At 40.4% G+C, this 140,203-nt stretch overlaps 1 protein-coding gene and 1 long non-coding RNA gene across 2 annotated transcripts; one reads left to right on the forward strand and one right to left on the reverse strand.

The window, feature by feature from the left end:
- Nucleotides 1-28,362: 28,362 nt before the first annotated feature.
- On the reverse strand, nt 28,363-54,123 carry LOC136883575 (putative serine protease K12H4.7). Its single transcript, XM_067155967.2, has 8 exons — nt 53,880-54,123; nt 45,440-45,621; nt 42,292-42,527; nt 39,805-39,940; nt 34,635-34,903; nt 32,726-32,858; nt 31,281-31,450; nt 28,363-30,593 (listed from the first exon to the last, which is right to left on the reverse strand). The coding sequence occupies exons 1-8, from the start codon at nt 54,084-54,086 to the stop codon at nt 30,487-30,489; spliced, it is 1,440 nt and encodes a 479-aa protein (XP_067012068.2). The 5' UTR covers nt 54,087-54,123; the 3' UTR covers nt 28,363-30,486.
- Nucleotides 54,124-56,404: 2,281 nt separating this feature from the next.
- On the forward strand, nt 56,405-108,487 carry LOC136883326 (uncharacterized). Its single transcript, XR_010861239.2, has 6 exons — nt 56,405-56,595; nt 76,519-76,643; nt 89,196-89,456; nt 90,116-90,247; nt 107,170-107,310; nt 108,044-108,487. It is a non-coding gene; the product is annotated as an uncharacterized lncRNA (long non-coding RNA).
- The last annotated feature ends 31,716 nt before the right edge of the window (nt 108,488-140,203 follow it).

Consider the following 140,203-nt stretch of genomic DNA (forward strand, 5'->3'; position numbering starts at 1 on the left):
TTCCTTCCCATTCCTAGGCCTTTCCTATCCCATCGTCGCCACAATACCTATCTGTGTCGGTACGACGTAAAACAACTTGCAAAAAAAATTGCAGGACAGCCCGAAAACAGTCCGTTAATTATTATATCTCCCTTATTAATCCTCGTATCGAAATGATGCACATGAGAAAAAAGTTCTAGAAATTGATTTCCATTAAGTCAGGTACATTTCCATTAAGTTTGGTTGTGAATATTTTGTGGGAGCGCAAAATCACGGTTTCGGTTTCGCATAAACCCCCAGTCAGTTTAGGTGTTCAGAAATAATATTGGCCTTAAAGCCTAACCAAGGACAGGTGGATTCGAAATATGAAGTTTGATAGAAATATTTCCAGTACGACGATTGAGTTTCACTGAACATATTTTGACAAAAGAGGGCTATTTGGCTATCCTCAAAAACAATTTGCGACAATCTGCGGAACAACTTGGTATACAGCATACTTTCAAATTCTACCAAGATAAGGACCCCAAGCACAAGTCGTAACTTGTCAGGCAGTGGTTGCTGTACAGACTGCCCGAAGGTTTTGGAGATTCCACCACAATCACCCGACCTGAACCCCATCGAGAATGTCAGGTTTTACATGTAGGCTCTTTCTGTCAGGTTTTACATGTAGGCTCTTTCTTCTTTCTGCCTATGTGGTTTTTCCCTGACCCTTCAATACCATACACCAATACCATATACCTAACACAATCTCGCCTGGTAACGTGTCCGACATGGAAACAGGCAGATACTCCTTGTATCACTTCCCACTCTACCCAGCTATCTCTTTTCTACTTAGAAATTAATAGCATGTCGGAGGCCATGTAGATTGAGTCGATGGTCACGACGGGGGAGCGGGCTACGGGGGCCCCCCGTAAAAAAAAAAAAAAAAAACCCATCGAGAATGTGTGGAGTCAAATGAAGGCAGCTCTGCAATTCCGGCCGACAAGTTCCTTCACAGACTTGAAGAGGAGATTGCTACTAGAATGGGCGGCATTAAGCCCTGATTATATCAAAAAAGTTATCGCCAGTATGCCGAATCGACTGTAAGAGGTCATAAAACATCAAGTTGGACCTACAAAGTACTGAATGTGTAACAGGGTTGTGAATTATGCGAGTTTATATTGCTTTTTTGTACAGTGGCCGAATATTTTTGAGGCGTCACGGGAATTGCTGCTTTTATTTAAATGTACGACAGATGGCGTACTAATGACTGCCAGAAGAGTTTGACTTACATCACAATGTGTCTATAACGTTGTATTATGTTTTCCTACATGTTTAGTTGTATTATACATTATCACTGTAGTGTACCGTAAAAATAATTATCCAATAAAAGTGTGTCAAAAATTAGACTGACCGAATATTTATGGGAGTAACTGTACTTAGTTTTCAAGTTATAAGATATCAGACAAACAAACAGACACCAAAGGTAGAAAAATGTGTATATGGTTATTATTACACCTGAAACGGATAACTGAACGAAAATTTCGGCAAAACAGTCAATATACAGACAAACGGTCGTTACGGTTTTATTTATATAGATTACTAGCATGGTACCCGTGCTTCGCTACGGTATTATACTGAAATTTATAATTGCTTATTGTTTTAGATATATAATCCGCCGAAATTCGCGATCTGACACGTTTTCAGCGAGAATCCACCAAAATTCCCGATCTGACTCGTTTTCTATTAGATTACGGCACGTTTCCTCCCATTTTTCAATCCTCCTTTCCAGCAATCGATTTCGTACTTCCCGGGCTAGGCTCAGGTATTCTTCCCGGTCAGTTGGGTCCGTAAATATTTGACATACCGTATATTCCTATAATCATTTTTAATCTGGATAAAATCCTTCAGGAGATCCGGCGTGGTGTCTTATTGGGAGCCTTGGCTGCACTGAACCCGCGGCCGGCTGCATTCTTAGTCATTACCCGTCCAGGAGCCGTTTCCAGCGCGGTCCGCACATTTGACGACGGTCCGGAACATTATTATTATTATTATTATTATTATTATTATTATTACTATTATGTGTTGCTGGGATGAATGATGAGACAGGGAAAACCGGAGTATCCGGAGAAAAACCTGTTCCGCCTCCGTTTTGTCCAGCACGAATGTCACATGGAGTGACCGGGATTTGAACCACGGAACCCAGCTGTGAGAGGCCGGCGCGCTGCCGCCTGAGCAACGGAGGATCCTTATAAGTACATTAAGAACAGTAAAATCAATTGGCCTCACCTCCTTTTACACCCCACCGCCGTTAGTTTTTACTGCCACCCCCCCCCCCCCAAAAAAAATTAAAAGAAGGCGTGTTTCTTTATGTTTAAGGGAGATTACAAACACCAATGTTCACGTCTATTACCTTCAGTTTTGAGATATAAGTATCCCCATAAATATAATTTACTTTTGTCACTTCATTTCAAACTACTCCCCCCCCCCCACCTAAGTGAATTTTCCCGCAAAAAATACTTGTTTCTTTAATAGTGAAGGATCTTCTAAATACCAATTATCACGACTCTAACTTCTTCAGTTTTTGATTTATGTGTCCTCATGAAAGGAATTCAACTCCTTTACACTCCCGCCCCCCAAGATGCCTTCCGCCCCAAAACGCGTTTTTCTTTGTTTTTAAAGGAGATCCAAATACGAATTTTCACGTCTGTAACAACTTTAGTTTTTATTAGATGTATATATTCTCATACAATTAAAGTCAATTAATTTTTCAATTCTTTCACCCCCCTCCCCCCGCTTCATTGGATTTTCCGAGAATACGTGTTTCTTTACTTTTAAAGCAGATTGCAAATATCAAATTTCACGTCTGTAACATCTTCATTTTTAAGATATCAGTAGCCTAATTAAAAGGATTCAACACCATTTTCAGTCACTTTCACCCCCCCCCCCTCCACCCAAGTGGTATTTCCGAAAATTAAAAATACACGTTTCTTTATGTTTAATAGAGATAAAAATACCATTTTTCACTTCTGTAACATGTTAAGTTTTTTAGATATACTGTAAAAATTCTCATTTTAAAATTTCACCCCTTTTGGGTTCCCCTTAAGTGGAGTTTCCAAAAACAAATCACCTATGTTTCTTTACATTTACAGGAGATTCCAAACACCCACTTTTTACGTCTGTAACATTTTACGTTCCCAAGATAATCTTTCAAAAGGAGATCCAAATACGAATTTTCACGTCTGTAACAACTTTAGTTTTTATTAGATGTATATATTCTCATACAATTAAAGTCAATTAATTTTTCAATTCTTTCACCCCCCTCCCCCCGCTTCATTGGATTTTCCGAGAATACGTGTTTCTTTACTTTTAAAGCAGATTGCAAATATCAAATTTCACGTCTGTAACATCTTCATTTTTAAGATATCAGTAGCCTAATTAAAAGGATTCAACACCATTTTCAGTCACTTTCACCCCCCCCCCTCCACCCAAGTGGTATTTCCGAAAATTAAAAATACACGTTTCTTTATGTTTAATAGAGATAAAAATACCATTTTTCACTTCTGTAACATGTTAAGTTTTTTAGATATACTGTAAAAATTCTCATTTTAAAATTTCACCCCTTTTGGGTTCCCCTTAAGTGGAGTTTCCAAAAACAAATCACCTATGTTTCTTTACATTTACAGGAGATTCCAAACACCCACTTTTTACGTCTGTAACATTTTACGTTCCCAAGATAATCTTTCAAAAAATTCACCCCAATTTGTCACTTCTGTTTAACCGCCATTAATAGGATTTTCCAAAAACTAAAAAAATACGTGTTTCTTTATTTTTAAAGGAGATCCCATATACAAATTTTCAGTTCTGTAATATCTTCCGTTTCTGAGATATATGTATCCTCATTAAAGGAATTCAACCCATTTTTTACCCTTTTACACCCCTCCTATTGGGATTTACAGGAAACAAAAAAATACGTGTTCCTTTATTCTTAGAGGAGATTCTAACTACCAATTTTTACATCTGTAAATTTTAAAGTTTTAAGATGTAGACACATTCATTTTAAAAAATTCACCCCCCTTTTCACCCCTCAATATTTGGATTTTCCAAAAACGAAAACATACGTGTTTCTTTACATTTAAAGTAGATCCCAAATACCAATTTTCAGGTCTGTAATATCTTCGGGTTCTGAAATATAAGTAGCCTCATTAAAGGCATTCAACCCATTATTCACCCTTTTACACCCTTCCTATTGGGATTTTCCGAAAACAAAAGAATACGTGTTTCTTTATTTTTAAAGGAGATTCTAAATACCAATTTTTACATCTATAAACTGTAACAGTTTTGAGATATAGATACACTCATTTTAAAAAATCATCCCCTTTTCACCCACCCACCCCCCCCCCATTAATTGGATTTTCCAAAAACAAAAAAATACGTGTTTCTTTATTTTTAAAGGAGATCCCAAACACCAATTTTCAGGTCTGTAATATCTTCAGTTTCTGAAATATATGTAGCCTCATCAAAGGCTTTCGACCCCTTTTTCACCCCTTTTCACCCCTCCTATTGCGATTATCCGAAAACAAAAAAATACGTGTTTCTTTATGTTTAATGAAGATTCTAAATACCAATTTTTACATCTGCAAACTTTAAAAGTTTGGAGATATAGATTCACTCGTTTTAAAAATTCGCCCCATTTTCACCCTCCCATTAATTGGATTTTTCAAAAACAAAAAAATACGTGTTTCTTTATTTTTAAAAGAGATCAAAAGTACCAATTTTCAGGTCTGTAATATCTTCAGTTTCTGAGATATAAGTACTGGTATACTGATTAAGGGCATTCAACCCATTTTCCCCATTTTCACCCTATTTGACCCCTATTATTGGGATTTTCTGAAAACAAAAAAATACGTGTTTCCTTATTTTTAAAGAAGATTCTAAATACCAATTTTTACATCTGTAAACTTTTAAACTTTCGAGATATAGACACACTCATTTTAAAATTTCACCCCTCTTTTCACCCCCTTAGCGAAGGAATATCCAAAAATCCTCTCTTAGCGAGCACCTACATCTTAATATGAATATATCCCCAAAATTTCATTTCGTTACGTCCAGTAGTTTTGGCTCTGCGATGATGAATCAGTCAGTCAGTCAGTCAGTCAGTCAGGACAAGTTATTTTATATATATAGACTAGCTGTAGTACTCGGCGTTGTCCGGGTGGCTTTTGAATGTTTACCTTTAGTATTTTTATCACCAGTTAGTTAAGTGTGAAGTGGATGCTTATTGATTTAGTTTTGAGATGTTGATATTACGACCTATTATGTAGTTTTAGAGTTATTTAGATGTTTCTGATTTCATGTTTTAGATTATTTAATATTCGAGTAAAACCTTGTTATTGTGGAAGCTAGAATTACTGGGAAGAATTTGATTCATTCCAAAAAAAAATAAAAAAAATAATAATAATCTTAGCGACCCAGAAAATTATGGATTCGACACTGTTTTCGATTATTTTGATATATCACACCCCCTCGCTCCCCACCCCAAAGGAGGCAGAACTTGGACTCTAAAAATTTCCGGAATGTCACCATTCATCTCAGCGACCATAGAAAGTATGAATTCGACACTACTTTCGAATATTTTATGTCACCCCCTTGCGTCCCCACCGCCCTTATGGGGACGTGGGGTGTCTTACCCCACGCGGTTTATCAAAAGAAATCCGGAATATCACTATTCATCTCAGCGATCCCTAAAAGGATGGATTCGACACTATTTTCGATTATTTTGATATCTCACTCCCCTTCGCCCCCACCCCAAAGGGGACTGAATTTGGACTTTAAATAATTCCGGAGTGTCAGTATTCATCTCAGCGACCCCGAAAAGTATGGATTCGACACTATTTTCGAATATTTTTAAATGTCATTCCCTCGCCCCCCCCCCCCCCGGCCTCTAAGGGTACTTCGGGTGTCTTACCCCAAACGCGTTTTGTCAAAAAATCCGGAGTGTCACTATTCATCTCAGTGACCAAAAGAGTATGGATTCGACATTATTTTCGATCATTTCGATATATCACTCCCCTCTCGCCCCCACCCCAAAGGGGGCTGAACTTCGACTTTAAAACAATGTGGAACAACCCCCACGTGGTTTGTCAAAAGAAATCCGGCGTGTCACTATTTATCTCAGCGACCCCGAAAAGGATGGATTCGACACTGTTTTCAGTCATTTTGACATATCACTTACCCCTCGCCCCCACCCCAAAAAGTGGACTTTAAAAATCCGGAGTATCACTATTAATCTTACCGACCCCGAAAAGTATGGATTCGACAATATTTTCGATAAATTTCTTATATTACTCCCCCCCCTCACCCCCACCCCAAAGAGGACTGAACTTGGACTTTAAAAAATTCCAGAGTGTCACACTTCCTCTCAGCGACCACGAAGAGTATGGATTCGACACGTTTTCGAATATTTTATATCTCACTCCCCTTCCCCCTTCGCCTCAATGGGTATGTGGGTCCTTATCCATCACTCGGTTTGTCATGAGAAATCCGGAGTGTCACTATTCATCTCAGCGACCCCAAAAAGAATGGATTCGACACTATTCTCGGTCATTTTGATATATCACTTCCCCCTCACCCCCACCACAAAGGGAGCTGAACTTGGACTTTAAAAAATCCGGAGTGTCACTATTAATCTTAGCTACCCCGAAAAGTATGGATTCGACACTGTTTTCGATAATTTTTTATATCATTCCCCCTCGCCCCCACCCCAAAGGGGGCTGAACTTGAACTTTAAAAAATTCCACAATGTCACTATTCATCCCAGCGACCACGAAAAATATGGATTCGACACTTTTTTCGAATATTTCATATGTCACCCCCTCGCCCCCCCCCACCTCATTGGGTACGTGGGGGTGTCTTACCCCCACGCATTTTGTCAAAAGAAATCCGAATTGTCAATATTCATCTCAGCGACCCCGAAAAGGATGGATTCGACACCATGTTAGGTTATTTTGATAAATCACTTCCTCCTCGACCCACAGGGGGAGAACTCGAACTTTGAAAAATTCTGGAATATCACTATTCACCTCAGTGACCATAAAAAGTATGGATACGACACTATTTTACAATATTTTATGTCACCCGCCCCTATGAGTACATGGGGTGTCTTACTCCCACGCGGTTAGTCAAAAGAAATCCGAAGTGTCACTATTCATCCCAGCGACCCCGAAAAGGATGGATTCGACACTGTTTTCGATAATTTTCTTATATCACCCTCCCTTCGTCCCTCACCCAAAAGGGGGCTGAATTTGGACTTGGAAAAATTCCGGAGTATCACTATTCATCTCAGCGAATCCGAAAACGATGGATTCGACGCTATTTTCGTATATGTTTATATGTGAACCCCCTCGCCCCCCACCCAAAAGGGGGCTGAATTTGGACTTGGAAAATTCCGGAGTATCACCTTTCATCTCAGCGAACCCGAAAACGATGGATTCAACACTTTCGTATGTTTTATATGTGACCCCCTGGCCCCCCACCCAATCGGAGCTGAATTTGGACTTGGAAAAATTACAGAGTATCACTATTCATCTCAGCGAATCCGAAAACGATGGATTCCACACTCTTTTCGTATGTTTTTATATGTGACCCCCCTGGTCCCCAACCCTACCGTCGGCTGAATTTGGACTTGTAAAATTTCGGAGCATCACCTTTCATCTCAGCGAACCCGAAAACGATGGATTCAACACTATTTTAGTATATTTATATGTGACCCCCTCGTCCCCCCCCCCGCCTATATGGGTGCATGGGGCCTTACCCCCACGCAGTTTGTCAAAAGAAATCCGGAGTGTCACTATTTATCCCAGCGACCCCGAAAAGGATGGATTCGATACTATTTCCTATTACTTTGATATATCACTCCCCCCTCGCCCCCACCCAAAAGGGGGCTGAAATTGAACTTGGAAAAATTCCGGAGTATCACTATTCATCGCAGGGAATCCGAAAACGATGGATTCGATACCATTTTCATATATTTTATATGTGAACCCCTCGCCCCCCTCCCATATTAGTGCATGGGGTGTCTTACCCCCACGCATTTTGTCAAAAGTTATCCGGAGTGTCACTATTCATCCCAGCGACCCTGAAAAGGATGGATTCGATACGATTTCCTATTACTTTGATATATCACTTCCCCCTGGCCCCCCACCCAAAAGGGGGCTGAATTTGGACTTGGAAAAATTCCAGAGTATCACTATTCATCTCAGCGAATCCGAAAACGATGGATTCGACACTATTTTCGTAAATTTTTATATGTGATCCCCCTCGCCCCCCCCCCCCCCGCCTCTAAGGGTACTTGGGGTGTCTTACCCGCACGCGGTTTGTCTCCTGATACTAAGTCGTAAGTGTACCAAGTTTGGTGTAAATCGCTCCAGTGGTTTAGGAGGAGATGTAATACATACATACATACATACATACATACATACAATGACATTTATATATATAGGCTAGGATAACAGTCCTCGCAGAGTTACCATACGGCCCCGACATTCGTATCTCGACCTACATACAAGCTAGCAAATGCCTGTGTCCTCGAGAATCCAAGTAACAGGGCAGTTATGACGTCAGAGATAATGCTAAATTCAATCGTGTAAGTGGGTTAAAACATGTGCCGTTTAACCGTCACGCTGTGTCCTCTAAAGAGCTAATATTGGTCATATTCGTCGTTTTCGTGACAGGTGAAAGATAACCAAATGTTCTAATTTCCTAAGTTTGCCTTTAAAGAATCAAGTGAGTTGTTTGCATGCACGAAAATTATCCTTCCGTGAAAATAAATATTTCTGCGGTGAACCCATTGTCATTACCGAAGTAACGCTAAGGACCTTCATTCTTCATTGCAAGACTGTGCAGCCAAGTAGTAGGTCAAAATGAACCTCTTGTTTATATCCAGGCAGTGTTGCCAGGTCTATAAATAAAATATCGATAGATTGTACATGAAAAGTATGGGATTTTAAATGAAAATTTCGTTAGTTTTTCGAGCACTGAAATTTCATAATACTGAGGTCGAGTCATAAGTCATGGCAACTATGTTTTTTCTCGCTTACAGCAGACAACACGGAAAATCTAAGATATGCATTTGGAATCGTACGGTATGTACTTGCGTATGATGCCACTAGATGGTGTATGTAAACAATAGTGTGGGTCTAAGCATGCCCCCAAGTTCAGTGTGTGAGTGAGAGCGTCACTAAATGGAAGTCAACAAGCAAGAGCAACGATCGTATATTAAAATAGCAGTTCTCCGCGGCAGAAATGCACGCCAATGCCATGCAGAGCTGCGGGAAGCATTAGATGTGTGACTATGATCTAATCCCCAAAGTCAAGAAGCCATTACGTGGACAACGGTTTGCTGACAAAGAGGACATCGTAACAGAATTTCGGAGAGAGGTGTCAAACGTTAGCGATACACATGCAGCGAATGGTATTGAGCGCCTGCCCCACAGCTGAGAACGCACAGTGGAAACGTCGGGTGATAATTTCGAAGGTCTGTAACCAGTGGAGAGCTGTCCTTTGTCTATAGTCTTGTGTATTTGCTGTCAATACCATAATAAAACAATGTATACCAATGGCCTATGTTCTGTCACTTTCTTACGAGAATCTCCTGAAGTCAGAATTTGTCTTCGGGCACTATGCATAAGTACATGCCCTATATTTCCAAATGCATATCTTAGATTTTCTGTGTTGTCTCCTGTTCGCAAGAAAAAAAGTTGCCATGACTTATAACTCGACCCTCGTATAATTAAATTAAAGAATGAAATAGTCGTGTGAAGTTATTATGAGAAAAATGTTCAATTTCACTCACCCTTATTCTCTGGTCAATCTTCTTCCTGCGTAGAAATTGTGTGCAAAGTTGAATTCGAAACAGGATGCAGATTTTGTATTCCTTTTCCAGTGCAGAATTCCGGAGATAGTTAGAGCACTCGGTCTATTTCTGCTTTTGTTCTCATTCGATTGATAGCAGCAAAAATCCTTTAAACATTGACAGATGAATGGGGCAAACACAAGAGTGACAGCATCAGGTCTGATGCAGTAGCTTAGGAAACATTTGTGGTCCATCTCCCTTTTTCATTTTACATACTAAAAAAATGTACCTTGTTTTATTTGTATATAATACCTTATTTATATTTTAAGTTTTTTCAGCACTCTGACACGAAATAAATAAATAAATAAATTTTACATTCTGCATTCCAAAATTCTGTTGGATCAACATTCACCTTCGTATTTCTTAATATCCGCTACTTAGTGTCAAGGTCCTGAATATAATGTGTAACACGTAGCTAGAAATGATCTGATCGACTGGCTGGACTCACTCACATAACATCCTGATCTGATTACGTATAGCCTATGCGAGTCGGGGATTTTCCTTCTTATGATGCAATGAAGCATGAGTTTTGAATTCAATAAGAGAGGAGGGATTACGTAATTCGAGCCTAAAATGAATGCGGGAAAGTACCTAACGAATGATGTTATGGATAAAACGTCACACAGTGAGACGAGGAAAGTGTTTTTCAGCACAAATATGTTATGTACCATTTATCATTATTATTAATTTCTCTTAATAATGGATTGGAAGACATTTTTGGAGATTTTTTGTTTTTTCGGGTTTTCTGGTGTCTTGCGAAAAATTCTGTTTCCAGGTGTCTAGTCCATGGAATCTTACATTATCTGATCAATCGTATACAGACACGTTCTCGAAACTGTCGTCTAAGTGTTGCTCGGTTATACTACTCCATTGGTATTCAATCTTTATGGTTGACGTACCCCCAAAATCCACTTTCAATACCTTCGTACCCCGAAATACGAGTATCTTGTGATTATACCAGAAATAAAAAATGATATTTGCTGGATGCCGAATAATCTTTCTTTCTTTCTTTCTTTCTTTCTTTCTTTCTTTTTTCTTTCTTTCTTTCTTTCTTAATCTCCTTGCTCTCCAGGATGGTTTTTATCTCGCACTCAGCGTGGGATCCCACCTCTACCGCCTCAAGGTCAGTGTCTTGGAGCGTGAAACTTTGAATCGGGAGAATGAGGGCCAGTACCTCGTCCAGGCGGCCTCACCTGCCATGCCGAACAAGGGCATTGTTGAGGGATGGGAAGACTAGAAGGGATAGACAAGAAAGAGGGAAGGAAGCGGTCATGGCCTTAATTAAGGTACAGACCCAGCATTTGCCCGGTGTGAAAATGGGAAACCACTGAAAACCATCTGCAGGCATGCCGACAGTGGGGCTCGAACCCACTATCGACCGAATGCAAGCTCACAGCTGCGCGGCCCTAACCGCACGGCCAACTCGCCCGGTATCCACATCATCATCATCATCATCATCATCATCATCACCTTCCGCAGCTTAACCCGATTGCTCAGGGTCGCTGCAAGCACTGAGACATGAAAGAGGTGTGGCCGAGGATTTAAGGTCGCATGCCCTTCCTGATACCACGGGACAACATCAGGTGACTGACGCAGAGGGTGGATATGGGGGATAAATCCTCACACCCGAAATGTTGAACTTTAGAACTCGTGATTAATTGTGACAATCATGTAAATGAAGATTTTAGGTGGCTCATTTTTTTGCTTTTAATTTAAACTGCGTATTTGCCAAAAATGTGCTGATGGCTCCATTAATAAATATTACAGTGAACTTGACCTGGCATTTCACCTTCAGTCTGTGTTGTATTGTGCAGTTATTAATACATCACAGTTCGCAGGTAATTCCCATACATCATTAGCAGAAGATGAAAAGGATATTATCATAAGACCTCTGTACTGTCTTTTGATTTTAAGAGAAGGGATTTTGCCCTTTACTGCCAGAGTTGAGTGAGAGGAAGTGTGGACTTGTGGAGAAAGGGTACAGTTAAGCCGGAAGTTGAATGACCAGCAGCACAAGACTTTGTGAATAATGGTTGACACGAACTGGTAAAATATTTATGACGTGACGAATTCAGAACTTCAGACGGAGAGAGTCAGACACCAGACAGTACGCCGTGTGAAGCAAACTAGTGATGTCATAGTTGACATAGTTGTTGCCGATGTCATGTGTCTTAATTAAAAAATTGTATTATTTCGAAAATTTTAATTTAGTATTTCTAATTTCACAATATGCACCCAACATTATTTTATAGAAGTCCTCAAATTTTAATATTTAATATCCTCCCCTCCGAAAATAATTTCTGCACAGTCCTGAGTCAGAAACGTGGGAAGTACAAGGCGACTGAGTGGAAGCGACTTGGGCTCTCGTGCACAAATAATTCTAACACGGGCACTGCGCTTACGGCGGGCAAGCTTTGATACTCGTGTTGTACAGCCACTTACTGTGGCCATTTCAATCACAACAGTCTTGTAGACCTGCAACAATGCGTTAAGCCAGGAGGTGGGAAGATCCCATGCTTTGTTTATATCGGGACACTATTTCTGTGCATGCGTGTACCAACGCGGTTTTTATTTTTCCGCATACGGTTTTCTCCAACCGAATCGTAAAGTTAGCTAATTAGTTGACTGAAATGGCTAGCAAGCTTGAAGTTCTATGGGACTATTAATTATCAGTCGTAAGTCGTACGACAGAGAACTACAGTCTTACGAGGAATCCAAACTGTTGGGACATAACTTTTACTTCGATAATTTTGCATTGATCGGAATTGGAATCACGGCTGCCTCGGTGGAAAGATAACGAACGATTCACCTAACGTGCTACACCCACTGAAATGGCAGGAAGTGTTGAAATATTATCGCATTATCCTTTGTTTTGTGACTTCATAACCTTCACCCGTGTTTTGCAGAACAGTGATCGATGTATTTGCTTACTTGTTCATCACAATTACAATAGTGATTGTTTTCCTTGGCGTTATCTTTTAGGTAGCACCTATCGTTGCCAACACTTTCTTCATCGTGTGTTTGAACCCCTGCAGTTTTCTATTATTGTTCGTGCCACCTTTCATTTGTTCATTCATACGTCAATTAGCTTGACTTGCTGACAGTCTAAGCTTACATTAAACCTTGTCATTTCCTAGATATGTGATCAGTAGTGGCCTGGTGGATAGTAGATTAGTGATTTGGTAGGTTATTAGAGATTAGAGATAAATATGTGCAAATTCTCTAAAATCTTCGATTTCAGGTTTCAAGATGTAGAAATATCTACTATGTTTCAGTTCTTTACAACCCTATATTCAGTGGATGTTAACAATGCTCCTAGAAGGTACCCAATGGAATTGTTAAATTTACAATGTGACGACTTGTTGAAGGACAAATATAAACACAAGGTGATGGTGGTGGTTACTCTTTTAAGACGAAATACAACTAGGCAACCATCCTCTATATAACACATTCGCGCGCATTTCTCGGATTAATAAATGTTCATATTTCATTTGAAAGCGCCAATGAGCGAAGAACTTCCGGCCACTGGCGTACAAAGCTGAAATGGCAGGATTTGAAAACGAATGTTTGAAGTTCACCAAAAATTAAGCTAAAATCGAGAGAAATAATAGAATAATCGGGAGGTGGGAAAAACTGTCGAAAATCGGGAGTCTCCCGCCTAAATCGGGAAAGTTGGCAGGTATGTAAGACTGTAAAAAGGTTCAGTGAAACTCTTGTAGGTCAATCAATCAATCAATACTGATCTGCATTTAGGGCAGTCGCCCAGGTGGCAGATTCCCTATCTGTTGCTTTCCTAGCCTTTTCCTAAATGATTTCAAAGAAATTGGAAATTTATTGAACATCTCCCTTGGTAAGTTATTCCAATCCCTAACTCCCCTTCCTATAAATGAATATTTGCCCCAGTTTGTCCTCTTGAATTCCAACTTTATCTTCATATCGTGATCTTTCCTACTTTTATAAACGCCATTCAAACCTATTCGTCTACTAATGTCATTCCACGCCATCTCTCCGCTGACAGCTCGGAACATACCACTTAGTCTAGCAGCTCTTCTTCTTTCTCTCAGTTCTTCCCAACCCAAACATTGCAACATTTTTGTAACGCTACTCTTTTGTCGGAAATCACCCAGAACAAATCGAGCTGTTTTCTTTGGATTTTTTCCAGTTCTTGAATCAGGTAATCCTGGTGAGGGTCCCATACACTGGAACCATACTCTAGTTGGGGTCTTACCAGAGACTGATATGCACTCTCCTTTACATCCTTACTGCAACCCCTAAACACCCTCATAACCATGTGTAGAGATCGGTACCCTTTATTTACAATCCCATTTATGTGATTACCCCAGTGAAGATCTTTCCTTATATTAACACCTAGATACTTACAATGATCCCCAAAAGGAACTTTCACCCCATCAACACAGTAATTAAAACTCAGAGGACTTTTCCTATTTGTGAAACTCACAACCTGACTTTTAGCCCCGTTTATCAACATACCATTGCCTGCTGTCCATCTCACAACATTTTCGAGGTCACGTTGCAGTTGCTCACAATCTTGTAACTTATTTATCACTCTATAGAGAATAACATCATCCGCAAAAAGCCTTACCTCCTATTCCACTCCTTTACTCATATCATTTATATATATAAGAACACATGTGGTGTGATTCATGTGAGAAAATACACTCTCACACGCACTGATGGATATGGGGGCTGGGGGGGCACTCTTCACTATATTGACAAGAGGAAGATGGGAAGCAGTAATTTTATCGTCTTCGAACTATTTGCCTATCAGGAAGCCCAAATTCAGTACATAAATATTTTAACTTCTCTCTCCCCACAACTCCAGGAAACACTTTAGGAACAGAAGTGTCCTCTGTTTGCAGTAGGCGGTTCTCCATCCGTTATTGCAGGCAAAATATTAGGGTTCGTTAGGATTCAAGAACACTACTATGGAGATCTGACAACATAATGAAAAATAAGAAGAACTGTATTGCTAAAATATGGGAATAGTTATTAAATTTTCCTTCTTTGAGGCCCTCCGTGTGACCTCCAGGAAAAGAGTCCTGAATACGGTATAAATAATTCTGAAACTTAAAAAAGTAAACAAAGATCTACCGTTTTAACCTGCAAATCATGGATTTTTAACTTAGTTTTGTTAGTTGGCAATACCGATTTGTGTTCAGTTAGAATAAATAAATTGAAACGTCAACCATATCTCAAAGGCACAACATGCGCAGTTTCTGTGGGGAAACCCAAGCATAAACTATCTCCCCTTCAAGGTTACTGATAGTGGTATATAGTTATCGTTATGATGTAAATGGTGCTCAACGTTTTTCACTTACAAAGAAGCCATCCATCGATATTTTACACAGAGAAATACTTCAAACATAAAGCTCAACTGTAATGTAGGGAAAAGGGAAGCCAAAATTGTTTATTTAGAAATACAGGCTTATTCGGCTAAGTTGTCCACCTCAAATAACTCGTGAATCGATGTTCATATCAGTCAACAGTGATCTGCATATTGGACTCGCATCAAGGGGACAAATTGCCTACCAATTATTTACCTAGCCTTTTCTTAAATGTTTTCTAACGCCCGTCTTTGGTAATATGTCTCTCAGTCATGGCCATCCAGGGCTCAGTGACCAGTTTAACCTACGTGAACGCCATCCTGCGATCCGTAGCCATACCCTTTCTGCACGACACCCCAGACGCCATATTTCAGCAGGACAATGCGCGACTTCCTGTTTTCACTTTCAGTAATTGTACCAAGGGGCTCACAATCTAACACAGTACTTTTCCATGACACAAGTATCATCTGAGATTATGGTACTTTGTTTTTGTTTTTTAAAGTGGAACTACACTGTTTTCTTCGGATAGCCTTAAGCCTACAAATACACTCATGTTCATAAAAACCAAAACAGTTTGAAAGACTAGAGATAGGAAGTATATATTCACAGGACACGTGCATTAGTATGTTTTGAAGAAATGTTTAGCATTTGAGCCATGTCGGCCCTCAGGTTCACGGTCCTCATCGATATCTCGGTGCATCACCACCGAGTGGTAAAATGTGCCTGCGGCTGTCGTTGTCGCTATAAACAGAAGGTAATGGATCAATGTGACTTGAGCATACGTGCAGGATGCCTCGCAGACGTATGCAAGAACCTTAACGTCAAATGAGTGAGTCTGAAAGAGGGTGCATTATTGGCATGAGAGAACGTGATGCATCCATTCGGGAAATTTCTGCTCGTGTGGGACGAAGTGTGTCGGCAGTGCAACGGATGTGTACAGAATGGTCCACAGAAGGCCGTAGAATACGACGAGATGGGTCTGGTCGCACCACTCAGGCTCCCCCACCCACACCCGAGGAGATCGACACCTCATCCGAATGGCATTGCAGGACAGATCTGCGACCTCCTCGGCTCTGGCGCAACAGTGAAACAGTGTAACACATCGTACACTATCAAGCGTGACAGTCCGTCGCCGTTTATTACGGTCTGGGTTACCTGCGCGCCGTCCACTTCTCCGCCTACCTTTGACTAATATGCGTAAACATGCTAGACTGCAATGGTGTATGGAACGACGTCAGTGGTGACAGGAAAGGTAGCAGATAGTATTTTTGGACGAATCCAGGTGCTGTTTGTTTGAAATGCTGGCCGCATTTTGGTTCGCCGCAGACAGGGGGAAAGGCATCACATTGACTGCATTCGCATAAGACATACAGCGCTAATTCAAGGCCTTATGGTGTGGGGTGCTATTGTGTACAACCAAAAATCACAGTTGGTGCGTGTCCAGTGCACTGTGACCAGTCTAACCTACGTGAATGACATCCTTCGACCCGTAGCCATACCTTTCCTGCACGATATCCCAGACGCCATATTTCAGCAGGACAATGTGCTACCACACGTTGTTGAACTAACATGTGTCTTCTGATTGTCACAGGATGATAGAATGTTGCGCTGGCCCGCCCGATCACCGGATTTGTCGCCAATCGAAAATGTGTGGGATATGGTGAAACGACGGGTGCGGTGCTGTAACCCAGTGCCAACCACCAAAGATGAACTCTGGAACCAGGTGAATGCAGCATGGATGACTATACCCCAGGACGCCATTCGCGCCTTTTACGTGTCGATGCCATCACGCATGGAACAAGTTATCAGTGCCCATATAGGACCCAGTCAATAGGACACATGCTGAACCTAGGTGACTGAAATGCTAATCATTTCTGCAGAAGATACTAATGAACATGTCTTATGAATATGAACTTCCTATCTCTAGTCTTTCAAGGTGTTCTATTTTTTATGAACATGAGTATATTAAAAATTCAGCACGGTGAATATTTTAAAAATCGGACAAGTATTTCTCGAGAAAATGTAGTGTATTCAAACATGTTTCATTTACCAATGGGGGAAGGCAGTGGGACTGCCCAGTAGAGAGAATATGTATCTGTCAACAACAACAACAAAAAAAAAACAACAACAACTGAAGCAACTATGTGTGTCAACAGCTAGCTCGTGTTTCGTACGTAGCGCGAAACGAACAGAGCAATCCCCAGATGGCAAATGTATTTCGGTAAAGATTAATCTCAAAAACGTGCTTTCTAATTTTAATGCTGGTGTTTTACTGCAAACTAAAAACCGCTCCTTTAGGGTTACCTTTCACTGCTAGTACCGTTACTAACCTTTTTGTAGAGCTTTTTATGCTCAGTAATTCTTCCAGACATTGGCTGTACTCCCTGGCATGTACGCCTAGCCTATACACTAAGGGTAAAACCTTACTCTGTCTACCCTGTTAATACTGAGGGTAGTGATTTTTAGTTATTTTCTAACTGTTGGGACGCTACTTGCTGATACAACGTCTTATAGTTACTCTTAATCTGGCACGTTGGCACTAAACAGTCATGGTTTATTTCGTGATTTACAAGAATTGCGTATTGCCACTGCCGAATTCTTATAATCACTAGTGTTACACTTGCAGGTATAATTAAAGCATATTTTGCTTTTCTGTGAAATTGTAAATCTGTTTAGGTAATACCAGGCAAGGAGAATTGTGGCATGTTCGTAGTTGGTGTGAAATAACGAACGCAGCATTTTATTAATGACGGTCTTATTTCGTCCAATACTTGCTCAGCGTATCACTCAGGAGGGCGTCTACCTACCCCGGCCACGGAGCGCTCCGCCCGTGTTCCGGTCGACACACCCCTCAGATCTTATAGACATCGCCATCGAGGACCTCCGGCGCCATCGTCTCATCGAAGAAGATACTCCTACAGCCGCCTTCCCGCTGTTCCTGGTACCCAAAGAGAAAGGGTCCGCCAGGATCATTTACGATCTCTCCGCCTGGACAAGTTACATCATACGCCCTAAGTTCTCACTACAGGGTCCTGCGCAAGCGCTTGCATCGATCCCCACATCTCACAAAGCTATCAAACTTGACCTTGTCAGCGGGTTCTACCAACTAGCAATACATCCCCGAACTCGGCACAACTGGGGTATTCGCTACCGTCACAAGAGTTACGTGTGGACACGCCTCCCGATGGGGCACTCTCTCGCGCCCTCTGTGATGCAACGTTGGGCTATGGCAGTCGGAGAGGTACTCCAGCAGGAAATTTCTGTAACCTTCATCGCGTACCTCGATGACTGGCTGGTTCACGGAGAAGACTTGGACGACGAGATGGCCTCTAACATCGTCCTTTACTTAGAGGTCATTATGGGAGTAACGATCAACAAGAGGAAGTCCCAACTAGTGCCTGTGGATATACTCACATACCACGCCGTTACCATTGACATCCCTCAAGCAGAGGTCTCGCTTCTTCATTCTACCCAAGAGAAGGTCCTCCAGCTCATCGCCTTGATCCCACACGCCACCGAGGACGAGCACCAGCAGATCTCCGGCTACCTCGCGTGGTGTTGCTACGTGATGGGGTGGCCGTACTTTGTTGCCAAACACACCCTCACCGGAGAGTCCTTTTGGATTAAGAAAATCTTCACACCGGACTACATCGCCACGCCTCGTCCATCAAGCGCCCACGGACTCTGTTTACACTGACGCCACCCCGGCGTCCATCGCGGCTGTGGCGCCACGCCAGCACCAGGGCTGGGCTCAGGCCTTCCAAAATCCGGCCCCCATCCACGCAGCGGAGACGACAGCGGTGATCACCGGAGAAAAATCTGCAAGAACTCCTCCAAAAGGAAAGATCTGTTCAGTTCAAATGGAAGGGAATTTCGCCATCAACCTGACTTAACCTAACCTTGTCGTGTCACGACTTTGGTACGGTTTTCAGACTTAGCCTTTGTGTATTCTTATTGACTTACGACATGTACATGTAATATATATGCTTGTGTGTATTATTAAAGCGTGGTTTCTCTTCAGTCCGACAATAATAGTAAATTTCAAGAACGGAGCTGAATTATTTACACAAGGCAAACACCGACGAACACGGTTAAAGCAATGCGTATATCAAAATAAATGCAGAGATATATAACATTCAATTGACTGAGGGTGAGAGAGTGTGTGTTTATTTCCTTAATTCCTGTTTAAGCTTGAAAACCAACTTATTTATGAATATCTTGATTGATAAATTACCATTTACTTTGGTTAAGCGAACCTCCATTATTGATACATTGAGGTTAGTTTGTTGATGGTTATGTCTCGTGAGCTCAATATGCAACTAGTCAAGTTGGCAGCAGTGATGAGCCAATAAGAAAAGGGAAGATGGCGGTAATATTTGCCTTTTAGGCTGATGACACACGGAGCGGTTTTTGCCGAGTCGGCAGCCGCGTCGGCCGTCGCCTGTGATTGATACACAGAGCGGTTTTTGCCGACTGTGACGAAACCACTGCCTGCTAGATCTGCACCTAAAATGACTGCTTTGCAGTCATCGGGTGCGTATCGAGCTGGCAGTGGACAAAACACATTAGCGAACGCGACGTTAGGTGAGGAAGTGAGCTAACATTATATAAAAATAAATTATTGTTCTTATTCCAACAGTCTACTTACTCTATATGTCCTTTTACGTGTATATTATTGAATTTCAAAGATACTTCTTGATATCTAATACAGGAATACCTACAAATGATGCAATCGCCGCGTAAATTTAGCCACGGCCGACTGGATCTATCGCTAGAGCGACGCATCAAGTCGGCCGTGATTCAGCTGAATGTATTAAATCAATGGCGCTAGAGCGCGCACAAAGTCTTCCAAACGCTCGCTGCACCGCCAGCTAAATGACAGGCCGAGTCGGCAAATCTGCCGCCTGTCGGCGAGCACCGCTGTGTCTGTTTCATCCCATCTGATACAATAGAAACATGCGCCGACTCGGCAAAAACCGCTCCGTGTGTCATAAGCCTTAGTGCACAGCTTACGTGACGAACACTATACTTGTGGGTGTATTGTTCACGGTTTAGGTAGCGTACCGTACGCCGAGAAAAGCTCGGACTGTTGTTTTTTTTTCCTTTTTTACTTCCTTCACTAAAATTGCCACAGCTCGGTTCTCTTTTAATGCAGGTTAATGTTCCATACAGCTAAACCTTCTTTGATAATGAAAACTGCATCAAAATATGTTCGGTGGTTCTCGAGATTAACTCGCATGAACACGTACACCTGCCTGGGACTTTATTTTTGAAATACAGTAAAAACTCGATAGGACTCTGTAGCCAGGAAATGAGGGATGTTTCTAACAGAGTTAATTATTAGGAAACAAAATACAAGGTCAGAAAAGTCTGGCGATAAAAACGACAGCCTAACAACTCTAGTTTAAACATGCATTGACAGTCTGTTTCTATCTTAAATGTCAGAGCCGCTTGACAATGGAGACCGTGGGTGGCGCTGATATTTCAAGCCACGGTCAGCCGTGGTACCTTTATCTGTCCACTTTAAGTAACCTTGGGGGGAACACGATTCGAACCAGACATTTTCATGCTTACAAAGGAAACTTTCTTGAACAAGATGTAACATATGAATAGGAATAATTTGACACACAAACACCGAGATCCTCGGGACCTGACTAAGAGAGTGGTGGTGGTGATTATTCTTTTAATAGGAAGTACAACTGGACAACCATCATCTATTAACACTAATCAGAAGCAAATGAAAGTGGTCCGACGCTTCGAAAAATGAATGTATAGGCCAAAGAAAGACAAGGGTCATGAAGGGCATGAAATTTCAATGGAGAGGTAAAGGTTGACAGTTTATCAAAACTGTGGTATTAATGGTTTTTGAGATTTTGATCAATCAATCAATCAACCAATCAATCACTACTGATCTGCATTTAGGGCAGTCACCCAGGTGGCAGATTTCGTATCTGTTGTTTTCTTGTCCTTTTCTTAAATGATTGCAAAGAAATTGGAAATTTATTGAGCATCACCCTTGGTAAGTTTTTCCAATTATTAATTCCCCTTCCTTTAAACGAATATTTACCCCCAATTCGTCCTCTTGAATTCCAACTTTATCTTCATATTGTGATCTTTCCTACTTTTAAAGACACTACTCAAACTTATTCGTCTACTAATGTCATTCCACGCCATCTCTCCACTGATATCTTGGAACATAACACTGAGTCGAGCAGCTCGTCTCCTTTCTCTCAAGTCTTCCCAGCCCAAACTTCGCAATATTTTTGTAATGCAACTATTTAGTCGGAATACACTTAGAACATCGAGCTTCTTTCCTTTGGATATTCTCCAGTTTTTGAATCAAGTAATCCTGATGAGGGTCCCATACACTGACATATTGCTGACTGAGACTGCCAGACTGACGAACGCGCGTGGCAAGCGGGCGAATCGTATCTCATTGTCCATGACCTTGACAAAAGTATACCCTTGCTTTCCTTTCACAGCATAGGTAAAGAACAGTCACAAAATAAAATTACTCTTCTTTTTTAACGTCAGTGTCGACTAATCGCAAAAGCTCTACTGGATAGCTTTTCATTTTATTATAGAAATGCGATTACTATCGGTTGGTACAAACCTCGGCGAAGCCCCGAACTTGGAGGGGAAAGTAGGGGGAGGAAGCTAATGGAGGGGTCAACTACTGCTGAGCTATTAGGAACGAAATTAAGTCTGGTCACAGTAACGTAGTCGTGAGGAGCCGACGTGAACACTTCCGTAGCAACTAGTGAAGTGAACGTTCCTCCCCTCTCACTCATGCTGCAGCACATGGACTCGTCCGATTAAAAATCTCATTTAGTGCTCACCTAAGGTTCTGTGCCATCATACACAACTCGCGTTTCTATACGCTGCTGCGCGAGTCTCCACTAGTTACCGTGGCGCTGTACGAATCAGCTGCGTCGATTATTTTGTGTGTATTTAAAGAAATGAAAGGAAAGAATTAGTTCATAAGACAACAGGTTTGGTATATTTTCTTTTTATAATTCCTAGTTTTGGGTGACTAAAATGGAATAAAAATGTATGTTTTTCTCCACAAAGTGGGGGACAACTGTCCTGTCCCCAATCGCTGCCACCGCCCGCGATCTTCGAATCCGGAGGCCCACACTCTCACAGATACAGATCCACAGAGGAATAGAACGAAACACAACAAAAAAACAATTGCCTAACCGTCAAGAAAATAGGGAAAGGCCTATTTTCATCGTGTGAAACCCGGCAACTGTGTTTAACGATATAAATAATCAACTAAGCATGGATTTGATGTTCTGCTCAAGCCTCTTCAAGAACACAGTCACAAAATTAAACTGCTTATTCTCCGTCAACGTCAATTAATCGCAGAACCACTAATGGATGGCTTTTTAGCAATAGACTATACTGTAGGCTATATCGAATCTTTCAAAAGGCGCAGGGACTACACGGAACATTTTCTAAAATTCTGCATCAATACTTTGGCCCTGGAAACAAGACTTCCACACGCGCAGAACGATTGTCGTTTGTTTACACGCTCGCGGCCTTCTCGGGAAGGATGTTGTCAATCGGTGCTCAATGCTACCAGCCTTTCTACTTAGGAACTAATGAGTGAGTAGTGCCTCGATAGGTGGTGGTGATGGTGGTGAATATTGTTACACCATTGGTCTGGACTGGTTCTTGCCGGGTGGACGGTTAGGATAGGACCTGGACAAGACCAGTAATATAGAGAGAAGCAAAGGGGGTCCCAGGTTAGAAGCCACGAAGCGGCCTTAGGCCTCTAATTTCGTGTAGAAACACGATTGGTCTGGACTGGTTCTTGCCATGCGGACGGTTAGGATAGGATCTGGGCAAAACCTGTGAAACAGGGACATGGAAAGGGGCACTTTTATTGTGCTGGGGTTGGTAACGGAGTATGATAACACTGTAGAACAATGAAAATGTTTCGGGCCAAAAATAGCCTATTCTTGCGTACCTGGTGAATTCAAAAATCACCATGAAAATGACCGATTAGATCTTGTTTATAGAGTCTACACTTTCAGTTTCGGGGAAAATTTGTTTTGGAAGTTGGCGCCACTGGCATAACCAAGGGGAGGCCCATGCCCCCCCCCCCCCCCCGCACCAAAAATGTTTCCAGAAACTAGAGCGAGGCTCACCCGTTGTTTTACGTACGGTACAAACAACTTAAAAACTTTCGCCGAAATGTTAAATTAACGTAGCAATAAATAATCTACTAGCAAGGCTCAGTAGGGCCATACATAATTCTCCATATTTGTACTGCTTGAGTGAAAGGAAACCACTTAGGATTGTGATGCGCGAGATACTTTCCTGTAAAGGCCTCAGTATTGGGAATATAACCGTGTTTTGAGATGACTTTTGTTGAGTAAACATCAAATATGTCCTCAAATACCTTCCACATTTATGATATTTCTAGTGAGTTATGGTCTCCCCCGTCTCTACTAACAACCACCAACAACTCCTAACTTGGTGATGGAGGTAGTGATTATTGTTTTAAGGGGAAGTACAACTAGATAACAGCAAATACAGTAGAGGCAATACGCGACACTGGGAGATATCGAGGGACAACTATTAGAGCTCTCTCTAGCGGATTGACCTGAGAACTACTGATTCTGTCATAAGAGCACGTGTATTTGTGTGTGAAGTTTTTGGTGCTATTTGTACGTTTTCAGTGAGTTGACATAATTAAATAGTAGCGTGTGTCATTCCTTGATATCTCCTCTCAACATGAAGGGAAAGGTATGTGCTGTGTTTGGCTGCAGTAACTATGAAGTAGAAAAGAATGCGCGGTCTTTCTTCCGTTTCCCTCGTGACAAGAAAATTTAAGTAATATTGTGTTTACATATATATTCTTCCAGTGACAAAGAGATTTTTATAATACTTCCTAATCTTCTGACCTGCTCGACTCATATTTTAACTGGCTTAAAATATAATACGCATATTTTATTGTATAGTGCAGCAGTTAACCTTCAATACCGATGTGTTGTTGTAGGTGTGATCTGTGGGTTTTGAAATGTCACAGAAGTGATTTGGATAAGGTGTACAAGAAAGAAGGGACCTTACACTATATGAGAATTATAAGATCTGTTCAGATCATTTCCATGCCAGCGACTTCAGAAATCCTCTACTATACAGCCAAGGGTATGTTACATATTTACACTAATTGTACGTAAATATTCCTCAAAGCATCACTATCGACAATATTTTCATACGTTTCTTTCTTTTATCCCTCTTCTCCGATTAAAACCGGGATCTGTACCAACACAGAATCTCCCAAAAGTTAAATGTATTCTCTGTAATTCGGGGTAAAGGTGCGAATAATGTAACCCCTGATTGAAGCAAATTTAGATCTGCTCTTAAGTTAGTTATGACAAATCAATTATTGCACCCTTCAGAAGACAGTAATTGTTCATTAGATGCCAGTACATTGCTTCCTCTGAAATCAGATTTAGAAAATATACAGTCTCCCTTGTATCTATCCTCACTAACTGTAAGCTGTGCCTTTTCAGAAAACTGTGAAGTCATTCCCAATTATTTAATTAAGGAAAATGCATATGCATATGTGTGTGGCTGGTTGTGTTCCAAGTTACCCCATTTGGAATGTCGTAATGTGTTGTCAAGCACTGAACAAAATATGGGTGACTTAAGAAATGTACACATTTTGTTGAAGCAATATGATGATGCAAATTTGCTTTACCCTAATGTAATAGCAAGTATTGCTTATAGGGAAGTTTTGAATGTTTAGGCTAATTTTATAGATGTTCTTTCTGTTATAGGCTTCATGTGAGAGGAAAATTGTCCAGCTTTTAAATGTTAATTCATTGCATCATATATGCTGATATTTTTATTGACAAGTGTCTTAATGTGATGATACAATGTTTTTTAAATTAGAAAATCTGACCGTAAAAGTTCAGGCAGGAATGCTAAAGCAAAAAAAAAAAAATTAATGCATAAATGAAAGATCAAGCCATTTCACAGCAGTCCATTTCACATCTTGTTTATATGTCTAATTTCAGTCTTTAAATAATAACCTTTTAAATAATTCTTCATTGATTTATCCAGAATTGCTTTAGCAACTTCGAAGTTAATATCTCAATAACACTTTCTTTCTAGACGTGATTTATTTATCCATATTCGTATATGCATTTTCATTGATATTTGAATTTAGCGCGAATTTTCAGGTCACGTCACTAGGAGTGCCATTTGCGAATTGTCTCCCATTATAACAAGGCTAAATCCGGAAGTGTCGCGTATTGTCTCTACTGTATTTTATAACACTCCCCTATTGTAAGAGGATATTAGTAGGTAAAAGAAAAAAGGGGGAGTGAAAGACCCCTCTGTCTTGCAGATCTATTATCATTGGCGTCAGAAGAGAACGAGAGTTGACCATGGGAGATCAGATAAGAAAGATGAAAGTGAGGAGCCTGGCACAAATAAGTGATGGTGGTTCTATGCCACAACGCCTGAAAGCCGTCATAAAACAACGTGGCAATGCCATCAAGTACTAGATTGATTTGAGTTCCATGTTAAGGGCCCCATACATGCGCAGACTTCTGGAATAATTACCTGCACAGACTTGCCTCCAGGAGGTAAGTCGGAAGTTTGCAGTTGCCCACACATGCTCAGACTAAATGACTATTTACCGAGGACATTGAGTACGTCACGCTCAGCTGTTTTCTGTTTAAGATTATGGGCTTCGGATGGTTGAAAAATGTACACGGATCGAAATTATTTAGATAGTCGGTATAGAAGATGAGTTTTTATTTGGACACAATTTAGCGCTCTGCACGAAAAAGACGCGCAAAAAATAAATTTCAGTTTTCATATTTGTAGGTTACCACATTTACATTTTCTGCCGCAACTCTGAGATGGCGCTTTCGTCGCAAAGTCTCCGGCTGAATTCAAGCAGCGCTAGAATATCAGAGACTTGCCTGCAGACTTTTTGTCGGCAGACTTATCGGCCATACACACAGAGACATGTCTGAAGAGACTGGTTTGTGCAGACTTACCTCCGACTAAGTCTGCGCGTGTATGGGGCCCTTTACGCTACAGTTTCGGTCATTATGATCCGTATGTCCGAATATTAAAGCGGTTTTGTTACCGTATGTGATAAAGTGACGACCTTTTTTTTTTTTTATCTACATGTCAGTTTTGTTCTGAGACACTTGTATTATTATGTAATCAAATTGGAAACATTGAGGTTTTGTATTGTCAAACTTTCTTTTCTGTATGTATCAAAACAATGCAAATATAATGTTCAGTTTGTCACATGTCATAATTATGGTGTCCGAATATTAAGGTGACTCACTGTAGTTCAGTTCATACGTTCACAGTCTCGACCATTGCACTAGAAAGTTGCATTTTTATTTAACAACGTAAAGCAATGCTAATAGTGAATTAGAATCATTTTATTTGCATGGGGCTTCTGTTGTATTTGTGAGTATTGTAAGTTTATGTCATGTGAAAGTGTTGTAGTGGATGCATGAAGTATTTTCTGTGTGAAGTTTTAGGTTATGAAGGCCAAGCAGTTAAGACCTCCAAGATAAGAAAAGGTCATACACGAATTCACTTCAGCGAAAGAGAGAGGAGTACTGGTATATTTAATATACAAGCATTAAATAATAAGACACATCAGCTGTTCGTAATTACTTCTCTCTGTGTACCGGTAAGTTACTTAATTTTTTGTTCCCCAGGCTTCTCATAACATGAGTCATGACTGAATATGGAGCCTTGCCTGGAAGGTTTTGAGTCTGCGGCTTAGAAAAGAAGTTTGTAGAAGTTAGAAGGAACTAGGGGTACGGTACTTTGTTGGTAGGTGGTACAGTACCCTGTAACCTTGAAGTGAACATGAATGTAGTGAAGCATTTTTGGGAGACAATAATGTGATGAAATGAAATGTAATGAAATGTCGTATGGCTTTTAGTGCCGGGATATCCCAGGACGGGTTCGGCTCGCCAGGTGCAGGTCTTTCTATTTGACTCCCGTAGGCGACCTGCGCGTCATGATGAGGATGAAATGATGAAGACAACACATACACCCAGCCCTGGTGCCATTGGAATTAACCAATTAAGGTTAAAATCCCCTACCCGGCCGGGAATTGAACCCGGGACCCTCTGAACCGAAGGCCAGTACGCTGACCGTTCAGCCAACGAGTCGGACAATAATGTGATGACAACCTGACATGCGAGCTTCAGGAGAATGGTTTCTCTTGCGTAATTACACCAGAACTCATTCCACTCAGTCTATCCAGGAATTTCTTCTATACCGGTATCTTCCACAATTTCCTTATATGTTCCCCTTTCCACAGGTAAAAAGAGCTTTGAAGAAGACATGGCATAGAGGCGTTCCATGTATCCTGGAGACTGCAGCAAATGTACTACACAGAATCGCATAACATTCATTCTCTGCAAGTTACCAGAACTGACAGAAGTGTTGACAAATGTATGTTGGTTCTGGAGGGGACATGTTTGAAGGTGACTTGGGACAAATAACTGGTGAGTACAGTATTCTTGTAGTTACTGACACTTTCTCAACATGTATAATTTTTGTATAAAAAATCAATAAAATTATAATGTTCATCCTACTAACAACTGGGCTCTAAATGGAGACCTTAAGGTTGATGGTACCAAACTACATTGCTGGGGGTAAAAAAAAGAAAACATGCCACATCCTCAAGGACTGTGTTCAGTGGCACCAGGATAAAATATGTACATACTGAGGGGTTGTTGTGTTAGTGACTCATATATCACGGACATTGGCAATCAGATGGCATTCAGGAGGCCTGTCCATGTGCACTCTGTTTTGACTCTGCAGGCAGTAACTGTGCTGAGGTTAGAGGTGAACAGTGTCTGCAACATTTATTCTAGGGTACAACCATGCCCCATCAATGAGTTTGTGCTCCTGTTGAATAACTTCAGCAATTTTAATTGGATCACATTGTGGACCTGTGGGAAGCTGTATGGACGTATCGACGGATTTCTGTACATGTTGAGCACAATATATCGGTGGTGTGTCGCTGCTCTTTGAAGTGGTCTGTGGAACGTTCCCATGCCCGTAGACCAGGCTCTGGATGTCTGCATAGTACGGAAGCATGTCAAGATCGATGCTTTGTGCGAGCAGCGGTGCCTGACCAAACATCATCCAGGAACAAAATCCGGTCACATGTTGCACCTGCTGTGTCACCAAGGACCATTGCGAACCATCTGCTTGCAGCAGGATTACAATTACATCATGTGCCTCTGGCCAGGCTACCACTGCCACCACAATACTGCCGAGCACGGCTATTCTGGTGTCATAAAAGAGTCAACTGGTGAGGGGAATGGCGTTCTGTTGTCTTAAGTGATGAGAGGAGGTTCTGTCTGTATGCAAGTGATGGATATACATGTGTACAGCATAGAAAAAGAGCCAAAGGAAAATCAGGTGACAGAAGTAAGCTAAAATGGGGAACTGCACAATTTATTAATACAGAGTGGTCAGAAAAGGAAGTTTGTTCCTGTATGCATATTTCTTGGTTATTTTTGGCACACTTTATTATTTCTATTATTTCTGAAGTTAATATGGAGCCCTGGTTTCAAAAATGAAGAATTTGAGGTACTGATCTGGAGTGAAGAAATGATTGTTTGTTATGAGGTGTTTGGTGAACTGTGACTTTGACAGTACCATACCTTGTGTTGATATCAAACCTTCACTCTGCAGAAGTTATGTTTCATATTTAAATGTTATGCCTCTAATATCTGAATGTGCTTTATTGTTTGTAAGATTAGATAATTTATATAGAGTCTGCCATATGTAATAAAAATTTGGCATTTTTGTTGTTGTTGTTGTATTTGTAGGCTGAAGGTGACTTTGAATAAAGGCAAATTGGATTTATTTGTGGTAATAACTACATCTAAAACTTACCATTATGAGTAAATCTCTGCTACAATCATTAAATATTTGAATAAATAGTGCCTCAAGATTAAGAAACCAGTTTGTATGATAGGAAAAGGCAAGGGAGAAGCGAGTATTGCCAATTAGTCAGCTCACTAAAACTGTAGATGCTTTTGTTTCAGGCTGTAGTACATCCTTATTTTGAATCACTATACTAGTATTAATAAAAGTTGGCATTTATTTGGCATTTCTCAGAGGGAGGTCCGTTTACTGCCTGCCAGAGCGGGATAAAGGGAGTGGTGGTATGGTTGCCATGGAAACGAGGGTGGGGCGACTGTGATTGCCATGGAGATAAAACTTCTGGGCAGCTTGTCTTGCTGGGAGTTGCCAAACCTCTCACTTCACTTGTGAGTTAGATATTGTCGCAAGCAGTTCAGTGTGAGTGGCATTCTATTCCTGTTTTGTGGCCGATAGTACGTTTCTAGTTGTATTTTAAATACTATTTACGTACGTACGTACAATCATTGTATTTTAATTTATATTTCGAATACGATGAAACGCGCTGGGTACTCTACCGCTGGGTGGTGTGGAAAAGAGTACACATGATTTATGACTCCCCCGCCCTCCCCACGCACCCTTTTCCCCTTGAACTCACTTTTTCTTATTTGTTTTACGTCCTGTACTTATGCCAATAAGATGTACAGAGACAAAGTATAGGACAAAGCGCATGTTGAAGGATTTGTCAGGCTATAGGTACAACTCCTGTTAAAGAATAATAATGTTATTGATTTTACGTTCTGTAGCACTTTCAAATACCACCGGACTGAGCCAGGATCGAACCAGCTAAATTGGGATCAGAAGGCCAGCGCTCTACTGTCTGAGCTTATCAGGCCGGTCCCTGTTAAACATAATGCAACATGAGACCAAGTCAGTCACAGTCACAGCAAAATTTGTCCCATTTGCGATCACTCCCATTACAGTGGAAAACAAGAATGTGAAGAAAGACCCGTTCATGTCACAGCGGTCAGAATGAAGGAGGGAACAAGTGAGCCGGAAGCGAGGGGTAAGAGAATGTAGAAAGGAATGCTGGAATGTGGCAACATCGTGAAATGGCACGTGCAATGCTCCTCCCTCCAACTTTACCTGTCAAACGCCAACTTTAGTTAAGTCTAGTATAGCTACCAGTGATAGAACGATGCTGAACTCTCAAATTTAAAGAATGGAGGTAGTTATTTATTCCAGTAGCCTTAAAAGTATTATTTCAACAACTGCAAATTAAAATTATATTGAGATGGATTGAAGAGAAAACATAAAATGGAATTTGAGGTATTTCATAAACCAATCCGTTGTAATATCATTCTGCAATGTCGTTCTTATAGCCATTTACTAGTCCAACCACTGCTGAATGAGTGCTGCTATCTTCGCGTGAGCTGCCTTCATCTGTGGTGGATCACTGTTTTTGGATGTGTACATGTCTCCACAGTGAGAGAAGCCTGAAAATAATACCGAAAGTTAAGCAAATAACTAATGGTACTTCATTAGGTATATTGACAAATCATTTATGTATAGAAAGATGAAGAAGAATAGGAACACACAATTACAGTGACCTGAGAAAAAATGTACTCGATTACAAATACTAATTACTTTTTCAAAAAGTAGTTAGAGTTCAAGTGCTGTGTGTAATTGTGCTGATGGCACGGAAAGTGATACAGATGACGATGGTGGGCAAAGTCTTTCAAAACAAGTTCGTACCTTAGTGCAGACTAACTTCAATGACTGGAACTGGACAAAAAGTGACAATATCCCTGTTGTACATACATTCAGTGAATACAGCGGGTTAGTGATAACTTATTGAAAAAGTTACTGTGCAGACAACTGCCATAGCATGGGATTTAAATGTGTTTTCTCAGTGAACTGCTATGGTATTTAAATAGGATGCAAATGGGCAAATGAGTAAAAATTACATTTTGTGAAAACTAACGATTATGAGTAAAGATTTATAAAAAAAAAATAATAATTACTAGCAATTCAATTACTTATTCTCGATTATTTCCCAACTCAGCATATATTACTACTTTCGCATCTTGCCATGTATGCTATGTGACTTCCATCCCCTTGAATTCAGATATACACAGTTATACACTACCAGTAATTCTATATACCGTAGTTTTAATATTTACCATCAATGACAACAGCTTGTGCACTTGGAGAGAGATCTTCAAGGACTCCTAGGACATGCCACGGATCTGAACCACCATTTACAAACACCACATTAGTAACTTGGGGATTTCGTCCCCCATACAGCAGGTTTGTTCTCTGAACTGCCGAGTCCACAAGATCCTTGTTAAACCTAGAACAACAGACTTAGATCAGATTAATTCAGTGATATGCTTCTATAAGTAAAATTTAATAGTCTACACACATAAACATTAATTACTGTATAATGCAGTCTGAGCAATCCTAACCAATGGTAAAGAACTTTGTAAAGTACTTTCATTTCAGTATAATCAGCTGGCCATAAATTAGAGCAATGACCTTCAAACGCACAGCGAGTTGGGAAAAACTGCTTCAGAAAAGCACAGTGTATAGTGTATTGAATTCTAAATAATAGATTTTGAATTATTAATCGCAGACATTTCATAATAATGATACAGAAACACCATAAAACTTATCAAAAATAAGGTTCCTAGAAGGAAACCATAATTAACATTTAAGCTCTTTAGGCTTTTTTAATTGTGAAATTACACGCATTTCACCCCAGTGTAGCAGTGGGCTCATCAGTTGGATTGCTACACCTTTCCAAGACGCTGGCGGCTAGTGCACCGTTGAGACACCACTGCTATACTGGGGCGAAACACTGGCAATTTCACGATTGAAAAAGCCTTTAAATGTTTTTTACCATAAAACTTATTTTCTATTGCATCATGCTTAATAAATAATGTTTTAGTGCCCATCATCACTGGTGTACAATTGTACACCCTTTTTAGATCTGAAAGTTCTGGTACTCAAGGTTTCAATTATAAAAAAGTGCCAGTACTATATACTGGAGGGTACCAGCTCAATTTAACTCTTGCTTGTGCTAACAAAACAAGCGCTTTGTTGATGTGCTCAGTGATTCTGATTATAAAGTTCACAGTAACTATTATCCATCACGGTTTAAGTACACCATTCAGCAATGAGAAACATATCTTTTTGAAAAGGAATCATATGGTTGGTAGAATACTTCAAATGATTTCCAGGAAGTTTTATGCACCATATAATTCATTTAATTATATTCTGATAACATTATTGACATCATGGTCTTATTTTAATTGGGTGTATCCCAACGAGAATATTGATATTGCTATGGTATTTGGGTGGGAATTAACCTACACGATCAAACTGTAGAAGACAGGACAATAGCTGGTCAAACCTATATCTGGTTCTAAATATCCAGAGTCATTTAAATGTACCTGATAATTTTAAAAAGATCACCTTTCTGATACTTTTATTTATTAAATTATTATCGATAGGATACATAATCAACTTGTAACTACAACAAAGATCATCAAAAAGATGGAGAAATATTACCGAATATTCTCAGTAGGCCATTACAGATAAACATTATATCTGATTTTGTACTTACTCTTTTCCATACAGAGCAGCGCATTGATCAATGAAGAATTCCAGTGGAAACCCTTTACTGAATGGCTGGTTGGGTGAATCAGTTGTCTGGTAGTAGCCATATTCTGAACAAGTTTGGTATATCCAGGCCCGATCTGTTTGAAATAATAAATATCTGTTATTGATATTTTCTTAATAAAGAACAAATAATAGTGTCTAAAAGCAAAAAGAACTGATGATAGATTATCTCTGGTGCTTTTTAACTTGTACATGGAAAGTACTGTAGTTATTACAATCAACAGAAAGAAACTACCACTTCTTATTATCCCTAGAATGGTAACAAGGAAATTTAACGCTTATTGGTAACTATACGCTTCCAAGGCGTACATGGCGCAAACAACGTCTGTACTGTCTCCTATGTTTCTTTTCTCCAACGTTCTTCGTGTTAACTACATCACTAAGTATAGAGGTTAATTCAATTATATTTTCTTTCTGAAACTTGAATTGCGTGTACGTCTATGAGGCGTATTGTTACCATTCTAGGATTAATACTGAACATTTTACAGACGTTTCATCTACAGAAGATGATCTCCAGTGAAAAATCTATGTGTTTTAGATTATAACAACAACAACAAAAATGTTTCAAATGAAGATCCAAAATTCATGACTTTTGGTAAATAAAAAAATGAAGTACAGTAGAAGCTGTTTTATTCAGCAATCGAGCATTCCAAAATTTCTGTTAAATGGAAAATCGATCAAGTGCTTCATCAATCAATCAATCAGTCACCACTGATCTGCATTTAGGGCAGTCACCCAGATGGCAGATTCCCTATCTGTTGTTTACCCAACCTTTTCTTAAATAATTAGAAAGAATTTAGAAATTTATTGAACATCACCATTGGTAAATTATTCCAATACCTAACTCCCCTTCCTATGTATGAATATTTGCCCTAATTTGTCCTCTTGAATTCCAACTTTATCTTCATGTTGTGATCTTTCCTACTTTTAAAAACACCGCTCAAACTTATTCGTCTACTAATGTCATTCCACGCCATCTATCCACTGACAGCATGGAACATAATGCTTAGTCAAGCTGCTCGTCTCCTTACTCCCACGTCTTCCCTTATCTGTGACTCCAGTTCTTTTCTCTATCACTTATGTATATAAGAAAACATAACGGTCCAATAATACTGCCTAGTGGACTCCCTCTTAATCATTACAGGATCACATAATGCTTCACCTACAGTAATTCTCTGAGCTATATTTTCTAGAAATGTAGTCACCCATTCAGTCGCTCTATTATCTAGTCCAATAACCATAATTTTCATCAGCAATCTCCCATGATCTGCCCTATCAAAAGTCTTGGATAAGTCAATAGCAATACAGTCCATTTGACCTCCTGAATCTAAAATATCTGCTATATCTAGCTGGAATTCTACAAGCTGAGCCTCACTGGAATAACTTTTATAAAACCCAAATTGCCTTCTATCAAACCAGTAAGTAATTTGGCAAATATTTCTAATATTATCAGAAAAAATTCTTTCCCAGAGTTTGTGTGCAACACATGTCAAGCTTACTGGCCTATAATTAGCTTACCGGTATCTGTTTTATGTTTATCACCCTTTCCTTTGCACACTGGGCTACTACAGAAACTCTCCTTTTATTTGGTACAGCACCTTCACAGAAACAGTAATCAAATACATGTTTGGAACATCGGGAGTTTGTATAGAAAATCGATGTCTCCAAAACACCTGTTACTTCACACCACCCAACTTACTGAGCTTTATGTATTTGAAGCACAATGTCCAAGCAAGATTCCATTCATCTACAAAGAGAGATCACTTTCTGTTCATGGAACATGCATTCCTTACTTCAGTTCCTTTACATCCACAGACACTGAACACATTCACTGGAAATAAAACCAGACTTACATGTGGGGTTTGCATCCCAGCTGTCATTGCCATAATTTTGTACCAATGAACTGAACCTTACATCCAGACAATTGAAATGTGGTGCCAATGAAGAGTAACGTTTCAGAGGTGTACCTCCATATCGAGGATCTGTCACTTGGTTACAGACGGCCTGTACTTCTGATCCACTGTATGAATTATATTGAACAAATCCAGCAAATATTTCTGCCATTGTATTCTGGAGATTATATATGTCATTCTTAGCATTCAAGTCTAATGGTTGGCAGAGGCTGCAATGAAAGAAAAATGTAGTATTGATAACTTTTCAAGGGTATTGTACTCTGTCACACTGAATTTATGAATGTCCTAAGCAATGGATTGCAAAAATACTACCACAGTCAATAAGTGGACTCACACCACAACTCTATAATGTCCCCTTAAAGTTGCCACTGACCACTATATTTTTTCTTTTTTATAATTTGCTTTATGTCGCACTGACATGGAAATGTCTTATGGCGACGATGAGATAGGAAAGGGCTAGAAGTGGAAGGAAGTGACCGTGGCCTTAATTAAGGTACAGCCCCAGCATTTGCCTGGGGTGAAACTGAGAAACCACAGAAAACCATCTTCAGGACTGCTGACAGTGGGATTCAAACCCGCTATCTCCTGAATGCAAGCTGATAGCTATGAAGGCAGATCAAATATAAATGGAAATTTGAATGTACCACTGCTGTTAGTAATAATTCTGAGGCGGGGCTTTGCCAGAATGTTGATGGGGGTGTCTGGAGAAGGGGTTTGCACACGTGAACAATGGTAGAGAGCTGGGCTGCTTCATTATGCCATGAGTGAGCAAGGGGTGCACACGTCTGTTGCGCAATGCATCATTATCAAATTTCTCATAAAAGAGGGCACCAAACCTTCCAAAATTTTGAGGCGGCTCCGCGCACAGTTTGGCGAAGAAACACTTTTGCAGACTCAAGTGTATGAGTGGGCTAAAAAATTTGTGGAAGGAAGAGAAGCTGTGGAAAATGAACCTTATGAAACAAGATCATGGACAAGCATCACTGCAGACAACATTGTTGCCATTCCTGACGTTATTAGTGAAAATCGGTCAATAAAAATCTAGCAAATTGTTTTAGCCATAAGAATAAGTTACAGAAGTGTTCAAACCATCATCCAAGATGAACTACATTTCAGAAAATTGTCTGCCACGTGGATTCCTCATCTCTTCAACCAGGAACAAAAACCTTTACACCAGGAAGTTTGTCAGAGACTCCTGCGTCGCAACGAGGAGGAAGGAGAGGATTTCTTGCATTGTATTGTGACTTGTGATGAAACTTGAGTGTATCATTACACCCCAGGGTCAAAGCAAGCAAGCATCAGCAAAGAGATGAAGCAGGTCCAGTCAAGGCCAAAACACGCCCATCTGCTGGAAAGGTGCTTGCAACCATTCTCTGGGACTCCACAGACGTTTTGCTGGTGGATTTCTTCAGGAACAAAGGACAATTAATGCAGCCTATTACCGTCACCTTTTGGATTAAACAAAAGCTGCATATGCAACAAGCGACGCCTGCGACCAATCCAAAACGTCATTCTTCTCCATGACAATATAAGGCCACATACTGCCGATTTAAAGTGGGAAAAAATGGAGGAAATTCACTAGACACCTCTGTAGCACCCTATGTACAGTCCAGATTTATCGCCCTGCAACTACAATTTGTTTGGACCACTCAAACAAGACTTAGGACAGCGGTTTGTACATGACCCAAACTGCGCAGCCACTTGCTAAGCATGTCTGTCAATACTGATATAGCTGTTGGAAGCAGTGTTGAAAGATATTGGCAGGAAGATCCTGTATGGCTGCTCTTGTGGCAATGAGTCACTGGTAAGATCCCTATTAGAGTATGGTTCCAGTGTACAGTATATATAGGACCTGCACCAGGATTACTTGATACAAGAACTGTAATAGATTCAAAGAAAAGCAGCACAATTTGTTCTGGGTGATTTCTGACAAAAGAGTAGTGTTACAAAAATGTTGCAAATTTTGGGCTGAGAAGACTTGAAAGTAAGGAGACGAGCTGCTCAACTAATCAGAATGTTTTAAGCTGGCAGTTGAGAGATGAGTAAGCTTGAGTGGAGTTTTTAAAAGTAAGAAAGATCATAAAATGAAGATTAAGTTGAAATTGAAGAGGACAAATTGGGGCAAATGTTTGTTTGTAGGAAGAACAATTAGGGATTGGAATAATTTATCAAAGAAAATCATTTACGAACAGACTAGGTGTCTGCCACTTGGGCAACAGCCTTAAATGTACAGTGGTGACTGATTGATGATCTCCTTGACAAAATAATATCTATATCCACATACTTTGCGTTCAAGTGAGGAAAAGGAAGGAAATTGTATAGTGTGAGATCAGGTGAGCATGGAAGGTGTGGTAAAATGGCAACCTGTTGCCTTACCCATTCCTCTTACACAAACACAGCAACAGCCAGTTCTTCCTACACCACAGCTCAGCATCAAATTAAATAGCATAGACAGTTTCCCCATCTCTCAAATTTTGGCATTCTCATGTTCTGTCACTCATATTCAACTACCCTTCACAACATAGACCGTAGTTCTGCTTGTATTGTATGCACACAACTGACTCTCATTGAGACAAGGGAAGAATTGTCACTCTACCATACCATGGTGCAAGTTATCTGGGATAGTGCAGTATAACAACACTGTGCACTGTGCACTGTCCAGTTAAGCAAGCAGACTCAAATGCAGTGTATGACCTAGTCTGGAAGAACAAGACACAAAATTCCTACAGACATCAACATAAGTATGTAAATTATTCACATTGCAGTGCAGATAGGGAGTGACGTCACTGCGTGGAGCCTCGTCATTTGCCACACAGCAAGCCAATTGAGGGAGAGCCTTTACAGTCATCGGCCACTACGCCACTGGAGATCTCAAGTGGTACGGAAAATACAAGAACTGTTGAACTGAGAGCCTCCTGTCTCCAGTGTTTCCACAGGCTTCTGGTGTGTGATGTATCTCAAAAGGTCATCCAGGTATGTAAGACGTGCGAGACTGGCCAGGGGTTGTTTCAGTTTGGTCCAGTGTGTAGGTTCAGTCCAGTGGAGCTGAGTTGAGTGTGCGAGTGCTGTTGATTAGGGAGTGCAGTTAGTGTTGCTGTGGACAGTTACAGCCTGAGTTGAGGAGGCACTCTATGGGGTGTTCCATCCGTTGAACTGTGTGTTTGTTCTGTGTGTCTGTAGCCTGTAAGTTGAGTCTCTTGGGCCAGCTGCTGTAAGTGAGCAACATGTTTCTGGAACAACGTGGAAGGGAACACTGTGTATCGGCATGGGACAGTCAACGAGGAGTGAATGGACAGCATACGGCATACTGAACTGTGACTCCACCATGTGCAGGTTGTGAAATGAGGACTGTGATAACAGCAGTGAAAGTAACTCTGAGAACTGAGAGACTGCGCTAACCAGTGTAATTGAGTGTGCTGTGTCATGTAAGTTGTGGTTTTGGTATGTCTGTGTGCTAGCTTGTAAGATTAAGTAGTAGTCCAACTGCTAAATCTAGCCACATCGTTCGCTCATGTAAATGTCTAACAGAAACTATTGCATGCAGTACTATTCATTGTGAACAATCCCACCCCACACTATGCCCTTCCCTTTTTAACACCTGTTAAGAACACTTCATAATCTCCTATCTCTTTCTCATTATCTTCCATTACTCAAATATCCTTAACTCCTTCATACTATTGAAGAGAGAATTCCATGTTACATTGTATAAGAACAACCTCAGATTCTATCAAATCACCTTACATCCTGAACATATATTTACAATATTGTTTATGTTGCATAAACTAGTCAGTGAATATGAATTAGTGATGTTATGAACAAATATGAATGAAAATTTAATGTTTTAGTCTTCTACTGCCACTTTACTGAATTAGTGATGTTATGAACAAATATGAATGAAAATTTAATGTTTTAGTCTTCTACTGCCACTTTAGTAAGTTATGGAAGTTTTCATGAATTTATCTTAGCTGCTGTTGTCTATTACCTTCAGAAACTGGGTTTGGAATGTTGCCAGTTCTTTAGCTTCGGTCTTGGTTTTGGTAATTACAATGCTAAAAAGAGAAAGATGTTCCACCTATTCAATACAATAATATTGTTGCACGAATTAATGTAGCAACATATTTAATATGTTATGGGACTGGTTTCGTCATATGTCCATGTCATCATCAGCCGACACAAAAATGGCAAGAAGTCAACACAGTTGTAACACTTATGACACTTTTCTTGAATTAAAAATAGAAGTTCATGTAGAGGTTCTTGAGGTGAGAAGAAGTTCTGTGAGTAATAACTCTGTTTCTTGGAAAGGGGAGAGGAAGTAGGTGGGTCAATGGGAATGTGAGCGCAATGACTCTGCACATTGGAGAGGGGGAGGGGGCTGCTGCTTCTGCATGTTATAATATATTGATTATAATGATTTTATAGAATGTGAAGATATTTTTTTTAAACAAAACATGTCATTCTGTGTTTAGTAATGTGGGTTTTTTTTACAGGTATTTTATAGTGTTATATATTATGTTTTGAACTAGTGTGTTCGACAGAATGAAAAGCTTTGAAGTTGCATATGCAATAAGTGTAAGTGTGAATAGTGGATGTGTGTGTATGAGACCTTTTCTTATTACAATCTGCATGTGTTGATGAGTGCACCTTATGTAACAGGACCTACACTTGGCCAGGTAAGAAACAATGTTACAGCAGATACTCTAAACAATTTCCATTGGCACATGCAAATTTGCTGCAGGTAATGCAACATAATGTGCATTTCTCCAATTTTGATCAAGTATAATTAACAAACAGTAGTAGTGTCTCCTTGTCATTGCCCCATTCACCTCCCTGTGCTTTGCCTCAGAGGAGAGATTCATCCTGTCTATTTTAGTCTGGTGTTAATGAATGGAAAGAATTTTTAAGTCATATTTAGATCAATGCTTTAATGGCCTGTCTTAAAAGACATGTAGCTTTTGGGGTTTTTCTGTATGAAAAAATCTTTGTGTTCCATAAAGACTTTGTTCAGTATTCTCAGTAGAGGAAGATTTTCTACAATTTACCTCATTCACATAGCAAAACCCAAATGTTTATTAAGTTATGTTGTTCAAAATTAACGAAGAAGAATACATACTTGAACAGTTTTGTAACTTCCTGAGCACCTTCTTCAGAATTTAGCAAGTTTTGCAGCTCCTGTGTAGCATTTTTCACATCTTGATAACACTGAGGGCTACTAGCATTCAGCACAGAGCCTACAACTTCATAGTAACCTAAAAATGTAATGATGAATTAGAGTAGTGCTTTTCAACAACATGAGACATAATAAAGATGCAATTTAAAATCTCACATATGATCTTACAAGTTATTCTCAGATGAAAGCAACATATTTTAAATTTACTCATAGTTGAACAAATCTGTTAAAAACTAGTGAAAGCACAAGTATCTGTTTGGTTATCATTACTTAACTTTCCTCTTTCTTTCGACCTAAAACCAATCCATTTTAAATATAAGGGGCAATCAAATGAAAATTGAACACCCACCATAACACACATTCTGCACAAAAGGTGGCAACACTGTTATTACGTATCGATACTGCCATCGTTGTGGTAGGAGAACTGCACTGTGACAACTCACAGGGCCGCAGTTGTTGGTTTATGTCTTTGTTGGTGCGCAGACTGATCTAATGTGTTCGTCCAGCTGTAGAAATGGAGGCAAGCAAAGAAGAGCAGAGAAGTATGGTTTGTTTTCTGGTGACACAGTGCTCTGAAGGCACTTTGCAGAAACTGTGACACGCTATAAAGTCAAAATGCCCTGGAATGCTGTTGGACGGAGTTATCCTGTTGCATGATATTGTTTGCCCCCATACTTCCAATCTAGTGAAGGCTACGCTTCAGTGATTTGGTTGGGAAACACTTCAGCATCCTCCATACATCCCAGATCTTCCACCTTGTGATTTTCAGATTTTGGGTGACCTGAAGAAAGACATTCGTGGATGTCGGTTTCACTCAGATGAGGAAGTGCAAAAATGGGTGCGGTTGTGGATCCATCAGCGACCTACCTCTTTCTACAAAACTGCAATTGATCATGTTGTCTCCCAGTCGGATAAATGTATTAACGCTTTTGGTAATTATTTTTCAATAAAACCATTCCATGGTCATGTTGTAGTGGGTGTTCGGTTTTCATTTGACTGCCCCTTGTACATTTATTGTCCGAGCGACAAGGATTAATGCAGAAAACTCAACTGAAACACTGTCACAGAGGTCAACAATAACATGTTCTTCCAAAGTGGAGAACTAAATAAAAATGCTTATTATTTGTCTTACAGAATTAGTCTTTAACAAAAAGCAAACAAAATTAATTATTCAACAATAGCTGTAAACAAATGAACCCATGAATAGCATGTCCATGTTGCAGAATGACAATTAAGATAATTACAAACAACAAAGACTTAATTAACACATTATTAATCCACATCATGTTTTCCAGTGAAGCATAAGTTTTACGTTGTATGTCCTTGCTGCCACTAACCCTGTGTGAGAAGCTCAGCTGCCTATTCAGAAAAAAATTAGTGAGACACTGTCTGCAAGCCACCCAATCTGAGTCAGATGCTTACACTTATGGATCTCAGCATCATTACCCCTTCTGCAGGAGCTCCTCCACTCTAAGCCATTGGCGCCTTCAGGTAGAAACACTCAAGAACATGTGGTACAGGTTCATAAAACAATTATTAAATCCTGGTGCATGGCCACGTTATTAAAATGGAGCAAAATGTTCATCACAGTTCTGTCAAAAGTTGTGTTTCTTGGAGGCTTCAATTAAATTAAAATAGTGGCACCTGGATGGTTCATCTTAAGGTCTAGCAGAATAAGGTTGTATTTGATCAAATATAAAACAGAACCATGTAGCATTCAAACGGGGACATCCTTGTGTAGAAATACATAGTCAAGTGATATACTTCTGCTTTCCAAAATGGATTGCTGTTAAGGATTTGTCCATAATATGAAGCTTAATGTGTGCAAACGGTGCCAATTTTTGGAGCACAATAATATGTTGGAGTTAAATTCTGATGATACACTCTAATATTGTTAACTTTAGCCTTGTAGAGACCTGTTTTAGTGTTATTTATATGTCATGACTTATCTTAACAACAACTTTCGACTGAAGATGATCCCTGGAAAACGAAACTAGTAACGAATATATTATGTAATTTTTATATATAATAAAAAGATATTGAATAGGTCGAACCGTTTTTAGCATTTGCTTCGCTGTGTGTAATTGCTTTTCAATGCGAATTAGCATGAAAATCATTGTTCATGCTGGTAACATTTTGCCTGTGAAAATACTGTGTGATGTTCATTATTTGTTTTCAAACTGCACCCAGCATAGGACAGTCTAAAAATCTATGTTAGCATCCTTTCACATCCAGCATTTCTACTGAGCTTGGCTTGCTCTTTTATTTAACGGGTACCCCTCCATAATGGTACAAACTATGACTTTGCTATGACAATGCCGCTCAGCTACTATGCACTGAAACAAAATTTTTAACTTACAAATATACATTTTTTTTTTTTTACAAAAAATACATTTCTCCCTGGCCAAAGAGTATATATACAGTATTTACCTGTGAAGTCAGTTTCAGCAAACACGGGTGCACTTGAGGACACAGCTCCATGAACTAGATGTGGAAATTTGAGGCGAGCCCAAGCTGCGAGATTCCCTGCGTAGGAACCTCCAAAGACGATCCACTTTGTTGCATCATTCAAAGCATACTTTGTGTTCATGGTCTCTATGAAGTATGCCACATCAGCTAAAGCATTGTCTGTACGCAGATAGTGTAAGTTTGCTGATGAAAGGCTCCTGTATGTAGCAATATTTGGAATAATAGTGGTTAGCTTCTTTGAAAGCAGTCTTCACTGAAGCCAAAAGAGCTGAAAAAATTACTACCTATTCTTCAGACTTACAGTAAAACCAAATTCCCTGCTTGCCAGACTATAGTTTTTAGATAATCTATTATGTTGGTCACATGCGACAACTCATTGAAAAGATGTAATTCAATGTACCAATGCTGATTTGCTTTCTATATTACAAGAAAACATTTGACTACATTCCCTGGTGCAAACTTTGGGAAACGTTGCATGAAATAGGTGTTCATCCTCATACTACAGCTTTGATAAGAAAAACTTAAATCAAAACATCACCATCCAAGTCTCTGGACTGTGGCTTATCAGAGTCTTTCAGAGTGTCAAACAGAGTGAGGCAATGTTGCAATCTATCCTCCCTGTTCAATGTATACGGGCAACACATCATGCAAAGGGCTTTGGACAGATGACATGATGGAGTGTCCATTCGAGAAAATTGCAGATTCTACATTTTGCTTATGATACCATTCTGTTGGTAAGCAGTGAAGATGAACTTACTGAATTGTTGAAGCAGATAGAAAGTGAAAGTCGCCAGCTTGGATTGCAAGTGAATTGCAGCAAAACTAAGGTGGATGTCTAGTAGGACTGGATGTTGTTAATGTATGTCATTATCTTGGCTCCTTGCTGAATAATACTGGCAGCTGCGAGCAAGTTATCAGAAGAAGAATTGCTCTTGGAAAAGTTACTATAGACAAGCTCTGAATGATCTGGTGTGACCGATTTGATTTATGTCTTGGTATTTACCGTCTTCTTCTATAGCTGTGAATCATGGACATGAACACCAAGAACAAAAAGCGCATGGATGCATTTGAAATGTCGTTTGGCAAATGATGCTACGAATACCTTCTACGGAGAGAAGATCTAACTCCTCCATAATCAGAGATCTTGGTAAACCAATGTAACTTTCTACTCTTGTTAGACAGAGAACCCTGCAGTTCTTTGGACATGTTGTAAAGAGAGATAATAGGCTGGAAAAAGTAGTTGTCCAAGGTAAAGAGAATGGGATTTGCGAAAGCTTAATAAAGATGTGGTGAATGAATACTAAAAACTGCTTTGAATACTTGATAGAGAGGTTTCACAAATTTATTGTTACAATAATTCTGGTGACAGCCTAGAGTATGTCTTGCTCTAAGAAATACACGACAGTCAAAACACCAGATGATGAACTGTCTGAGGAGATCCACAGAAACATGAATAATTGTATTTTGTCTTAAATTGCAGGAAGTATGACCTGATACGGCCAGATAAAAATTGAGTTTGCATAGACTTCAGCACTAGCACTGTACACTGAAGTCAATGCTGGATCTCAAGAAGGAATGTTTCTCTCATAATGGATCCATTCGGAATTGCGACTGAGGAAGGAACTATGTTGGTCAGTGGTGGAGCGTGAGAGAATTTTCTTTATGTAAGCTAACTGTATGAGACATGAGAAGTGCCTATTTCTAAGAAAGCCAGCACTGACAACTGTGAAAACGACTGCACCGTAAGTTTAGTACCTCACGCCTGCAAAATATTAACATGTATTATTTACAGAAGAATGGAAAGACAAGTTGAAACTGAGTTGAGAGAAGATTAATTTGGCTTCAGAAGAAATGTAGGAACACATGAAGCAATCCTGACTTTACATCTGATTTTGGAGGATCGAATTAAGAAGGATAATCCCACGTACATGGCATTCGTAGATCTAGAAAAGGCATTCGATAATGTTGATTGGACCAAGCTATTTGAGATTCTGAAGGTAATCGGGATCAGATACCAAGAACGAATAATTATTATCTACAATCTGGATAAAAATCAGTCTGCAGTGATAAGAATCAAGGGCTTTGAAAAAGAAGCAGCAATGCAGAAAGGAGTGATGCAAGGCTGCAGTTTGTCCCCCATTCCTTTTCAGTGTATATATGGAATAGGCCAAAAAATGAAAGCACAGAGGGATTTGGAAAGGAATCAAAATCCAAGGGGAGAAAATGAAAACCGTGAGATTTGCCAGTGATATTGTTATTTTATCTGAGACTGCAGAAGATCTAGGGGAATTGCTGAATGGTATGGATGGAGTCTTGGGTAAGGAGTACAAGATGAAAATAAATAAGTCCAAAACAAAATAATGGAATGCAGTAGAACAAAGTCAGGTTTTGCAGGTAACATTAGACTAGGAAATGAAGTCTTGAAGAGAATAGATTAATATTGTTACTCAGTTAGTAAAATAACTAATAATGACAGAAGTAAAGAAGACATAAAAAGCAGACTAGCACGAGCAAGGAAGGAAGAAACATGCATGATAACTGGTTCAGAAAGAAAGAATAGAAGCTTTTGAAATGTGGTGTTACAGAAGAATGCTGCAGGTGAGAAAGATAGATCGAATCATGAATGAAGAGATACCGAATCAAATTGGCGAGAGGAGATCAGATTGGCTAAATTTGACAAGAAGAAGATATAGAATGATAGGACACATCTTAAAACACCCAGAATTTGTTCAATTAAGTTTTGAGGAAAGTGCAGATGGTAAGAATGGTAAGGGTAGGCGAAGGTATGAATATGACAAGCAGATTAAAGTAGATGTAGGATGTGGAAATGAAAAGATTAGCACAGGATAGGGTGACATGCAGAGCTGCATCAAACCTGTTTATGGACTGATGACTTAAACAAAACACAAGATGCTAAATGGAACACAACCTTCATGAAATAAAATCTTCATATTCATTGATGTGTGCAGTAAAAAATGAAAGTAATCAGGCTGAATTACAGTTTCCTGAGAAATATTTTACTTAATTACAATAACTAATTATTTTTTCAACAAGTAATCAGTAAAATCAGTAGACTTAAAAGGTAATAATTATTGAGACTAAAACATACTCTGTTGGATGACTGTCTCCATAGAAACGATGTTCTAGTTCGAATGCCATCGCACCAAACTTCGCTGCCAAATCCATCATGTGGCCTCCTCGAACCCATGCTTCGGATGCTGATGATTCGCCACTGATGAACAAAAACGCTGGTCCTGAATCTTTGTAGAAATTCGTGTTCACAAAATATCTCTGAAAACAAAAGTAATAACAGACTTCTCAAACCATCACATTAGTAATAAAATAATTTCATTTGGCTATTGCAAGCCTGATACCTGGCCCAGAATCAAACCTGGGACACTATGAGCTCAAGACTATACTGACCATTCAGCCAAGGAGCTGGAAATAATAATAATCATCATCATCATCTCCTTCCTCCACTGCTTTTCCCATACCTGTGCGGTCGCATGTGCTAATGGTGTCGTACATGTGGAACGGCCGAATGCCTTTCCTGATACCAACCCTATGTGGAGAGAAGTAGTTAATATTACATGTTTCTGTGGTGGTTGGTAGTGAGGTGTGTTGAATTGATCTGAAGAGGAGATTGTTGGGACAAACACACACACCCAGTCCCTGAGCCGGAAGAATTAATCAGACGCGATTAAAATCTCTGACCGCCCGGGAATCAACCCGGGGCCCTTTGAACCGAAGGCTTTAACGCTGACCATTCAGCCAAGGAGTCGGACAATAATAATAATAATAATAATAATAATAATAATAATAATAATAATAATTCATTTACTATACTTGTCTTTCTAAGATGGTTGGCATATGAGAGTTTCACAATTTAGCTCATAGAACAAGCAGAGTGTTCGACTTTGAGTCTGAGGAATGGTCATATATTCAGTCCCATTACTGAGAAGAGGCGTTATCCACAAAATAATGCTCTATCTAAGATTTATTATTATTATTATTATTATTATTATTATTATTATTATTATTATTATTATTATTATTATTATTATTATTATAAATACACTTTCAACTTACTAAGTTGTGTTAAGTACGTACAGGATGTAAGGGAAACTTATTTTTTTTAAACGTGAGAGGTGTATAGGAGGTATATTTTGTTACAAGAAGGTATGGTTGTCCAGAGGGACAAAAGCCAAGTCAATGTTTTTTGTTTGTTTTTTTATTTACGTTCAACGCATTGCGAGTGTTTGTAAACACGTAAGCTACGTACAACTCATGATAATAGACTTTTCCTTTATCGGGGCCCGCACCCCCTGCGTGACGATCAACCCAAGCTACAGCGCCTCTGACATGCTGTTAATTCTACTTAGAGAAAGATACAGTAGAGAGGACTGAGAATGAATTATGCTCAGGGAGTATCGGACTGTCCCCATGATCTGCATTTTACCAGGCAGATATGGTGATGATGAGGTATTATAGTAGTATAATCAGGTGGTAAGGGCCAGGGAAAAACCACATAGGCGGAAATAGAAAGTTGCCTATATGTAAAACCTGGCAACTGCAAATAGACGACAACACTTACATGCGCAGGATGAGAATAGCACAGTGAGGAAGAACGATGTGCTGGAAGAGTGGCAAGAGTTGTGGAAAGGAGCGTTATTTGTAACGAGAACAGTGTGAGGTAGTAAGCTAGGTTATTACTCTCACCCGAAGCTACTTTTCATAATTTGTGAAGTCCATGTCATTTTGATCATATCCTGTTATTCTAGACAGATTTAGATCTTACGTACCGAGCGAGTTAGCCGTGCGGTAAGGGCCGCACAGCTGTGAGCTTGCATTCGGGAGATGGTGGGCCCGAATCCCACCGCTGGTAGCCTTGATATTGCTATTCCGTGGTTTCCCATTTTCACACCAGGTAAGTTCTGGGGATGCACTTTAATTAAGAATTAAGGGTACAGCCACTACCTTTCAAATCCTAGCCCTTTCCCATCCTTCGGTTGCCCAAAACCTTCGATTTGTTAGTGCGACTTTAAACCACTAGGGGAAAAAATTTTACGTAGGCATTCGGTACAAAACCACCTTCCTCACCAGCATGGATGATGATAATTCACTTTTCTTTCGAAACATGTTTAAACTGGCCCTGCAGTGAATTGTCACTCGATCCGTACGATGCCGTGTGAAAAGTGTGAATGTAAGTCTTTTCCACATAGACAATTAAACGGCACGCTTTCCTGTACATTTGGATACCTCGTGAGTTAGCTATTCGTTTGCCTCTGACACGTTTTTATTCCTGGAGTACTTTTCGGTTATTTTTTTGTAGTCTTCCAACTGAAGCCTAGAATGCGAGGAGTTTTACGGAGTTTGTTAGTATTCGCTTCGATTTTTTAAATATTTGCTTTACGTCGCACCGACACTGATATGTCTTATGGCGACGATGGGATAGGAAAGGGCTAGTAGTGACAAGGGAGCGGCCGTGGTCTTATTTAAGGTACAGCCCCAGCATTCTCCTGGGGTGAAAATGGAAAACCATCTTCAGGGCTGCTGACAGTGGGAAGAAAGTAATAGAGTAAATGAAGTTCAAAATAATACAAAATTGGATTATTACTGAGGACAGCCGGATAAGACAAATATGTAAATACCAAGTGGAAAATGAAATGCCCATCACTAAATTGTGAAGATACGGTATGAGTTACAGATATAAGAAGGTGGTATCAGAGGAGAAATGGAGGCGCAGGGATTCTTAGATAAATAGATGAGATGACTTAAGGTGTTATTACTTAAGCCCAAGATGAAAGGAAGAGGCAAGAAATTAAAGCAGAGAACAGAAATAGACGAGAAATACAGTAACAATTATAGCAAATGCCAGAAAACAAATTACGGTGTGAAATAATGGGCTACACTCCGCGCAACCGTTCAAATATTAACAGCCCCTGTTAATGCTATTCGAGGACGATTGTAACCTGCAACGGTATTCCGCAAATATCCCGCAGAATGGCAGATTGACGTCTGTCTCGCTTTCTACCCAAGGAACAACAACGAGTTTACAAGAAGTGACGAAAATGGCATTCTTTACTTCCCTGCCGACAAGCAGCCATAGACGTTCCCATGGTAACCGGTAGGTTCGTTGTCGGTCTTATCGACCACACAATGCAGAGCATGAAAGCCGCAGAAAACAGTAATTTTCCCCATCATTTGAAGACCAAACGAAATCTATATATAAAATGAATGTTGGGTAGGTAGTTTGGCATAGGGGGTGAGAAGGGTGGGAAGAAAAGAAAAGTGGCTTGCCTAACCAACAGTATGTAAAGATAATGATGTGTTTCTTAAAACTTGTCTTCTTTTTCTTCTTCTATAAACGGTATATAAAAATGAAAAGTCCGAGTTCAGTCCCCATGGCACAGACGGTGAGAAGGAGTGAAGAAAGAAAATGTCGTAAATGACAGAGATTACGGGGAATGTGTCTGTACGTTTCAGTATAGCTCTCAACCAAACTAGATACACATATTAACTTACAATCTGGAAAAATGACCGTAAGAGCAAGAAACCCCTAGCACCCCTAAAGGAAGGGGTGAAATGTAAAAATCCGAAAAATGACAGATATTAGTGGCGACTTCATAGTCTTTGGGGAAGCTGAGATGAACCGTGATACTGGGTGCCGTTTGAGCCAAAGTTCATTCCCAATCGGGATGGGGGTTTGAAGGGGTGAAAGGAATACACAAAATGACCGAGATCATGGATGTACGTGTGCTTGTTACAGAATAGCTATCAACCTAACACGACGCTCATATGACTGTTTGGGAAAGAAAACTGTAGGGTAAGACACCTCTACGGGCGGGGGTGGAAAGGGGTGAAATATTAAACTAATAGAAAATGACCAATATTAAAAGCGAAAACGCCGTTTTTCTTTTGCATTTAATTAAAGAGTTTAGAAACATCTAATGCGGTTGAATTAATAAACGCGGGCGAAGCCGCGGGCACCTTCTAGTTATGTACATTAAAAAGTTGTTTGAAGGGACGTTTCACATATAGTCCACGGATTTTACAGAAAATCGGTACTCTAAGAGAAAATGGAGGAAAACTGTTCTAGTTTTCGTATAAACCCCCATTTTTAAATCTTATGCATATCTAAACCTTCCCCAGGATGAGTATACTCTAAATATGAGGTCCGGTCGGGATCTATCCAGCCGTTTCGTCCTGATGGTGGAACAGACACGAAAAATAAAAACCACTGGTACAGTCTTGAGTTGACCTAAAACAGATGTATTGCAGAATGAAATGGCCGTCATTAAATTGTGAAAATATGAGTTACGGATATAAGAAGGCGGTAACAGACTAGAAATATAGGCGGAGAGATTCTTAGGTAAACAGATGAGAAGGTAACTTAAAGTGTCACTTCTTAAGCCTACAGAGGCAAGAAATTAAAGTGAAAAACAGGAGTAGAAGAGATATACAGTAAAAATTATAACAAATTTCAGAAAAATTGCGGTGTGAAATAATAGGCTACACTCCACGGTGCTGTTCAAATATTAAGAGCCCCACTTAGTTCTACTCAAGGACGATTGTAACCTCCAACGGCATTCCGCAAATATCCCGCAGAATGCCAGCTTGACGTCTGTCTTGCTTTCTACCCAAGGAACAACCATGACTTTACAGGAATGATGACGAAAATGGCATTCTTTACTCCCCTGCCGGCAAGCAGACATAGACGTTGCCATGGTAACTGGTAGGTTCGTTGTCGGTCTATCGGTCACTCAATGCAGAGCATGAACGCCGCAGAATACAGTAATTATCGCCGTCATTTGGAGAGTACCGGTAAGCGAAATTATGTACATAACAAAAGTTGTTTGAAATGAAGGAACCTTTTACATATAGTCCTCGAATTTTACAGAAAATTGATAATACAAGAGAAAATTGAGGAAAACTGTTCTGGTTTTCGTATAAATCCTCAGTCTATCCTGTGATTTTTAAATCATATGCAGATCTAAACCTTCCCCTGACAAAATATGAAGTTTGGTCGAGATCTATCCTGCCGTTTCGCTGTGATTGTGGAACAAACAGACACGAAAAATAAAAACCAATTGTACGGCCTTGAGTTAATCTAAAACGGATAAATATCTGAAAAATTGGCAAAAGAAACGAACTTACAAACAGCGGCCCCCCTACAACTTTATATGGATTAAATTATACTTAAACCCAATAGTCTTCATTGCCTCTACTACTATATTACTTTTTTTCTTTTTGTCCTAGATGTTAAGCAATGTTATGTATTCTAGGACAACCATGTATCCTATCCTTCATTGATTAAGTTAGTGCTAATTTTGTTTCCTGTAATATGTTTTCTTTTGCCACATAAATTTTTAGAATGCAGACAAATGTTGCTGTTCTTCCGGTGCAATCCGCTCTTTATTTAATAAGTTTACGATCGTATGGAATACTTTCCCTCTTTCTATGTTGACTGTATATTCATTACTCAGATATTTCTCAGAACTACGAGACGAAGCATGTCCTTGTAATCAAGTGATCTCTTTTGATACCACAAATAATACATGCATTTTAATTAGATAGCGTCAATGTGGTTACCTAATAATGAAGTTTATCAGTTACTTAAGCGAATCAGTCTCCCTACATGCTCTCAATAGATGATCCTCTTGTATTGATTCCTACATAATAAACAACGATTTTGTCATGTTATCGTAGACCCTTATTCTCATATACACCCACTGACCACCACATCATACCTCTTACTTCTCTAGTAAATTGTGGCGAGTTATTGCACAGTAAATAACTGATTCCCGTTTACCTTTTATAAACTATATTCAGCAATCAAGTAAGTCATGGCATAAAACAATGGAAGCGTTAAAAACGAACTTTAGTATGAACTGTGCCCTTTAGTGACGTCCTTCGGGAATCGTTCGTGGAATCAATGACAGAGCTGGATCGTTCTGTAGATATTTCCTACAACTTCTCTATTGGTAATCCTTTCTTTCTTGGCGGACAACGTAGATTAAGACCCAACAAAGAGTTATACAAGGAGACTGAAGGAATTATAATGTCGATGAAGAAAAGACGAATACATTTATGTTCATCTCTTACGTAAGACTCAAGAAAGGTAGACTTGAAAGCATCTTACACATTTCGAAGGGGAAAAGATTGTTCCCACGTGATTTATGGAGATACATGTCGATATGGAGAGAAATGTGCATTAATCAGGGAGATATTCAAACCAGGAGCCACTTCCGACAATTAGTTTCAGACTTCAGTAGCTTCCGAGAAGATGTAGAAAATAAATCTTCAAAAGCAGTCTTTTCAGAAATGAAACTCTATTGGCAGAAGATCAAAGCCAGTGGAGGAAGTACTTAATCCACCACTGAAGAAGCTACTGGTTCTGCTAACTGAAAAAGTTACCTTCATTTCCCGTTTCTCCTTCCATGCGATGTATAGAATTTAACGGTTACAATTTTATTTCAAAAAGTAAATTACAAGTAAATAATTTTTATAAGTAACGACTACAAGTAAAAATCACTATACAAATTGTGGCATGTGCTACAAGAGTATATATATTTGACCTAGTTGAAGTAAATTTTGGATCATTTAAAATCGTATTAAATTTTATCGTCTAAATTTGTGGGACATCCTGTACTGCACGTGCCGATTTTTCTGAGACTTGCGCAAGATACAAGCTTCGAGAGGTTTCCTAACAAGTGGCCAATTAAACACTTAGATTTTATTTGTTTGAATAAATCGAAAGGTAACTCCTGTGCTGTCATCGGTCATTAATTTTGCTGTGCCGCTTCCGGTTGCACCATCCGGCACGAGATACCTTCGGGAAGCGCGTCGCAGGATGTTTGAATTCTGTCTTCCGCATCATGTAGAACGGACGTGTTGTCCGGGAGCTCTGTGCTGCATGGTGGCTCTGGCTTCTCTTGGGGTAAGCAAATCTCAAATTTCCTAATGTAAGTTAACTTTATTTTATTTCACTTCTTAAGTTGTTACAGCAGTTTAGCCATCGATTTTTCTATCAGAAATCAATTGTAATTTACGGTGGTGTAAAGGGGTTTTACATCCAAGTTCACGTTGCCACGAGGAAAGCCTTTTTAACAGTTTTGTAACTTAAATTATTTTTTCATTAAGCTTGACCTCAGTAACTCTGATTCTTTTTAACATGTTTTCCAATGACCTGTATTTTATTTCTTTAGTGAAGGTGGTCGCTTCACATTTAAAGTGTTTTCCATGAACACTAGCATCGGTAAGACTGTAAGAGGTTTGTTTTTCTATTTACGGGTTTTTGTTAACGGTAGTGTTCATTATTTGAATCTTTAATGTTTTATAATAAATAAGTATTAACTATAAGTAGACATAAACTAAATTATTAAGCTTTGGTCGAAGTTTCGGCCACAAAAGTTCTTCGATCCACAGCCTCGTAGGGTTCCTTCCACTGTCCACACTCTGCTGTTAGTTTCCGTGTATTTTACCTTGTTTAATTTTGATTCATGAGATGGTTTTAACGATTCTAAATTGCATTTAATGCTCAGATGCTTTTTTTCTTTTCTAATTGTTTCATTAATGCCCCCAAGAGCCGCTACACAAATATTTGTTATACGTAATTCGATTATTTTTACTCAGTTACTTTGCAACTAGAAAAAGGAATGCAAGAGTATGGAATGAAAATAAACACAAAGAAAACGAAAATGTTAAGAGTATATGACAAACAAGATGTGAAGGTAAAAACAACAGATCAAATTGAACAGGTTGCACAGTACGGATATTTGGGAGCTTGCCAGCAGACAACTGGATTACTAAAAAGGAAGTAAAACCAAGAATAGCAATGGCAAAACCAGCATTCAAGGAAAAGAACGCTTGTTATGCAGCACAATGAGGATGCAGTTGAAAAACGTTTGGTTGAATGCTTCTTGTGCAATATTTTTTCTGTACGGCTGTGAAACCTGGACGTTGAAGAAGAGAGAAAAAGACAGAATTTAAGCATTCGATGTGTGGGTTTGGAGGAGAATGGAGAAAATAAAATCCTGGACAAAATGAAGAACAGTACAGTGCTGAAAAATTCAAGGAACAAAGAACTCTCCCAAGCCTGATTAAAAGGAGGAAAGTGAACTGGATGGGATATATATTGAGAGGAAAAGAGCTTCTGACAACATTTCATGAAAGTACAGTGGAAAAGAAAAAAAAACTAAGAAGGACAAGAATAAAAATTCTGAACGAAGAGAAAAGGGGAAGATACCAGACTGCCAAAGAGTTGGCCTGGGACAGGAAAACCTGGAGACAGCTATGATGTTAGGAACCTGCCAAGAGGCAGAACACCTGATTACAACGATGACTGAAGGTTTCCTCCGAAAAGCTAACATAAATCCAGAAGCACGTGTACCTTAATCAAGGCCACGGACGCTTTCTTCCTACTCTTAGCCCTTTCCTGTCCCATCGTCGTCATAATATCTATCTCTGACGGCGCGACCCAAAGTAAACTCCAACAACAATCATTATCGTGTTGCCCCAGCCACGCCAAATAAAGGTGAATCTGTTACCTGTTGCCACGTTGTTGTTATGGTAGGATTATAATGATCTAATTTCTGCTCCAGCCAATCTGTTGTCACATTGCCAGCATCACGGCGCGCTATTGGCGGTGGGAGATCCCAGCGCCTGAAGAGACCTGGTGGACGACGAACTGCAGAGACAGTGCTCGACAGCACTGTAGTAAGAACAAGAAACCTGACTCCACCTCCACACAACATGGTATCACAATAACTGAGTGGTGGTACACAGATGGTATCTCATATAAAAACTACTATAGATATGGTGACACTCTGAGACAAGTGTCATTTATAATTAAATGATTACTCTTGTTTGGTATATCTTATAACCGCATCACTTCAGTTGCGTACTTTGGGCAATTCCGCTGATTAGATAATTCATTTATCTTGATTACTAAATTGTAGTGAAATTACCACCATATGTAACCTTGCGAGTTAGAACACGTTTCAAAAAGGGTCACGTGTGGCATATACTTCTCTTTGGGGGAGGGGGGGGGGGGCAGTTGTGATTACCAGAAGTAAATAATATAAATAATTAATTCATACGTTCGTTCATCGATACAGCCTGCACTGCCACGCAGAATAATGAACTTTTCTACGCACTCTCGCCAAAGATAATTTCTTTGGCGTTTCCTTTCTAGCTCTTCCGCCGAAAATTTCCGTAGCTTGGCCAGTGGCATTTGGGGTGCATTTCTCACACATGCCAACTTTTTACTAAATGCTGTTTTGTTCTGTTCTGTTCTGTTCTGTTCTGTTCTGTTCTGTTCTGTTCTGTTCTGTTCTGTTCTGTTCTGTTCTGTTCTGTTCTGTATCTCTCCCTCTTTGACATCTACTTCTGCTAGGTCCTTGTGCACCTGTGTAAGCCACCCAGGCTGCTTTCCATTTTTCTTGTAGAAGGAGTACTCTGTTACTCTGTTAGCCAAACTGTCTTGATTCACCCATTTAAGGTGTCCGTCTCCTTTTCCTCATCATTGTCGTAATTTTTCGATGATTTTATAGAGTTAATGGTTCGAGCTCAACGGAAAAATATGTTGGTATGTTATATGAACTTGCCGGCCCCGTGGTGTAGGGGTAGCATGCCTGCCTCTTACCCGGGTTTGATTTTCGGCCAGGCCAGGGATATTTACCCGGACCTGAGGGCTTGTTCGAGGTCCACTCAGCGTACGTGATTAGAACTGAGGAGCTATCTGACGATGAGATAGCGGCCCCGGTCTAGAAAGCCAAGAATAACGGCCGAAATGATTCGTCGTGCTGACCACACGACACCTCGTAATCTGCAGGCTTTCGGGCTGAGCAGCTTGGTAGGCCAAGGCTCTTCAAGGGCTGTAGTGCCATGGGGGTGGGGACTATATGAACTTGGGCCCACTTTATTCCATGTTAGAACTCAAGTTCTACAAATCTACATAGTGCATTAATCATGGGAAACACACTCCATGGCTAAATGGTTAGCGTGCTAGCCTTTGATCACAGAGGTCCCGGGTTCGATTCCCGGCAGGGTCGGGAATTTTAACCATAATTTGTTAATTTCACTGGCACGGGGGCTGGGTGTATGTGTCGTCTTCATCATTTCATGCTCATCATGACGCGCAGGTCGCGTACGGGAGTCAAATCAAAAGACCTGCATCTGGCGAGCCGAACTTGTCCTCGGACACTCCCGGCACTAAAAGCCATACGCCATTTCGTTTCATGGGAAACACACCTGAACAGAACGTACCAGCATACATGAAATGTTCTAAATAACCTCCAAACGTAACCAAGAGATGTAATACTCCAGGGATGTCCGACTCGTTGGCTGAATGGTCAGCGTGCTGGCCTTCGGTTCAGAGGGTCTCGGGTTCGATTCCCGGCCGAGTCGGGGATTTTAACCTTCATTGGTTACTTGCAATGGCTCGGGGGTGGGTGTTTGTGCTGTCCCCAACATCCCTGCAACTCACACACCACACATAACACTATCCTCCACCACAATAACAGGCAGTTACCTACAAATGGCAGATGCCGCCCACCCTCATCGGAGGGTCTACCTTACAAGGGCTGCACTCGGCTAGAAATAGCCACACGCAATTAAAGGTTTGGTTCGTTGTGCACTTCGCCTACATGAAAACCTACATGGTTGCATCGACAAGGTATCGCCTTTAGTAACTAACTTCGGCTTTTATCACGGAATTGGTACCCCCACGCCCTCATGGCGCTACAGTCCATGATGGGTCTTGGCCTACCAAGCGACCGCTGCTCAGCTCGAAGGCCTGCAGATTACGAGTAACGTATGGTCAGGGTGACGAATCCTCACGGCCGTTATTCTAGGGCAGACCGAAGTTCATCGTTCGTTGATGTTTGCTATTCTTAGAATCGCTGATTACCCAATGATGGCCAATACCAAGGACGATTAATTTGTGATTAAAGATAAGATTGAACAGCCTGGTGATCAAGAAATCCTTATCTGAAGTGCTCTTCACGTAGTCTATATAACGAACCACGATGAGGTGCACAACACACTTGTGTCAGAATGTTGGTGTGGGGAATCTGGTTCCTTTTTTCTGGCCATGGCTATTTTCGGTGCTGTATCTGCGGTCCGGCGTCCACTTGGTTCTTTCTTCAGGCGCAGGGAATTGCGGACCCCAACACCACGCGCGATGCCCCTGAAGTGATAAGGGGTTGGATGGACCAGAAGCTACACCATTATGATCCTACTTCAAATGTAACATTGAAACAGGTATGGGATACCACAAGTTAATTCACTCGAACATGACATGGAAACATGCAAGTTGAAAATCACTGCAGATAATAAGAATGTTTTTTGGTAGGGGTTTTCCCTCTGGAATTTAGCGTCATCAACTTCCTGACACCATAGAAACCATGGCAACCAGTGTTCGTCATCTATGTGTACTAGGTCGGTAGAGTCATCTGTACATTGCTATGAGAACGTAAGCTCTTAGTTCGATTGCAGACGATAAATAATTTCTATACGAGTTGCTTCTCGCTAAACAACAGTTTTTCAATACAGGTACGGTAATATTAATGGCAAAATTTGACACTTCCTGTTTTGGTCCCCTCGAGGCCCGATTTCATTAAGCAGGGTTAAATATACTCTGACCCTGGGTTTAATAAATTCGGGTTCATATTTTAACTCATTCTCGTGAGTCACGCGTTTCACCGAGCGATTTCGGCAGAGGGTTAACAAACAGCGCATTAACCCTCGCCAGAAACAGTTCCCGTGCCAATCAAGGAGACTGTGACTGAAAATTACAGCTTATGAACACACATGTTGCACTATTCTTTTGTTTCTTTATTTGAGCAGTACGGCATTTTGTTTTCTTTCACAGTTCCGTGGACCGGGCGAGTTAGTCGCGTGGTTAGGGTCGCGCACCTTTGGGCTTGCACCGGGAGATAGTGGGTTCGAACCCCACTGTCGGCACCCCTGAAGATGGTTTCACGTGGTTTCCCATTTTCACACCAGGCAAATGCTGTGGCTGTACCTTAATTAAGGCCACGGCCGCTTCCTTGTCACTCTTAGGCCTTTCCTATCCCATCGTCGCCATAAGACCTATCTGTATCGGTGCGACGTAAAGCAAATAGCAGTTCCGTGGTAGCCTGAATTATTCTTTCATAATAGGTCTGAGAGCAATGATAAAAGAAATGGAAGACGTTCAGAAGAGAAACTGAAGCACAAATAAAACATTACTTACGGAGTTAGTCGCTGAGTATCAAATTATAGAATGTTGGAGGCGGATAGTGTGAAATTAAAAGAAAAAGAGAGCCACACGGAATGAATTTACAGCGTAATTTAATAGCATTGCCCACTTGGCAGTGAGAAGTAGCACACAAAATAGATCTACAAAAATTTTAATTCAACAGCTGCAGACATTTTAGGGACCATTCTGAAGATGGTAGATTTTGATTCCCCAATATTGTCTCCGAACATTGTCGTGTACGAGATGACCCTGTGGTGTACAATCTTAATGCAATCATTACCTACAATATAGAAAAGGGAGGCTGTTTCTATCCGTTGTGTATTCTAACCTCTCGCGAAATTTATCGACAACTTTACTAATACCGGTTTTGGAAAGTCCATACCTCTTCAGAAATTGTTTTGGATAGATTTTGAACAGAGTTCCTTCTTATAGGTCCATTTCTATTTAGAAATGCAACTCTGTGTTAGGATGTTGTGATTTTCTTATAAAAATAAAATCATGTACGGTATTAGTTATAAGGAAAACAACATTAAGGTTATGTGTCGGTAACAAACTCAGGTAAATTGAGTCGTGTGGTTTATCTTGGTTTGCTTTGTTCTTTGAACTGCTTGGTGTATCGTGTGTGTGTGTGTGTGTGTGTGTGTGTGTGTGTGTGTGTGTGTGTGTGTGTGTGTGTGTGTGTGTGTGTGTGTGTGTGTGTGTGTGATTGCCAGTTGTGGTCAACAGCTCGTAATAAAAGGATGTGTGTGATGAAGCTGGTGTTTCTATGGTATAATTTGCTTACCTAAACCGGTGCAATGAGTAGAAATGAAGATATATCAACACTCTTCATCCAACGCATGATTTACAGCAGCCATTTTGCTTTAAGTCTCGAGTTAACAGTTTGCCCCACATGAAAGGAGGGGTTAACTTAACTCCGACCTTAACTTAGAGTTAAAATTGACCTTTCTTGATGAAACAGAATGAATAGTGAAATTCAGAGTTAAAACTGTATAACACGGAATTAAGGTTTAACCCACGTTGATCAAACCGGGCCTTAAACAATGCTACGTTACTGTACCTACACTAATCAAATAATATACAGCTTGGCGCACAACCCGGCTACCACTGGAGATAAATTCCAAGATCAGCCGTTTTGCCTGGCGTGTCGCCACAAACAAACAATTTACCCGACACACGGCAACCGCATACAAAAGGGATACTTATTGCAGCATCAGCAATCTGTGGAACGTACTGCAAGCACCGCCCAGGAAAGAGGCAGGGACCAACAAAAATTACTCAAAGGGCATGGCTGTGATAATTAGTGAAATGATAAATCATTTACTTACATATTGACATCAGTAGTATAATGGGAGAGTTCTGCGGCTACCACCTCCTCCGGGCTCGCAGGGCTCCCTCCACCACCCGCGGGAAATTTGAACTTTGGTGCGAGATTTGAATTTGTAAACAAAGCCACGTGCTTTTTGACAGCTGTCATCGACAACAACGCATCGCTAACCTCACTGCTGCCATCTTGACGGGCCTAAACCTCAGTAGTGCCAACTTAACCTAACTAGCGCGAGGTAAACAAAGCCACGTGTTTTTTGAGAGCCACGTGCTTTTTGACAGACAACAACGCATCGCTAACCTCAGTACTGCCATCTTGACGAGCCTAAACCTCAGTAGTACCAACTTAACCTAACTAGCGCGAGGTAAACAAAGCCACGTGCTTTTTGACAGACAACAACGCATCGCTAACCTCAGTACTGCCATCTTGACGGGCCTAAACCTCAGTAGTACCAACTTAACCTAACTAGCGTGTGGTAAACAAAGACACGTGCTTTTTGACAGCCACGTGCTTTTTTGACAGCTGTCATCCGCCATCTTTAAACCACAGAACACTGTGCTGCCCTCTTTATCGTAGTAGATGTAAATTCGTCACCTGTCATCGGCAGTGCTGCCATCTTGGCGGGCCTAAACCTTAGTGCTACCAACTTAACCTCACTAGCGTGAGATAAACAAATCCACGTGCAGCTGTCATCCGCCATCTTTAATCCATAGAGCACAGTGCTGCCCTCTTTAGCTACTTACCTTTGAAATGTGGTACGTCACAGCTGTCATCCGCCATCTTGCATCCGAAACCTCAGTGCTGCACTCTTTAGCTAGATATCTTTGAAATGTAGTGACGGCAAATTCCACGTGCTCTTGCTTGGAAACAAAGCCACGTGCAGCTGTCAACCGCCATCTTTAATCCAGAGAGCACAGTGCTGCCCTCTTTAGCTACTTACCTTTGAAATGTGGTACGTCACAGCTGTCATCCGCCATCTTGCATCGCAAACCTCAGTGCTGCACTCTTTAGCTAGATACCTTTGAAATGTAGTGGCGGCAAATTCTTTATGCTCTTGTTTGGAAACAAAGCCACGTGCAGCTGTCATCCGCCATCTTTAATCCGTAGAGCACCGTGCTGCCCTCTTTAGCTACTTACCTTTGAAATGTGGTACGTCACAGCAGTCATCCGCCATCTTGCATCGCAAACCTCAGTGGTGCACTCTTTAGCTAGATACCTTTGAAATGTAGTGGCGGCAAATTCCACGTGCTCTTGTTTGGAAACAAAGCCACGTGCAGCTGTCAACCGCCATCTTTAATCCAGAGAGCACCGTGCTGCCCTCTTTAGCTACTTACCTTTGAAATGTGGTACGTCACAGCTGTCATCCGCCATCTTGCATCACAAACCTCAGTGCTGCACTCTTTAGCTAGATACCTTTGAAATGTAGTGGCGGCAATTTGAAAAATTCTTTATGCTCCTGTTTGGAAACAAACCTATGCGCTTTTTGTCAGCTATTATCCGCCATCTTTAATCTAGAGAGCACCGTGCTGCCCTCTATGTGGTGGTGGTAAATTCTACACGCTCTTGTTTGGAAACAAACCCATGTGCTTTTCTGGCAGCTGTCAACCGCCAGAGAGCACCGTACTGCCCTCTTTATGCCGGTGGCAAATTCTACGTGCTTTTTGACTGCTGTCATCCGCCATCTTTAATCAAGAGAGCACCGTGCTGCCATCTTTAGCTAGATACCTTTGAAATGTGGTGGCGGCAAATTCCACGTGCTCTTGTTTAGTAAACAAAGCCACGTGCTTTTTTGACAGCTATCATCCGCCATCTTTAATCAATAGAGCACTGTGCTGCTATCATGCGGGTAATTTCGTCAGCTGTCATCCACCATCTTTAATCTACAGAGCGCCGTGCTGCTCTCTGTAGTAGCGGGCAATTTGAAAAGTTCTGTTACTTGTCATCCGTCATCTTTAATCAACAAAGATTCGTACTGCTATCTTTAGCTACATACATTTAACATGTGGTGGCGGATAATTTGAAAAAAACTTCCGTTAGCTATCATCCACCATCTTTATTCAACAGAGCATCGTGCTGCTATCTCTAGCTACATACATTTAACATGTGATGACGGCAATTTGAAATTCTATCTAGATGCCAACTTTAATCAACAGAGCACCGTGCTGCTATCCCTTTGAATTGTGGTGACGGATAATTTGAAATTCCGTTAGCTATCATCATTAAACATTAGTGCATTCGCTAACCTAACCTCTCATCTACTATCTTGAAGGAGATTATACGACACCTCCTCTACCTCCTGCTCTTCCTCCTCCTCCTCCCCTACCACCTGCGCCTCCTCCTCCTCCTCCTACTCCTCTGTCAGGGCATAACTTTATCGAACACGCATCGCGAAGGCAAGAGTGTGCAGCGATATGCATGTTTAGACTTGCGGATTACGAAAGAAACATAACAAGACTTGAATCGAACACTGCACTCGATGTCGTTAACTTCAACATGTGATTAAAACATTGTCGGGTGTGTTCAGAACACTACATAAGTAGAATCGAACGCTGTACAACATGTTAGGGGATACCTTTGTTCTAAGAAGATCAGATTGAAACATAACAAGACTACAATTGAACACTGCACTCGATGTCGTTAACCTTAACATGTGATCAGAACATTGATTGATGTGTTCAGATCACTAAACAAGTAGAACCGAACACTGTACAACATGTTAGGGGATACCTTTGTTCTAAGAAAATTAGATTGCAAAATAACAAGACTAGAATCGAACACTACACTCGATGTCGTTAACCTTAACATGTGATCAGAACATTGATCGATGTGTTCAGATCACTGAACAAGTAGAGCCGAACACTGTACAACATGTCAGGGGGTACCTTTGTTCTAAGAAAATTTGATTGAAACATAACAAGACTAGAACCGAAAACTGTACAACATGTTAGGGGATACCTTTGTTCTAAGAAGATCAGATTGAAACATAACAAGACTAGAATTGAACACTGCACTCGATACAACATGTGATCAGAACATTGATTGATGTGTTCAGATCACTAAACAAGTAGAACCGAACACTGTACAACATGTTAGGGGATACCTTTGTTCTAAGAAAATTAGATTGAAACATAACAAGACTAGAATCGAACACTGCACTCGATGTCGCTCACCTTAACATGTGATCCGATACAACATGTTAGGGGATACCTTTGTTCTAAGAAAATTAGATTGAAACATAGCAAGACTAGAATCGAACACTGTAAGAACATTGTTTGATGTGTTCAGAGCAAAAGTACAACTTCAATGATTTACCTAGTGTAAAAATCAAAAACACACACTGTGCACATATCGCATAGCTATCTCGCCTATCACTTGCCTAGTATGAAAATTAAAAACACACTGTGCACATATCGCATAGCTAACTCGGCAACACTTCAAATGATTTGCTAAGTACGAAAATAAAAAATCTATACCGCGTAGCTAACTCGTTCATCGCACTGCTAAGATGCTTAGTAATTGCAAATACACTGATATATGTCATACGAAAATCAAGAAAGCACACTGCGTAGCCAACTCGCTCGGGTCACTCGCTTAGTAATTGCAACACGACTAGAACACTGATACACGTTACTCTTTTTTCTCGATAAAGTTATGCCATGACAGAGGAGGAGGAGGCGCAGGTGGTAGGGGAGGAGGAGGAGGAGGAAGAGCAGGAGGTAGAGGAGGTGTCGTATAATCTCCTTCAAGATAGTAGATGAGAGGTTAGGTTAGCGAATGCACTAATGTTTAATGATGATAGCTAACGGAATTTCAAATTATCCGTCACCACAATTCAAAGGGATAGCAGCACGGTGCTCTGTTGTTTAAAGTTGGCATCTAGATAGAATTTCAAATTGCCGTCACCACATGTTAAATGTATGTACCTAGAGATAGCAGCACGATGCTCTGTTGAATAAAGATGGTGGATGATAGCTAACGGAAGTTTTTTTTCAAATTATCCGCCACCACATGTTAAATGTATGTAGCTAAAGATAGCAGTACGAATCTTTGTTGATTAAAGATGACGGATGACAAGTAACAGAACTTTTCAAATTGCCCGCTACTACAGAGAGCAGCACGGCGCTCTGTAGATTAAAGATGGTGGATGACAGCTGACGAAATTACCCGCATGATAGCATTAGTATGGTATTAGTATTAGTATTTATTTATGAACAAACAGGCTTTCCGCCCCATTACATGTTCACAAAGCAATAAGACACAATATTAATAATTATAATAAAAAAAAAATAATAATAATAATAATAATAATAATAATAATAAAAATAATGATAAAATAATGATAATAATAATATAATACATAAAAATAAAATAATGAAAATAGAGATAATAGGAATAAATAATAACAAAAATGATAACAATTCTGTAGCAGTCCTCGGCTCGAGGATCCAGCAAACTCATCACTTGTCCTTATGCCTACCGCAACTTTCGTCACATTCCTTTTCCCTGACCTACTCCCGATCAATACCAAAACATCGACAGTCAGCACTTACATTCTAACCAGCCATAACACAAACAAAAGTCCTCCACGTTCACAACAATAAATAACACAATCCTAACCCAGCAGAAAATCATAATAACTTACAATCAAATTTCAACACTGTTCTCCCTCCACACTTACCTTAAATACCACTTTTATTTCAATGCATTACTACCTCTCATGTTGCAACTTGACCATTATTTAGCCATGCTTGATCTCATTTTAAAACCCAAGCCATGCTCAGCATTACATTTGCTATCGCAACCACCACTCATTCCGTGTCCTTGTGGATTCAGCACATACGTCATCTTCATTGTCCTCTAACTTACTCTCTGTCCAAACCATAACAACCAACATTCCGCAATTGCCCTTCAATCCATCATACACTACATTTACCAACCCGCACTTAATACAATCATCTCTCCAACTCCAAAAGTTTCAGCAATAAATTAAACCATCTCATTACCAAACCATCTTCGCCTATACCAACACTTCTCCCACACCACATTTTTTTTTTTTTTTTTTTTTCGATAAATCTAAACTAATTCAGCAATAAATAAACCATCTACATACCAACTCCCGGATTCCGATACCACCTCTTATCCACCGTTTCCATTCCAGATCCACCTCATATACCTTCCACAATACACCACTAAATCTAAATTTACAACATCTCAGATTTACAAAATAACACCGCTTAACACCGCTTCTCACCATATTTCAACCATAGTCCTCAATAACTGCGATCATTTTATACCACCACTTCTCCAACACCTCATTTCAGCAATATGACACATCTTACCTTAATCGTATCTAGATACCAGGCCATCTTCACCTTAAAATACCAAACACTCATATACCATCTCTTCACCAACACCACATTCCAATCTCTACCATCCAAAACTCTTGTCCCTCTTAACACTCACTTAGTTAGCATTAAATAAACCTCCTACCCAACCAAAAGCTAATACAGCTACCCTTCAATACCAACACATCGCTTCATATACCACCTCTCAATCTCATACCACACTATCATGCTATCCTCTCTCTTATATACATCAACAATAAATATACCACTTCACCATTGCCACATTTCGGCCTTCACAAATAATTACCATCATAACCTAATAAATTTACAGTGAATAACAATTACTGACATATCGTAAGACTTACCAATCAGCGTCAACTCCAAATATCACAATAAATATATCACTTCACCCTTAACACGTCTCAGCCTTCACAAATTATTTACCATATTTCAGTCTTCACAAATAGTTACCATCCTAGCCTAATAAAATTACAATGAATAACAATTACTGACATATCATAAAACAAACAGACCATGCCATCCTGTCCTCTTACCCAACTCCCCTAACTAAATACTCAGTCCCTACATACACTAAACCATTAAAATTTTAACCTACTATCTCCTTCCCTTATACAGATAACTATTCTACCCCCCTATTCCCCTGCCCACCCTCTAACTCACTCTCCTTCATTTTACTCTCGCAGGCCTTTTTTGTCGCACAAAAATACCTGTTCAATTCACCCCCTTTTTCCCATTGTTTAAGAATCCATCTCAGTATTGCGTTCTCATCCCCTCTCCCCAGTACTTCCCGATTCTCGGCACTCAATAATCTGTGTCTTAACCCCCTCGTTCCCTCACAGTCTCTTAGCAAGTGAAACTCATCATTCACATCTCCACAAAGTACACACCTTGTCTTATCCCTGCCCTGTAACCAGCCCTTATTCCTTGGCAGACCTAAAAGCCACCACATCATCCCATATCGATTTGACCTATCAACGTATCTAATATTCAACCCTGCTATCTCCTCTATTTTCGTCAAAACAATCAGCGAATTTCTTAGTCTGCTTTCCCCCAATAATTTCTGCCTGTGGATATCCCTAATTCTCCTTTCTAGTATTTTCATCCCTCTCACTTCTGTCTTTGACCAAACCTCCCCCCACAGGTGCCCTAATCCTATCCTCTCTAAATATCCTTTTATTTTTTCCAACCATCCACCCTTATACATGCTCTTAAATTGCTGTACATATGCAGCCTGTAAAACTCTCCCACCTTCCTGTCTTTTTAAATTCATCCAATATCTAACTATTCTTTTCACACCCTCTGATTCCAAATCCTCCCCACACATTAATTCCGCCCCTACGTTTGCTGTACACCTCGGTAAGCCCATCACTAACTTAGCAAAACTACTAACAATCTTTCTTAGTTCCTCTCTTTTTTCATCCAGCCCCCAAACTTCTGCTCCGTATAATACCCTCCCCACTATTACCGACCTGAACACGAGTCTCAGTGTTTTATAACTGATCCCCGGGAACTTGAGTAGCAAATTTCTGACTGAGGCTAAGGCTGCCAAGCCTCTATATTTCATTCTTTTGATCTGGTCACTCCAAGTTCCTTTATCATTAAAAATAACTCCTAGATATTCCAGCTTCCTTACCTGTTCCAATCTTTCTCCCTGTATTACCCAATTCCCTTCCATCTTTCTTCTTTTGTTCACCTGTACTATCAATATTTTAGACTTATTTCCATTAATTTTCAATCCCCATTTCCTCGCAAATAGCATCACTGACTCTAAGGCCCTATTCGTCGCCCCTGAAGTTAACGTCATCAATAACACATCATCCGCAAATATCAGTCCTGGCACTTCCAAACCATTAATTACCGGTACAGCCCAATTTCCTGCCCCAAACCCCTCTAAAATATCGTTTATAAATAAAATAAACAGTATGGGCGATAACTTGCAACCTTGTTTTAAACCCACCTTGGACTCCAATGGTCCACTCATTCTCTCTTCTCCCAATTTTACACAAAACCTGACGTCCCTGTATATTCCTTCCACTGCCCTCAACATCTTCTCCGAAATCCCTAGCCTACCTAATTTCTCTCGTAGGGCCTCTCTATTTACCTTATCAAAAGCTTTCTCAAAATCTATTGCTGTTATATAAACCGTACTTCTATTCATATTCTTATACTTTTCTAAAATAGTCTTTACTATCATTATATTATCCACTGTTCTTTTCTTTTTCCTAAATCCCCCTTGGTAATCTGTCAAAATTCCATTTTCTTCCGCCCACCCACTTATTCTGTTCGCTAGCACCCCCGTATATATTTTACTCAGAGAATCCAACAGAGATATACCCCTATAACTGTTCACATCGTTCCTACTACCCTTTCCCTTGTATATAGGGCATATAATTCCTGTTTCCCATTCCCTAGGGTAATTTCCTCCCTCGAATATCCTATTGAATAGTTTCACCATGCCCTCTATCATTATCTCATTTTTACTAATTTCCTTCCAAAACTTATTATTTATACCATTACACCCCCCGGCCGACTTCGCTCTGGCTCTACTTATCACTCCCCGGATTTCCTCTCTTGTGATTTCTTTATCCAAGTCATAAATTGCCACTCCCCTATTACTCCAAATTACTTCTTCTCCCGAACCTCTCCATCTATCACCCCCCTTTTTTCCTAGTAATTCCTCGAAGTGCCTGACCCATTGCACTTCCTCAATACTCGTTCTCTCCATATTCCTTCCACCCTTAATAATTCTATTAATCTTATCCCAGACTCTCTCAAAATTGTTAGTCTTGCAGTCATTATTTATGGCTTCCATTTGTTCCTCTAACCACGTCTTTTTTGTCTCAGAAATTTTCTTTTTATACTCCTTCCTCAATCTACAGAAAAACTCCCTTTCTTGGCTTCCACCTTTCCTTCTATATTCTCCTAAAGCGTCCATCACCCTCCTCCGCAATCCTTCACACTCCCTATTAAACCATTCTTCTCCCTCCTTCTTATTTCCTTTTCTAGCTTTCACCTTCTGCGCTATCATCTTTATTGGATGTAGCAACAATTCCAAGGCTTTATCAGTATCATTCTCTTCTAACGCCCCTTCCCACCCATATTTCAGAAGATGTAACTCCTCCTTTACTACCCTATTCCAATCCCGGCCTACCTTCTCTGTCCATTTGTACTTATTATAACCCCTCCCTCGTTTATCCTTTGTCTCATTTTCCTTCATTTTACGCTTCTCTACCTCTCTTTTCAGCATAACCCTCACCGGGAAATGGTGTGACTCAATCCAATCTCCTATTTCCATACTTACAACTTCCTCAATCATCCCTTCCGAGCTCAGAACCATATCTATCACACTACCCCCTTTCTCCGTAACATATGTCAATTTCCCCGTCCTGTCACCCTCTATCCACCCATTCAGAATATACAAGTTTCCCACAGCACACATCTCTAGGAGCTTCTCTCCATAACTATTTGTAATTTTGTCCTCACTCCTTCTGCTTTCTAACAAACACATTCCATCCTCCCTACTATAAATTGGGCTCTGTTCTCCTATTCTCGCGTTCCAATCCCCAAATAACAACATATCCTCCTCCCCTGGATACATTCCCCTTATCCTACCAATATCCACCAATAACTCTTCAAAAAAATATTTATTTGCATATTCTGAATTACTAGGATGACAGTAAACAAAAGCTAGATTTATTTTCTTCCTCCGTCCCTCTCTCTCTCCCAAATTCAATCTCAGCCATATGGTTTCCATCATATCGGTCTCTATATCCTCTACTCTTTCACTAATTTCTTCCCTAATTAGAACTATCATCCCTCCTGGTGCTCGTCCCTTATTCCTCTCTTTTCTTCTATATTTATATTTTATCTCAAACCCCTTCCATGTAATCTCCCTCCCTGTTTCCAACCACGTCTCTAAGAGTGCCACAACATCGAAACTTTCAATTACTTCCCTAACTTTCTTGTTTCCTAATTTGCTCCTTACTCCTTCAATATTCACACATCCTATCTTCCAAAATTGTTATAACTTTCCCTCCCTCCCTTCTAGGTCTCCCACTCTATTCTTACTTCTAGTATTTATCGACCTCTCTCCCTCTGTATCCTCCATCCCTTTACGTACTTTTCCCCATATGTCTTTTAAGCTCTTACTCCTGACTTTACTCATAAGTTTTTTACCTTCTTGTCGATCTGTCTCCTCTTGACCTTTCTTTTTCGCTACACCACTGCACCCTGCACTCACCTCTTCTTGCTGCTCACCCCCACTCTCCCCCTCACTATTTTGGACTTCTGAATCCATCTCCCTTTGTCCTTTCTTACTCACTGCACCACTACACTCTCCTCTCCCAGATTCTTGCGGTCCACTCTCACCGTCCACTTCACTATCTTGGTCTTCTGTCTCCCGGCTGCACTGCCCATTCTCTTCCGAGACGCCCTGCTCTCCTGCCACGTCCCTCCTCCTCTTCTTTTCTTCTTTCTTCTTCCCATCTTGCCTTGACCTCTCACCACTCTCAACCCTCTCGTTTTCGTCCATTTCCTTTAGCTTAGAAACTGAATGAACTCTGACCCATCGCCCGTTCGTCACCTCCAACCTCAGACCTCTTATTCGGGCCTTTAGCCCCTGGTTCCTCGCTCTCCAAAGGTGCCTATTCAAGATCTTCGCGTTTTCACTCCCTTCTCTTCCCATGTCTCCTTTCACCCCTATTTTCCGCCCTTGCAAATTCTTGCTGTTTCTTAACACAGAATCTGCCATTAGGGTTGAGAACAATGTAACCCTAATTGGCCTCCGACCTTTGATTCTACCAACTCTCTCTACATCATCAATGTCTACCTCACTAAAGTTTACCTTCATAACATCACGTATAGCTTCCACCACCTTAAATATCAGCTCAATCTTGCTCTCTCTCGCCCCTTCCTCAATTCCATATAAAAATATGGCTTTTTTCAATCTCTCCTGCCTGTACCCCTCAGCTTCTTTCTTCATCTTCATCACCTCGTCTTTCAGATGCTTCACTTCCCCTCTCAATAACTCGATTTCTTTCTCGTTATTGACCACTCTCCTGCTCGATTCCTCTGTCTTCGTTTCAAGCCATTTCTTCATGTTCCCTATCTCCCTTCTCTGCTCCTCCATCATGTCCTTTATTTCCTGCACCTTATCCCATTGACACTTTTCCTGCATCACTTCACTTACAACCACCCTGAGTGCGGCCAAATCCTCTGCGCTAAATTTTCCACTGGTATTTGGGCCTGGGTTCACCTCCACCCCCCCAATAACCAGTAACACTGCTATCACTGTCACCACCAGCACCGCTTCACTCATTTTCAATCCGTCCGTCACCAATCCATTCCTGACCTCCTTCTTCTGCCTTGCCTGCCATTTCCCAATAGCGGCCCGGTACTGTTCAATGCCAACCATGATTACAGCACGCACTTCGCTACGCAACCTCTCTCCTCGACTGCTCGAGCTAGACTGCCGCATGATAGCAGCACAGTGCTCTATTGATTAAAGATGGCGGATGATAGCTGTCAAAAAAGCACGTGGCTTTGTTTACTAAACAAGAGCACGTGGAATTTGCCGCCACCACATTTCAAAGGTATCTAGCTAAAGATGGCAGCACGGTGCTCTCTTGATTAAAGATGGCGGATAATAGCTGACAAAAAAGCGCATAGGTTTGTTTCCAAACAGGAGCATAAAGAATTTTTCAAATTGCCGCCACTACATTTCAAAGGTATCTAGCTAAATAGTGCACCACTGAGGTTTGCGATGCAAGATGGCGGATGACAGCTGTGACGTACCACATTTCAAAGGTAAGTAGCTAAAGAGGGCAGCACGGTGCTCTATGGATTAAAGATGGCGGATGACAGCTGCACGTGGCTTTGTTTCCAAACAAGAGCACGTGGAATTTGCCGCCACTACATTTCAAAGGTATCTAGCTAAAGAGTGCACCACTGAGGTTTGCGATGCAAGATGGCGGATGACAGCTGTGACGTACCACATTTCAAAGGTAAGTAGCTAAAGAGGGCAGCACGGTGCTCTATGGATTAAAGATGGCGGATGACAGCTGCACGTGGCTTTGTTTCCAAACAAGAGCATAAAGAATTTGCCGCCACTACATTTCAAAGGTATCTAGCTAAAGAGTGCACCACTGAGGTTTGCGATGCAAGATGGCGGATGACAGCTGTGACGTACCACATTTCAAAGGTAAGTAGCTAAAGAGGGCAGCACTGTGCTCTCTGGATTAAAGATGGCGGTTGACAGCTGCACGTGGCTTTGTTTCCAAGCAAGAGCACGTGGAATTTGCCGTCACTACATTTCAAAGATATCTAGCTAAAGAGTGCAGCACTGAGGTTTCGGATGCAAGATGGCGGATGACAGCTGTGACGTACCACATTTCAAAGGTAAGTAGCTAAAGAGGGCAGCACTGTGCTCTATGGATTAAAGATGGCGGATGAAAGCTGCACGTGGATTTGTTTATCTCACGCTAGTGAGGTTAAGTTGGTAGCACTAAGGTTTAGGCCCGCCAAGATGGCAGCACTGCCGATGACAGGTGACGAATTTACATCTACTACGATAAAGAGGGCAGCACAGTGCTCTGTGGTTTAAAGATGGCGGATGACAGCTGTCAAGAAAGCACGTGGCTGTCAAAAAGCACGTGGCTTTGTTTACCACACGCTAGTTAGTTAAGTTGGTACTACTGAGGTTTAGGCCCGTCAAGATGGCAGTACTGAGGTTAGCGATGCGTTGTTGTCTGTCAAAAAGCACGTGGCTGTCAAAAAGCACGTGGCTTTGTTTACCTCGCGCTAGTTAGGTTAAGTTGGTACTACTGAGGTTTAGGCTCGTCAAGATGGCAGTACTGAGGTTAGCGATGCGTTGTTGTCTGTCAAAAAGCACGTGGCTCTCAAAAAACACGTGGCTTTGTTTACCTCGCGCTAGTTAGGTTAAGTTGGCACTACTGAGGTTTAGGCCCGTCAAGATGGCAGCAGTGAGGTTAGCGATGCGTTGTTGATGACAGCTGTCAAAAAGCACGTGGCTTTGTTTACAAATTCAAATCTCGCGCCAAAATTCAAATTTCCCGCCAAAATTCAAATTTCCCGCGGGTGGTGGAGGGAGCCCTGGGAGCCCGGAGGAGGTGGTGGCCGCAGAACTCGCCCATTATACTACTGACATCGGTTTAACAAAAGTTGGAGTATTAATGACTCGCACAATAAGGAAACGTTTTAAAAATACAAACCGAGGGAATGCTAAGCGGTTTGGGAGATAGTGGGTTCGAATCCCATTGACGGCAGCCTGAAGATTGTTATCCATAGAGTACCATTTTCACACAAGGCAAATGCTGAGGCTGTACCTTAACCAAGGCCACGGTCGTTTCCTTCTCATTCCTAGGCCTTTCTTATCCCATCGTCGCCATAAGACCTATCTGTGTCCCTCTTTCGCTGTAACGCGTCCCCTCAGCGGACACTTACCTTCGTTGAGGCTGTAGGTCTTCAACGAGTTAGCCTACATGTAACTTAATAACCAAAATACATTTAATTTTTAATTTTTATTTGAACTAGAAAAGCAGCATCAATTTAATACAAGCACTATCACTCGTTCATTCAAAACCATCATAGCCTTCTTGGTTATTCATAGCGGGAGGTTTCTCGGAAACTGTATCAAGAGTCAAAGAATAGTATGTGATTCCCTACAAGGCCACTGTACTGCTTGCTTCAGATATATGCAGCTCAACAAAGTCAGGTGGCCTAAATTAGCAGGTGTTTCGCCGTGCGTTATTGTCTGCTCGTGAACAAACTACAGAAAATTAAATCGACAACTTCAAAATCTAATGAATGGCATGGTCATTAGACAGAATTGATGCAAAAATGAAAATTTAAAAGAGATAATTATTGTTGGGTTCTTTGGTCCTCTTAATATCAATATGTAAGCTCGATGTACCTTAGCTACAGGAGCTGGGAATAAATTACTACTGGTATGCTGGTATACACGGCTGTTTAGACAAGATGGTTCAAGTACTTTTAGGAATACTGTTTCATTCTCTCATTCTTCAACCACTTCAATCGCGCAGGGAAATGTATAATCGCTCAAAAGGTGCTTGAGTGCATGGTATTATTCAAGTCTCTCCCTAGTACCTCGCTTGGTTTAATACAAGCGATGGTGTATTGAGAAGCAAAATACCACGCATTTAAACACTTCTTGAGTTTCATGTACTGTGTACTCATGAGAAGGACAACAATCATGGGGGCCCGCAAGGGGGAAATTCTAAAAAGGTTGATGTTCAATTGTTTAATATCATACCAGATTATCACATAAACTGAAGTTATTGACAGTCATCTAACACCTGTTACAACCGAAAATTTATGTAAACAATTTAATGTTGATGACGTTATATTGGTTTTTGTATTCAAGAAAAATATTCTAATAATGCCATACAATAGGCTACTAATGGAAACATTTCTTCACTTTCCAATATGGTTACGCCTACCCTAGTTTTAGGTAACTTTCCATTACGTTAATCATCATCGTCATCATCATCATCATCATCATCATCATCATGAGTGGCGACTACCTGCTTTTGCCACCCCTCGTACGGTACCTTAGGAATTTGCTCTCGGCAGTGACCATAAGGGAAAGCACGTCCTGGAAATATTTTTAGACATTACCACGCCTCGAGCGAAGCTCAACCCCTACACCAAGGTCGTGTTTGCTGACTGGTAAGATATTAATCCCGTAAGGTCGTGTTTACAAAGTGGATTATTTATTGTGCTCTCACTTAATTTTACGCCGTTACATCTTACCGCAACCTTTGTTCGTGCTGCGAAATGCTGTATATTGTTATTTTGAATGCACGTAATAATACGGTGGCTAATTTCTTGTGAACAAAGTGACGATTGCTATAATAGAACGGCATCCTGCCATTGTTGTAGTACAGTTCGATCTTATAGTGGAACTTGTAGTGTTAAATAATCTACAATAGAATCATTGTATAATAGTTCATTGATTCTGCGGTGTTTGTGTAGTTATCAAAGCGGCTATTATAGTGAGAAGTGATTTAGTAATTTTTATCTATTTAACTTCGCGGTTATAAATGATTGCTAGGAAACTCAAATGATTTAGCGACTTCTATGCATTAGGAATGGATATAAGACGGCTTTTCAAAAAAAGCTAAACTTAGTAACTTAAGTGAAGGGGCTGGAATTTCTTAGGAAATAAGTGCGTCAAGTGGCAATGCTGTGATGAAGCGGAACTTCAAGGGAATGATTCTTAACGAAGAGTTTCTGAAAGATGAAAATGACAGAAAAAATACTAGCATGTTCTTAACGCAGGAAAATAATATGTGACACTCTTAAGTACGGTACGAAGTATTGTTAAAACCATGGGTTCCACAAATAACCTACGATTTTAAAGGTGATTTGCGAGATGGAACCAGTGGTTGAAGGATTATTCTACGTGGTGAACTGAAGGGCGCTTTATGCCGAACGTGTGTTCTGTTTAAGTCGAGCGTTAAAAGAGGTCTTCAAGGATCATTCATTACGAAACCCTTCACAAAATATATGGACTTCAATGCCAGAGCCAAAGACCATATAAAATTTAATTGGCATAGAGAATCATCAGAAAAAGGCGAAACACTTTGTGGATATCTATGAAGGAAGGCTACTCACGGTAGCTGATCATATCAATAGTAGTAGGCCCTATCCACAATCAGAATTAACAAAATAGAAAGAAACTGGAACCAATTTTGTCAACTATCATTTTCTGTGGCACCCATGATACCTTACTTCAAGGGAAAACGCCAGAAAGCGGAATTTTGCATGATTTATTGGAATTCCGCCTCGAGGCTCGAGATGCCCTACTACAAGAACACCTCTCAAATTCTGCAAAAAAAATGCCAAGTACACTTCTCACCCAATTTAAAATTAAATGATAAGATATTGTAAACAGAAATTACGAGATATACTAGTTACGGAAGGAAATTTATTCAATGCCTTCTCTGTTATTGTTGACGAGACAGACGACATATCTGGAAACGAGGAGCTGTCTATGGAATTCGGTTCCTCAAGAATACATCTAGTGATGATTTGAAAGTATGTGAAGAATTTCTTAGGTTTCAGTCTTTCGAAGAAATGAATGCCAAGTCAATCGCAAACTCAATTTTGAATTTTTTAACTAGCTCTGGTCTGGATTTAGCCAAACTATGTGATCATGGATACGACCGTGATATATTGTTAAAAGGCGGGAAATTTTAAACATTTTATTTAAAATCTTATAATTATTAGAATTTTGAAATTATTGAACTTGCTTCTGGTTGCCAGGAAGCATGCCAATACTGGGATATGTGCAGCAATTGTCAACAACAATTGTAGCATATTTAACAATCGAATGAATATTAATCTTGTTTTTTCCTTTGTTAAGCTATATCTCCCCCCCTCCCCCCATACAAAGAACTAACATTATGACTATCTTATCATGTATACCTTTGATAGAATAGATTCGTAAGAATACTATTAAAGCATGATCTAAATTTGACAGCTATGGAGAGGTAGAAATTTGCTGTAGCTATGCGCATTTGTCATAAAATTATTGTGGCATTGGATATTTTACATAATGAGTGTACTGTTATTTCTGAGGGCACTATCCAATTTCTGAATGCAATATATCAATAGTGGATCAACAGAGAAGTGCCTATAGCCTATATACTCACATCAACTTACTTTGAATTTTCCACCATAGCAATTATGTCTTAATATTCCCGCAACTGCTCATTTAGGATTGCATTGATGGATATCGTCAAATCTACCACCATCGTGTAGGTACCTTATTAGAAGCAAAGCTATCGTCCTTTATTACTACAAGTGGAATCACCTGTTTGCTAGATAAAATGTATTTATTGCATGTTATATTTATTTACTTACATGTTTCGTTATGCCATTGTTGTGTTATTGATATTTTAAACGATTTTAAGGTACCGGTAATGCATTAACCTACATAATGCATTCGTTCGTAATCCTCTTCTTGCTTATTTTGCATCATTTCAATTATAGTCTACAAAGTACATGTTTTTTACATTAATCTTGGAGTTCCTGAGGGAATGCAACCTAATATGCGAAGCTTTTACGTTGAATTGAAGTTATTTAGATGACTCCCTAACTTTGAACATTCGGCAGCTTATCCCCCTATGATGTCCACCATTTTACTTTTGATATTGCGGTCTGAGATATTGTATTTGGTCTTGGTGTGACGTTTGGAATCGGCCTTGCAAAAAACTATATCATTTCGATACGTATAACCTCGATACATACGCCTAACCTTAGCACCATAGCGACAATTGGTTATAATGTAAACAAACATGTTGGACCGGCAAATATATCAAAATTGTCACAGAACACTCAAAACCTCAACCAGAGCACACTAATTATGAAAGACTCTCTTAAAAGAACTTCAAAATACACAGTAATAATGTCAAATAAAAAATAATCAAAAAACATTCATGCCTGAAACCGTATCAGACTTACCAAGTCACCTTTGATTTTTATTGATCACCATGTCTTGCCCTGCATCTTGCATTACTTTGCTTCCCAGGTACTTGAATCTTTTCACAGTTTCAAAGTCTCCAAGTTTTATAGTACCAGCACCAGTACCTTTCCCTTCTCTTTCTGTTCTAGTCATCAGCATCATCTTGCTTATCTTCATGCTTGTTTTCACTGCATAATTACCAATAGGCCTATACTCAATCAGTATGTCCAGTAATTTACAACAGTATAACTTAATATTATTCTCTCTACACTATAGGCTACATTTTATGAGATGTCTGTGAAAACGTTGTGTTTGATGAGGAGAAAGTCTTTTTTGAGATCAAACCTAGCAGTGGCATGGATTTAATTGAGGAGATTTCCACTTTCCACATAGCTCCTGGTTGACTCAGTCTCCTGTCCAAATGAAAATCACAGGGACTTCCTATCTGCTGTCCACACCACAATGTCATCTGCAAACAACATCACTTTCATCTCTCTGTCCATATATTTTTCCCTTTTCTCCTTAATGATTTCATCTTAAATGCATTATATTTCAATTTAAATTGGCTGCTTGAAACTTCCGTTCTAATTGAATATTGATGTCTTCTCTATCTTTGGCTAGAAGGTAAGAGTCTACACCTATAAGAGTAATAAATATCAAATAGAATTGATACAAGTGAGTAATACTAAAGTGAAAAATGGTATGCAACGTGGGCAAGAAAATTTTAAAAATGTGTTGCTTTCAGGCTACTTCAAAGATGTGGAATCTGTGATGAATGCCAGCAGCACACAGTACTATGTTGATATTAAGAACGCCACACAAAGTCTTACAAATGGAAGAAGGATTTCAGAAAGTAACCAAATTGTTTAAGTAAGTGTACTGTTGTTGTTATTATTATTATACATGAATAACAGTGTCTTGGTTAATTAAGAGGTTAGTGTACCAACAGGCAAGACCAAAGGTCAAACCTAGCAGTTGCAGGGATTTAAGTGAGGAGATTTCCACTTTTTACATAGCTCCTGTTTGCTATCCAAATGAGAATCATATGGATCTCCTCCATTTGTTCAGTCAAGTTGCAGTGCTGATCATATCATTCTCATTGTGTCTCACTGAAAAAGATTTAGCGTTTAATCCTTTACAGAAATTATTCTTGGCCTCTCTTCCAAATCTTCAGGATTTCTACTTTTGTGTTTGTCCTGTATTACCAATCATTTACCACATGTACTATCTTTTTGTCTCCTTCCTTTTCCTGTTTTCTCCTGGCATTCTTTTTATCCTACACTTCCCACTGAAAATTTGTTAAGATGGCCCCTCAATGAGTGCTGATATCTGGTCTCTTGATGAACCTGGAAAGCAGAAAAGAATTCATCAGAGGCTGAGGAGAGATGTATGTGGACAAGCTATGTTTGATACAGTCTATCTGTTTGAAGATGGCAGTGTCTGAAGATGTGGAAGTTATCCTTTTCCTGTTGTTGTTTTTTTCCTTCATTTTTCTCCTAGTTTCCTCTTTCTGTTGCTAATTCTCAAATCCTTCTTTAGCATATCATAGGACCCCTGAATTTAAAATTATATAGGAGTCCTTGACAAAGATTTTTAAATATATATATGCAGAGTGTCCTAGGAGGTATAGTCAATGTTCAGAGACATGACACCGGGAGAGTTGGCCGTGCAGCTGTGAGCTTGCATCCGGGAGATAGCAGGTTCGAACCCAATGTCGGCAGTCCTGAAGATGGTTTTCCGTGGTTTCCCATTTCTACACCCGGCAAATGCTGGGGCTGTGCCTTAATTAAGGCCATGGCCACTTCCTTCCCACTCCTAGCCTTTCCTATCCCAAGACCTATCTATGTTGGTGCGACATTAAAAAAATTGTAAAAAAAAACGAGATATGACAGGAAGGAACATTTGAAGCAAAGGACTGCATATGGACATATTCCTTATTCCGAATGGTTTCCATGATAGAACACATTTAATGTACATTTGTTTTTGGGCTAATAGTGCATACGTATGTGTCTTACCCACCTAACCTTTTTGATGTTTTGAGAAGCGTACAAGTTTTGCGCATGTAATCTTTGCTGAAAACATGCTCATGGGACATCGAAACATGCAGAAAGTCACCATGTGCTGGTAGTAGGACTATGCTGCACCATTTCAACAATGTGTTGCTGTTCCTGCAAAGGTTGTTGAATTACACATTCAGAAGAAAATTGGGAACTTGGAAGAATACCTATTTCACGCAATGTGCTGAAAACATTGGTAAACACTCTATGACCAAGATTTCAACGTATTGGAAAGCGCAGACGGTATTCTTCGACAGCAGCAGCAGGAGCACTACCATCGCAGAAGCCGTAAACATACACCGTAGCTGCATATTCTTCATTAGTGTAGATGTGTGGTATTTTAGCCAGCGCATGCAGTGGCAAAGCTTGAACTAAGTAAAGGGGTAAACAGAGATTTTTTAAAAATTCAAACAATTTTAATCATATTATATATGGAATTTCATTTTCGATGCATACAGATCTATATTCAGTATTATATAAATGGCTAAGACAAATCCTGTAACAACCTATCTATAACCCTATGCGCACTCGTTTTATTTTAAATATAGACTAAATGAACAGTGGGTGTTGTCAAATAACAACATACTTTTAGAATAAAAAACAGCAATATATTTCATTGTTATGTAGATTTAATAAGGGAATTAAGAAATAAATAGATTTTCGTACAAGCCGCCTTAAACAATATTCTTGTAAATGAGTTCAATCCGCCTGTCTTTCATTTCATCAATATCTATTACTCTTGCCTTGAAGTCAGACATTTTGCTAAGATGCTACATCAGTTCCTTCTCTATATATAGCTAGAGTTTTCAAGTTAGACAGTCTCAGGTTGGTCATCAAATTCCTTAGATAGGTTTTAAACCGTTTGAAGGCAATCATAGCGCATTCACTAGAAACTGACGTTAATGGAGTATACGGCATCAAGTTAAGCAATTTTGTTGTTTCCGTATGCACACTCTGGAGTTCACTATTAAGAATGTAAGCCAATAGTTTTTGGAGTTATAATACCGTAACTAATATTGGCGGGCAAGAAAATGCATGTACTTGAAGGGTTTTCATGCATTCATTCATTTCTTCTTTCTTCGTTTCGGCCTGCTGTGGACCACGTTATTTCAACTGTTTGCATCCTTGAGCTTTAATTCTTCCCCAGTACTCACGCATTCTCATTCTGTGAACCTCCTTTCTTTCATCAGTCCACTTCTTGCCTGTTTTCAACTTTGGCCTTTCTTGGAACCTCTTATATCCCTGGAGCTTTTTCTGGAGAGGAGCACGTTTCTGGATGTCTTCAAGTGTGATTCCTATTTCTTGAAGGTCTTTTTCAACTTCAATAAACCAGGGTCCCTTGGTTTTCTTATTAAGAAAGTAGGAAAAGATCCTATTGGTCTGCCTCTGTGTGCTCATGCGTGCTATATGGCCATAAAAGTTAATTCTCCTTTTCTGAATCATGTCCGTTATCCTCTCCATATGCTGGTACAGATCGCTGTTGTGTCGTCTCCTGTACTCACTATTTTCTTTGATTGGTCCAAGAATCTTTCTCAGGATTTTTCTTTCTTTAGCTTCTAGCTTCTCCATCAGACCTTTTCAAAATCAAATCAAATCAAATCAAAATCTCTTTATTTGCAAATGAGGTGTCTACCTCGGTGGCAAATGGTACACTAAAATACATTATTGTCAAGCACTAAATATTAAATTAACAAGAGAAGAAAATTTTTCCTATAATACAATATTATACAATTTACGCTAACAATGTTTTCTATTAACACACAACTCATCCTTAATAAATTTATATTGTTTACAAAATTCTAATTATAATATCTCCTGTATTACTTACAAATATAGTCAACTGATATACAGTATGCGGAATTGCTTCAAATGATACTATAAAACTGGTATAACATTAATATTTACATTGCATTTATTTATTTACTTTTTTTTTTTTTTTTTTTTTTACCCGTTCTGGATCCTAAGTAGCATAACGACCTGCTGCGTCTTAACCAGAGCCCCTTTTGCCACCACTTTTCAGAGTTCCTGAAGGGCCTTCACAGCTACCGTAGCGGTCCCAGGGCCCTCGAAGTCCCCACTGTACTTCACCCCTACAGGCAGTCTCCTACTTTGGCTGTCCAAACTCCTTAGACCAGGGGATGGAATTAATTTATTCACACACATTTTTTTTATTTACAATAACCTGCACCGGTCGAATGCCCTCTAACACTTTATTTATTTTCTCCGTTGCTGTTTATTCTCTTCTTGAATATCTGTACAGATTTTGGAAAAGGATCAAAGACTACCGCTGGTAAACTGTTCCACTCCTTCACACCCTTCCCAATGAATGAAAATTTACCCCAATCGCTTCTGCTAAAATTCCTTCTAATTTTATATTTGTGGTCAGTCCTGCCGATATAATTATTTTCCAACTGAAGCCTCTCACGGATATCTCCCCATGCTTCTTCTCCTGTATAGGCTCTATATAATCCTGTAAGTCTAGTTTTCTCCCTTCTCTTACTTAAAGTTTCCCACCCAAGTTCCTTTAACATTTCTGATACACTACTCTTTCTCCTGAAATCCCCTGTTACAAATCTTGCTGCTTTCCTCTGCACACTATCTATTTCTTTTATTAGGTATTCTTGGTGAGGATCCCAAACACTGTTTGCATATTCCAATAATGGACGAACCATACTCAAGTAACTTTTTTCTTTTAATTCTTTGTTGCATCCTTTAAGTAGCCTCATTATGACATGTAATGATCTGTATGCTTTCCCAACAATGTCATAATATGACCCTTCCAGTGCAAATTACTTTCAAATCTCACACCTAAGTATTTGCACTTGCCTTCTTTTGGGATAACTACCTCATCCAAAGTATATTCAAATTCAGTTTTAAAGCTCCTGTTTGTAAAAGTTGTAACAGTTGATTTGCCTCCATTAACCTTTATATTATTTTCTTCAACCCATTGTTGGATACTTTCAAGGTCCCTTTGTAATTCTGAACAATCCTCAATGTTGTTTATTTCTCTATTAACAATTATGTCATCTGCATACAATCTTATTTTTGATGTTATATTGTTCCCTAAATCATTTGCGTATATTAAGAAAAGTAACGGACCGATTATACTACCCTGTGCAATTCCCTTCCAAACTTTCTCTTCCTGCGATACATTATTTCCTACTTTGACTTTCTGAACCCTTGAATTTAGAAATGCTTTTATCCAACGTGTAACCCTTACGTCCAATCCTATTCCCTCCAATTTCTTTAATAATATTCCATGTTCCACTCTATCAAAGGCTTTGGAAAGATCTATGGCTATGCAATCTAACTGACCTCCTGAATCCAACTGATCTGATATGTCCTGCTGAAATCCCACCAGTTGTGCCTCACAAGAATATTTCTTTCTAAATCCATACTGGCTCCTCATGAACCAATTTTTATCATCACATATCCCTCTGACGTACTTCGATATTAAACTCTCCAGAATTTTACAAACTATACTGGTCAGGCTGATTGGTCTGTAGTTCTCTGGTTTCCTTTTATCACCCTTTCCTTTATAAATTGGTATTATTATAGATTCCTTCCATTCCTTTGGTATTACACTATTATTTATGACATAGTCAAAGAGAAATTTTAAATAAGGCACTATGTACCACCCCATTGTCTTTAATACCTCCCCAGTAATTTGATCACTTCCTGCAGCTTTTCCTTGCTGAAGCAGTTGGATTTCTCTGAAAATATCTTCGTTTGTGAATGAGAAGCTTCTTGTTTCCCTCTGTCTCTCTCCCTCTCTATCTTCTGTTTCGGTTTCCAACTCTTGACAATCATCTACTGAATCTCTAAATTCCCTACTAAATAGGTTTGCTTTCTCAGTATCTGTTAAATAGTGTTCACCCCCTTCTCCCACCATTGTAGGAATTTGGACTCCTTTTCCTTTTTGATTCCTGATATATGAATACAGCTTTTTCCATTTCCCTTTGTGGTCATTACCCTCTTGAAGTATGCCATTCATATAATTCTCTTTTGCTTCCTTTTTCACTCTATTCAGTTCCCTCATTAGCTGTTTTCTAGTTTCCCTACTCTCCCTACCCTCTTTGATTTTCCTGTTTACTATTCTACATTTTCTTTTTAATTTTCTTATTTCCCTTGTATAATAAACAGGGTCTGAGGTCATTTTACCCTTCTTAACAGGTACAAATCTCTTCTCTCCTTCCCAAATAATTCCTTTAAATTTAGCCCAAAGTGTATCCACGTTACTCCCTTCACTTATCCAACAACTGAATTGTGATTTAAGGTAAGTCCCAAATTCATCAACTTTAGTTTTTCTGTACAATTTCTTGTCTTGTGTAACCCTCTTATTAAGCCTTTTTGGTACAAGTCCTACATCCATTATTACAGCCTTATGGTCTCCTATTCCTTCAATTACCTCAGTTTTATCAACAATTTCCCATGGTTTAACCAAGAATACATCTAGTAAGTTATTGAGACGAGTCGGTTCTTGTACTACTTGTGTAAATCCTCCCTCCCAAATTAACTTATTTGCCAGTTTCTGTTCATGGGCTTCACTTGCAGCTCCTTTCCATTCAACTTCAGGCAAATTTAGATCTCCCCCAATTATTACCATATCATTATTATTGTTTTTATGAGTATAATCTATTATTTTTTCAAAGATTTCCATGTCTCTTTCCTCTCTTCCAGGCCTGTATGTTCCTATAAATCCCACCTCCTTCATATTATCACAAACTAATTTTATCCCTAATATTTCATCCCTTTCATCGGTAAACCATTCATGTGAACAGTAAGTTTCCTTCACCAGAATAAACACCCCCCCTCCCTTTTTATCTCCTCGGTCTCTACGATAGACTGTGTACCCTTCTGGAAATACTTCTCTATTACCCACCCCTTCTTTCAACCACGATTCCACTCCTATCACCACATCAGTCTCATAAGATTCCATCAATGTACCGAATTTTAATTGTTTATTTACTACACTTTGACAGTTTACCAAGAGCAGTCTCAGACCCCCTTCCTCTCTAAAACTTGACTGTTGCAATTGGGTAACTTGAAATTCCTTACTATCCTGAGTTTCTTTTTCTAGTTGACTGAGCCAGCTTGAAGTACAGCTGGCTCTTTCTACTAGTTTTCCTGGTCAGTATTATAACTCAAGGGAGTTGCCTGTTTTACAGTACATATCTTAAGATTAATAAAATCTAGAACAATATTTGCTATCTTTCGTTTACCTGAATTGTTTAGATGGAGGCCATGATTTTCTGTTCATTGCAAGGGATTCTGCTGCGTACAGTGCTTCTGGGCATACAACTGAACAATAATGCCTAAGCTTGGCATTGATCGACACTGATCTGTTGTTGTAGACATTCCTAGTCAGCTGATATGCCACCTCCATCTTGTTGATTCTGCACATGATTGCTTCTTTCTCAGAGTTGTTAGGTACTATCCACTCGCCTAAGTACTTAAACATTTCCACCTGCTTGATTTTTCCCTGTTCCACAATGAGCTCTCTGGGAGCTGGCTTGATGTTGGTTATAAACTCTGCTTTTTGGAAAGAGATTTGGAGGCCAGCTTTTGCTGCTTGGATTCTCAGTTGGTTAATTTCTTTTTCAGCAGTATCTAGGGAATCAGAAAAAATCGCTACATTTCATATTTGAATATTAATAATTTATTTTTAGAAATTCAAATTAATTAAATTAAAAGCATGTCTGAGATAGTAACCAGTAAGAGCACCTTTATAACTGAGATCCCAATACACTGACTGACAGAGCAAATGCAACACCAAGAAGGAGTGGTCAGAACTTTATGCCAATTGCAGGGTAGACTGACGTCACTGAGGTATGCTCATGATGTGAAATGCGCCGCTGTGCTGCGCACGTAGCGAACGATAAATGGGACACGGCGTTGGCGAATGGCCCACTTCGTACCGTGATTTCTCAGCCGACAGTCATTGTAGAACGTGTTGTCGTGTGCCACAGGACACATGTATAGCTAAGAATGCCAGGCCGCCGTCAACGGAGGCATTTCCAGCAGACAGACGACTTTACGAGGGGTATGGTGATCGGGCTCAGAAGGGCAGGTTGGTCGCTTCGTCAAATCGCAGCCGATACCCATAGGGATGTGTCCACGGTGCAGCGCCTGTGGCGAAGATGGTTGGCGCAGGGACATGTGGCACGTGCGAGGGGTCCAGGCGCAGCCCGAGTGACGTCAGCACGCGAGGATCGGCGCATCCGCCGCCAAGCGGTGGCAGCCCCGCACGCCACATCAACTGCCATTCTTCAGCATGTGCAAGACACCCTGGCTGTTCCAATATCGACCATAACAATTTCCTGTCGATTGGTTGAAGGAGGCCTGCAATCCCGGCGTCCGCTCAGAAGACTACCATTGACTCCACAGCATAGACATGCACGCCTGGCATGGTGCCGGGCTAGAGCGACTTGGATGAGGGAATGGCGGAACGTCGTGTTCTCCGATGAGTCACGCTTCTGTTCTGTCAGTGATAGTCACCGCAGACGAGTGTGGCGTCGGCGTGGAGAAAGGTCAAATCCGGCAGTAACTGTGGAGCGCCCTACCGCTAGACAACGCGGCATCATGGTTTGGGGCGCTATTGCGTATGATTCCACGTCACCTCTAGTGCGTATTCAAGGCACGTTAAATGCCCACCACTACGTGCAGCATGTGCTGCGGCCGGTGGCACTCCCGTACCTTCAGGGGCTGCCCAATGCTCTGTTTCAGCAGGATAATGCCCGCCCACACACTGCTCGCATCTCCCAACAGGCTCTACGAGGTGTACAGATGCTTCCGTGGCCAGCGTACTCTCCGGATCTCTCACCAATCGAACACGTGTGGGATCTCATTGGACGCCGTTTGCAAACTCTGCCCCAGCCTCGTACGGACGACCAACTGTGGCAAATGGTTGACAGAGAATGGAGAACCATCCCTCAGGACACCATCCGCACTCTTATTGACTCTGTACCTCGACGTGTTTCTGCGTGCATCGCCGCTCGCGGTGGTCCTACATCCTACTGAGTCGATGCCGTGCGCATTGTGTAACCTGCATATCGGTTTGAAATAAACATCAATTATTCGTCCGTGCCGTCTCTGTTTTTTCTCCAACTTTCATCCCTTTCGAACCACTCCTTCTTGGTGTTGCATTTGCTCTGTCAGTCAGTGTACTAGCCAATTAGAGGAAGAAGAGACGCTGGTAAGTCTGTCTACTGGGCAGAGAAATCTCGCTAGAGGAAAGTCATAGTTCCACAGTCAGCACCTACAGATAGGGTTAGTGTTGCTCTATCTGTAAGCTTTGAAAATTAAAGGGAACGTACACAGAATGGACAGCGTCTACTTTTGCCTACGTGCTTTGTGTAACTGACATGAGCCCAAGCATTGCCGAAGTGAGACGAAAATAAGTACAGCGGGGAATACAATAATGTCATGAATGTGGAAATAATTAATGTTCAAAAAATAGTTGAATTAACTGGACAATATTTCGTTCACAAAATATTAAGGGTACACGCTGTCTACCCTGTCTCCCCTGATGCTTCACCCCTGAGCATAAGGTTTTCTGCGTTCTTGAGTTTGCAAAATGTGAGTCGGTAGTTACAGTGCAGCGGGCTTTTTGTCTCTGATTAGGCATTGAACCACGAACTAGGAAAAGAATAAAACATTTGGTTATGCAATTTCACGAAACTGGGTGTGTCTCCAAAGATAAAAGCGGAATGCACTGTAAGTGGAATAACATACGTGGACATGTTGGAACAATAGCTTTCTCTTCAACTTACCGAAGATTCACAAAACTTCATTTTCCAGCAGGATGGAGCTCCGCTGCATTGGCACCTTGATATCCAAAGACTGTTACATCAGTCCCTTCCTCGGCAATGGATGTGTCACATAGGGAAGGAAGACCTGGCTCTACACTTCTGGCCACCGATATCGCCCGATTTGATGCCATGCGACTTTTTCCTGTGGGACTATGTTAAGGACACAGTTTACGTCCCACCTCTACCAACAACTCTGGGAAACCTGCAGAACTATATCACTGTTACGGTGCACTCAGGAACACGAGACATGCTTTCGCACATGTGGAACAAGTTTGGCTATCGCTTAGATGTTTGCCATGCTGAACACGGAGGAAACACTGAACATTTATAACTGTGGTGAACAAACTTTGAAACTTTCACTGTTCATTGGTATGTAAATTGTTCATCTCTAATGTATATTTCATGAAAAACAAATTAATTAAATTCGGTTCATCTTTTTGAATAACCCTATATATCTGGTACACACGAGCACAGAAATGGTGTCACAGTAAAAACAAAGCTGGTATACCCCACCTCCACGCTTAACGCATTGCTGCAGGTAGACAGCCCACTACAAGATTGTTGTGATTAAAACGGGCATAGTGGTGGATGTATAGCAATACACACACAGTGCCTTCAGCACTACCCGTTCATTCCCTCCCCTCCTTTTCGGTACTGGAGTGGCCTTCGACACTACCCCTTCACTCCCTCTCCTCCTATTCTGTACTGGAGTGGGGCAGTGTTGACTGTTTATGTCGGGACACTATTTCTGTGCTTGCATGTACCTATATTGATGTATGGTCTGGAAACAGCAACACTTAGTAGATCAACAAAGGGTCATCTTCAGGCAACAGAAATGAAGTTACTCTGTTTTTGTTTACCAAAAAAAAAATGGATATTTGACAGCAGCTTGGATTGGGAAGAAGTTTGCTGGAGACCCTAGAAATCAAGAGATTGCAGTGGTAGGGTCACATGAAAAGGATGGATCCCCACAGGACTCCTCGAGTATACTTTGACCACAGTGTTCTTGGGAAGAGACAAGCTCGTACATAACCGCACCTAGAGAAGAAATGATGATGATGATGATGATGATGATGATTAGCAGCAATGCAGACATGCACCTATTGTTGACCCAACATAGATAAATTGATAATATGCATAGCTCCAACTCTTAAATGCAGTAGTATAATATTCTTTAAAAAACAATTGTGTATCTAGTAAAGCAACTGTTATAAAAGGTGTATCCATGATGATGTTACAAACTTTCAGAGATGATGGAGGACGGCAAATGGATCAATTTGAGATAAGGAACCTTAGTCCGGAAATGTTTGAGTCGAAAGTTAGTCTGTGATTATGTAGTAGGTCCATTTCTTCTTCCTCCCCACCTAAATGCAACAATGTACACAGTGGTGCTCAGAGATGTACTACCCATGTTCCTAGAACACATTCCACTTGCTCTTCCTCAACGGATGTGGTTCCAACATGATGGAGACACACCGCACTTTGGACTGAGGGTGAACACCTGGATCAGACATTCCCTGCAAAGTGGATAGGAAGAGGAGGTCCTGTTTCATGGCCAACTTGTTTGCCTGATCTCACCCCACTTGATTTCTTCTTGTGGGGCCATGTGTAAAGCCTTGTGTATGAGACACCTTTTGAGACTGAAGGGGATCTTTGGCAAGAATTCTCACTGCCTGCGACGCTGTTCAAACGACACTGGGAAACGACCATGCGTACGAGAGAACTTTACGACAATGCCATTCCTGCTTTAATGCAGGGGAACACCATTTTGAATATTCATTGTAAATGGAACAGTTTTTTAAATCTGTGCAGGTAAATGGACTTAAATGAGTAGAATTTTGCTTAAGTTTTGACTTGATAATTTCCGGAATATGGATCCTTATCTCCTGAAAGTTTGTAACATCATCACAGACACACCCTGTATGTCATAAGTTTACCACCTGACAACGGAGCAAACTCTCTGAAACACATAGCGTAGTAAATATGTTAATAAAACTTGTGACTGGTATCAGTTTTTATTATGTCATAAAAAATTGTTTACATAATCTAAAAAGATGAATTTGTATGTCATAAGTAGGGGTCTTATTTTGTGATGAATCAAAATCTTAAATTTCATTATAAAAACAGGATTAATTTTAGTATTATTTCATATTACTAAACATGAATTTGGCATTATTTTTCATAAAAACATAATAGCTTTACAGCCCTCATGGTGTAATACCGTATATAATGAATTTCTACAAACAAAACAGATCTGAACTATCAAGGGAACTTTGAGGCTTTCATATTGTAGTTTTCAACAATAATCTGTAGTTACAGTTATGGTTATTACTTACCTGTTTTATATATATGTATTGAACTAAAATCTATGAAATTAAAGCTGCTTTTATAATATTAAAAACAAGGTATAACATGCATTTCATCATTAAAATAAAATAAATTTGCAGAAAAGTCTGTTAACATAGAACACTACACGGTAATTTTATTAGAGATATTTTTTTACAATTACCATCCACACTTGAAAAGATTAAGCATGCTTTTTACATCACACAGTATATTGGGAGTAGTACAATTACACGCTATGGCATCCTGGCTATACCGATGAGTCAAGCACCAGCTTGGCCTTCAATTCACAGCAAAAAAAAAAAGCTTAATGATTTCAATGTTTTATGCTAAATGTTATGTAAAAATTCAGAATTAGAATTAGAATTTCATATTAAGATGTAAATTTCATGTAAAACACAAAATTTTACATTACTTTGCAAGTGAAAAATGATATTTTGACCTAGAAGGGCATGAAACAGAATTAGCATGTTTTGAGAATCCATCACTTGCCAAAGCTAGATACTGTATCTCTAATCAAAAGAGATCCAATTATTTTACCGTGTAATCGACTTGATCAGTTACAGTTGTATGTTGTTTCATCATCATCATCAGTTCTTCACCCCAGCAAGCTGAGTGCCGGTTTGTATGAGCCTCCTCCAGTTCGTTCAGTATATCCAAAGCTGTTGTTCTACTATTTGCTGCCAATTTACATCACATTTTGTATCATCTTCGAAAATTTGTGTTTCCCAACCATCATGATGCCTCCCTCTGGTGCTCTTACTAACAACAATCCTTTCATAATATGCTCTTGGTGTCATATTTGGAGCTATCCTTCTCAAATGTCCATATCATTGTAATCTCCTTAATTCTCAGGTTTCCAACAGACTCCTGTCCAGTCCAAGTTGTTGTCGGATATTGTAAATCCTTATTTTTCCTCCCCTTGTCTTTTGGAGACAAGAACGGAGGAACTTCATTTCAGTGGTCTGTATGTTACTTTCCACAGGTCTAGTTAAAGTTCCTGCTTCCAATCTGTAAGTTAGAATTAATAGGTGATATGATTTGTACAGTGTGATCATGGATGTTTGGGAAAATGTGTCATCCTAAAGTAGTTGACGAAGGGAGTGGTAGAATGTTGATGCAGCATGTATCATATTGCCTATTTTTTAGCTTGTAGTTTATGTTGTTTAAGGACAATACAGTTATTCTATTATTATTTACTCTATTTTCAGCCTCTGCGAACCCATAGATACGAACATTAAGAATGACGTCTTCTATCTACAGAGTTCATAGGCAGGAATATTTGCTGTCACTGTCCAATACAATTCATATGAAAGAGATGACATAGATGCTCTCTGTAAGCAAATGGCAAGTCCTGAGAAAGGGGCCACACCACTGGACCGTTATGTGAGATTAGACGTAATAGATACCATTGAGAATCAATGAAATACAAGAATACAATGGTAATGTCATCTGGGATGGATAACCTGATTGTAAGTAATTTGTTGCCAGCCTTTTCTTCAGTATTTCAAAAAATACAGTAAAATATGAGGCATTGTGAACAATAAGGGCAAATAAGGGAAAAAAGGCATTTAAAATTATTTCATTTTGGTCAACTCAACAATAAAATGACTTATAAATTTTATGTACTGCAAAGTCCAGGTCATTGACTGAATGGCCTGCAATCCAGCCTTCGGTTCACAGGGTCCAAGATTCAATTCCAAACTTGATCGTAAATTTTATCCACATCTGGTTAACTCCTCTGGCTCAGGGACTAGGTGTTTGTGACTGGCTCAATACACACTTCTTCATATACACACAACACACCACATCACCAACAACTAGAGAAACACGCAATAGCAAATACATCTGTCAACATAGGGTTGGTGTCGGGAGGGGCATCCAGCCATAAAACAGGGCCAAGTTCCTATGTGCAACACTGTTCACACCTGCGTCCCAACCAGAACATGGAAAAAAAAGAAGAAGAAAACAGTTTATTACAATGCTAACTTAATTTCTCACACATTGAATGTTGAACCGCATATTAGTCGGCAGTGAATGTTCCTATTAATTCCTTGTTACATCTTTCCTCATCTAGATGTATGATAAACTTTGGTCAAACTCATAGCTTTGCTCTTTTCATTTCTAATAGCTGGAGCCTGGATGTACCAGATTTGTAAAGAATGCGGCTACTACCGAACAACTGACTCACCAAACCAGCCATTCACGATGGGTTTCCATTACAATTTTACATTGATCAATGCACTTTCCTGTTTGGCGAAAAGTAAGTAATTTTGACTTTTTTTAAAATAATTTAACAAATTGTTGTGTACCCATATATGGTGGGTTGGTTTTTGTAATTGCACCAGTAATGCCATCTAAGGGAGATGAGTGGAAGCAGGAGAAGCAAAAGCACTCATCCCCTAACAACAATAATAGTAAGTTATTAAATCATTCATCTTTATTTGTGGTGAAATTAAGTTCGAGGCCCTTTCTTACTCTTAACTACAACATTAAAATTAATCAGTTATGGTAACAGAAATAGTAAAAATTACAGCAAACCATGAAAAGTGTAATACTGTAGTACTAATAGCAAATATGGGGATAGTGAGAGTAGAAATAAATAATGTACAATATGGCAATATAAATTATTATAACAACAAAAGTGTTTGAGAAGGTTCTGGAGGACAGAATCAGAAATAGGGTGGAGGAAAGGAAGGTCTATAGACGAGCTGAGTGGCTCAGGCGGTTGAGGTGCTGGCCTTCTGACCCCAACTTGACAGGTTCGATCCTGGCTCAGTCCAGTGGTATTTGAAGGTGCTCAAATATGTCAGCCTCATAGATTTACTGGCACGTAAAAGAACTCCTGCGGGACTAAATTCTAGCAGCTCGGCGTCTCTGAAAACCGTAAAAGTAGTTAGTGGGACATAAAGCCAATAACATTATTATTAGTAGAACTTATATTCTCAGTGAGACAACTACAAGAACATCATTATGAGTTGGGTAAAGATCTACCAATGGCCTTCTTGGACTTTGAGAAAGCATATGATCGTGTGTGCAGAAAGAAGGTATGGGAAGCCTTACAGAAAAAAAGGTGTCAAGAAGCAAACAATAGAAAGAGTGAAGGAGATGTATCATGGGAGTAGGGTTGCCATATGTCCCGGAAAACCAGGATTGTCCCGGATTAGATTGGTATAAATAATGTCCCGTCCGGCTGACTAAAATTCCCGGATTTTTAAAAAGTAATCCCTTTACTCCTAAAGGAAATACAATTTAAACGACCGCCCAATCTCTTAAAACTTCGAGTAAATTGAATGGTCGAGACTCAAGAAGTATCCATTCAATTTTACTTTATCGATCTTATACATGAAGTAGTAAAAGTAAACTATCGACTTATCGCTTCTTTCTACGTACTTCCGGTGTTACAGATCGTTTTCAATTATAATACTGGAAAGAATCTTGTTCTATTCTATGTCTGAAGAAGGAATCAATTAAATTCAGTGTGATATTCTGAGTGAGTGAATATTTAACATTTTTAAGCATGGCATTGAAACAGAAAACGAAATTTAAAGATGAATACGCCAAAGATTTTCCTTCAATAAAACGAGGTAGAAGTGAATATGAGGCAGAATGTAAACTTTGCAAGTAAGTTTCTTTTATTTTTTTATATAAGAAATAGAACAAATGATTGATGAAAGAATTTCGTTTACAGTTTACCGTTTACCTGAAGTCAGACTTGGTAATTTAAAAATAATATTTTTCTTTACAGTTGCTATTTTTCGATTGCACATGGGGGGGAAAAGTGACATCAAAGATCACGTAGGTACAGTGAAGCACAGGAATTCTTTGCTAATATGTGTTTGTTCCAGTTTTGTGGCAGACAATTATGGCAACCCTACATCGGAGTGTCAGCTGAGTGAAAGTAGGAGGAGAGAGAACAGACTGGTTTGAGCAAAAAAAAGTGAATTAAAACAAGAAAGTGCTCTATCACCAAAAAGGGCAAGATAATGATCACAACTAGGAAGAAGGAGAGAACTACGAGAGGGATAATGCTTGGAGTGAAATAGCTTAGTAAAGTAGAGAGTTTCAAGTACCAGGGAAGGATGTTAGAGGAAAGACAAGCAGGAAAGTTTCTGAAAAGTGTCAGAAGCATGGTCTGGAGTAAGGATGTCCCTCAGAGAAGCAAAAGAGTGATATACAGGACGTACTATGTACGTGGAAAATATGGAAAATGAAGCCAAGAACTGTGACTAGGACACAGGCAAGTAAAATGAAATTTCTGAGAAGCAGGATAGGTGTGACTAGAATGGGTAAGATGAGAAACGAGAAGGTTAGAGATATAGTAAAAGAAGAGCCACTACAGAATAGGATAGAAGCATCTTGATGGTATGGACACATGAAGAGAATGGCAGAGGAAAAGATACTGAGGAGGATGCGCGAAAAGGAGATAAGAGGAAAATGACCAAGAAATAGGTAGATATGAGGAGTGGAAGAGTGTGTACAAAGAAGAGGAGAGGACTGGGCAAGAATGAAGAGGAAGAAGTGGTGGGAAGACAAGAGGAGATGGACAGGCTTATGTTCCAAGCAGACCTGGTGAACAGTTGGCAACTGCAGATGATGATGATGATGATGATGATGATGATGATGATGATGATGATGATGATGATGATGATTGAAAAAATAACAGTAATAATAAAATAAGAAAACCTATAACTAGCAAAATTATTTCTAATTTTTAGGGAAATATGCTCATTCATGCATTCACTCACTCTAGCAAGTGATTTTGGCAATCCATCTTAAATCTCCTACAAGAACACAAATCTGTAATATTGGCAGGGAGGGTATTCCACAGCCTAGCGGCAATGAAGAGGAGTGAGCAGTTGTAAGCCCTGGAGTGACTGAGAGATATACCTAGTTAGAGAGGAGTCAGATCATGTATCATGGTCATGGTACAAAGAGATGTAATTAAAGTTTGAAGAAATATAATTCGGTACACCTGTATTTGGAACTCCCTGTGGAAACTGTGACACTCGTGTATATGAAGCCATGAGAACTCCCTATAATAAAAGTGTAAGGTGAGAATCATTTCACCGCTTAAATACAAACCCAATACAGGTGTTTAAGCTCTATTTGAGAATCTTATTACTGTTTTGAGATATATTCACAAGTACATTATCGCATTAGTCTAGAGCAGATAAGATCAGAGATTGAACCAGTTGTATTTTAAAATGGTTTGGAAATATAATTTGCCAGGCTGAGTGGCTCAGACGGCTGAAGTGGTGGCCTTCTGACCCTAACTTAGCAGGTGTGATCCTGGCTCAGTCCAGTGGTATTTGAAGGTGCTCAAAAAGTATATCAGCCTCGTGTCAGTAGATTTACTAGCACGTAAAAGAACTCCTGCGGGACAAAATTCTGGCACCTTGGTGTTTCCAAAAATCGAAAAAGTAGTTAGTGGGACGTAAAGGCAACAACATCATTATTGGAAATATGATAGAGTAGTGCTTGAGAGGAAAAAGGGATTTTTGAATTTCACGGCATGTATTTGTCTGAAGTTTATCTTATGTTGTTCACATTGTTGGTGGACTTGGTTATAAACATTTTAATTAGTGCATATATCCATTATTGTAGCTTGTACAGTAATATGAGACATATTCTGTAATTATTGTTGTATACACTCTTTAGTCGGAACAAATACTATATTTCTGGATATATTTGCAAGTTTTTAAAAAAAGTATTAATCATGAATATACTGTTATTTTTCCTCTCAGTGTAAAAACATTTGCAACTTAATAAATCATTAAGTACATTACACACAACTTTAATTATGTACAGTTTCTGGAAATATTAATGGAGAAATTTTACATTTCCAGTTTTGGTTCCGTTAAGCCCGCAGTGCGGGAGCAGTCACAGCGTATGTCATTCACTAGTGTGGGAGGAGGTCATTGCTCACTACAAGTTAGGATGTAAAATGTGCGCTATTGGAACAGCTGTAACTCGATAGTTTTGGCATGTACACACACAATAGTTTGGTAAAATACAACACTCTCTTCCTACTCTACACATAAAATACCTCCCTTTAAACCATGTGGGCAAACATACCTTCCCACTGGAATGCACAGGCACCTATGCATACGGCGCAACATCATGCACCTCACTGTTATCTTGATTTTCCACATTCATTTCAACCACAGCAACATCACTTTTCAGTGGACTATCAAAAGAATTTAAGATCGCTGACACCAAGTCATCGGTAAATGTTGTTCAAAAGTGAAGAAATACTCTCATCAGTGAGCCACGCTTTACAGCTTTCTGCCATAATTGGTTGTTAGAGCAATAAGATTGATGACATTCAAGTTGCTCAAAGGAAAGGAAATGATTGATACAGAGAATCTACTTATCTACCAAAAGGAAGAGGAAATAATACACCACCCCTGTATAAAAGAAAGTTTGACTAGTTCACAATCCTTACGACAGATCGTAGCATAATGCAAAGGCTGCATCTGCATAATAGTATGGCACTCCATATCTGCCAACGTTTGGTGCATGCCGTACTTAGCACAGCACTCTGTGCTGTTGGGTTAATATTACTATGCCGCTATACTGTATAAACTGTATAAAAAATCAAATAATTTTGTCAATCAATCAATCAATCAATCAATCAAGCAATCAATCAATCACTACTGATCTGCATTTAGGGCAGTCGCCCAGGTGGCAGATTCCCTATCTGTTGTTTTCCTAGCATTTTCTTAAATGATTGCAAAGAAATTAGAAAATTAATGAACATTTCCCTTGGTAAGTTATTCCAATCTCTAACTCTCCTTCCTATAAACAAATATTTGCCCCAATTTGTCCTCTTGAATTCCAACTTTATCTTCATATTGTGATCTTTCCTACTTTTAAAGACACCACTCAAACTTATTCTTCTACTGATGTCCTCCCACGTCATCTCTCCACTGACAGCTCAGAACATACCACTTAATCGAGCAGCTCGTCTCCTTTCTCCCAAGTCTTCCCAGCCCAAACTTTGCAACATTTTTGTAACGCTACTCTTTTGTCGGAAATCACTCAGAACAAATCGAGCTGCTTTTCTTTGGATTGTTTCCAGTTCTTTAATCAAGTAATCCTGGTGAGGGTCCCATACACTGGAACCATACTCTAGTTGGGGTCTTACCAGAGACTTATATGCCCTCTCCTTTATATCCTTACTACAACCCCTAAATACCCCTAAGCAGAGTACACTTCCCAGACATCCCTGAATATAACCCCCTCTAGGGACACCATGACCTTGAAGTCGGTGTGGGGGCTTGTGTGCTTGTTGATCCCGAGGGCTGTGCCAGCTCAGGGTTACCCATGCTGGATAGGCCTCGGTGTAGGGCCAGACTAACAAGGTGTCCCCCGAGTTGCTTGAGAGGTGTCTGTGCTCTTTAAATTTCATAACTATTTCTACCCTTCTGTCCTCACCTTCTTAAATTTCATTCCTCTTCCTCTCTAGCCAGCCTCTCTACCTCGGGTAGAATAAACGATAAGAAAAATTAGAATAGGTAAAATAGGTTAGTATGGAGGTTTTATCCTCCCCCAATCGCAAGTTTCGGGTCGTGGCGAGGTGATGCATGGCTACTGGGAGAGTAGTTCTTAGCGGTCCACCCCAATCACAAGTTTCGGGTCGTGGCGAGGTGATGCATGGCTACTGGGAGAGTAGTTCCTAGTGACCCACCTCCAGATACCGGGCGCCCTCTGGAGTATATAGCCTTGCCTTCGGTACGTCAGGGCTCTGCCGAAGGTCGACCTTTTATATCCCGGGTACTCGTGGGACATGGATGGTTTTTGAGTTTGGTTGTGATTCTTCTTCGAAGGCTGCAGGCCTTAAAACTGCGTCCTTTAATTGTTCAGTTAGGAAACGTAAACGTTTCAATCGTGTTGACCTGTGTAATAAGGAAGATTCTGAAGAGCGTCTGCCACGATTTCTGGTTGCGACCAGAGTCGATGGACAGAGCTTTCTTCAAGAGAACCCGTTCCTGATAAGCAATGCTGTGGAAGGTCTTGTTGGTGAAGTACCGGTAGATGAAATGAGGAAATTGCGGGATGGTAGCGTACTCATTAAGACCAGTACGCTCGTACAGAGTAAAAAGTTATTGGAAGCCACAATGTTTGGATCAGTGCCAGTTAAGATTGAGAGCCACAAGTCCCTTAACTCCTGCAAAGGAGTTATCTTTCATAGGGACTTGATTAAGGCCTCCGATGATGACCTTATCCGGAGCCTTGCTCGTAGAGGTGTATCCGACGTTAAACGTCTTAAGAGGCGTGTCGGTGATAACCTCTACGACACGGGGGCTTTCATCTTAACATTCGATCTCGAGAAACTGCCCGAACGTATTAAGGTATCCATGTATACACTCACTGTTCGACCATATTTTCCTTCTCCTATGAGGTGCTACAACTGCCAGCGTTTTGGCCACACCTCACCACGCTGCCAGGGATCAGCAATATGCGGGGCATGTGGAAAAGCGGCGCATGCCGGTGCGGACTGCACACCACCACCAGTGTGTGTTAATTGCACTGGCGAGCACACCCCTCGATCCAAGGAATGCCCTACATTTAAAAAGGAGAAAAAGATCCAGGAGATTAAGACTCTGGATAAACTTTCTTATCCAGAGGCACGGAAGAAGTATAAATCAATGGCTCCTCCGGAATTCTCCGTCTCCTTTGCAGAGAAGGCTTCTAGTGTACGCATAAATCCCGTAAGTTTTGTACCCTCTGTCCCACCATCAACTCCGCAAACATCCAGTAATCAACAAGTAAACATCAAACCACAGGTTAAACAGACAGCAAGTACGTCATTGCCGAAGACGTCCGGGAAAAATTCTTCCCAGACACATTCGGCTGGGAAGTCCTCCCCCACAAGGGCGGGGGAAAAGACTTCCCCAACAAAGGCTGGAAAATCACCTTCCAGCCATCCTTCAACTGGCCCGAAAAAGGAGGAGAAAGGGAAGCCTAAATGCTCCCCTACACGTTTGGAGAAGAAACCTTCTCCAACGAGACTGGGGATCCCAGGATCTCCAAAAAAGCCTGGCAAGTCATCTGCCAGTCCTCCTCCGAAGTGTTCGAAAACGGTGGGTAAGAGCGAGAGGCCCCGATGTCCTCTTGTTCGATCTCTTTCTAGAGAACCTAGTTCTCCCAAGAAAAAGGCCCACTGTCCCCGATCAATGAGATCACCGTCCGCGGAGGGTCCAGTCACCGCGCCTCCTTCTTCTGAGGAGACAATGGAGACTGAACCTCTCATTGTCGTGGATGGTGACGACAATACTGACAACAACGGCGGAGAATGGCAAGTAGTTGACAAAAAGAAGGGCAAACAATTGTCCTAATTTCGACTACCAATCCACACAATGGCACTATTGCAGTGGAACTGCAGTAGTTACCACTGTCGCCTAGCTGAGTTACGTCAACTGATATCCGTCTATGCGGCCTCCATAGTCTGTCTACAGGAATCTCGTTTGAGACCTGGACACGACACGACTATGAGAGGATATCGTCTTTATTCCAAAGACAGAGTAGCTGTGGATGGCGCGGCAACTGGGGGCGTTTGTACCCTAGTTCGCTCCGACATCTTCAGCGAAGAAGTACCGCTCCGTACTCAGCTAGATGCAGTTGCAGTTCGCACTCCGTTGCCAGTAATGACAACGGTTTGCAACGTGTACTTTCCACCGGATTATAACCTTGATATGCATGCACTACAAGATTTGATCGCTCAGTTGCCTCCTCCTTTCCTCATACTGGGGGATGTGAACGCCCGTAACACACTATGGGGTTCTCCGTCTTCCTGTTCTAGGGGGAGGAAGCTCGAGCGAATGATCAACCTATTTGATCTTTGTGTGCTCAATACAGGGGAACCGACACATTTCAGTAGCGCGCATGGCACATTCTCACACCTGGATGTCACTTTGTGTAGCCGTGCGCTAGTTCCCCTGCTACGGTGGCAAGTTCACGACGACCTCTGTGATAGTGACCACTTCCCGATAATTCTGTCTCTCTTGAATCAAAGACAGTCCGAAGTACCCAAGCGCTGGTTACTTCGGCGGGCAAATTGGCCAGAATTTACAAAACGCGCAGTGATGGCTGATGATATGCTGGAGTCTGTTGACGACCACGTCTCTTCCATTACTACTGGAATTTTGGCTGCTGCAGAGGAAACAATTCCTTCCTCGTCCGGTATTCGTCGCCGGAAACAGGTCCCATGGTGGACGGACGAAATTGCAGCAGCCATACGTGATCGCCGACGGGCTTTTAAGCATTATCGTCGGAATCCTACAATGGCCAATCATATCGCATTTAAGCGTCTGCGCGCGAAGGCCCGTTTTTTGATTCGAGAAAGTAAGAAAGCTACGTGGGAAAAGTATGTGTCATCCATCACGGCACATACTCCGTCATCACAAGTGTGGACAAAACTCCGCCGTATTGTCGGAATACAGAATGTGCCCTCAGTACCCGGAATCTCCATTAATGGAGATATAGTTACGATTCCTTCAGTCATTGCAGACCACATCGCGTCACATTTCGTAGATACGTCCAGCTCTAGGAGATACGACCCTGCATTTCTTCCAATTAAGCGCGAAGCAGAGGCCCACCATCTCTCTTTTGCCTCTAGTGCTTCGCATCCCTACAACGTGCCCTTCACGGAGTGGGAGTTGCGAAGTGCACTTGCGCTATGCAGAGATACGGCTCCTGGACCGGACAAAATCCATAATCAAATGCTTAAGCATTTGAGTGACAGATGTCTCAAGGATATCCTCACCCTATTCAACAGAATATGGAGTGAGGGAGTGTTTCCATCTCAATGGCGTGAGGGAATTGTAATACCAATTCCCAAGCCAGGTAAAGATCCAAAACTTCTGGATAGTTATAGGCCAATATGCCTTACAAATGGCCTCTGTAAGCTATTTGAAAGGATGGTTAACCGGCGTCTTGTGTGGGCCATGGAAAGGGAAGGCCTCTTGTCTAACTACCAGTGTGGTTTTCGCTCTCATTGGTCTGCCACTGATCATCTGGTCAGACTGGAGAGCGCCATTCAGGAGGCCTTTCTCCGGAAGGAACACCTAGTCGCCGTGTTTTTTGACCTGGAAAAAGCTTACGATACTACCTGGCGATATGGGATTCTCTCCACTCTACACCAGTGGGGATTTCGGGGAAATTTGCCAACGTTTATTGAGAACTTCATGTCCCTCCGTCTCTTTCGAGTCCGAGTAGGGAATGCATTTTCTCAATATTACGTTCAGGAAAATGGAGTACCTCAGGGATCGGTACTGAGTGTCACGCTGTTCGCAATCGCCATCAACGGCATAGTTGCCGCTGCTGGGCCCGCAGTCGTTCCATCGCTGTATGTAGACGACTTAGCTCTACATTCCAGCTCCGGAAGGGTGGCGTTTGCAGAGAGACAGCTACAGCAAGCTATTAACAGAGTCGACAGATGGGCCCTGCAACATGGTTTTCGATTTTCAGCAGCGAAAACCTCAGTTGTACACTTCTGTCGACGTCGGCCTGTGCATCCCGAACCAGAGCTCCGCTTGCGAAACAGTGTCTTACCAGTGGTTGACAGCTGCAAATTCCTGGGTCTCCATTTTGATAAGAGACTTACGTGGCAGCCCCACATCCGTCAGTTAAAGGTTGCCTGCATGAAGAGACTTAACATGCTTAAGTTTCTCAGCGGCACTTCGTGGGGGGCTGACCGTGCGGTACTGCTACGATTTTACACGGCGACGGTCCTCTCCCGGATTGACTATGGAAGTGCGGCTTATGGCTCAGCATCAAAATCTACGCTGAGCCTTTTAGACAGTATTCACCATAGTGGAGTAAGGCTGGCAACGGGTGCTTTCCGTACTAGCCCCATTCCCAGCCTGCTCGCTGAAGCGGGAGTTCCACCTTTACGGATAAGGAGGCAGCAGTTACTCCTAACGTACGCTGCCAAAATTCGTGAAATGCCGCTACATCCAAGCTATCAATGCATCTATCGCACCCAATACCACCAGCGGTGCCAAGACCGGCCGAATGCCACACGGCCGGTTGGGTTTCGGATTGATAGCTTGTGTCATGATTTGAATATTGATATCGGTGGTTGTCTTGAACGAACTCTTAGCGAGGTACCTCCGTGGTTGGTTCCGCGACCGGATATACATCTAGATCTGCTCCGTGGACCCAAGGTGAACACGGATTCCTCCGTTCATCGGAGGTATTTCCAGGACTTTGTTCACCAATATCCGGCCGCGAGATTTATCTTCACGGATGGTTCTAAAATCGGAGATAATGTTGGTTGCTCTTTTGTCATTGATGATATGAGTACGAAGATCTCGCTCCCTAAAGTATGTAGCGTGTATACTGCAGAGCTTTACGCCATCTTAGAGGCTCTGCAGTTTGCACTGCGCGACGAAGGAAGCCACTTTCTGTTGTGTACCGATTCGTTAAGCTCTCTGCAGTCTATTGAAACCTGTTTCTCGCAACACCCACTGGTGCAGCAGATACATGACCTTCTAGCCAGGTTAAGCGATGCTAGCACCAGAATTACTTTCGCGTGGCTTCCAAGCCACGTTGGGATTGCGGGAAACGAACTTGCGGATGAAGCAGCAAAGGAAGCTGCACTTTTACCTCCAAGACCCCTCTATGTACCTGCTAAGGATATTTGTTCTCAGCTACGTCGAACCATCTTGGCGTTCTGGGAATCGGAGTGGCTAGATATCCGAACTCCCAACAAGCTGAGAGCAATTAAGAAGACAACTACCGTGTGGCGGTCCTCTTTCCGACCTTCACGGAGAGAGGCCATAGTACTGTGCAGGCTGAGGATAGGTCATTTACGATCCACGCACTCTTATCTCCTAAAGAGGGAAGACCCCCCAGTGTGTTCTTGTGGTGCCGAATTCACCGTGGCCCACATCCTCACAGAGTGCGCCGATCTCTCTGGCCTAAGACGGAGCGTCGGCCTGCAGGAAACACTCGAACGCATACTAGCCGATGACGCGACTACTGCTGATCTCGTCATCCGCTTTATGTGCGACAGTGGACTTATCAAAGGTATGTAAATTACAAGTGTACTGTTACTCAGGGAACGTACGTTCCCCTTTGATACGTTAGTAATCCTTTTGGCCTAGTTTTATAATTATTTTTTGTTTTAATTTGTACTGCGTTGCCAAAATCCTTTGTTGAATAAATAATTTTGTTTTATATTTTAAATTTATTTTCCACTTATTTGTTCAGAGAGGATGATTACCTCGTTGTACTTCCTCTTAAAACAAAAATCACCACCACCACCACCTGAATATAAAAGCCAAGTTTAGAGGAATTCTGTTAAGCTGTTTTTCCATGATTTACACAAACAGCAGCCAAAAACTAAACTGAACCTTCTTTCAACTTTTGTACACTTATTGCAAGATAAAATGAAGTATGAAGCAAAAATCTGAAGTGTTCAGATGAAATTGTAATATTATATAAAGTAGTAACAGCAGAGAACGTAAGGCTACAAATCTCCTTTGAGAAAATGAAGTACATGATAAACATCAGTAATGGGCCAGAGCGGATTAAAACTAACCATGGAAAGATTGGAAAGGTCAAGAATATTTAAAGTACCTGGGTGAAGTAAACCAAGAGAATGGCCTAGAACAAGAAGAGACCAGTGTCTGGATCTGCAAATAAGAGCGGACATATCATATGACTAAAAACATCTGTAAAAGAAGAAGATGCTGAGTATAGGAGCTAAGCTAAGGCATTACAGCACAGTTGTTAAGCCAGATGGTTTGCATGCTTTGGAGACTCTGTGCATGAATCAAAAAGGACAAGTCGACCAGTTGCTTAAAAGAGAATGCAGATTACTATGAAAGATTTGGGCAACAGATGGGTTGATGGGCAGGTTCAATTAAGGTCCAACAAATTACTGTAGTATACAGCAAGATAGAGCTAATAACAACAGCAATTAAAAAGAAAAGACTGCTTTTCTACAGGCTCATCTTCTGTATGAATAACAAGTGACTCATGAAGGAAATCTGGAATTTTCTGAATTCGAAGGCATCCAAATTAAGATGGTTCCAAGTGTATGAGAAATATCTGCTAGAGGTAGACATTGCGGAGGATAAAATCAATGACCAGGATATTTTCAGGGGGAGTCAGAAGCCAGAAGACAGAGAGGTGAGCTTTTACCAAAAGAGTGAGGAAAAATGCTGATTGATGGGCTTAAGAGATACTCTCAGGATGTCAAAGCCAGCAAATGAGCAAGATCTAATGGTCACTGAAAATGAGATTATTTGTTAATGCATAGTCCACAAAGACCAAATTCAAATGTTAAAACATGTCAAGCGTGCGGCTGTGAGCTTGCATCCGGGAGATAGTGGGTTCGAACCCCACTCTCGGCAGCCCTGAAGATGGTTTTCCGTGGTTTCCCATTTTCACACCAGGCAAATGCTGGGGCTGTACCTTAATTAAGGCCACAGCCACTTCCTTCCAACTCTTAGGCCTTTCCTATCCCATCGTCACCGTAAGACCTATCTGTGTTGGTGCTACGTAAAGCCATTAGCAGAAAAAAAAAACTATGTCAAATGATTAGAGGTAATTATCCACAAAATTGTTGTGTTAAGTTGTTGCTGGTAAGATGAGCAACTCAGGGGCAGCCTTATTACTTTCCATTCCTCTTGTCTGAAGGTAAATCTCCGCAATGTCAAATAATTACAAAGTAAATAATGGATGGGAACAAACAATTTGCACATCAATACAAACAAATATCAGTAATCCAATACAAACAGCTTCACAAGTCTACTGCTTTGTATGTCACCTTCTCATTTCACCAATCCTCGGAAGTCACATGGTATAAAACGTATGCACTTGAAGCAGCTACCTTGACAGGAACAGAAAATAGTACGCTGCATTCCTTAGAAGTGAAGTTCCTCCTCTCTTGTCTCTAGGAGACAAGGGAAGACAAAATAAGAAATAAGGAAATTTGCAAGTGGCATGTTTTCAAAAGGAGCACAGAGAGATAACCAGGGAAATTCCATCAGACAGTGGTCAAACCAAAAGGGTAAATCTGTGTAAGTGCTGACTGGATCTATTCTCTGAGCTTTGAATTATCATAGTAATCAGACTTAGAATAATAGGAATAAACAAACTCATGTCCTTTCTTCCTCAAGATGGTGCAGATCTTTTCAGACACTTTTAATGGAAGTGACCTGCATGTACGTTTTTAACAACATACCAGCCCTCCTATCATTGTTAAATCTCTGACAGTACAAGGAGTCAAACTCAGTATTCCAAGGACAGTGGTTAATTACACTACATGGGCAGTCATAATAGGATTGTAACTTCAGGTTGGTAAGAAGGAATGTGAGTGCCATATTATTTCAATTTTTGGGTTTTCATTTTGTCAAAATGTATTATGCAGCACCTGAATCCATATCCTGCTCTTTAGTTTGGAGACAGATGTTCTATCCAACATACCTATCATTGCAACAACTGAAACAAAACCTTGAAGTCTGAAGACATAAAGTAATATATGGATATCTGAAGGTTCCAGTTCTGTGTAGAATGCTCGATAAATGGTTGATAAAAATGTACCATATTCAACACGTGCTAGTGACTGTCCCTTCAACGATAGGTTCAACAGCTAGTAAGCATGGGTGTGTATTTGATTATATTACAAGGTGTGGAATAGACAACTATTTTTTCAGGTAGAGAACAATTTACTTCATGGAGGTGTAATGACTATATCATTACACATTGAAACTCGAGTTCCAACATGAATATCTTCGACTAGCTGATGTATCCGTGCTTCGCTACAAAATTCTACATTGATACAGAATTCTATGTTATGTAGTGTACACATTGTGAGCAAGATTGTATTAAATTGCATAGCTCTTAACGTTACCCTACTATACCGAGCTTGATAGCTGCAGTCACTTAAGTGCGGTCATTATCCAGTATTTGGGAGATAGTGGGTTCGAACCCCACTGTCGGCAGCCCTGAAGATGGTTTTCAGTGGTTTCCCATTTTCACACCAGGCAAATGCTGGGGCTATACCTTATTTTTAAGACCATGGCCACTTCCTTCCCACTCCTAGTCCTTCCCTGTCCTATCGTCGCCATAAGACCTATCTGTGTCGATGCGACGTGAAGATACTAGGAAGGAACATTACCCTAGAAACGCGACAGGGAAGAAACCAAACATCCTTTCTCATGTGAAGACTGGGTTAGGGAATTTCCATTGTAATGGTAGACACGCTTGCCTACCATCAATCACAATCAGGTTGGGAGTTTTCATTATAATGGCAGACACTCACTCTCCACCTGCCATTTTATACCCTCCAAAAGAGTGTCTTAATGGTTTTTCCCAACTGAAATGAACAGGTCATTACAATGACATCAGTAGGAATGGAGCTATTAAATGCAATGCTTTCATATGAAATACTTGATCAAATGAAAAACCACACATTTCCTCACTTTTAACGAACAGTACTACGCTGCCGATCTAACAGTCCAAAGTTCCAGAGCTGGAATGACCAAAGCCGCAGACAGCCGAGATCCATGAACACTCTTCATCTTTTTTCAGTGAGGGGGTTGAATAGTGGAGAGTTCCAGGGCAAAAACGATGCGCTTTCATTAATCTGTTTCCTAGGAGTACCCAATGAGGCAGAAAATCTCAACTTACTTCACTGGCAGTGGAAAATTCTATCTGACTTGGAGGCAAATTTTTCCTCCAAGCAAGAGGAGAAACTCCCCTCTTCACTGCTAATTTGGCATGAAATGAATGTGGGATTTAATAAAAGTGAAGAGGAAGAAGCTTTTCTTAAGAAATGGCTCTTTTCAGGGTTGAATTTTGAGTTATTTATTGAATTATGGTGCTATAATTTGGAATAGGCCTAAATTGTAATTCTAGACCAGGTCATACTACTACTACTGCTACTACTACTACTACTGCTACTACTACTACTACTGCTACTACTACTACTACTGCTACTACTACTACTATGAAGTGCACCTCTGCCTTAGGACTAAGTGTGCGCACTGCTCATTCAAAACACTGCTTCAGAGTGGGGATCAAATAGCTGGAATACTACGATGAACCAGTGTGTTACGTACCAACAGTATCAGAAAATGTATGAACCAGAGGAATGGCGCGCTATCGGAGTTGAGTGGTACAATCAGAGACAAAGAACATCACAACAAACAATGGTCAATGTAGTGTTATTGTTGATCAATGTTTTGCGCTTTCAATATTGTAGATCTTCACATTTAGTTTTCTTCCGACTCTGAAATACCACTCTTATCATAGTCGGCTCAGTAAAACTGAATAAAACATAAATGATCGGAAATTGTATTCTCTATAACTTTTGTTATGTAGTACTTTTCGATAGGACCAATAACATAGGTATTTAAAAATTAAATTTTAGTGCCTTCCCCTAGACAACAATTTAATCCAGGGTGAATATAATTGTTTATAGCTTAGACTGTAGTTTCTTAATCCCCGACTCTATATGCCGATTTTCCTTAAATTCTGTTAACCCATTTTCTCATGGCTTGTGGTTGATATGGACTTAGCAACTAAAATACAAATCCATGAATATCTGTGTTATCATAGCCGGTACGGTAAAAATGTATAGGACATAAATGATCGGAAATTTAATTCTATATAACTTTAGTTATGTACTATTTATCGATTGGACCACTAATAATATAAATATTTGAGAATTACATTTTAAGCATTCCCCCGAAACTACCATTTCACTCAGCGTGAATAAAATTATTTATAGCGTAGATTGTAGTGGCTCATCCTCTGACTTTACATAGCAATTTTCATTAAATTTTCTTCAGCCATTTTCTCATGATGTGTGTACCTGCTATTACGATCGCCGAATCTACTCTACATATTCCTACCTTGTTTACTGCTGCTCGCTTCTACTTCCTTCTTGCCGCACCATGCACCTCGCTCACCTGTCGTCTACTTGACTGATTATGTCATCTTCGCTGCACTTCACTGTGCCTGTGCGCTGTGTAACCACGTGACATTATGTTTCTAGAACTCACTGGCTTGTAGCCTGCGTTCTTTTTCTGGAATCTTCCTTTCTACTATATATTGCTCTCTCCGCCTTTCCACCGTTGAGTCAGGCTTCATGGCGGAGTGGTGGACCACACACTAAAACAGTGTTTTTGTAATCATGTCAATTTCATCTGGACTCTATCTACAGTGACTCGGTGAGCAAGACTTATAATATTTATCTGCATTTGGACTCAAAACTTTCATTCGGGCTATTGCCTGCTGTAATACTTTCTTCTGTCGAGTGGTTATGCTTCCCTTTAAAAACTCATAACTTAGACTGCTTCTATTCACGCACTGCGCTACGGACGATTGTAAATTATTTTCAGATGTCATCCTAGATCTATGCTATTACTAAACTTCAGCAATACCCGGTGAAGAAAATCCTTTCCCCGCCCTAATACTCATCCTACTTCCCTTCCCCCTCCCTTTCATGCTTTTTCTCTTTCAGGGTTCAGTTTCGATGTATATTGTACACTTCCAATTTATTCAACAGGCTTTCCTTTTATGTACCATTGGATAATTATTTGTAAATGTGGCACACCTTTTGGATTTTTCTTCTACTTGCAATTATTTATCTTGTTGTTAAATTATGGTTGTTAAATATATATTATATTTCGCATTGTTATTTTGGTGATCTGCTATTGGGCCTAGCTTCTTCCTTACTGCATGATTTTCCTTGATTTATACTACTCCTCATCATCATTTATTATTATTATTATTATTATTCTAGTACGCTGAGCTCTCTACTGTATCGCCATATATCTTTGCATATTCCTCTGCGTACTTCTGATTATTTATCGTTACTTGTACTTTCGTCTAAACACGCTACCACCCCGACTGTTATGGTAGCGCTACATTATAGTATGATAGCAGAGGTCCTCCCACACTACACTACATACATACAGACAGACAGACAGAAATTGCGGAAAAGTAAAAAGTGCATTTCCTTGTTACTGTGGACATGCGCGATATAGAAATACCGTACTTTTTAAATTCTGAGCAATGTACAGACCAAACTCTTATTTTATGTATATAGATTATGAGGAACCAGCTGCTTTTCATACCACAATCCATTGTCTTATTTTATTTTGAAGTATAAATACTCTGCTTCATTTTTCAGTTCTTAAAGTAAAGTTCATTTTTTAGGTTCAACAAGAATCTTGTTGACACGTCAGTGGAGAGAACAAACATATTGTATGGAGGACAGCATCCTGAAGTCACCAATGTTGAGTTCGTGAATGGAGGAGCAGACCCATGGCATGTGCTAGGAGTTCTTCAAGATCTCTGGTAAATACATCCTACTTTCATGAACTGCCTTGAAAAAAAAAAAAGACTAATGAGACTAACAGAGAAAATGTTCCTTTGGAGAAGTAGATTTTCAATCTAAACTCCCAATGTGTCAGTCACTTCTCTGCTTCACTTGTACTTGTACTGCAGGATGGTCTACTCTTACTAAAGATAAATGCTGCAGATTCATATCGGAAACAATCATGTCTTTCTACAACTCATAAAATGATGGGAGGGGTGTTTGTTGACATTACAGCTTTGCTCACAGTAGAGCATTAGTAAACTTTCCTGTTGCATGTTGTTTGTTATTGAATGTAGCAGGGGTGTTGTAGTAATGTCAGATTGGTGGATATGCTGTTTGTGAATGAGGAAAGTTGAAGAATACAAGCAACTATACTTAATAAGAGGGATGATCTTGTGGGAAGAATTTTGTAATTATCAAGGTGTGGTCTGCGTGCTGAAGATGACTTGTCTGTCTCCAACTACAGTACCACCATTCTGATCTTCAGATATCTCTCTCATGATGAACTTACTGTAGACATTGAATAGTAGAGGGGAAAGGATCCATCCCTGTCTCACACCAGTACAGAAGACACTTGAGAGGATGTCATTGACTCATAACATTTAACTCTAGATTTCCTTTGTCACAACTTATGAAGCAACCCTCATAATTAATATATAATAGTTATGTGTAATAATTCTGTAATATATTATTGGTGTCTTTTTGTTTCAGGTTTCTGCCATTGTGGAGACATCTACGGAATAGAGAGCAATGAACCACCACAGCTAAAGAAAGCTCATGAAAAGATAGCAGCACTCGTCAAAGTTTGGCTGGCCCAATAAGCTATTGCTCCACAGCTATTTGTATTACAATGTAAATATCATAAGTATTCACTCGCTGGCCAGTACAACACCTGTCTTTGTTGACAATTATGGATTCTAATACAGTGGTACTCAACCAAAAGTATAGTAAAGGCTGTTTTATCTGTCATTTTCAGAGATTACCTATTATCGCAATTTTTTAACACAGTTTCTTCATCACTTTCATAATATACAGTATATCAGTGGGTTATTGATGAAGGATTTTGTACAGATTATTAGAAGCCAACAGATCACATGTAATTTCACTCTTGTAATCTGCATAATCACAATATATACACATTTATCTTTTCTAAAAGTAAACACAAAAACAACTATATTAGCTTTAAAATGTACTGGTTTAATATTTTCAAACAACTTTAACCTATCACCATGGGATGATGCAATCCTCTTTGTCAATGTGGGGTCTTCTGGTCTCATTCCTCCTGGCTTTGTCAACTCCTTCTTGAACATGCGGACAGTGTCAGCTTATTATGTGACATACATCAATTTTTTCTTTTAACTAACATCACTCTTTTCCTCTTCTTTCTTCCTCTTCCTATGGTAATGTAGTAGTGTCGGGAAAACAAAATAACACAGAATCCACTGAGCACAAACTTAGTTGCGCTGCACCATCCAGCGCTGGCACATGCATGAGAATTTTCAAACTCCTGCTGCCAATTGATGGAGCAGTGAGTCAGAATGGAGCACTTGAATGATTTTCTGGATAGTAGAAATTTCTGAATAATCAACTGGCTAGATGAAACAGCTTCAATCAGTCAATCAATCAATCAATCAATCAATCAATCAATCAATCAATCAATCAATCAATCAATCCTGATCTGCATTTAGGGCAGTTGACCTTGTAGCAGATTCCCTATCTCTTGTTTTCCTAGCCTTTTCGTAAGTGATTGCAGAGAAATTGGAAATTTATTGAACATCTCCCTTGGTAAGTTATTCCTATCCCTAACTCCCCTTCCTATAAACAAATATTTGCCCCAATATACTGTATCTCTATTACTAGTACAGTCATTTATTAACTTAAATGTGCTAAAATTACTTTCTTAGTTAATTCCACGACCTACTGAGTTAACACTTACGTGCTTACTTCCTTTAACAAGTTGATGACGTCGTATTGTTTTCCGAGTTTATTCATTAGGAACGAAGTGAAAAATCAGAGATACTTGAACTCTAATGGATATATTACATACTATTACGTATCTTAAGTACAGCCTATAGGCGTTAGGGTTCACTGTGTGCACTGTGTGCTGAGACCGCCCGGCGGGTCTCATCGTCCACAAGTAACACACGGGGTTTGCGCGCATTCTGTGACCCGCTGGCGACCTCACTGAAATTGGCGGTCTTATTGCAGCATTGTTTGTTTTGATCGAACGTAGTGTTGTGAAGCAACATGTTAAGTGTGTATGCAGTTCTGCTGATATAATTCTTACAATGACTCGGTAAGTGAGCTGAATTTCTTACTTTCTTACGTTTCAAATGAACCAAAAATATGTAATAGTTATATTTTGAGACATATCGTACAATATATCACTGCTTGGGGTATCTAGTGAACAATATTGTTTTTTATCCAGAATTAATGGCATGGGAAAATATTTCTAAATTACTCCAAGAGATTATTTCAAAGGACGATGAGGAAAACGAAATTGAAGTTAACTCTTGCAAATTAAGCATGTGCATTCCAGATCCCCTTCTGTCAACTTCTCACGAGATTCCAAACCAACTGCAGGAAACCCGTTCATCAGCTGCAATTCTTTCCATAAGCGATGATGATGCAGAAGATGCAAATGACAGCAGTTCATCATATGTGGCTTCATCTGAAAGTACTTCAGATGATTCATATGTCGAAGACTCTCATCCATGTTAAATACAAAAGCATCAAGTTAATGGACAACCATCTGGGGATCAGCTGCGACAATGAACACAACACACAGGGCAGATATCTGCAAATGTACAACCAGGCCTTCAAACACCAGTGATTCAGGTAGGACAGAAAATAAATCTTTCATGGTTCGATGTCACTGGACAACATCTTAAACAGTTCCAACGTCCACCAACAGAGAAAATTCAGAATATATGTAATAGGGATATGCCAATGGAAATAGTCAAAGGTCTAATTAGTAATGACATTATGAACTTGATACTGGTGGAAACAAACTGCAAAGGAAAAAAACACAAAACAAAATAAATGGACAAATGTAACTGAGCCTGAGTTGTGGAAATTCTTCGCATTCATTATTTATATGGGGCTAGTAAGGTAGGTACCCTAAAATATCAGACTACTGGTCAAAGCACTTTTTATACCGCAGCCCTCTTGTACCGTTAGTAATGACACGTGACCGATTTAAGGATATTTTGAGATTTCTTCATTTTGCAGATAAAGTCACAATAGATAAGTCAGACAAGCTCGGTAAAATTAGACCTTTGCTTGACCTTCTTGTGCGTAATTTCAAAACTTTCAAAGTTCCTGGGGAAGCTGTAATAATTGATGAAACAATGGTGCCTTTTTGAGGTCATTTGTCCTTTAGAAAATACATCCCTGGTAAAGCTTCAAAATATGGTGTTAAATTGTTCAAGTTGTGCGATTCAATAGGATACACTTCCGAGGTAATTGTGTTTATCAGGGAAAGGTGACCCATATTCCTTCTACATCTAATAACCGAGTCAGTAATAACATTGTTAAAAAGTTAATGCAGAATTATATTGGCCAAGGTCGTACTTTGGTAAAAGACAACTTCTATAATAATTTGTCGATTGCCCAGTATTTGATAGAAAATGACACACACTTAGTAGTAACTCTAAGAAAAAATGTGAAAGGTATTCCCAAAAATGTACTGCTATGTCCATCAATGAAGAAGGGAGAGATAGTTGGCAAAGAAAGTAATTCTGGAATTGTTGTAGCAAACTGGAAAGATAAACATAATGTGAGATTCATCTCTACAAGACATAAATTAGATCTGAATGATACAGGAAAAAAGAATAGGAAAGGCAAAAATGTAGTGAAACATGAAGTAGTTTTATACTAAAACCCAAAGAAGCAAGGTATTGACTTATCTGACCAACTTATCTGAGAACAATAAATTAGGTGGTATCATCAAGTTGCTTGGAACTTATGCTTGGAACGGCTATTGTGAATGCACTCATTTTACATAATGAAGTAATGGGGAAGAAATTGCAAATTGGAAAATTTAGAGAGGAGAGAGGAGTTGGTCATTGGAATTTTGGGGAACAGTGTGAGAAAAGCAGCTACCCTCTCCACTTCTCCCAAACGTCGTCATATTTTGAAGGAAACAGAAGAAAAAGATGGCCGAAATAGAAAAGTACGTAAATGTTGCGGCAGTTGTTACGCAGAACTAGCGAGTATCCGCGACAGAACTTATGCTCAGAAGAACTTCAAGAAAGTGTCCATGTACTGTGAGGACTGTCCCAAGAAGCCATCGTTGTACCTGCTTTGTTTTCATAAGCAACACTGAAGTGGTACCTCACATTGTTACATTTCATTCCCTTTGTTGACCATGAGTGTATTAGTTTAACAAAATATTAACTGTTTTAATAATCCATGTGTACAACATAATTTTCTTTATATTATTAATAATAATAATAATAATGATGCTGTTAAATATTTAACTCCAATACAACTGATAGTTATGATTTTCTGAACAGTGTTAACCTGAATGTCTCTATTCTTATATTTGTACATATTTTCTTCATAGAAAATTATTTAATTAATGGAACAAGCATATTGAATAATTTCTTAATTATCCTAGCTCCTATGTACTTCCTGCATGTCCCGCTGTATATAAAGTTAGTTTGCCTTATGTAGAGACGAACCAGAAAGGACAAAAGCATAATCTGTAAACGCACGCGATACGGCTCCAGTATATATATAATGTGTCGTGAGACCGCCGGCGGGTCTCACCGTCCAGAAGTAAAGAGTTGGGGTGACCCGCTGGCAGGTCTTTTAGTCGCCAACGTGTTAAACATACTCTGTATGCTAAGGAATCCAATATAAAGGGGAATACAGGCTGTCCACATGGCAACTGGTGATTACTGTAATTATTTTAAGATTTTGAATACGGTATGTATTTTTGGTGATGTACTGATTTATAAATAACTGATGAACAGTTAGAGATTTTTAAAATCTTTAACCAAAAGAATGTTTGATGTCAGAAGGTGTCATTGTTGGGATGGGTAGACTCTAAATTGCAATGAAAAACCACCATTATAGTAATATAATTGTTATTTATAAACTTAATTATACTCTTCCATGGTCATCAAGAAATCAAGTGAGGATTTTTTTTTCTATTTGTTTTATATCACACCAACACAGGTCTTGCAGCAAACATGGGATATGAAATGAGTAGGAATGGAAAGGAAGTGACTATGACATCCCCAGCATTTTCATGGTGTGAAGATGGGAAACCACAGAAAACCATTTTCAGGGCTACCAACAGTGGAGTTCAAACCCATCTCTCAGATGCAAGCTCACAGCTACGTAACCCAAACTGCATAGTCCACTCGCTCGGTCAGATGAGAAAGTAATACAAATATCAAAGTTGGAAATCACAACATGTTGACAGTTTAGCACAGGCTAAACATGGATTTCAAGACAAAAGACAGCCACTCATTAATCAGTTATTCAACACTGAAATGTGAAAGCAATTTGTTAAGACTTTAATCTGCAGTGTGCTAATGTATGGCTGTGAGAGCTGCACACTGTTAAAGAAAGACCACATGCATTGGAGATGTGGATTTTAAGAAAAATGACCAGAACTTCTTGGGAAGAAAGGAAACCTAATGAAAATGTCCTAGACATAATAACAAAATTCAAGTAACTAATAAATACAATTCATTTGCTAAGGCATGCCCTTAACACAAACATCACTGAAGATAAGATTATAGGGGAAAAACCAGAACAAAACCAAGGAAAAATTATGATGGATGAAATTACATAACAACATAACATAACTGTCAAGAACTGAAGCAAAAAAGAGAAAAAAATTACACATGGTTGTATCGACAAGACCTTTAGAATAAGATGATGAAGATTCTTTTTCATAATTTGTCTAATTATTTATACATATTTTGCACTGACAACTTGAGAAGCTTAAAGAAGAAGGAAAATTGTATCTTGAAATATGAGAATAAAGAAAGTTGTGTATCACTGTTCTTAAGAATTATATAATCATCAAGTGAAGTTATTTTTAAATAAGTCATTCTAGATTGTTTCTCATGGAAGTATATAAAATAAACCACATACTTTCCTATAATGCCCGGCTCCATGGCTAAATGGTTAGCGTGCTGGCCTTTGGTCACAGGGGTCCCGGGTTCGATTCCTGCCAGGGTCGGGAATTTTAACCATCATTGGTTGATTCCGCTGACACGGGGGCTGGGTGTATGCGTCGTCTTCATCATCATTTCATCTTCATCACAATGCGCAGGTCACCTACGGGAGTCATCAAAAGACCTGCACCTGGCGAACCAAAGTCCTCGGACACCTCCTAGCACGAAAAGCCATATGCCATTTCATTTCCTATAATGTGCACAAATTTGTACAAGTTCGAAAACAAATTGGTAGAGCAGGACATAAGATATTGTATTTTTATTTTAATAGAAAAATCCCAGGAGAGGAAGTCAGAAATTTCAAGGGTGGAGAAAATTCCATTTGACACTTACAGTATGATATTACCATAAGAAAACTCTGGTGACACATTTGCTGTCTATCCAAAAAAAAAAAGGAATGAAAAACTATGGCACAGTTAACTCAACAGAAAATTAGTTTACTGCGCTATTTTGTAGAATAAAATGGAACATCAAAATTGAGGTAGAGGCAGCCTAAATGGCATAGATTGAAATGCTTGCACAGTACAACAAATTTAAACTTTTTTCGCTCTCAGAAATGAAAATATGCAATTTTAGTTAATTTGCACATAGTGATTTTAAATCTAAAGCTCGTTTTTTCTCTATTACCTATCAGTTATTTGAGAGGACATGACGATCTTCCCACAACACACTGCATAGGCTGTATAGTTCATATGTTTTAATTAAGACTTTATATAATAAAGATTCTTATCTTGTTAAAACTGTTTCCTCGAAGACTTGTGCCTGTGAGAAGTTTCCGAAACATCTGTGATAAGTTGCCAGCAGTAATCAGCAAGCATGCTGGACACTGATTTCCCTTTGTATCACCTTCCCATTTCTAATAAGTCCTGATGGAATCTTTCCCCGTGCTTATCACTGACCTCACCAGAGTTCGGTGGAAAGAAATTCAAGTTCGAATGGAGGAAGTGAATCTGAAGAGACATGTTGCATCCCAGTGTCTTGTAAGCCCTCAACAAATCTTCCACCATATCTCCGTAATTGTCTGCTCTATAGTTTTCCAGAAAATTCACATAAACTGATTTGAAAGCAAACTAGGAATGAGAGTTCCCTCGAATAAAAAATTGTGTAAGAGATCACATATTTGTGACCCTATAAAGATACCTTCCTTTAGTTTTGCCTCTCTCAACCTTTGAAATTTTCCCCTTAAATACTGAAATGCCCTTCCTGATATGTCTGTCACCTTAACAAAGTTCTTCATCAACCCCAGTTTTATATGCAAAGGGGAAAAATTATTTTGGTTACATCAACAAGTGGCAAGCTTGTAACACTTTTTTGTCCTAATACTACACTTTCTCTTGATGACCACTCTCTACTTTCATAATGGTTATGCTTATCTCAACTGTATCACTCACAGGGAAAACATTCCTGTTAGCATAACTTACCTATCTTTTTGAGATCTGCACAAATCTGCCACCTGTGTTCTGTATAGTTCAAAGCCTTAAGAATTGTTTCAATACAATCATATATTACTTTCAAATTAACAGAATGGGCAACTGGGGGGTTTAATATTCCTTTAGAGTGATAAAACCAGGAGGTAAAATAAGGCAGTTGCCCAGGCAGGGAGACAATAGCGCCTTCCACTCCCAAAGAAAGTAACAGTCCTGCTATAGGGTGTGATACAAATATCTCAACATTGAGTTTGCAAATGGTCAATTATAGAAAAGTAATGGCAAAGAGGTTAAGGAATTTCTATTCCCCTATTTGAATAAATATTTTGAATTAGTTGGCCCTAAAAATAATACCACGAGTGTGAAATGCAAATTTTGAAATTTCCAAAGTATCATCTTTAGTCTCACACAGAAAGAACACGAAGTGAACTACTATTGTTTTTCTTGCAAATTTTTTGTATCATTCTAGCCCCGTGTGGAAAAGAAATCCGAGAGATTTCCTAAATACTGAAATGCTGTGATGTAATTGTAACAAGGTTGTTAGGAAAGGTTACAGATCTCTAGACATGGTTGTAAGGGTATTTAGAGGTTGTAGGAAGGATGTAAAAGTGAGGGCATATAAGTCTCTGGTAAGTACTCATCAGAGTATGAGACCCACACCAGGTCTACTTGATACGAGAACAGGAAAAGATCCAAAGGAAAGCACAAGATTTTTTTCAGGTTGATTTCCAACAAACGAGTTGTGTAACAAAATTGTTGGGCTGAGAAGACTTCGGAGTAAGGAGACGAGATGCTTGACTATGTGGTATGTTCTGAGCTGTCAGTGGAGAGATGGTGTGAAATGACATTAGTATAGACGAATAAGCTTGAGCAGTTTTAAAGTAGGGGTATTTAAGGGTTGTAGTAAGGATGTAAAAGAGAGAGCATGTAAGTCTCTGGTAAGAACCGATCGGAATATGAGACTCACACCAGATAAAGTTGGACTTCAAGAGGCCAAATTAGGGAAAATATTTATTTTATAGGATGAGGAATATGGGATTGGAATAATTTATCAAGGGAAATGTTCGATAAATTTCTAAGTTCTTTGAAAACATTTAAGAAAAAACTAGGTAAACTCTCGATAGGTAATCTGCCACCTGGGCGACATCCCTAAATGTGGATCACCGATCGTTGTTTGATTGGGTAGAATAACACCCACGGTATCCCCTGCCTGTCATAAGAGGTGACTAAAAGGGGGTCCAGGAGTTCTCAACTTGGGAGTGTGGGTTAGCACTCACGGTTCCCCTGTCTGAGTCTGGCATTGCTTCAACGTACTTGTGCCAGGCTCCTCACTTTCAACTTTCATATCCAACTTCCCTTGGTTGACCCTTGTTCTTCGACAACCCCGATGGTTTTAGCTTTGCCAGGCTTAGGGAGTTTTTCATTTTTATGTTCTTTGTGGCTCTTCGCTTTCTTTGGCCAATACCTTCATTTAAGTGTTGGACCCCTTCCACTTTTCTGTCTGATTATTGTTTATAGGGGATGGTTGCCCAGTTGTACTTCCTCTTAAAACAATAACCACCACCACCTGATAAGAATAGGAAATGAACCTCTTGAGGTAGTGAAAGATTCTGAATATTTGGGCAGGGCAACTTAGTCACAGGATGGAAATTTGGATAGAGAATTTAAGTTAAGAATACAGAAATCTGCAAGTGTGTGCAAGACATTGTATGGAACAAGCATGTGCCAATGAAATGCAAGATTTTATACTCATCCTATGTTAGACCTATATTGACTTAATGCTTCAGCAGCCAAAGTGAGGTTTTTGAACAGCATACAGGGAAAGACAAGATAAGATAGAGTGCAAAATGAGGAAATAAGGAGAAGAGTGGGAGTTTGTAACCTTCAAAAAGAGATTGATATAGCAAAGCTGAAATGTTTTGGACATATTATGAGAAGTCCATGGGAGAGAATTCCAAAGGGAACATTCATGAATACAGTGAATGCAAAGAGGCATAGGGGATGGCCTAGAATAAAATGGATGGGCACTACAATGGACTGTAAACTAGAGTAGTCGATAGCAATACAGTTCTGCAGGGTCTTTTTTTTTGGCTGGCTCCGTGTGTCAGGGGAACATGCACGGAAGGTGATAGCACAGCTGGGTGACTCATTTGCCAAAAGATATATTGCTTCATGGCCGGCTAAGATGATCTAATGCAGTACGGTAGCGATAACCATTGCTTCACAACAATAGTTTAGTTCAACATCTGTGGTTTTGGTAGCGTGTTCAATGTGTTCGTTTTAAAACAGCTTAGTTCCTGTAGGAATACTAATTGTGTGTTTAATGAGTGATGTATACAGTAGAACAATGTGTATTCATTGTGTTGTGCTATGCGAAACATTCTTCTTATATAGAATGCCGCTTTTGACTCATTCGCAAATTTCCTGCCATCCTCCCTCCCCATAGGAATACGGTATGTAAATTAGTAAAGAAGTTCCACACCACCGGGTCCATTCTTAACAAGAAATCATGCAGGAGATGAACCGTTTTAACAGAGGAAAAGCTTGACGAAATAGCTCTCTTGGAAAGAACTCCAACAGAATCCCTGTCGCGTCTTGCCGTACAAGCTAATGTGTCATTATCTTCTGCCCACAAAACAACAAACCAGTTAAAACCAAAACCGTACAAACCCACCCCTGCCCATTATTTAAGAGGACCTGACAGTTTCACTAGGGTTCGGTATTGTAACTGGTTGCTTCAGTCAGTTCACAATGAGTATGGTGACCCGGAACTTTTATTTTATAGTGATAAAGCATGGCTACACTTATGTGGCTATGTAAATAGTCAAAATATTCGCTGCTGGTGTGCAGAAAATCCCCACCAGCTGTATGTCCATCCACTTCATGATGTAAAGATAGGAGTTTGGTGCGCAGTAAGTGCTCGCTGAATTATAGGGCCTATATTTTCCGTGAAACAATAAATGCGGATCGATATATACACCTCATTCTCAGACCATTCTTTCAAGAGCTGACGGAAGAAGAAAGTAGATCTCCTGATTTAAATCCCTCTGATTATTACCTGTGGTGGATGCTGAAGGGTAAAGTGTATGTGAATAACCCTCACACAAGAGAACATTACGTAAGTTATTTCGAACATCACACAGCCTGAGATTCGCCAAGTGTCTGCAAACCTATTTACGAGGTGTCAAGCATGTTTGACAACTGAGGGACAACATTTTTAACATCAAACGTAATGCCAGGTAGGTTTTAAACTAATAGTTTCACTAGAAATGGATTTCTATAAGTGTGAATTGCGGTGAGTAGTGAGGCGAAAAAGCGCGCATTATACTGGCTAGCGACAGAGTGTCATTGCACCAGCCGTGCCGTGCTCTTGAGTGGTGCTGCGGAGCGAGCCAAAGAAAAAGGCCCTGTAGAATAGGATTGGAGGATAGATGGAACAAGGTGGAGAGCTTTGGTGCTCTACTTTATCCAGATAGAATCTAGAAAAAGGAATGCATTAAGAAGAAGAAAGGTGACAGAAGAAAAGCAAAAACAGACAGGCAACATGCCGAGAGTTTTAAAGGAGTGGGAAAGTAATTACTGGAACTGATACAGGTGAAAACAAATCTTTCTATAGCAAATAACTTCAGGTAAGAATTTAAAAGCTGTTTGTTACAATAATTTTATTTTACAGCAAATATACAAAAAATTACAATGACTATAATATTGTTTCCTAACACACATGGAGATCAGCATCCTTGAGTGGGAAGCATCCTCTAGTTTTGTTATCCAGGTACGGTCTCAAAGCTCTGGACATGATAAGCTATGCATATTGACACTAAGTGGACATGCCCAACGTATTTTGCAATGTGTCCTGTAGGCCTATGCGTAAAAGAAAGTTGATAAGTTGAAAACAAAAAAAATGAGACGGATGACGTGCAACTATCTTTTCTATGCAAGTTGCACAAACTTGGTTAGGTCTTTTGGCAGTAATAGGATAGGGAAGGCAAGGACGTGGAAGGAAGCGGACATTGCCTTAATTAAAGTACAGCCCCAGCCAGGATTTCCTTGGTATGAAAATTGGAAACAAAGGAAAACCATCTTTAGGACTGCCAACAATGGGGTTTGAAACCACCATCTCCCAAACACAAACTCACCAGTATGTCACCCAAACCACATGACATGAAATCATTTTTACAGGTAGAGAAAAGTGTTCTAAAATGAATCAGCCAAAGCTTCCCCAAAAAAAGATACAGTCTGGTTTTCCATAAGATAATGTTTATCCAAATTATTACACATTTTATTGATCTTTAGAATCATGTAACTTTAATTTGTTTCTTTAAGACAGGACAGAAAATAAATATTTAAAAAGTTCTGTTATGAAAGTGCAATTCGTGGGAATCCCACGTGTATCATTTTTTGAAAAACTGTATCACTTTTAGGATTTCAGTCCAAAATATGATACATCTTTTTTTATTTTTTTCTAGGCAAAATTTATGATTGTGTGGTTGGTAAGCAGCTTATCCTACCTAATTAAAATTATTGTTTAAATAGGATACTCCTTTTGGTTTCAGAATAGCATCAAATATTGTGATTTGAATCATATTTATGGTCCCTTATCCTGACCTATGCAGACAACTGGCAGACTGAATGCACAAAAAAGAGGACATTAAGCTAAAAAGAGAAATCATATTACTTGAGAAAATGGAAACTAGTATGGAAGAAGGAGAAGTAAGAGCAAGATAAATGAATACGAGATACATACGTCATACTCTGTTTAAAACTTAAATGCATAACCTGGGTCACATAGGCCTGAAGCTTCAATATTTTTGTTATTTTCTATCATGGGAAATCGTGGCTAAGAGAAATGAAAATGAATTTGCTGGGTATTTGCCTGAAAGAACATCTGTAAAACATTGAAATCAGACATAAGTGAGGCTGGAGTAAAGGAAGTGAAATCTAGGCTCAGAAGTGAAGTTGTGCAGATCATATAGCGAGGATGGATCGAATAGTGATAACTGAATTGTACCCCAGAAATGGACAGCCAGGCAGGAGTCGCACTTCAACAGATAGCCTGATATCCTAAAATGGGTTGCAGGACCAATTTGGATGAGAACTGCATGTGACCAGGCCCAGAGTTAGGGTACTTGCATTATAAGTGAAACCTACAGGATAGTAATATTTAAGGATTAAGAGAAGTTTTACTTATTTGAGCCAGGCTCCTCACTTTCATCTATTGTATCCAACCTCCTTTGGTCAACTCTTGTTCTTTTTTACCCCAACGGTAGTAAGCTTGCAACTTTTTCCAGCACTGTACTATTCTCTTCACGTTATCAACCCATTTTAACTTTTTCCATTTTTTTCTCCAAACCCACATCTAGAATGCTTCAATTCTCTCTCTTTCTCCCTTCTGCTATGTCTGGGCTTATTCTAAAAAGATCAATGAAGTCATCATCATGCAAGAAAAAGAAAATGGGTCATGGCTATTTCGCCTTTCTCTTCTTTCTACTTGCCATTGAAATATTCGTACTCGATGCTCCAGATTTATGGGATCCAAAGCAAGGTAAGTGTTGGTCATATGCTTGAGTTAGAGAACACTGTTTATTTAAAAGGCCACCAGTAATTAATTTAGGGCCGGTTCTACCATCTGCTGGTAAACTGTGTGGGAGCTACGCGGGAAGTAAACTACCTGGGGTGTAAATCAACTGGTACTTTAGCTTGCGTGCTACCACCTCCGCGTAAACGCTAGGTAGCTACTCAGAGGTAGACACCACTGTATGGGGTCGGCTTGACTGATTTTCAGTGACTTCTCTCTCTAGACTGAGGTGCTATCTATCGTGTAGCAGCAACTGGGACTTTAATTTAACAAATTATAACAGAAAATCATGGCGTAGGGATGTGGCGACCCCATCGCCCAGTGGGCAACCATTGCAATCAGCCTCCCGTGTATTGGCGGGTAAACCATAGACTTAACTGACATGAGGAAATGCATGTCAGGCACCGACCATCAAGTGCCCAACAAAGTATCAATGCGAAGATCCATGGTAGGCCTAGCAAGCCAGTGATAGCTTCTTCAAATTGCTTTCAGCAATCAAACGAGCCTCGGATGGAGATCAAAAATAATATCGAAATTGACAAAGTCTTCGAGCAGATCTGACAGGTATGACAGCCAACATGGCTCTGATGAAAGACAGATATGTCCGAAGAACAATGTAAGAATTGGGACTATGAATATTTTGACCCTGAATGGAAAAACTGAAAAACTTATCGATATGATGAAGAGGAAAAATCTATCCATATTGGGAATGAGTGAAACAAAATGGAGAAAGGCAGGTAGCAAAATTCTCAGAGATGGCTACAAATTAGTATGGTGTGGACGCGAGGAAGAGGCCAGAAATGGTGTCGCTTTCCTGATAACAAAAGACGTTGACGCCATTACTGAAGTATCCTATAAGAATGATAGGATCATTAAATTATCTATGCAGCTGGAGTCCACAAATTACACAGTAGTACAGGTATATGCAACACAAGTTGGATGTAGTGCTCAAGAGAAGGAACAATTCTGTCAAGATCTAGAAGATATAATTGATGAAGAAAATGTCATCATCATTGGGGACTTAACTGCACAAGTTGGGACAGACAGACTTGGTTATGAAGAAATCATTGCAGCACATGGGTTTGGGAATAGAAATGCAGAAGGCGAACAACTGCTTGATTTGTACAGAAGAAATGGATTGATCATCAAAAATACCTTCTTCCAAAAACAAGATATAGCTGGGATGGAAAACATATATGTCTCATTGACTATATCATCACTAACAAAGAAGGAGGGAAATATGTAATTGATGTCAAAGTTATCCCCGGTGAGAGTATGGACAGTGATCATAGATTATTGATTGCAGACCTAAATCATGTGGCTAACACAACCACGAAGGAAAGAAAAAGAAAACGTAAAGTGACTTGGAAATTAGAAGAAACCAAGTTGAAGGAAGAATATAAAATAAGGATACAGAGACACTTACCAAAAGGGGAAATGAATACAGTAGAAGAAGAATGGAGAATTTTTAAAGATACTTTGGTGGGTGAAGCTAAAGACCTATGTGGAGTAAAAGAAAAAGAGACACCTTGGTGGAATGGCAGTCAGATTGGTTATAAAAGAGAGAAAATGGGCAAAAATGATGCTAGACAAAGAAAAGCAAAGAAATGCACAAGATCCAGGTGGCCAAGAAATGACTAAACTACAGGAACGCTACAGGGCAAAAAATTGTACAGCTAAGAGGATAGTAAGAGAAGAGAAAGAGAAAAAATGGAATGAGTTTGTGGAAAAGTTGGAAGAGGACTGCAGAGGAAACAAGAAACTTCTTTACAGAGTAATTAAAAACAAGCAAAATGACCTAGAAGACATCGAGGTAATAGAGCAGGACAATGGATCAGTAGTACGAGAGGAAGATGGAATCAAGAGAGAATTCAAGACCTTCCTTGACAAGCTCCTGAATGGAGAGGCATCAAATGTAATTCAAAACAGAGAAGAATCTGGAATAAGTGAAGAGACCAGTAAAAATATGGAGCCACCAAGCACATGGCTGGAGATAGAGAAGAACCTTAAAAGTAAGAAGAAAGGGAAAGCTGCAGGAATAGATTAGTTAAGTGTGGGCATGTTGAGAGCAGCAGGAGCCCCAGCAATTCAATGGCTATATAGACTCCTAAACATAGTATGGCAGCAAAATACCTTTGCAGAAGACTGGAAAAAATGTATAATTGTACCTATATTCAAGAAGGGCAGAAAACAGAAATGTACCAACTACCGTGGCATTACTTTATTCTCTTATGGACTAAACATTCTGGAAAAAAAATATAGAGGATAGATTACGAGAAATTGTAGAACCACTTTTAGAAAAGAAACAATATGGCTTTATAGACCTGGAAGATCAACAACAGATCTTGTATTTGCTGTCAGGATGCTAATGGAAAAATGTTGGGAAAAAGAGAAGCCTTTATATCTACTGTTCTTTTACATCAAAAAAACCTATGACAGCATACCAAGGTAGCTTATTTGGGAGTGCCTGAGAAAGCTTGAAGTTCAAGACAGTCTAATTTCAAAAGTTAAGGTGCTTTATGAGAAAACCAGAAGCTGTGTACAAGTCGGTTCTGGACTGTCAGACTGGTTTGAGACAAAAAGGGGAGTACAACAAGGTAGTGGATTTTTCCCCTTTTATTTATCATTGTAATGGATACCATACTAAAGGCACTAAAAGAAAAGGGGCAACAAGACTTAAAACTATTTGCATTTGGAGACAATGTAGTAAAGATGTGGAAGAGAAACTGCAGGGGTGGAGTCAGGAGTTTAAGAGATATGGATTAAACATCAACAAGGCTAAAACGGTGGTGTTAAAGGTACAGAAGGGTGACAACCAGCCAGAAATTGTGCTAAATGGCACTAAGCTGGACAGTGTCACAGAATTTAAGTACTCGGCTAGTATAATGTCCAAGGATAATTTAGCTAAATATGAAGTAAACATTTGAATCAGCAAAGCAATACATTTTTACCTCCAAGTAAGACAGCTACAATGGGATAAACAAGTACCACTCAAAACCAAGATGACACTGTATAAATCATACTACACCACTCTCCTCATATATAGCCTGGAAAACGCTACATTAACAAGAAAGGGCAACTCGAAACTGCAAGCAGCAGAAATGAAATTCCTATGCACAATAATCCAGAAGACCAGGAGGGATAAAATCAGGAATGAAAAAGTCAGAGAAGACGTAGGACTAGAAGACTCCTTACTCCAGAAGATCCAAAAGGCAAGACTGAAGTGATTTGGTCATGTGAAAAGAATGAGTACCAATAGGTCTGCAAGAAAGGAGTATGAAAGAGAAATAAGGGGAAAGAGGCCAGTGGGCATACCTAGAGAAAAATGGACAGACTTTGTGAAGAAGGATGTAGAGGAGAGAGATCAGGATTGGGAGCGGATTGTGAACGAAGAACGGTTCATGGACCGAACAAAATGGAAGGGGCTCGTATAGTAGTGATGGGCAGTCTGAGACTAGGTCTCAAGATTTGTCGGGATTTCTCGAGACTAACGCAGGCACTATTTCTCGCGAGAAATTTCGAGAGATCTCGAAAGCGTTGTCCCTCGCATTATGCGGGGAGCAGCGTGTCGTAGGCCTACAGGTAGTTGAAGCTGAATGTTGTTTGTGCCGAGTATGCGAATAGCCAACCACGGGCCTTCTCAGTTTCGTAAATACGTGTCAACAAGCAACTAAGGCGTTCATTTCTGCCGAGGTCTATTTTGACGCAGTATAACATAATTATAAAGGAAACGCATTCTGGCATTGTATGCACTGGTAGGTAGTGATGGGCAGTCTGAGACGAGGTCTCGAGATTTCTCGGGATTTCTCGAGACTAGCGCAGGCACTGTTTCTCGCGAGAAATTTCGAGAGATCTCGAGAGCTTTGTCCCCGTATTGTGCGGCGTGCAGCGTGTCGTAGGCCTACAGGTAGTCGGAGCTGAATGTTTGTTCCGAGTATGCGAATAGCCAACCACGGGCCTTCTCAATGTCGTAAATACGTGTCAACAAGCGACTAGGGCGTTCATTTTACCAATGTCTATTTTGATGCAGTATAACATACTTATAAAGGATACGCATGCTGGCATTGTATGCACTGGTAGGTACACGAATGAGTGGTTTAAGTACAGAACCCGACGACTACTGTAGGTAACACGTACCTTGATACGAGAGGCGTGCATTATTCGAACTCAAGACGAGGCAAGATGCGCCTTGCTGCATATACAACCACCATTACGCGTGAGTGGAATGTGTAATCTAAAATGCTTGAGTTTGCTCCAATTTTTTCGACAGGTAGGTGTACATCGTTATCAGACCCTACATTCAATTAACATATGACCACTGCTTGTGTTTACCGATATTTTGGTGGCGAAGGAAATAATTCCTTACAATGTTATAAAGTATTCGCGTCATAATTAGGTACTTCGATATATGACTGTGTAATTGTGTCTAGTTGTACGCGACAACTTGAAGACGATGTCCGAAACGCAACGTAAGTCGTGGATGTCGGTTACTTTGAAGATATATCACATAGCACAGCCAGCTGTGTTGCTTATTCAAAAGACGTCGGCAGAAATACTTCTGGGATGATCCGACACTTAAAAACACATAATATAAATGAAGAGGGATAGTCAGAGAACACCTCCGGGTCGGTCTAAATCACAAGGAGCTACCTTGCCGACAACGATTGTGAGGCATCCAGGTGGGTTTACATCCTAATAATAGTCATTAACAAATTATACGGGTTATTCAGCTAAGAAGTCCACCTAAACGTGAACAGTTTAAGATACTGGCATTCTGTCTTCACTTTCGTTAATGGTATTAAGGAGCTCATAGTTCAACATGCAGTGCTTTCCTAGGCTATTGACAAAATTTATCGTCACACACATTTCCACATGAGAACTGCTTATGATAACTATCAAGCTTACACTCGTAGTTACTAGGACGTCGCACAGCTCGCAGCACACGAGAATCGGTCTCGAGAGCGTTGCCCGTCAGCCCTGCTGAAAGAATTGGAGCAAAGCCGGGCATGTTAGATTACACGTTCCACTCATGTGTAATAGGGATTGCATATGTAGCAAAACACATCTTTCCCGTCTCAGGTTCGAATAATGCACGCCTCCAGTATCCAAGTAGGTGTACATCCTATCTACAGTTATTCACAAATTATGCATTGTTATTCAGCTGAGACGTCCACTCCAAATAAGTCGTGAACAGTTTAAGATACTGACATTCTGTTTTCACTTTCATTAATGGTATTAAGGGGTGCATAGTTGAACATGCAGTACTTTTCAAGGCTTTTGACAAAATGTATTGGCTCACACGTTTTCATATGAGAACGTTATTTCACGCAATAACTGCCTGTGATATACTATTAAGTTTACAATCGTAGTTACTGGTACGTCGTACAGTTTGCACTACAGGAGGGTCGGTCTCGAGAGTCTCGAGATCTGCTACGTCAGTCTCGAGAGTCTCGAGCGAGAGCGTTGCCCATCACTACACTGAGGTATGATTCACCGCTTGCGCGCGCATTCGTCATTCTGGCCGTCTCGCTCAGTAAATGTGTCTATTACTTCGTTAGTGTGTAGTCGAAATCTAAATGGCATTTTAATTGTAGGCCTATAGGTTAATCACGCCGAATTTCTATTTCATTGTAATATATAATTATTGTCTCTTTCGTGAAAGTTGTATTGTGTAGTACTATTATTACCACACTACAGTTGGTAGACAGTCAGTCTTTACATTTCTACCGAAATTCGCTCACATAGCATCAGAAACTTGCCATTTTGTACCTATATTTCTTTTCAATTTTGAAGACCTCCACCCGCCCCCTTGCTATAGGCCTTTGACCAGGGTACTTTTTGCTGTCTATTTTTGTTACGCCCAAATTCTAACTCCCAATCGCCGCTGCTGGAATTAATCATAACATAACTTTCTATAAGTAGCACACATACAAAGCATTTTCCTAGTAGACTTAATGTTGTGATTTAATATTTCATTGAAATATATTATTAACAGAAGAGCGTATGAAAAAGGCATACCTAAGAATACAACAGCTAATTATGAAAATGAAAATATCCCGCATCAAGAGGACTTGAACCTGCATATTAAGAAGATACCAAGCATTAGCAATTACGCTACGAGAATTATTGCGTTAACAATATTATATACAACTGACTAGCTGATGTACCCGTGCTTCGCTACGGGATTCTCAGAAAGAATGACTTTGTGGTTTTCCTAACCTGAGATCAACACAGGTCATTACAAAAACGTAAGTATGAATGTAGCGATTAAAAGCAATGCTATCATGTAAAATACTCGATCAAATGGAAAGCCGCACGTTTAATCACTTTTAACGGACAGTGCTGCGGTTAGATTGCGGTGCTAATCTAATAGTCCAAAGTTCCAGTGCTGGGATGACCAGGCCGCAGATTGCCATGAACAATCATTTTCCATTATTCCGCTAAATATGCACACTGTTCATTCCAATCAGTGCCTCAGAGTAGGGATTGAATAGCCCGAATGCTATGATGATCCAGTGTGTTACGTACCAGTAGTATCAGAAAATTTATAAACCAGGGGAATGACATGCTAAAGAAGAAAGTTATCTAACTCCCCAGCTACTTCCCATCAATATTCAGACAGGCTGTTACACTCTGTACGACTGGGCGAGTTGACCGTGTGGTTAGCGGTGCGCAGCTGTGAGCTTGCATCCGAGAGATAGTGGATTCGAACCCCATTGTCAGCAGCGCTGAAGATGGTATTCCGTGATTTCCCACTTTCACACCAGTCAAATGCTGGGCCTGTACCTTAATTAAGGCCTAAGGCACTCCTAGCCCTTTCCTATCCCATCGTCGCCATAAAACCTATCTATGTCGGTGCAACGTAAATCAAATAAAAAAATACTCTGTACGCAGCAGTAATCCTATCTACCGGAGATGAGGGGCAACAGAAGACACAAAGCACATCACGACAAACAATGGTCAATGTAATGTTATTGCTGATCAATGTTATGAGCTTTCGTAGGCCTTCACATTTAGTTTTCTTTCGACTCTGTGATTTGTAAAATATTTTATACCATAAACTGTAGTTTTTTATTCTCCGACCTTACATACCGATTTTCATTAAATACTTTTTACCCATTTTCTCATTACTCGGCGCTGACATGGACTTATTAACAAAAATCCAAATTCATGAATATCTTTGTGATCATAGCCAGTACGGTAACAATGCATAAGACATGAATAATATGAAATTTAAAACTATATAACCTTAGTTGTGTAGCATTCATCGATTACACCTCTAGTAAGAAATATTTGATAATTACATTTTAGGCCTTCCCCTAAACTACCATTTTACTCAGCGTGAATAAAATAATTTACAGCCTAGACTATAGCGACTTATTTCCTGACTTTGCATACCGATTTTCATCAAGATAGGACTACTAATAACAACAATATTTGAGAATTAAATTTTAGGCCTTCCCCTAAACTACCATTTTTTCAGCGTGAATACAATTATTGATAGCCTAGATTATAGCAACTTATTCCCCAACTTTGCATACCCATTTTCTTTAAAATACGACCACTAATAACATAAATAGTTGAGAATTCAATTTTAGGCCTTCCCCTAAACTACCATTTCACTCAGCGTGAGTAAAACGATTTTTAGCCTAGATTGTAGAGGTTCATCCCCCGACTTCACATACCGATTTTCATTAGACCACTAATAACATAAATAGTTGAGAATTCAATTTTAGGCCTTCCCCTAAACTACCATTTCACTCAGCGTGAGCAAAATGATTTATAGCCTAGATTGTAGAGGCTAATCCCCCGACTTCACATACCGATTTTCATTAAATTCTCTTCAACCGTTTTCTCGTGCTGCGTGTACATACATACAGACAGACAGACAGGCAGGCAGAAATTACGGAAAAGTAAAAAATGCATTTTCTTGTTACTATGGACATGACCGATACAGAAATACCATTATTTTCAAATTCTGAGCAATGTACAGACAAAACTCTTATTTTATATAGGTATATAGATTGTACACCTGGTGTCTGAAAACTGAGAAAATAAAAGTGGAAAATTAAAGCCCATTTGAGATTATTTCCAAATAGGATTTGATTTTGTATCCTTGTTGAGTTTATTCGCGAAGCTTGACACATGATAGTGCTGCACTAGTGTCCCCGGCGCTGTCGGTGCGAGAAACTGCTGTGACCGTTGCAACTTAAGGGAAGCATTAATGTTCAAAATCCTTCAATACAATACCGATCACTGTTACGGTCTCATGCTTTTATCAATATACTAAGCTAATTTAAGCTGGATGTCACCAAAAATACAGCTAATAATGTCCAGCTCTCAAAACTTGCCCGGCAGGTAAAGCTTATCGGACCCTCGAAGTGTAACGCGCGGGGTAACTACGATTTATGCTGCTGGTAGTGCTACCCGGGTCGGAAAAGGAAATATCCTTTTACGCGGAGGGCAAGTTACGCGCTACTTTACTCGTACGTGGTAGAACCGGCCCTTAACCTCAAAATACATACTTACGTTTACAAGTTTTAACTTTCGTACAATTACCTAATCTAATTCGCTTAACCGAACCAAGACCGGCTCCAATCCTCAGACCTTACTGTATTTGATGCTACTCTCGATCGTTCCAAGATGGGGAATCGAGTACGGTTCACTACGGTAGCCGGATATGTTAGAAATATGGGTTAGTTTTGGTTTGTTATCGTATGTAGTCGGTGTAATTTCATGACAGTTGACGATAAATGTTTTTTTTTTCTTGCTACTTGCTTTACGTCGCACCACAGATAGGTCTTATGGCGACGATGGGACGGGAAAGGCCTAGGAATGGGAAGGAAGCGGCCGTGGCCTTAATTAAGGTACAGGCCCAGCATTTGCCTGGTGTGAAAATGGGAAACAACGGAAAACCATTTTCAGGGCTGTCGATAGTGGCATTCGAACCTACCATCTCCCGGATGCGAGCTCACAAGCTGCGCGCTCCTAACCGCACGGCCAACTCACCCGGTACGATAAATGTTGGTTTCTTTGTAGAATATAAGTGTGCGAGTGTATTTATACGAGTCAGTGGACACTTAGGATCTATAATTATACGCAGTAATGTGAGAATGTGTTTATTTTCATCGTGTTGTGAACCAGGTATAACTATGGCAATGCCTCTTTACAACCATTCTTAAGTTTTCTACGGAATAAAGCATTAAGAGAGACATTTTGAAGTCGATGACAAAACTGTAGTGCGCATACATCATTTTGAGAAAATGTCTGAGGTTAGGAAAGACTTTTCTCCAATTCCAAACGGTAAACCTATTCGTGTTCCTCGAAAAATATTAACCCTTTACTGCATGATTTTTTTCCTTTTTATTTGGTGAAGAAAATTTCCAGCTTTAATGTTCAACTTACACTCAGTGTTTTAGATCTACCAGCAATTCTTAACTTGGGCTTATAGCTTAACACTCGTATGTGATGTGGATTGCCATAAAGGGGTATATATACGATTTTCCACGATTTTACGCTAAGCCAACATTACTGCCTACTGGCCATAGGTACGTATTGCAAGGCCCCTAATGGTACGAATTGAGACGAAATGTAATGACAATTTAAAAGTTCAAAATCATCCACTGACCAGAATAAAAACCGTAGGTCGGTAGTGTCTTTGAAGGTGTGCCGTAAAACTACCTCTGTCCACAATCAGTATCCATGTATACAGGTGAAAAGTTATATGTTGCCTAAGGGCAACAGTATGAAGTAAAGGGTTAATTTGGATAGAATATAGTTGATATTCCGTCAGTGTCTATGTGCTTCAAAGTGTCGAGTGAAGGCCTATTCGGGTGTAGGCTACTTTCCTTTCATTGGGTGCGGAATATAAGAAACTCTCCACCACTTCTAAACTAAGGCAACAAATTGTGTTTCGTAGTTCATATGAGGAATTTCGCACCTTAATTTATTTTGAAACATTCGAAATGATGTTATAAATATCATTTTAACAGTTTTATCATGCATTTTCATATATCCAGCGAAGTGAAATCCAAGAGAAAACGTTATTTGACTAATTGAAATTTCTAAATAATCAGCTTGTTGTTCTCTCTTATAGTAGAATATATGTTATTCTAGTTGATTATATGTGGTGCGTACTTGTTGGCGAAGCGTTTTCATACGTAAAAAAGTTATTTTCTCTCTGATGATGTTACATTTATCATGTTAAATTACCGCCGATTATATAATACGTACGTGATATTTTCGTGTTAGCCAATACCAGCATTCCGGGTACTTAGGCCGCCATGTTGTTTTCTTTTTTTATATATATTACAGTCTGAGAATTGGAGTCGGTCTTGATCGAACTACAAAATGTAAAAGAAACTACACAATCCTTCGAGATTTTAACTCAACACACTTAATTTCAACAATGCACCGGTAATAATTTATAAGTTACCGGTATTCCTAAACTTAGTATAAAATGCAACTCGTTATTAAGCGACGAAATAACTTTATAAACAACCATCATTAACAAAGGAAAATATATTTACAGTAAATACAGGAGAAGAGTGTGCAAAGACAAGTTCGCCAAGTTCGGCTCGCCAGATGCAGGTCATTTGATTTGACACCTGTAGGCGACCTGCGCGTCGTGATGAAGATGGATAGTGCTTAAGTTGCGACAGGCAGGTAACCTGGCTCTGACGATAACACAGAAGAAGGATTGTACACGGTCAAGGTGGTTAAGATGTGAAGAAGCAGAAATTTACCAGACTGGAGAGGCGTATTCAACAATCGATAAGATACAGGAAACGTAGAATACTCTGAGGGCATTTACATCTGTGATGTCAGAAAACTTATCCAAGTGCTTGGGAATCTGAAACTGAAAACTCTTTCTGCTCGGAGGAAAGTAGCCGACCTAAAGCTGCTATACAAAGCAGCTAATGGTCTATTTAGGCCTCCAGATTTAGTTTCCTTATTCCCCCTCCACGTCCCATCCCGTAGTACCAGAATGAAGACCCTATTCCATATTCCTTACTCCCGGCTTTCTCTCACCGAAAGGTCATTTTCTGTACTATTCCAGCAATGTTTAATACCTTACCCATCAACAATAACCTAGACACTTCGTATCGTTTCTTTCCTTCTGTCATGATATTTATTATATAACTTAACTTTCCTTCTCGGTCTTTCCTGTTTCTTCCCCTGTATTTACTGTAAATGTATTTTCCTTTGTTAATGTCGTTGTTTATGTAAATATGTATGGTATACAGGATTGTATAGATTTTATTGTGTAGCCTATATTTGTGTCCTTTGTAAATAATATCTTTCATTTTAAATTAATATCTATTGTACATAGGTCGGATCTTTGTAGTTCGGCGTTATGCTGTTCCTGATCCTGAATAAATAAATATCGAAACTTGCTCCTGGATGAATAGACTCTAAATAGGTAGGTGGATCAAAAGGTTAGTTGCACTAACGCGCCGCAGCAGCGCGCTGTGTGTCGCAAACGTGGGCACAGCGGAGAAAGGGACAGACACTGCCCACACGTCTCTTAGTCAGGTCGCTGTGGTGTCTCGTCTAGTATTGTGTGAATAGCGGCCAAATGCAATGGCACGTCAACAGGACGTTCACTCCAAATATGAGGTGCGTGCGACAATCCGATTACTATGGGCCAAAAGGAAGAATTGCATGGACATTCATCGTGAAATTAGTGCTGTGTATGGGGAGCGGGCCATTTCCCGGCAAGGTATCGTAAAGTGGTGTCAGCAATTCGAAGCCGGACGCACGGATATCACGGACAACCATCGCGAAGGCAGTCCCGCAACGTCCAGGACCCGTGTAAAGATCAACAGTGTGAATGCGATCATTAGACAGAACCGGCGCATTAAACTGAGAGAAATCGCAACGCAGCTGAACATGTCGTATGGGAGTGTGTTCGCCATTGTTCACGAGGACCATGGATATCGTAAGCTGTGTCAAAAAGGGACAACGTTTCCAATCCTCCCTGGCATTTTTGCAACGCTATGCCGAAGACGGCAACGGGTTTCTGCAGCGAATTGTCACAGGCGACGAAACGTGGGTCAACCACTTCACCCCCGAAACGAAGCGAACATCAATGGAATGAGTGCACCCTTCATCACCACAACGAAAGAAGGCCAAGGTTCAACCTTCAGCCGGTAAGGTTATGGCGACAGTGTTCTTTCACATGGAGGGTTTACTGCACGTGGAATTCATGCCGAAAGGAACGACGATCAACGCGGCGTCGTATTGTCAAACGTTGTACCGGTTGCGTAAATCAATTAAAGAGAAGCGCCGGGGGAAATTGAGCGCCGCTGTGATTTTGTTGCACGATAACGCAACACCTCACAAGGCCCGCCAAACGAGCGAACTGCTGCAGCGTTTCAAGTGGGAGGTCTGGCAACATCCACCCTACAGTCCCGACCTAGCGCCATGTGACTTTCATCTGTTCGGTAAGCTCAAAACGGAGCTCGGTGGTCGACGTTTCCAAACCGATGAGGAGTTGAAGACCGCTGTCTCCGAGTGGTTGCAGAACGCTGGAGGAAATTTCTATGCATCCGGCATCGACAAGTTGGTTGTGCGTTCGCAGAAATGTTTGGAGTCTCCTGGAAACTATGTGGAAAAGTGACGTTACAGTGTATGTCGTTATAGTCGTGTTGCTGTTGTATAGGTGGTGTAATAAATGGCCATAACTGGGAAGTGCAACTTATTTTCTGATCTGCCCTCGTATGAAGTTTGGTCGAGATCTATTGTGCCGTTTACCCGTGATGGTGGAACAGACACGAAAGCTAAAATCTACTTATACGATCTTGGTTGTGGTGGTGGTGGTGATTATTGTTTTAAGAGGAAGTACAACTAGGCAACCATCCTCTAGGCCTATATAGCACTAATCAGAGAGAAAACACGGAAGGGATTCGAAAAATGAAAATATCGGCCAAAGGAAGACATGGGCGTCGGAAAAGAACAAGAGTTGACCAAGGGAGGTCGGATAGGATAGATGAAAGTGAGGAGCCTGGCACAAGTAAGTGGAAACAATGCCAGGACTTAGCTAAGGGCCTGTGGTCGGCAACTCACGCTCCTAAGTTCAGAGCCCCTGAGACCCTTTTAGTCGCCTCTTACGACAGGGAGGGGATACCGTGAGTGTCATTCTACCGCCCCCACCCACAGGGGAAAACATACGATCTTGAGTTGAAATAAAACAGATAAATATATCGACATATGGTGAAATAAATGACATTACAGACAACAGACCCCCTATAACTTTATTTATAAGATATGGTGACACTCTGAGACAAGTATTATTTATAATTAAATGATTACTCTTGTTTACACTATCTTATAATGGTATCACTTCAGCTACGTACATTGAGCTATTCCTCTGATTAGATACCGGTAATTAATTTATCTTGATTACTAAACTGTAGTGGAAATACCAGCATCTATAACCTTGTGAGTTAGACACGTTTAAAAAAAAGGACACGTGTGGTATATACTTATCTGTTTGTTTATGGGACAATTGTGATTACCTGGAGTAGATAATAACAATTCATTAATTAATACATGGTTTCTTCATTTATTCATCGATACAGCCATCTGTGGTCTACCTGCCCTTCTGTAACGCAGACTAATGCCCTTATCTTTTCACTCTCGCCCAGGATCCCTATTTCTTTGGCATCTCTTTCTCGCTCCTCCGCCGAGATGTTCCGTGGTTTGACCAGTGGCTTTTTGGGTGTATCCCTCACTCTTCCAGTATTGTTCCCAAATGTTGTTCTGTCATGCTTCTCTTCTTCTATGGCATCTACTTCCGCTAGGTCTTTGTGCACCTGTGTAAGCCACCCAGACTGTATTTTCCACTGTTATTGTAGCAGGAGTATTCTTTTGGCCACCCCTCTGCATTCATCCTTTTAATGTGACCGCAAAAGGCCAATCTCCTTTTCTTCATCGTAGTGGTAATCTTGTCGATGGTTTTATAGAGTTCTTGGTTCGATTTCTCTGGCCCACTGAGAGAAATGCTCCTCATTTTCAGGTGGAAAGAAGAAATGTTTACCTTCACCTGACCTGTAACACATTCCAACACATATACACATTCGTCATAAAAAACGATAAAACAATATAATTAAACACACAATAACACCTGAAATGGCAAAATATACACAAACTCAAACACTTGGTGTGAGCGCGCAAAAACAAAACTTCCCAATGTTACCAACACCATTGAAAAAAACAGCAACGTCGTAATGCAAAATTACATGTTATGTTTTTATAGTGACATTTCTAAACTATACATTTTAATTAAAGAAAATCACAATATCATATCCTTATTTTGACAACATAAAAAGTAAAATTTTTATAGTTCATAGATTTACAAATGTGGGTATGGAATATGCAAGTTGGTAGTTGGTATTAAAAGACCTGGTGGGAACAGCTCTACAGTATTTTGTTTTCCAGTTTGCTTTGAGCGATCCCCTCTTAAATACCACTGCTGAGTCAAGAGGGTCCCAGCTGCCACGTTCTCATATAGGTCGTAATGCAAGTGTGACTAGTGCTAGTGCTGCCTCTCGGTGGTGGAACGAAAAATCGCTGAGAAGTGATGTCTTGGCTGTTGTTTCCGCAGCCTATCGGAACACATTCTCTTTGTATCGGGAAAGTTCGGCACGCATGCGCAAACGGCAGAGTTCCTGGTTTCTGGCTAAAAGCTTAGACATTCTCGCTGAGCTGTGATCGCACAGCACCCGGCGTGGAGCGCACTAGTAATTAACTGGTTGTGAGAAGAGTTGAATAATTTCCTATTCTTTGGCTGATGTCTTTTTCAATGCATTGTATATGATTGTCGATAATATTTTTAAACTAATTTATTTTTCCAATAGGCAATGTTCTGCAGCACTTCAGCACATAAGGTACGGCTGCCCCTGATCCTAGGCCTTTCTAACCCATCGTTGCTATAAGATATATCTGTGTCGGTGCGACGTAGAGCCAAAGGAGACTGGAGCTGAACAGAAATACTTATGTCGCCTTCGTAGACATCGAGAAGGCATTTGACAATATACACTGACTGACAGAGCAAATGCAACACCAAGGAGGAGTGGTTCGAAAGGGATGAAAGTTGGGGAAAAAACAGAGACGGCACGGACGAATAATTGATGTTTATTTCAAACCGATATGCAGGTTACACAATGCGCACGGCATCGACTCAGTAGGATGTAGGACCACCGCGAGCGGCGATGCACGCAGAAACACCTCGAGGTACAGAGTCAATAAGAGTGCGGATGGTGTCCTGAGGGATGGTTCTCCATTCTCTGTCAACCATTTGCCACAATTCGTCGTCCGTACGAGGCTGGGGCAGAGTTTGCAAACGGCGTCCAATGAGATCCCACACGTGTTCGATTGGTGAGAGATCCGGAGAGTACGCTGGCCACGGAAGCATCTGTACACCTCGTAGAGCCTGTTGGGAGATGCGAGCAGTGTGTGGGCGGGCATTATCCTGCTGAAACAGAGCATTGGGCAGCCCCTGAAGGTACGGGAGTGCCACCGGCCGCAGCACATGCTGCACGTAGCGGTGGGCATTTAACGTGCCTTGAATACGCACTAGAGGTGACGTGGAATCATACGCAATAGCGCCCCAAACCATGATGCCGCGTTGTCTAGCGGTAGGGCGCTCCACAGTTACTGCCGGATTTGACCTTTCTCCACGCCGACGCCACACTCGTCTGCGGTGACTATCACTGACAGAACAGAAGCGTGACTCATCGGAGACCACGACGTTCCGCCATTCCCTCATCCAAGTCGCTCTAGCCCGGCACCATGCCAGGCGTGCACGTCTATGCTGTGGAGTCAATGGTAGTCTTCTGAGCGGACGCCGGGAGTGCAGGCCTCCTTCAACCAATCGACGGGAAATTGTTCTGGTCGATATTGGAACAGCCAGGGTGTCTTGCACATGCTGAAGAATGGCGGTTGACGTGGCGTGCGGGGCTGCCACCGCTTGGCGGCGGATGCGCCGATCCTCGGGTGCTGACGTCACTCGGGCTGCGCCTGGACCCCTCGCACGTGCCACATGTCCCTGCGCCAACCATCTTCGCCGCAGGCGCTGCACCGTGGACACATCCCTATGGGTATCGGCTGCGATTTGACGAAGCGACCAACCTGCCCTTCTCAGCCCGATCACCATACCCCTCGTAAAGTCGTCTGTCTGCTGGAAATGCCTCCGTTGACGGCGGCCTGGCATTCTTAGCTATACACGTGTCCTGTGGCACACGACAACACGTTCTACAATGACTGTCGGCTGAGAAATCACGGTACGAAGTGGGCCATTCGCCAACGCCGTGTCCCATTTATCGTTCGCTACGTGCGCAGCACAGCGGCGCATTTCACATCATGAGCATACCTCAGTGACGTCAGTCTACCCTGCAATTGGTATAAAGTTCTGACCACTCCTTCTTGGTGTCGCATTTGCTCTGTCAGTCAGTGTAAAATGGGTGAAGCTGTTAAACATTTTGTAAACGACTGACTTGGACTGGAAAGACAGAAGATTAATTCTCTGGCTGTACCAAGCAGAGTTCACGACTATAGAGATACAAGAGTACAGCACAACAGCAACAATTAGGAAAGCTCTCAGACAAGACTGAATGATAACGCTGCGCATTGTCACCTTTACCTGTTTAATGTATTTATTGAAGAGGCCATAAAGACGTCCAAGGCCAAGACAAAGAGTGTTAAGTTACTACTATTAAAATGTTTTCATTCATCCCCTGAAGGGGGAGGCGGACCTCTTAGACGGTGACGCCGTCTCTCAGGCCGGGAGATTAGTTACGGTGAAGGCGATGCTCGGAGAAGGTCAGGGGGTTGGCGGCCGTGACCTATACTAGGAATTGTCCAAGCATTCGCCTTAGTGCAAGAGAATGGAAAACCACGGAAAATCATTTTCAGGACAACCAAAGGTTGGGGCGAGACGTAAGGTCCAGCCATGTCCCATCTCCCGAATGCTGAGGCGTGGACCCGCGTTAGAGCCGTTGCCACCCCTCCTCTGCTCGGTTGGCCGGTCAGAGTGCAGAGTTGTTGGACCACGGACTGGCCGTGGCCACTTATGGACCGAGGCCCACTCTGCATCTACCGACCGTGTTATGTTCAACGGTCAGCACATTTATTGCTTTCGCTTTGCAGGCATGCAACCTCATCGCAGTCAGGTCGGTTCCCAATAGGTCATTCAACACAACCCGTGACGCCAAAATGGCTGCAACGAGACAGAAACCCTTGGACATGTGCTGGGATTCTGCCGGAGCACTGAGCTAATCCTCAACCATCGCCACCATCGAGCAAGAACGTCGATTGCTCAAGGCTTGAGACAGCGTGGATGGGAGGTGCACGAGAAGGTTCGCTGCATCTCTACCGTTGACTCTAATCGGAGGGCGGACATCGTAGCCATCAACAGAGAGGACATTAAAGCAATGTCTTAGATCCCACCATTCGCTTTGAAAGAGACCTTGATCAGGCTCGGGATGTGGACCTAGAAAAGCAAGCTATTTATGTTCCGTGCTTGCCTTACCTTTATCTAAGTATAAAATTCCTGTCGATCGGTGGATTGTCAGAGGCCTGCTATTCGGAGCAAGAGGCACTCTCCCTTGTCAGACATCGAACTTCCTACAAAATTTGAAAGTTCCATTCTACGAGTTAGAAAAAATAGTACGGTAATACAGATACTGAGGGACTCTCTGCAAATCATTCATTTCCATCTCTACCTGAGAACGTGATTTACATTCCTCCCCCCACTAACCCTGGAAAAAAGAAGATAACAGCATTAACGATTAAATTTTCAAATGTTGATGTCTTTAAACTTCATTGAAATAGAAACTGTATTCCGGATCCAAATGGTCACCCTCTATGGAGGACGGACGATTTATTTCTTTAATAAATCTCTCTCTTAGAAGTCGCCGACTTAGGAAAGGAACTGTCAAGTGCTATCGTCTGCTCTAGCTGATTTGCGTATGAAAATTGGTGCTAACAAAACAAAGGTGTTAGTTTTTAGCAAATATCCTGAACTAGCTTCCGAACAAGAAGATGGAACAGGTCACAAAACTCTCCTATCTTCGAAGTATTATTACACAAGACAGCAGAAGTGGCATGGATATCAAGAGTAGAACAGCAATGGCAAAACAAGCGTTCATCAACAAAAGGAAATTGCTGGCAAGTAAGCACCTGGATATCCACTTCAGAAAAAGCTTTAGGAGATCTGTCTGGAGCGTGTTGTTATACATTTGTGAATTCTAGACATTAAGTAAACAAGATAGTTAACTGTTGGAAGCTTTTGAAATGTGGATCTGGAGACGAGTGCTGTGGATTAGTTGGACGGAAAAGATCAAATGAAAGCGACCCGAATGAAATCTGGAACGTTGTTACTATATGGTATCGTGGTATCTGTGTGGGTGTGTGACCATGAGAATAATCGAAATATAGCAGTACGGAGATGGCAAGTCAATAAACCAATTAATGAAAACTATGAAACACAGCCAAAATTGTAATACACACGCTAATAATCAGGGATCATTAGAGAACACAACCAAGTCATGAACTTAGACACTAGTCCGACTAACGTGGTATCATAAACAAATAGCAGTCCATCAAAGTATGGCATGCCACGAAAAGGATTGCGACTCTCCACAAAATCCATAAGTATATCGCCCAAAACAAGTACTCAGATTTCAGATTCAAAGTAAAGCGATTTAGCAGAACGCACAAGGAAGCATTTTACTGTGTCCATTTTCCAAAGGGACCCGAGGTAAGTACAAATAAAAAGCAAGCATATAGGCCACTGTACAATCGCAAAGGAAAAGAAAAGAGAACCCCAGGACAGGAGCGTGGGGGAAAAGAAAGGACGAGGAAGAGAACAGTACCTAGGGCTGGCAAAAGGGATTAGGAAAGATAGAACCTACAAGTTTTAATATAATCATGAAACTCGAACAGAAGCTAGGCGTTAATATCAATACAGTTAGTCCTATTCTTGCGTTTGTTCACCAAGTCTTTTAGTATCCAATGGTTCATATCACTGTGATTTAGACGTAGTAGAAAACAAAATTTGGAAAAAACCGTAGTGTAGTTCCATGACAAACACCAATGGCCGCAGCTCTGACTAGTGACATTTGGTAGCGTGAACATTCTTTAGCAGCCAGTACGGCATGTTGAATAAGGGAGAAGAGTTTTAAAGAGAAAATATTAAGTATGAGAAGAGAATATAGATTCAAAGTTCGCTCACCCGTCCAGCAGTCCTTGAGCTTCAATCATGAACAACAAACACCATTTTAAAACATTGCACACGGACCAGCCGCTAGCGCAAATAAAAGAAAGTCCTCCCTCCACACAAATCGTCTTCTTCATCCAACTCGCCGATAGAGCCCAGAGCAGGCCTTATTTATATTACGATGGAAACGTCCAGAAAAGACGAGAGCAGAAGGTACACATTGCGCAGCGAGGTGATAGGGGAGGAAAGGAGGGAGGGCAGCAGTGCGAACAGTACCAGCTGGACGGGCGAAGAGAGCACACACACAGAGGTTAGTAGCAGGATGTCGAGCCGTAGCAGACGTAGAATCACGTAGAATAGTAGAAAAAATAGGAGCACGTTATAAATCAAAGGCAAGAGAGGACTAATCACGGTGGTAAGGAAAATGACTGCCAACATCCTTGGGCACAC

This window comes from Anabrus simplex, chromosome 11 (assembly GCF_040414725.1).
Source record: "Anabrus simplex isolate iqAnaSimp1 chromosome 11, ASM4041472v1, whole genome shotgun sequence".
NCBI lineage: Eukaryota > Metazoa > Arthropoda > Insecta > Orthoptera > Tettigoniidae > Anabrus > Anabrus simplex.

Excerpts from the sequence above, each read along its gene's own strand:
- LOC136883575 (XM_067155967.2), bottom strand. The coding sequence starts at position 54,086 with ATGTTGTGTGGAGGTGGAGTCAGGTTTCTTGTTCTTACTACAGTGCTG. Across the intron at positions 45,622-53,879 it reads TAACAACAACGTGGCAACAG|AGATATTTTGTGAACACGAA; the intron begins GTAACAGATTCA and ends TTTTGTTTTCAG. Across the intron at positions 32,859-34,634 it reads CTGGGATGCAAACCCCACAT|ATCGGGCCTGGATATACCAA; the intron begins GTAAGTCTGGTT and ends TATTTCAAACAG.